The sequence below is a fragment of the Erpetoichthys calabaricus genome, chromosome 10, assembly GCF_900747795.2.
Source record: "Erpetoichthys calabaricus chromosome 10, fErpCal1.3, whole genome shotgun sequence".
Taxonomy (NCBI): Eukaryota; Metazoa; Chordata; class Cladistia; order Polypteriformes; family Polypteridae; genus Erpetoichthys; species Erpetoichthys calabaricus.
This window is the reverse complement of record NC_041403.2, coordinates 113,306,918-113,445,617: the sequence shown is the minus strand read 5'-3', so window position 1 is coordinate 113,445,617 and position 138,700 is coordinate 113,306,918. Positions and strand designations below refer to the sequence as shown.

The following is a 138,700-nucleotide window of genomic DNA, read 5'->3' as shown; positions in this document are numbered from 1 at the left end:
TTGAGTAAATACCCAGTCCAAGCCATTAATTTGTATTTTTTATTCCCTCTAGTACTCCACCCCAAAATTATTTTTTAATCTGTTACTTAATCCATGTTTGTTTGCAGTTATGACAGAAAAAAATTGTTATTCATGGTTTTATGAAGAACATTTCTAACACTGACCTGCAAACCATTCCTGTATGTGCCAGATATATTAGGTGTGGCCAAGAAAACAAAATTGTTTGAAAACAACAGAGATACAGCCCTTGGGTTAAAAAACTGGAGGACAGTCAAAGCCTTGGCTGCACCTTCATTTTCTGTCCATGAAAACTCAATAGGTAAGAAAACGGATTATTCCTGTGCAAAATCCAAAGCCCACACTAAACAACTCGTTATGCAAACACAACTTGTCACTATAATAACCTGGAGAGGCTGAGGGCTTTGATTCTATTGATAATTTAAACACACCCTCAAGCCTACCTTTCTAAAAACCTGGAGCATCTCTCCAGTCTGGTAATCTCACAGCACTGTCCTTGCCTTTCTTGCACAAATTGAAAAGTCGTGTAGGCCAAAAAACTTGCACAGTATCCTGTTATTTCTAGTCACATGTTTCAGTTCCTGTAAAGTTGCTCCTACAGACTTTTTAATCATTCCTTTGCCACAAACGAGGGTCCTGCCACAATGTATGTATATAGTACGAGATACAGATGTGAACAAATTTGTTGGTACTCTTAAAGCTCTTTGAAAAAGTGCTGTATACCTCCTGAAATGTGAATTCACAAAAGCAAATGTCCCAAGTATACTTTCATGCCTTGAACATGTCATAGAATAAGCAAAGCAAGTGTGAAATATGATAAAGTATTGATTATTCTACAAAGATGTATGGTATCATCACATGGACAAGAGAAAGCAGAGAACGTTGTCTAAGGAAATCATACAGAAAATTATAGACAAGCAGGTTAAAGTCAAAGGCTAGAAGACCATCACTAAGCAGCTTGATGTTCCTTTGACAACTGTTTCAAATATTTTTTTTTATTATTATTTTATTGTAATCATTCCGTACAAATAGATCAATTTTTTACAAAAAATAGGATTGAAAACAAATCAAACCCCATCCCTGAGAATACTTAAAGCTTGTAAACATACCTAAATTTTTGAGTTTAATAGGGCAATAAAGATAAATGGAGAAGAAAAAGAAATGCAGAGATAATTATTATTCTAAAATATTATTGATTTGATCCTGCCAGGTTTTGAAAAAGTTCTGTACAGATCCTCTAACTGAGAATTTGATTATTTCCAATTTTAAGTAATATAAAACATTGGTTTCCCACTGACTTATAAGAGGAGAGTTAGGGTTCTTCCAATTTAACAAAATAAGTCAATTTAATCCCAAATCTTTTCCAGATATTAAAAACTAGATATGTTTGCGAGGGTTGAAAGAGGTGGTTCTCTTGCAGAGGTGCCACAGAAAAGATTCTCCATCTTAAAATGCTTTCTAATTTGGTTCCATGTTCTGAGTGACTGAAGCACAATTGGGTTATTAGTATTTTTGCAATAACTTGTGTTTATTTGGGTGCAGAGCAGGGAATATAAAAAAGTACTGCAGGATTTTACTTCTATTGCGGACCAAGCCGGTGTATGTTCATCTATTTGTGTCCAGGTTTTTATAGCTTGTATGTTTGCTGCCCAGTAATAAAACTGAAAATTAGGTAGAGCCATGCCACCTTCTGCCTGAGGTCTTTGCAGGGTCGCTCTTCAAATACGTGAATGTTTTGAGTTCCAAATAAATGAGGTTATGGTTGAATCTTATTGTTTAAAAAAAGATTTATTGATGTATATTGGGATGTTTTGAAATAAAAAAAGAAGCTTAGGAAAGATATTCATCTTAACAACGTTAATTCTTCCAGCTAGAGTGAGATGAAGGGTTGACCATTTATGCAAGTCTTGCTTAATTTTTTCCATACAGACAGCGAAATTTTGTTGAGAAAGAGCTTTATGTTTACTTGTGATGTTTAAACTGATCTGCTATGGTAAAAGGTAGGATGTCCAATCTAATATTATATGCTTGAGAATTCACTGGAAAGAGTATACTTTTATTCAAATTAATTCTGAGACCAGAGATCTTTTGAAATTCTGTAAGCGCTGTTAAAACTGCAGGCACAGTGTTTTCTGGGTCTGATATATATAAAACCATCTCATCTGCATATAGAGAAATTTTCTGTTCGAGTCCTTCTCTTATAATCCTCTTTATCTGATTAGAATTTCGACGGTGGACCGCCAGTGGTTCAATGGCGATTGCAAACAGCAGTGGTGACAAGGAGCATCCTTGTCTGGTGCCACGTTCTAGTTTAAAGTAGTCTGAACAAATGTTGTTAATACAAACTGAAGCTTCTGGAGTGGTATTTAGTAGTTTGATCCATGGACAAATATTTGGGCCAAACCCAAATTTCTCTAATGTAGTGAAAAAGGTAGTTCCATTCAATCATGTCAAATGCTTTTTCTGCATCCAATGATAATAATATCTCTGGGGTGTTTGATTTTGCTGGTGAATATATTACATTAAACAGGTGTCGAAGATTGGAAGATAGGTGTCGGCCTTTAATAAATCCAGTTTGATCCTGTAATATTACCAAAGGCAGCACTTTCTCCATTCTTCTAGCTATGATTTTGAGAGTATCTTAACATCATTATTCAGAAGTGAAATTGGTCTGTATGATGCACATTGTAACAAGTCCTTATTTTGTTTAGGAAAGATAGTGATTACAATACAATACAATACAGTTTATTTTTGTATAGCCCAAAATCACACAGGAAGTGCCGCAATGGGCTTTAACAGGCCCTGCCTCTTGACAGCCCCCAGCCTTGACTCTCTAAGAAGACAAGGAAAAACTCCCAAAAAAAAACCTAGTAGGGAAAAATGGAAGAAACCTTGGGAAAGGCAGTTCAAAGAGAGACCCCTTTCCAGGTAGGTTGGGCGTGCAGTGGGTGTCAAAAGAAGGGGGTCAATACAATACAATGCAGTACACAGAACAGAACAATTTCTCAATATAGTAAGAAATAAAAAAATATAAATTTTAGAAGTACAGAGCAGAATTTAACAGTATTAATGATTAATGCTTGACGAAAGTTCTGAGGTAGAATTTGATTGTCTCTAGCTTCTTTAAATGTTGTCAATAAGAGGGGAGCTAGCTGAGTGGAGAATTTCTTATAAAATTCTACAGGGTAGCCATCAGGGCCTGCTGATTTCCTGGGTGTGTATGTCTCTAGGAAGAAACTGATTTGTTTGGATATAAATTCTGTATAGTTCTCATCTGCTAATAGAAGTGGGTTAAGACGCCATCTGCGAGGCGAGTGTGAGGGGCATAATGATTTTAGCTCCAAGACCAGAGGTGCATGGTCGGAGATAACAATTGTGTCATATTTGCAGGATTTAATCATTGGCAATAAATTATTATCTATAAAGAAATAATCAATTCTTGAGTAGCTATGATGCACTGGTGAGTAGAACGAATATGTTCTTGAGTTTGGGTTTAGAAACTGTGTAATTGTCTTTGCAGTGTTAGGACTCCTGTCACAGGGGGGATGACATCTATCTAAGAGTGGATTTAAAACACAAAGTCCCCAGCCATTATAATTTTATGAGTGTTCACATTGGGAATGGATGCAAATAGATTTTGCATGAATTCCTTATCATTGACATTGGGTGCATAAACATTTATCAAAATCATTTTACAGTTAAATAAGTTGCCCATGACCATCACATATCTCCCTTCAGGATCCGATACTACATCTGATGCTACAAAAGAGACTGTTTTATGTATGAGAATTCCCACACCTCTAGTTTTCTTTGTAAAGCTAGAATGGAACATTTGGCCAGTCCAGTCTTTTTGCAGCCGGAAACTGATCCTTACTTTGTAAGTGGGTCTCCTGTAAAAATACTATTTTAGCATTTAAGCCTGTTAGGTGAGAGCATACTTTCTTTCTCTTTAATTCGTGATTCAGGCCTTTAACATTCCAGCTCAGAAAGTTAACTGTCCCATCATGGAGACATTGATTCTGAATTTTTGATGTCATTTTATAGTCTTAACTGGTAGTGAGGCAGTTTTAATCTTAATTTCCAATTTCCCCACGAGTTATTGCCATACAGCCTATTGTTGCGTTGATAGTTATAATTATAAGGATTAAAAGGATAGATTAGATATAGCCTGCTGTCTTTCTCGCCCCCCCCCCCCCCCCCCAACATCCAAAACAAAACAAGCCCCCCAACAGCGGTGTTTGAGAATTGAAAAGTAGAGATATCTATTGCAGCTAAAGTCTAAATACTATCTGCCAAAAATATAATCATTAACAGACTTTAAGTTTAAAATATAATCTTCAGCAATCTTAAGATGTTAAGATAATGAACCCTGGGAATGGTGTTAAAAAGTGGTCTAGGATAAGTATAGTAAATCCTAATGCCCTAATAGCAATAACTATAAACCAAGGGTATGATGTTAAACCGTCTCTTTTATGGTAGTAAAAGAAAAAGAAAAAAAAAACTAATTACTTCCACACACACGTCTATAACTGTAATTAAAACATAAACATAAAGCATCCAAGTAGAGAAAAAGATGTATAATTATAATACCCGTGTCTTTACAAGTGGATCAGACAGCAGGTGATATATCCTTGCCATGACAGGATACGGCTCACTATTGTCACTGTTGTCTTTCAAAAGAGTGTCGGGATCAGCTTCCTTAATTCCTTTTCAGCTTCCTCCTTGCTGGAAAATAGGGAATATTGGCCTTGAAAATCCACTTTCAGTTTGGCGGGATACAAGAGGCTGTATTAGAGATTGGCTTTCTGTAACAGCTGTTTAATGTTGTAGAAGGCTGCACGTTTAGCAGCAGTAGAAGGTGAGAAGTCAGGGAAAATACGAATGATTTATTTTCAAATATAATCTTTTGCTTGTGTCTGAGAAGTGCAGTCACATCAAGCTTTTATCGTAATCGCTCAAAGCGAACAATAAAAGACCTAGGTTTAAAGGTATTTGATCTGCGTATGCGATATGATGCTGCTATCTCGGTATCTGATTTAAAGTCATCTCCAATTCTTTTAGAGAGTAATTCTACTGCAAATTTCACTAGGTTTGTACTTTCACATTTCTCAGGTAGACCTTCGATTCTAATATTATTCCTTCTGTACCCATCTTCCAGGGCCGCAAGTCTGTCTCAATTTTTTGCATTCAGAATTCGCAGCTGTAGCTCTTTCATCGGCGTTAGATGCCAATTGTTCCGCTGTTTCAATTCGAGCCGTGAATGCCTGCTTAACGTCATCCAGCTGATCGGTAAGTGTTTTCAGTTTAGACCTATTTTCTTCAATGTGTTCCTCTAATTTCGCCACTATGCCTTTAAAGGTCGCATCAAAACGATTAAATAGACGCATTTCCAGGTCTTTATTATCCTGACGCAGCTCCTGTCGCAGTTTCTCGTTTGTCTTAAGCGAGTCACTTTGTTCTTTCTTCATATTTCTCTGAATGTCTTTCTTAAGCTCACATACGGCCGTAGCCAATGTTGTGATCATTTCCTTCAGTTTGGACACATCGTTTCGGCTGTTACAGCCGATGCTTCAGGCTCGCGAGGAGTAGATGAGAGCACACACTGCAAGGCCTTTTCTAGTTTCAAGTGATCTTCTGAAATCGGTGATCCATCGTGACTTGCATCACTTACACCCTCGCTCCCATTTTCGCTCTTAACTGGAGATGATGCAGTGGAGCAGGGTCCTGGGAAGTCTGCACATTCGTCTGCCTGTTCCAGGTCAGTCTCCGAGAGGGCGTACCGCGCACTTGGGCTTGATGTCTGTCTAGACTTTGATGTAGATTTAAGTTTCCTTTCCGGTTCTATCTGACCTCCCTTCTTGTTACTCATGTTTATATACTGTAGGGGAAGCTCCTCGGGGCAGGTAAATACAGGATACCTCAACATAATAAATACGTGAGAAAATAAAGCCGCTGCTAACGGAGCTCCGCTTCAGACATCCATCTCCTGTAACGGACGAGACCAACTCCTGTTGCAAATATTATTAAGAAGTTTAAGGTCCGTAGGACTGTAGCCATCCTCCCTGGACATGGCCGCAAGAGGAAAATCAACTCTACAATGGGCAGGTGGCTAGTGCGAATGTTAGAAAAAAAGTCAAGGACAACTTCCAAAAGTGAGACAAGCTGAACTCCAAAGTCAAAGTCCATTAATGTCTGATCACACCATGTTTTAGAGTGACTGGATTCGATTGAAGAAGACCCAGGAGGACTCCACTCTTGACAGAAAAACATAAAAATGCATGTTGACTAGACACAATTCTTCGGGGAGAATGTCCTTTGGACAGACGGGACAAAGCTGTTGATTTTTTGGCAAGCCACATCAGCTCTAGGACCACAGAACAAAATGAAGCTTACTGTGAAACACGGAGGAAGCTTGCTTATTTTTTGGAGCTGCTTTGGTGAGCTTGGCATGGGGTGCCTTGAGTCTGCACAGGGAACAATGAAATCTCATAGCTATCAAGACATTCTGGAGTGAAACATGCTGCTCAGTGTCAGAAAGCTCTGTCTCAGTTGCAGATCATGGGTCCTCCAATAGGGTAATGAGCCATAACACATAGCTAAAAGCACCCAAGAATGGTTAACAACAAAACATTGGACTACAGTATTCTGAAGTAGCCTTCTAGGAGTGCTAATTTGAATCCTATAGAACATCTATGGAAAGAACTGAAACGTGCTGTCTGGAGAAGGCCCCCTTCAAACCTGACACAACTGGAGCAGGTGCAGAAGTCTCATGGAGAGCTACAGGAATCGCTGGTTAGCAGTGATTGCATCTAAAGGTAGTGCGACAAAATATTGGGTTAAGGGTCCCATCATTTTTGTCCATGCAGTTTTCATTTGTGATGTTATTTGAAATATTCTATTAAATCAAAACTCTAAAGCAAAGTCTGATTTTTGTTAAATACGAAATAAACAATGATGGACGTCAATTAATTTTGTCACTTTCAAGTTATTTTGGAGACAATTTTGGGTTCTTCTTTTTTTCATGTAGGGGGTACCAACAGCTTTGCTTGTGGTGTAAAGCTTTACACTAACCTGCAAAAACCAGCTCCCTTAAGCTTAGTTCACAATAACGTTGAAAAATCTGGAAAGAAAAATGTTTTCCATCCACAATACCATTTTCTGATTTTTTTTTTTGTTTATAGTTTACTCTGAAAAGGCAAAAAAATACATCTTTCTTATTGTGCGTGCACGATTTCCAGCCAAGGGTCCTATTTGTTTATGGAGAAAACCTGAAACAAACTGAAGTGCTAAAAGAATAAAACCAAAACAACTTTCTGTGGACAGATTACAAAAGTAAAACTTCTTTTTAAAGTTTACAAATGAGTATATGACTGTCAAAGCCTTGAAAGATAGCGCCTGGAAGCCTTGCCAAAAAACCCTAAAATTTTCAGTGTGCTTTAAGGCGCAGTACCTGCCCACTGATGCAGAGAAATTAAGAAAGGACACTACCCACAGTAAAGATGAGATCACAGGGGACAAACCGAAAGTCAGTGCCTGATCCCATGACATACATCAGGGTTTTCGAGAAGTTTAGATTTCCCCATTCACACTGTATCTCGAGACTAGGCATTTTCAGATTTATACTCTTTGCATAGCACTTTAAAGATGTTTCATTTTCAGTGGTTAAAAACACTGTTTCATTGTGAATGGAGGTCGAAAATAATCATAAAAAAAAAAACTATATTTTCAGATTTGACTGTTAGAGTAGATTCTAGTTCTTATTGACAATGAAGAGCACCTATTTGGGCACAAAATTAAAAAAAAAAAACATGAAATCTATCTATTGCAACAGGCAGAAAATTTCTGGCCTATTTGTAGTCTTAAGTGGTTTTTGGTACTTCCCAGATGACCCTGTGCATTTGGTCAACATGCTTATTTTATGAAAAGGCCCTGGTAACAGGTATTGTCCTGTATATGGTGCCAGGGCCTATAAGTTAGCAGAAAAGCCTGACAGCTTACCTGTTTTCCTTTTGCTGCTTTTACTTAACTCTTTAGAAGCTGGTCGTTAATTAGCTTTTGTGTGTTGGACGAGATGAGGCACAGGTGCTCAGGCTCAACAGTCGGTGTGTAGAAAATGACCACAGCAGTCAGCAAAGGCCTGGAAGCAAAACACAAACTAATGGGCTGTAAAAAAGAGGATTTTCAGTGCAAAGCTGTGGGTAAGTCTATAGTGTCTTACCTTCCAACCCACACCAGGTACCTGGATTGTTATACTTAGATGTGTCGGTTGTTTCCCAGGTCACTGGACTTTATTTGTAAAAGTGCTTGCTAAAAATAACTAAAAGGTAGTAGACTAAAACGAAAGTTTTAGTGGCTGGTACCCATTTGCGGTTGTACAAGTCAAGCCTTACTAGAGAAAGGCACTGTGAATAAAATGTGTTATTATTTTATTATTAGCTTAAGTCTTACCTACTAGTAGTGCCTCAGCTACACCCTGCAAATGGCCATGAAACAAAGGTAACAAAGAAAACCAGTTTAGTTCTAAAGCCCTCTTTATTATAACCAGCCAACAGTTACTTAGATTTTCTTTTCCTTTTAATATGTTGCATTCTAATTCATACAGTGGTATCAAGCTTTGGCTAAGCAGGACAGATCTGCAAAGGTTATCAAAAAATTAATAATAATGACATTGAACGTGTTTCTCACTGTTCGTCCTTGTCAGAGTTTGTTTAAACTGGAGGCTGCTAATGCTGAGAAGAGCAAGGACAGCTCTAGTAATAAAGAACTTTATTTTAATGTAGTTGTAACAGGAAAAAAATGGAGGTTGTTACAGTACCCATGTTGGATTTGTTTTGCAGGTGCCTGGCCCTAAAGATTTTAGTAACCCAAATGAAACTAACGCTGAAGGACATCAAAGATGCATTTGCAGCAAACTGTAGCAAAAGGAGAAGTCATCTAACATAAGTGAGTAGTATGTCTTTTTTTAAACATTTACTGATGTCTAAGAAATATCAATTTCTGTGTTAATGGAGTCCAATAACTTTAGGAGCCAAGCCTGTCCGCCACAAATAATATTAAAAGAACAAAATCCAGTATATTAAGCAGCACCACATATGCCATATCACAGAAAAATCTTCCAAGCACTCATACACCACCCCAACCAAAATCCTTTACTGCAAGAGATCCAAAAACAAAGTGATCGTTCCTGCTTTCACCTAAACAATATCACAAGTGGACATCCTCGTGTTAGCCCTCATTACCTCATTGTTAAAAATAATTTTAAAAGATACTCTAACTCTAGAAATGACAATCCCTTCAACGACCAGAAGGGGGCATTGCACTTTCATGTTTGATGTTTTAGTGAATTTAAATGGGAATGTCTGAATAGGAAAATGAAATTATGCCCTAAGTTTGTTTTATGTTTGACTAGATTAACTTTTTTTGTACTCAATTATTTCCTTACAGTGTAGTCACAAAGAACATCAGCATCAAAAATTGATTTAAAATAGCCATAATATAATAAGAATAATACAAATGTCTTCTTTATTTGAAAAGTTCACATGGATTGAAAGACCTACTGCTGGATCGATATGTGTATACCTCATTGTAGTGTCCACCCTTTTAAGTCTGCCCAATCCTGTTTCATTAAACCATTAACACTTGAAATCATGAATATTTCATTTGTGAAACAGATAGGACATGCTGTTGATTAGACAATTTTGACAAGAACAGGCCTTTCAGCCCAACAAAGCCCTTGAATCCCATCTGCTTAATTTCTCCAAAGTTGAGTTGAGTTTTTGCTGTCCAACGCACTACTTGGTAACTTATTACATGTGTCTATGAACATCAGTGTGAAAAGAAAGAACTTTCTAATGATTGTGCAAAATGTTCCTTTGGCTTTGGAGTTCAGCTTGTATCTCTTTTGGAAGTTTCTAGCTATACTTCAGACACACATTTCGGTTAGTTAAGCAAAGAGAGAGAGGCTGGAAATTTGGCCATCCAATTTGTTTCAGGATGATGTACATATTTTGGCATCATTATTGCAAAATAATAGAAAATGGGTGATGCAATCAGTGTGTCAACACTGGCAAATTACACTGATTGCATCACTCATTTTCTAGTATTTTGAGTCTCTGGTGCTGGCCACTTCACTATATGGTGTTTCTTCAGCCATCAAATAAGCTATCTCAGTGCAAGTACTGAAAAGAACAGGATTCCAGCTAGAGGGTGGGCAATATAGCCTCTAGATTATATTACGGTATTTCAAGGAAATTTGCAATAATGATATTTATAATGATTGCTTTGCTCGCCAAAAGCCAAGTGCTATGTACTGTTGTGAAGAGGGGGGCTGAACGCACCCCAAGAAAATGCAGCCACTCCTCCGAAACCCCTCTTAAACGGTGATACAACGGGAAACAAATTCTTTTTTAAAATTTTATTTAAACCTCTTCTTTGCTGGATCAGCTGCTGGCTTGCTGGTGCTGCCGTGCCGTGTGATCTGCACTTCGCTCGCATTGATTCTCTAATAAAAATCCTGCTCAGTTGTCCATACGACGTTAGAAGATGCACGCACATAAATTTAAAGAGCAAGTCGTCTAGGCATGGCCTTACGAGATGCAAAAACAAAACAAAACAGAGGAATTTAATAATATCAGAAACTGATCTCCTTGCAAATAATACACATACAAAGACCTGCTCTTTCTATATTTATAGCTTACCATTTGTCATAACAAAATCTCTGAGAAAGTCCATGTGTAAGCTCATCCTCGATCACTTGCTTTCTGCTAAACTTACAAGTCAGGTCGGTCCAGTCCAAGGTCCTTTATCTTCTTTTTTATGAAGGTTTGTTTCATTAAAGAAATAAACGAATTTTCTTTGATTTCTGAAGTTCTGCTTAACGTTGCCATCTTCTTAAAGTCACACTCGCTCATCTGTAGTTTCGTAACATTAAAGATAGCTATAAACTGTTTACAACTGATGTCAATTATGATGCGATCCCCAAGTTATGAACCCCTGACTTACATGTTGCTTTGAATTTTGGAGACTCAAACAGCAAAACAGAGCAGGTCAATGTATAACTTATGATAATAAAAATCAGGTACATTTTTGTATCAACTGTTGGTAGATTTGTTTGAAGGCTTGCTGACCAATGAATGCTCATAGTTTTGTTGACTTACTTAAACCATTGACAATTTTCTCCATTTTAATCCATTGGAGCTGGGGGTTTGTCTGTAGCAGATATAGGCTGAGAATTGCACTTTTGTTTTTTTTGTATTAAAAAACATCACAAAAAACTGCCTGAGTAATGTTACACCCATATTAAGGAACATACTTTATTTCCATATGGGATAGTAAACAGTAGTCTACCTAGCATAAACAAGGCCTATTACTTACAGTTGTGCTTGAAAGTTTGTGAACCCTTTAGAATTTTCTATATTTCTGCATAAATATGACCTAAAACATCATCAGATTTTCACTCAAGTCCTAAAAGTAAATAAAGAGAAACCAGTTAAACAAATGAGACAAAAATATTATACTTGGTCATTTATTTATTGAGGAAAATGATTGAATATTACATATTTGTGAGTGGCAAAAGTACGGTATGTGAACTTTTGCTTCTTAGGCTCTCACTAGAAATCTTCTGATTCTCACTCCCTGTATACTTCTGGAACTCCTCTTTCAATAATCAAATTGTACCTGAATGTTCTGTGTCACAGATCAATGAATCATCTTGGCTTCAATGTAAAGAAGTTACAAGCTTCTGTGCCCTTGATTCAGAGCTGGGTAGCGGTGGTCTGTGCCATGCCACTAATCTTAATCATTAATTTCCTCCTTCTTCCTTTTTCTCCAGTGAGGCTTGCTGTGTCTGTCGGGCCTCTCTCCATTTTCATCGCAGGCTTCAGTAACTTCAACCCATTATGCATCCTTTTTCTACAGGGAAATTTGGAGGGGTTTGGGTTTGTTGCCTTTTATAGCATTACATTTCTGGTTTCCAGTGGTAGATTAACGGGAGCCATTCCATTTGAAGAATAGGGCTACAGTTGGAAACTTGTTAAGGGCAGATTTTGTACACATGTCATGAAGAATAAAATGTCAAGTAGTGTGGTGAATAGTAAAACTTTACGGACCTTCAAATTTTGACTTGAAGTTATTTTGGACAATCAAGATTGAATTGGATGGACAAGCTCATTGGGATTAATAACCTGTTCTAGTCGCAACTTTTTATGTTGTTCTAATGTTTTGTAAATTACTGTTTGAGTTTATAACCCTAATGTGTAGGAAAAAAAGTTCCAAAAATAATAATACAAAGTAACAAAATAATTGATAGAAAACAAATCCCTGCTGCCTCACTGGGTCTGATAAGAAAGGGTTAAGTCCCCCTCTGTCATGTGCAGTATCTTGGCCATATGTTCCCTAAAAAATGCTAGAAGCACTGGTCTCCTCATAAATCAGGGATCCCCAAATCTGGTCCTGGAGGGTCACAGTGGCTGCAGGTTTTCATTCTAACCCTTTTCTTTATTAGTGACCTTGTTTTGCTGCTAATTAACTCCTTTTGAATTCATTTTAATTGACTTGCTCTTGAAGACTCAGACCCCTTAATTGTTTCTTTTTCCTAAATTGAAAAACTAAGTGGTGTGCTTAATGTATGATCTTTTTGTGGACTTTTTTAAGGATGCACTCCCACTAGGCATGTTTGTTACGTACCATGCATGAGCGTGATTGTCGCCTCTCCGTACTTCCTCGCTGGCCTGCACTTCACTGTGCTCTAACGTTCTGGACCCAGACATGCTTTTGTCATCACCATGTGACTTTGTGTAAAACCAAAAACAATATTTCAACAGAGAGTGACAGCATACTGTGCATATCAAAATGATTTTCTTTATTTTGTGTTTTTTGGAGTTGTGTAGGGCAGGATAACGCTCTACCCTCTTACAGATTTATTGACTGTGCAGCGCAGTGTTTTGCTGTTAATCATGCTGCACATACGAGAAGACTTTTACAGAGACAAATGATGCAAATTACTCCCTTAACTTTTCTTGCCAACAACAGTTCATGTTTACAGTAAGTTGAGAATAAAACCCTGTTTTTAACTTGAATGGTATTGAATGAAATGACAATACATCATTGACGTTATGTCTATGTTCCGTTCTTGGGATTGAACTGTTCCTGAATCCTACTGAACCGTCCAAGGGCCCACCTCTTCCAAGTGGGCCAGAGCATGGTACAGTTCGCCCGACACAGAGCGATCACACTAGTCAAACAAACTAGACTTTGGGTGGTTTACATGCAGACAAACTTGCTTAAGCATGGAACAAATTGGTTGTGTAAGTAGACCCTAAGAGAATGGTGAACCAATGTAAAAATCCAATTACTTTAATATGAATAGAGCATTCTCTCACAGCTTGAAATAGAAAAGTTAAATATAGAAAGAAAAATCAATATGCAGGTGGACTGAAATGAACTTCTGTACAGACTATCAATTGTTTCTTTTTCCTAAATTAGTAGCCAAACAATAATGAAATACAAAATGAGCCAAAACATAACCAGCAAACTGTGTCCATCATACAATATCTGAAAATAAAGAAAGATGAATGTCTCAGGAATGTTGATCTGCTCAGGTAACCAAGACATTTGAACAGTGCTCTTAGAAAAGGGAAAATCAACAATTTTGGAAATGTCTGCTATTGCACAATGAGAACAACAACAAGCCATGGAATTAAACAACAGGTCTAATTAATAATAAAGATGGGTGCCTCATTAAGCAACTGGGTGGGGTGAAATTGGTTGGAGTTGGAGGCCCTGAATTAGTTGGTCTTCTGTTGGCTCACTCACTTCACATTTCATTTCTGTTTGGTGCCATTTAAGGAAAGAAATGAAGCAATTCAGAGAAACAATAAAGAAATGCAGGGGAACAAATCTTAAAAAACAAATCAATTAAAATGAAAGGAAAAGGAGTTCATTTGTTGCAGAAACAGGTCACTAATTAAGAAAAAGGTTAGAATGAAAGGCTTCAGCCACTGGTTCCCTCCAGGACTGTGGTTGGGGACCCCATCCTAAACTTTATCACTTTTTCTATTCAAGATTTGGCCATACTACCTAACTGCTAGCATGCATCCTTGGCCAAGTAATCTCTCAGCTCTAAGATCAAATGGCCTATATCACACAGGTTAGCTTTTATACCAAATATAACTCTTTCACGAAAATTCCTTAAAATGATTCTAGAGTCGGGACCACTGTTATGAAGTCTTGATGCCTTAGAGTTACATAGAAGAGTTACTTATAGAAGACCAAGATTTTCAAGCATCCTTGAGACTCAGTGCATAGTTAAAGGGCCAGGCACACTTTGCCCACCAAAACATGCAACAGGAGCCCGCCTATATTATTTAGGGACCCTCTGCTATCACTCACTGGTTTCTGGGGACACTTCCAGTCTTTTATCCATCCTCAATGATCTTCCTGCTAGTCTAATATATACAGCATAATTATTTTTATACAGCCAGAGCTGTCTCTCTCTGCCTCATGAACACCCTTACCACATGTCTCAGAGTTGCCAGCCCTCCTAATAATGCATGGACCATGCATGGTGTGTCTTCAATTCCTTCTAACCTTGGTGCCACCTTGCTAGGCTGGCCAGAACTGTTAACATGTTATACTAGAAATTAGTCTGTATTCAGAAGGGCACTGCACAATTATAAAGCAAATTGAACTGAAAAACTTAGTGGTGTGCTTAATGTATGGTCTTTTTATTGACTTTTTTAAGGATGTACTTGTACTAGGCATGTTTGTTACATACCATGCATGAGCGTGATTGTCGCCTCTTCCTACTTCCTCATTGGCCTGCACTTACACTATGCTTTAACTTTCTGGACCCAGACATGCTTTCATTGTCACCATGTAACTTTTTGTAAAGCCAAAAGACAAGATCTGAACACAGAGTGACCGCATACTGTGCATATCAAAATGATTTTCTTTGTGTTTTTTGTAGTTGTGTAGGGCAGGATAAAACTCCGCCCTATTATAGATTTATTGAATGTGCAGCGCAGTGTTTCGCTGTTAATCATGCTGCATGGATGAGAAGAGTTTTATAGAGACAAACGATACAAATTACTCCCTTAACAACTTTTCTTGCCAACTACAATTCATGTTCATCTATAAGGTGAGAATAAAATCCTGTTTTCAACTCAAATGGTATTGAATGAAATGACGATACATCATTGACGTTATGTCTATGCTCCTTTCTTGGGATCACACTGTTCCCAAATCCTACTGAACCGTGCAAGGGCCCACCTCTTCCAAGTGGGCTAGAGCATGGTATAGTTGGCCCGACACAGAGCGATCACACTAGTCAAACAAACTAGACTTTGGGTGGTTTACATGCAGACAAACTTGCTTAAGCATGGAACAAATTGGTTGTGTAAGTAGACCCTAAGAGAATGGTGAACCAATGTAAAGATCCAATTACTTTAATATGAATAGAGCATTCCCTCAGAGCTTGAAATAGAAAAGTTAAATATAGAAAGAAAAATCAATATGCAGATGGACTGAAATGAACTTCTCCTACCGACTATCAAGCAAACTCTTTCCCACTGCAACAGTACCAGTTAGGGGCAATGATGGTTCTCGACCTAACACTCGGAATAAACAATAAATAACAGGATGAATGATAACTGCTTCCTGCATTGTAAGACTCACACTTGCATGATAATATGAGAGCAAGGAATGATGAGTGAAATAATCAGCCCTATGTTTGCCCACTGACCTTTCTCAGTATGGTCATAATAATCTTTTTATTTATACCAGGATCAGTAGAGCCCGTGACCGTCCCAGCAGCTCTGGCTTCAAAGCAGGAACCAACTCTTGCTAGTGGGATTAAAGTGCAGTCTCACACAGGTTGGGTCAAGTCAGGCAGACGTGCAGTCCAGTCCCACCCTCTGGAAATGACCATCCATCTGCCGCAGCCAGGTGTTACTTGGGTGTTTCCTTGGCCTCATCCAGTATCTGAGGTCCCCAACAATGAGGATCCTGCGAGCCGGTTCATTCTCGAAAAATCGCACCACATGACCATAGTGCTGTAACTGATGCTCCCTCACAATGTAGGTAATGTGCTTCAATCAGGACTCCATGAACAACTGCTCATTCGACACAAAGTCAAATCAACGGTACCCAAGGATTCTCCAAACAGACACAGTAATGAAGAAGTCCAGTCTTTGTCTTGGGTCACTGGATAGCATCCATGTTTTACAACCGTATAGGAAAACAGGAAGCACCAGGACTCTAAAGACTTTGACCTGCATCCTTTTGCAAAGATATCAGGAGCACAAGATACCCCTTTTCAGTGACCTCATGACCGAAACAAACAACCTCCCAATCTGCTTACTGACTTCATAGGAAGAGTCACCAGAGACATGAATGTTGCTGTCATGGTAAGTAAACCTCTCAACACGGTCGACACTGTCTCCACGGACAGAGATACTGCTGATGGCTGTGCCCAAGAGGTCATTAAAGGCCTGGATCTTGGTTTTTATCCAGGACACTAGCAAGTCCAGATTCTCAGACTCCTTGCTCTGTCTCTCGAGATCCCAGATCAGAGCCTCCATTGACTCGGCGAATCATTCTTCACCAACAGATGCCTCACAGCCGCTGAACCACAAGACCCTGCCCAACATCCAGCCCATGCAAGCATTGAACACTGTAGGAGAAAGAACATATCCCTGACAAACCCAGAATTAACTGGGAAATACACAGAGGTTCTTACACAGTAATACATCAATCAGGTTTCTGATTAGAGTATCATGGCCCCTTCACATAAAACATAAGGAGGTCCGTGCCTCACCATGTGTCATACCCTAATTACAACAGGCTCACTGTATTTTAGTTCAATATTTATTATATAAGTAGCTAGTGTTTCTTTTTTTTTTTTTTACCTCATCGTTACACATTGACCTGTTTTCATTTGGTAAGGCTAACTAAATCTGCCGTCTGGTCAAAGCCTGACTGCAAATGCACAACATTTTTGTTTTGTTGACTTTGCAGCCATTTCAGTCCAGCCTTGCTTCGGGCTACACAAGCACTATTATTAAATCCTTTCAATGCTGCTTTATTTTGTGTTGCTAAGAACTTTATTCCCTGCAGTTTGCAGGGCTGCACCATGGTGTTCCAGGCAACAAGTGACACCTGATCCAGCAGGGTTGAACATTAATTGTGCAAACACAGTTCTTGGCGTAGACATTATTTACAGTGAGTTGTGCCTGAGGGGAGGAGGCTGCAGGTTCTGTGGATCATGTTACAGGACCCAGCCCCCCTGTTCATGGGACTCAAGTGCCAAGCTGCTGCCAGTGCTCTCAGGGAGACCTTACTGTCGAAGTCTTGAAGGGTCTTTATTCAGCAAGCACATCAGACCATTGTCGTGGAAGTGACAGGATATTGCAAGTTCAGCTCCACCTCAGTTTGCAGAATGTCTTGTTAGAAGTGACTATTCTTTTATCAAGGCTGACTGTCATCCCACATGATGGAGAGCATTGTCAACAGTGTTAAGAAGAAGGCCACTGAGCGGCACCACAAAGCTGAAGTGATGATTGCTGGAGAGCAGCTCAGGTAAGACCTCTTTTCTGCACATCAGTAGCTGTCAGTCTGCAAGGTATGAGAAAAACAGCTTGTGCCAGGGAAGGTGGCACCGCAGGGAAGGTGTGCCCAAGATGTGAAATGGATGACATGTATGTGGCTCCTGCCCTGCAGGTGATCCAGAGCTTACATTCTCTCATGTGTGACTTGACTTTGATTTTTAACATTAGGTGTGTTTTGTGTCAACAGGCTTTCCTTAATGTTTTTAAACAGATTATCTGTAGGGAACCTTCTCTTGTGACACTGGTGTTTTTTTAACCTTCCAGCATGTGTGGTACTAAGAAACCTGTTTGTTATCTGTTTAATTCAATGTGCTCCCATGCATTTATTCCAATGTTTTGGCTGTACTGACTGCACCTGCCTGGGAATGGTGGTGTTGTGTCTGTGCCTGACTTAAGATCCCTGCCTGTTGAGCGCATGCCTGTTTATTTACCCCGCATATTCAGAGGCTCCAGTCTGTTTGAGTAAGGGTCTCCTTGATTTCTTAAATTTCACTGTCTCTGGAGGCACCAGCCTGTTTGCCTCTGTGACACCTTTATACTTTGGGACCTTGTTTGAGACTTCTTTGTGATGTGTGGGATACACCACTGTACTGTATCTTTATCTCCGATCTCGTGTGTTCCTACTGGGGCTCATGTCTATTTATTCTGAAACATCTTTAATATAACCAACTTTTCTCTAGTTGCCCCATGGTATCCCTTGCTGCAGTGATTAGCAATATTGCCTAATAGATCCAGAATCCTGTGCCGGGTCACTCTCTTTGTGGAGTTTGCATGTTCTCCCTATGTCTGTTTGCATTTCTCTCAGTCTACTCAAATCCCAAAGATGTGTATGTTCAGTTACTTTTCTAGTCTACATTTACTTTTTTGTAATACTGCTTGTTCATAAGTCATCCCTGCAGTGAACCAGCCCTATCTTAGTTTGGGTTCTAATTTGTGAACGATGTTGCCAGGATACCTTTTAGTCTACTTTACCTTCAATGGGATTAAACAGTTTTGACAATGTTGTATTTTGTTTTCTTTGTTTTAATTCAGTTCAGTTCAGCTCATCTTTGAAAATTGTTCTTCATTGAGTGCTGGGTCAGAGTGTTGTAACAAATTCATAGGTAAATGCAATTACAAACTTTACAAATTACTAATGACATAATGAATATATGGAAACTCTGAACCATGCAATTAAAAAAACTTATAGGCTAGCCCTTATTTCATACGTATGAGACTGAAAATATCTTGTATGTACGGGATACTTTCACGAAAGTACAACATGTTTTCACATTCACACGAGATACAGTTAGATTAAAGAAATTACAAACGTGCCTTTCGGGTATCCCGTATGTACGTGAAATTATCTCATACGAACGGGATACTTTTATGTATGTACAAGATATTTTCATGTATGTATGAGATATTTTCACATACGTACAGGATAGGGGTTATCCCATAATATTTTTTCATTGTGTGGTTTAGTGCTTCCATATGAATACACATAAAGATTTGTTTAAACACACAAGAAAACAAAGCCAGTCAAAAATAATTAGTATTAATGGAACCTAACAATATCTGTCCATTAATTCATTCTTGAACTATGGCTAGTTGAAAACAGCCATACTTGTACTTGGGGTTTTTGCTTATATTTGCAGCTTTATTAAAGTCTTCTGTCTGTTTGCCACATTTACTATTCACCTGTATGAATACCCCAGTATTTCAGATTTACTGGGACTCCTTTAGTATTTGTCCGAATATGTCTGTTTTATGGGAGTCTCCTGTATTTAGGAGATTTCTTTCATTTGCAATGCTTTAGAGTATCTGATATATCATGAGAACTCCTCTATTTACATCAAGGATTCTGACATCGTCAATATCCACGTCTATATACTTTTCAGTCAGCACCTTTTACTGCAGACCCTCTGCCTTCACACCTAAACTAAGCAAACTTAATATTTTCATGATTCTATTTATATCAGTATATGGTTGCAGAGGGTGTAGCCTGTCCCTGCAGCATTGGATGCAAGGTTGGAAATATTCCATTGCAAAGCCAGTTTAGTGTCACCAGTCAACCTAACCATCATAACTTTAAGCTGCGTGAATAAACCAGAGCATGTGAAGCAAAACTACACAGAGAACTGCACACATGCTGTAAACAGGACAGGATTTCAATGGAGGAATCTGGAACTATGAGGTAATGGTGCTAATCAGTGCAGGGCAGTGCCATGTCAGTCTATATTAATTCAATTTTTTTTTTCTTTAAATAGGGCAGTTCCCAATTATAGGGCAGCACGATGATGCAGTTATTAAAGCTGCTGTTTCATGCATCTAGCTTTCTGGATTGAAACCCCACCTCTGGTTTTCATGTTTTTGGGTTTTTCTGTGGATACTTAATTATTCCTCACACATCTTCTTAGATATTCAAGTTAGGTTAATTGTTGATTCTAAACTGACCTCAGTGTGTGTATACACTTGTGTATGTCCTATAATGGCTTCCCACCTTGTGCTAATTGATTCCATGATAGACTCACAGTTGTGAATTGGAATATATGAATGTACAGTACATATGCATTTACTTATCTTTTATGAGCTCAGAGCACTGTACATATTTACAAATACAGTATTGTTAAACTTAGGCACAAAACACAATTTCAAACATGAACAGTCCATTCTATCTATCAATATTTTTTTTTCAGAATAAACTCTATTTGTTGCTATTCTTCTGTTTCCCATTTACGTATTTCTGACTTCAATCTCTTGCTTTTAATTTATGATTTTTCTTCTTCTCAATTTATTTCATTTTGCCCCTTATCCAGCATGAGTAAATTCTCTCAAATTCTTTAATGTCTCCCTCATTTTAGGCTGCGCCTGCATGATGCCAAGCTCATAAAGGATCGACGTTATCATCTTCGCACCTATCCAAACTGCTTTGTGGCCAGGGAGCTCACCGATTGGCTGATTGACCACAAAGAGGCTCCGGATCGTGAGACAGCAATGAAGCTTATGCAGAAACTAATGTCTCACAATATCATCCATCATGGTATGATTCTTAGATTAACCAGCAATGACCTAACATGTTTTTATCCTAATAGTCTCTTACTGTTAAACGTGCTTCACTGGAATGAAAGTCGTGGGTGGATGACTTCTACAGGTTATAACGAGCTTTGAGTGAAGTCAGACTAACTGGATATCATCAGCCCACACTGGATTAAAGTGCCCAGAAGTGGTGAGGTCTCAATTGACTCAATCACCTGGGCACTCCTAATCACACAGGAATATGTGCTACCATTTTTTAATGTTCAGTATAAATCTGAATTTTTTTTCCTATTTCCAGAACTGCCTTCTTTGCTCCCTGCAAATATGTTCTGGGCAATCCCTTTTCTTCCCCATCCCCTCTTGACCTCTCTGAGAATTGTAACTAACTGCAGAAGGAAAGATGCATTTCCATAGTTAGTTACTTGAGAATTCCTTCTGAGTTAATGTATAACTTGAGTCTTGGTTGAGTTTGAATGGGATGCAGTTATGCAGCACATTCTTCTAATGAGTAAAAAAAAAAAAAGTGAAGGACAAGTGTACAGTGAGGGAAAACAATAACGTTTTTTCTGGAATACAGAACACCACCTGCCCCTAAATATGCATTCAGGTTGTCTATTCTTGATCTTGCACCTGGCTGCGCAGGTCCTCTCTTTGTACCAGATACATACTTGTTTGGCTGGGTGTCCTATCAGCTTTACAACTGGTGTGTTGTGCAAGCTCAGTGTTGGCACAGCAGAAATAGGGTGATGTGCTTGGAAACTACAGTATATCACTCTTCTTTCTGATTTCCATGATGATTTTAGCACTGTGTTTCACCAACATCTCTGGTCATTGTTACCTGTGGCAGTGGTTTTGGAAATGTTGCCAATGACATGCTTATTCACAGCAGCTGTTGTGCACCCAACCAGCTGTATGAGGAATTGTCAAAACATTTTAAATCTAGCATATTGAGAGGAACACCAGTAAAACCTGCTTTTTTTAAAATACTCCAAGTGAATACTGATATACTTGTTAAATGTTTGCAAACATATTGTATAGCACTCAAAATATTTTGTCTTGTTTTTGCAACTCCACTCTTTGCTGGCTGACTTTATGTCTTCATCTTTTGCAAGCCATATTTTATTTAGGTAGTGCTTCAGATAGGGGATGATCAATAGGGCCAAGTCTGGAGAGGCTGAGTGTGCTGGTCTTTTTGAATCTGTAGTTTCCCAGAGCTGTCTTGGGAACTAATGCAGTATGAGTGGGTTGTATTAATATGAAGTAGAAAAAGAATGGTTGACTAACCCCAAAGAAAATCAGCCTAAATATTGACCAGTTTTGTTGGTCTTTAGAGGAATATACAGGTTGTTGTCAACTTACGACTGTTACATACAACTGTTACAGTATCTCACAGGCCGATAACAGATTCACCACACCAGCTCCGTATGACTTGACTCATTCATCTCAATCTCAATTTATTGCCTGCAGCAGTTTCGACAATGTTCAGTTGCATCTGTCTTACAATTACAAACGAAATTGATCTCAGCATAAAAACTGAAGGTGATCAACCAGTATGAGGGAGGAAAAAAAGCGAATGCGATCATATGTGACTTTAAGTTATCCTGCTGTAACTGGTGTTCACCACACCGCATGCGCTGTAATGCTGTGCTCTGGCTTTGAATACAGTTAACGTTCGAAGCTTCTGCATTTTGAATCATGATGTGCTGCTTCGTACGAACCGACACAAAGGGGTAATGAAGGGACTCTGAGCTCCTTTAGCTGTTAATGTTTATTATTAACAGGTTTAAATGTTAAAACAGAAAACATTTGAGTGCTCAAACTCTGCCGGTACAATTCATCCTCTCACAGTTAACATAATGAACACTGGGAGAGGCTCACACTAATGACGTAACATAACACAGACAAATTAAGTATTTGTGAAGCTGTTAAAAATCCGGCACCCATATGAGCAACAGTAATAATGAAACAAAATAATAAAATAAAAAAATAATTTTACACAAAAAAAAAAATAGAAAATCTACACAATGTGCTAAGAATGATGATGAAAAGGATTTGGAACAAACAACATAACTTAAGGGATGTATTGTATAGTACTATATATATGGTCAGGTTTGAATACATACACTGGTCTGTCTTAAGACCAGATCAACTGATGACCAGTCCGTCAGAATCAAACATGGTCATAAGTCGACAACTACCTGTACTGTAGTTGATATGGTCTATACCTTCAATTTCCCACAAATCTTGCACAGATTCAAAAAAATGCACATGATCTTACCAGCACTGGCATAGATCTTGAATTTATTTTGCACTAGAGAATGTTTCTATTGTTTTGACATTTATAGACACTGGGCCTTAGTAATCTATCTATGTTTCATCCTCAATTGTGAAATGCATGTTAAATTTCTCCAAGTCCAAATTCGTTAGCCTAGGAATTTCTTTGGGAACATTTACATGCAATGATGCTTCATTTCAGGAGTCAATGTTCTGGGCACCCAATCTGCACATGCCTAGGTCATGTTTAATTATCCATAAGGAATGGATTCAGCTGACCATAACTAATCCCTGTTGTGCCCTCGAACTCACAAATCATCACTCTTCATGGCCACGTGTTTTCAGTCTTCGGTGCTGAAGACCAATCCACCCTTTTGTAATCTTTGAGAGACATCCTGTCATGATAGAATTCTGTAGTCTATTTCCTGGACATGTGAAGGGGACTGGTGCTTGGCACATATTGAGCAGGTACGATCAAATCCCTGTTTTCTAGTGTTGGAAATGCGGTAATAGCATGTGATATGGAAAAAATCTTGATGCCAGATACCTCTTGATTCCTGGTTCACTTTGTCACAGTTATATACAGTACATAGGCTCTCAGGACTCCAGCAAGTATATTGCATAAGAAATTTATTTAACAAAGACATCTTAGGAGCATACCATGCAAGATGCTATTCTTGCATTCTAATCACAGATATGCTAACAATTCTTTGTTCAGGTGAAGCTTTTATAGATATTAATATACAACTTTAGCTCATACTATAGCTGTTGGCATGCAAATTGAAAGGGTGAGATGGTCTAAACATGAATAATGGAATATTTTCTTGTTATTGAGACTCAAGGTCAAAGATTTCTTCCTAGAGAAGCATCTGCTTATTTTAACCAGATACACAAATGTCAGTTGCGATGGATGGCACACATGTACGGGTGTCCTGGCCAGGATGGAGCATGGTTCCTTAATTGGATGGGAGGCCAGCCCAAAGATGCCACAAGAAACAGGCCAAAGATCGTCCTGTTTCACCCAAAAGACAGGCAGAAGATGCCAGTTTCGTAGTGGGTACACTTGCATCCTAGCCAGGTTGGACCCAGGAACAATACCCGGCTGGGAGAACAGTATAATGGAAGGACAAGAGGGAGACAACCCAAGAGCACAGTGAATTCCCCTGACCCAAAAGGAGGCAGCATTCCTGGGTGGTTGTGCCTGCACAGATACAAGGCACACCGGATGTTGAAGAGTGGATATATGTGGAGTAGTGGTTAATGCTTTGAACATGAGGTTGTGGATTCATATCCCACTACTGACACCATGTGACCATGAGCAAGTCACTTGTAACAGATTATATCATAACTGTTGTACATCACCTAGGATTAAGGTTTTAGCCAAATAAGTAAATGTAAATGTAGCCCTCAAGAACAGCCTTGTTGGGTTCAGTGGGGGTCAACAGGGGGTTCTACAGTGATTCTTCATTCCTACTTTATGGGACATCTATTTGACACGGAAGTACTTCCATCAGGTCAAACCAGGTATGGGATTGAAGAAGCCGCCCGACCTCATCTAGGCGACCCAGAGTCTGGTGGAAGTGGACACAGCTCACCTGGGTGGTGTAGATTAGGATTAAAGAAAGAGAAAATGTGAAGAGAATTGTGTTTATTGCAGTACTGGAGCCTTTATGGAAGGTAGTTGTAAAGATAAACCAGTTTTATTTAATTGGGACTTTGTCTGTGCGGTTGTGTCTGAGATAGGCTGCTTTCTGGCTTCCTCTGGTGTTCATAAAGTATAAAGTGCCTTTGTTGTATTGGTAATCTTATGGCACTCTTTCAAGAATAAGTTGAACACAGCTGCATCTCTTAGAACAATGTTTCTTAATTTAACCCCAACACCCAATACTTGATTTTGCCGTGTGTAGCATCTGTGCTGATGTGGTTGTGTAAGAGGAAATATGCTCTATACCACTGTTAGAAACTTGCAATTTACATATTTTAGTACACGGGAGATGATATTTCAGTGCTTAAGTAAGCACTGTAGGATACTGTTTGTTCGCTCATCATGCTTCTGCTGTGTTAGGATGTCTGGTGGATGGTGAATAGGTGTACTCTTTGCTTTCAGCCTTCGTTTTTACAAGGTGCAACTAGGAATGCTTTTAATCTAGGCCACCTTCTCCTGACTAGCAGCTTTGACAAACTAATTCTTAGAAAACTGTTCACTGATCATTCATGCATCTACAAGAGGAAAAAGCCTAACTGTTCACTTACTGCAAGGTGAGCGCTCTAGTGCCAGTCCATACCAGCTAGGCTCCCACTGACGTGCTTTAATTTAAATAATTTTCTCTAACTGCCTAAGCCAAAATGATTGATTGGATAAAGAGCAATGGAAAAATGTACAAGGAGTCAAGAGCACCTGTTATCACTTTACACACATAGCAGCAGGCCCATTAGTTACTCAGCTACTTGTCAGCCACATATCAGCTAAAGTAGTTTCAAAAAGCTGGAAGAAAAAAAAAAAAACCTTCAACTTTCATCCAAGGTGCTTGCCCGTTACAGACACTGATTGCCAGGCTTAATATGCTCCTCGGTGCTTTTGAAAAGTAGCTCATGTTTAGCGAGTGAGGGTTCAGCTTTTTGTGTCCCTTCAAGAAAGAAAATTATTAACCATTATTAACCATCTCTCCCTTTTGCACTCTTGCTTTATCCATCACAGGATCACAGAAAGCCAAATTGTTTTCTGTTCATAATGAAGATAAGGCAGAATTACCTAGCAACCAGCCCATCCCAGAACACACTTAAGGCTATGAAATGCAGGAAAGAAAACAGAGTACTCTGAGACAAGTCACATACAAAACATCACCATGCAGTTTATTTTTGTGTAGTGCCCTTCACTGAGTGCAGGTGCAGGGTTCTGTGACAGATTCTCAGTGTAAAATGCACGTATAGATTATACTAATTACTAAATACGTACAGTATATAGATACAGATTTATTAAATCACACAGAAAACGAAATAGAAACTAATTAACATAAATGGAAACCTACAATATCTGTCCATTAATTTTTAAGCTATCACCAGTTGACAACAGATGGAAATTGTAAAAGAGAAGACAAAGACAGCCTCAGACTCATTTACATTCCTGGAAGATCACAGGGTAAAGACAAGAGTCCCCAGTTTTACTTATTTGACCGACATCTTTATCCATGATGACTTACAACATTTATGATACAATTGGTTACATTTCTTTTGGCTTTCCAATTGGAGCACAGGCAGGTCAAGTGACTTGCTCAGGGTCACACAGCATCAGTAGCGGGATCTGAACCCACAACCTCAGGGTTTGAAGTCCAACCACTACACCACAACATTTTAAGTTTTAAAATATGTCTTAAGGCTAAGTTAGATTATGCAACTTTTCCATTGATTTTTCAGTCTTTGACTTCATTTACACAGTGTGTCACGTAATGTGACGTACTCCGAGTGCATAAGAGCTGACAAGCAATGAATGCTCATATAATATAGCAACAAGGAATAAGGAAGAAAAGCATGTGTTTTGAGCCTTACAAACAGAAGAGAAAGTCGTCTGTCTGATGTCTCAGGTTTTATGTGCCATTACAGAACAGAAAAAGAAGAGAAGGACAGAGATTGTGACTGAATTCACTGTACCCATTAACCTTTCATACAGCACCGAATAAAGTAAGGCAGCATGTTATTAGCAGTCACCAAATGGGGCGAGCACAACTTCAGTAGAAGGATAGCACTCAGTCAGAAAATATGCCAGTCTGCCATTTTAAATTGACCACAAATCTGACATACATAATGGCTAGAAGCTGCGTAATGTGACATTAGCTTTAGGGACGAGACTGGAAAATCAGAGTATCCAGAGAACTCCCACTAGGGACAAGGTTACACATACTTAGCCGGCCTAGAAATTGAAAGCAGTCTCTCTTGGATATGAGGCAATAGCGCAAACTAGTGTGTACTCCAACCTTCTGCTAGTCTCTGTCTGTTTTCATGCCAGTGAGCCTTTTATTTTTAATTCTTTGCAACTGAACTATTAATTTTAGCCTACTGTTACCAGTGCAAGACCTTTAAACTTTATGTACTGCAGAGAGAAAGTTGTTCTGTAAATGTTGCTTACCTATTGGAACATTATGCATTTTAACTAGTAGTTTCTTTAGCCAGTCCATCACCTGCTGTCCTTGAATCTTGAATATTTTAAAGTGTCAATAACTTCTCAAAGAGTGCCATTCTTTGCCAACTATAGAAGAGGTTCAACCATGTTCCCTCATCTCCTCCATGCTTTTCTGAATGCTCATTCACAAAACTCGGCATTCACAGTTCTCAATGCATGACATCACATATGATGCTGCCTGATCTGTACAGCAAAATAGTAGCTTACAGTAGCTACCCTATGTTTGAGAACATTCATGGGCACACACAGCATGGTTCACTTTAATCACTCTTCCTTTTTATGCTGGCTTTAAATTCTCATGAAATATAAGCTAACTAGATTAAAAAGAGTCATCCAAGGCTAACTCTTATCTAATGGCATGTTAACTCCTCCACGAGACCAAAGAACACCTCCAATTGTGTTTAGCAGGGATGCCACCAATTTTGTGGGTGTCGGCGATTATCAATATTCATCCACTCTTCCAGCACCAAAGCCTGCCATTCAGCCAGATTAGTTGGATGGCTCTGCCAGAGTTTTACTCCCAGGGATTTTCTATCCCATATAAATCTTTGGATTTTGTGGGCCAGTTGAAATGTGAGAATGCATCAGAATGTTCTTTTTGTCAAACACACTGAGTTTCAATCCTTTTGTTTATTCTGATGATGAAGCACAAAAGGTAACACATGGTTGTCCAGAAGCTTAATTTAGCCCTTCTTGTTCACTTCAACCACTTCTCACGTCAAACAAAGGAACCCATTTCCTCATAATTAGAAAAACCCCAGAACATCGGAGAGCCGCCTTCTGCTTGAACAGCACTTTGTGCACAGTCCACACGAAAGTCTTGATGTTGTCAATGATGTATTCATCACTTCACCTTCTTTGAGTACAAGCAGAAACACAACTCAACAGATGAGATAACACATTTCCAGGTGTCAACAGTCCAGTTTTTGTGGCTTTGTGCCAACTGTAACTGTGAAGCTCTGTGAATAGCTGTTTGCAAGGGCCTCTTTCTTTGAGAGTTTGTTCAGAAATGGTTTCCTGTGAGCCTGTATTGAATGTCTGCAGCAGTTCTTGCTTGAGGGCAAAGTGGTTTGCTGTCAAAATGTGTGAAACATGGCAATGGTCTCCATCTGTGAGCACTGTTTTTTGACCGCAGTTATGCCAACGATTAGCAGTTGCCGGCGATGTACGCCAGTGCTGAAAGACCCATTGGATGGTACGCTTTGACACTTTAGTACACCATAGTGAAAACACAATAACTCCTTTTTGCCAATCATTCATGTCAGTCATGCAACCCATTTTTCAAGAAGAGAACCAAAAATACATGGCATGCCACTACTCCTCGTCACTATATTACCTAGTACTTCATGATGCAGCTATTTGTAGTATGGAATTCCTACTGGGGTGCCCTCTGTTGGTGTCCAAAGTGTGTATCAAATCTTATAGGGACAGTGACAAATGTTTTTGTCTGGTAATCATATTTTTTCAATGTGTTGTCTTGTGTATGATGTTAAACTGCATCCAGCCCTGCAAGTGGTACTCTAGCTTGCAGGGAAATCATAGGGGTTGGTGGCAGAACGGGCACTCCAGCCACCATAAAAAAAAAAAAACTTCACGCAACTCTGATATAACAGACAGGAATCTTTTTGGCTCTCAGTGGGAGTAGCTCTGCTTCAGCTAACCACAGGAAGGCTGCTCGCATTATGAAGGGGATGGGGGAAAGTCCTCAGGAGCCCCATCCTCAGAAGAGTCAAAACCTTCGGAGAGCCAATGGGGTCAGGCCTGTTGGGTTATCGGAACTGGTCTGGTGCTGAGGCATTGCCCGCTGCACGGTAGCACTTGGGTCCCAGTTTGAGGTGGCCCATCCGGGTAGATGTGGGGAACGTCTTGTCTCTCGGACATGATGATCATCATCTTCTTCTGCTGTCAGAGGAGCTGTGTAAACTCTGCATTTCAGTGGAGGCACTCACTGAGGTTCACAGACCTGGGACTGGCCAGATCTCTGTAGGTGGGTACACCTTTTATTGGTCTGGTTGCTCTGATGGTTGTCATACTCAGGGAATAGCTGTTGCTGTAGTGGATCGTCTCCTTCCGATGGTGTCCGATGTCATTCCTTTCGACAAGTGTATTATGAGACTTAGATTAAGACACTCTCTGGGTGTCTCTGTTGTCTCGGTGTATGCACTGACTGTGCTAATTGATATCTCGGTGTGGGAGACATTTTATTCACAACTTCGCTTGGTGGTTGATAGGTGCCCACGAGGTGACACTCCTCTGGTCATGGGTGACTTCAATGCGACCACTTGCACTGATAGGGCAGGCTATGAGGATTGTGTTGGTCCCCAGGATCTGTGATCACTTGCTCACCTACCAGTGACTGGAGCAGTCTGGTTTCACTCCTAAGTAGTCTACCATTGAACGCATTATAGCACTGAGGGCTTTCATGGAGTGCAAACGTGAATGTGTGCAAAGTTTCTTTGCAGCCTTTGTTGATTTTCATAAAGCTTTCAACTCAGTTGATTGAGCTGCCCTGTGGGACATCCTGAGACTTTGCGGGATCCCCTCAAGGTTGCTGGATATCATGGTACACTGGTACTGTGAGTGCTGTGTAGAGTGGAGGCAAAACCTCTGCTTTTATCTCAGTTGATTCTGGGGTTCGTCAGGGGTGTGTTCTTGATCCTACTCTGTTCAATGCTTGCATGGATTTGGGTGTTAGGTAAGGTCGTAGGGTCCAACGGCTGTGGGGCACCTGTTGGTGAAGAAAGATTCACGGATCCTGACTTGGTCGCCGAAGTTGTGATCTTCGCGGAGTGAATGGAGGCTCTGACAGGGGCTCCCGAGAGACTGAGTGAGGAGTCAGAGTGTCTGAGCTTGAGAGTGTCCTGGATGAAAAACAAGATCCAGGCCTTTATTGACCTCTTGGAAACAGCCATCAGCAGTCTGTCTGTCTATGGAGAGTGTAGACCTTGTCGAGAGGTTTGCTTACCTCGGCAGTGACATTCATGTCTCTGGTGACTATTCCTATGAAATCAGTAGATGGATTGGGAGAGCATAGGGGGGTCATAAAGTTGCTGGAAAGGGGTGTGTGGCGATCCCGATATCTATGCAAAAGGGCAAAGTTCCAAGTCTTTAGAGTCTTGGTGCTTCCTGTCTTTCTATATGGTTGCAAGACATGGACGCTATCCAGTGACCTGAGGCGAAGACTGGGCTTCTTCAGTACTGTGTCTCTTCAGAGAATCCTTGGGTACCACTGGTTTGACTTTGTTTCAAATGAGCGGTTGCCCACGGAGACCCGAGGCAGGCACATTACCTGCATTGTGAGGGAGCATCAGCTAAAGCACTACAGCCATGTGGCCTGATTCCCTGAGGGTGATCCAGCTCGCAGAATCCTCATTGTTAAGGACCTGAGTGGCTGGACCAGGCCAAGGGGTCGCCCACGTAACACTTGGCTGCGGCAGATAGATGGTCATTTCCGGAGTGTGGGACTGGACCACGTGTCTGCCTGCAGACTAGGATCCCAAGCTGCTGTGTCGTGTGGTGAGTGCGGCTACGCGCCATACTAGTGCAAGTTCCCAACCTGACCTAGCCTGTTGTAAAGCTCACAGTTTCCCTGAGCTCTTTTACCTGAGTCCAGTCCTTAAATGAGCAGACAAGGTAGTGGGCTTCCATGAACCAGCTGTATAAAAGTTATTATGTAACCCTTTGTGGTGAAATGTATATGTATATTCTGTTAGTACATGCATCCAATGTCTGTTAATGATAGTTTATAGCTTTAGTATTGCAATCATGAATGTCACCATGATGGGCAAAGCAGGTGTCATCCTGCTTCTTTAGAACTCCACAAAATAGATTTACACTTGACAAGAAATGACTCCAGTGATTTTTTTCTTATTACATTTTTTTTTTGGACTTCAAAATTTTATTTAAACACAAAATACCCGGCAAGTGATAGGCAGATGCATATTAATAGGGCATGAAAACACATAAATCTATATACTTTTAACATGCAAAAATGCGTAAAATGTACATGTATTGACATCTGTCTCTGCAAATGCATAGGTTTTAATTTTTCCTTAGCATAGACCACATTCTACAATTCATGGAAATTATTTGCTTTTGCTTCACCTTATTTTTTCACGCATGTTCTTTTCAATTACTATAATGTGTAGCCTGCTTGATAAACAATTACACTGTGGCACAGAGTTTGAAGCTACAGCCTTCTGGTTGCAAGGAGCTGGGTTTAGTTCCCTACCCGGGCAAAGTTTGTGTGCAGTTTGTGTGCAGTTTGCACATTCTTCTCATATTCTGGTGCACTCAGGTTTCCTCTCACACACCACAAATATGGAGAATAGTTTAACCCATGACTGTATAAGTTTATATGTAGTAAAGTAGTGTACCATTTTTGTTTTTTGACTGGTGCTAGCAAATTTGCCCAAATTGCTACACCCACGTAATGTATAAAATGGATACATGGATATTCGAGAAGCCAGATTGTGATCCCTTTTTGGTATTGTTTTCTTTTAGTGTGTGATGAGTATTCTGATTTCAAAGATGCAAAACTCCTGTACAGATTCCGAAAAGATGATGGTACATTTCCACTCAGCAAAGAAGTCAAAGTGTTTATGAGAGGGCAAAGCCTCTATGAGAAGTAAGTAGTTTAGTAGTAAGTAGCCTTAAGTTTTGCCTCATTTCTATTGTTACTGTTGTGACACAGTACTGAACTACCATATAAGTGCCAAGTGGAAGGGGACATAGACAGGAGGCCAAACAGGATATGGGCCTGGGCAAACCTGTCCTGGCAAATAATACTCACTGGCACAGGCAAGCTTCTGTAATATACAAAGTAGGTAAACAGGTGATAGTGGTTGTTCACAGATGATGATAATGATTGTTGTTGTTGTTATTATTATTACTATAATAAGGTTATTATGTATGTAACCTCGAGAGGACACCTTCAGTCCAAGTACTTTGGAAGGAGGAATCCAGAGTGTTGCTAAGCAGGTACTAGCCATTTGTGTGCTTCAAGAGTTTATGAAGTATCCCAAAATTAATTACTTTTCATATACAATCTAAAGGGAAGGCCTTACAATTAGTCAGAAGGTCTGGGTAGTTTCTGTATTCTGCTTGGAAGATGAGGGTAAGAGCATGGAAAAGATTTGACTATGTTGCTTCTTTGAAACTACTAGTACCATCGGATTTGCCTTAGCCTTTAGCAGTGAACTGGAACTCACAAGTTCATGGGGGCATGATTTTTTGGAGATGTCCCTGACCCTAAAACTGGTTATTGGAAGGTTTATAAGGGCACCTATCTGCACCAACCAACCCTTGGTGACTGCTGTCCAGATTTAGACAAATGTTTATGGAGGTAGTGTGGCCACAGTATTTTGTGCTGGTGTCAGAAAATTTATGAACCTTGTAGACAAGGTTCAAACCTCCAAAACTAGGACCAATAAGGCAATTTGGTTTGCGTTCTATTTATTTTGCTGGTACTTTGTGTTCTTCCTATTGTCACTTTCTTGCATCTTTTTTGAATTAGTAAAGCCTTGTTTTTTTAAAGGAGTGCAGGTTTCACAGTTTTGGTTCAGATTAGTTTGGCATATACATACAGGTGCTTCAATCACATTGTATACACCTTAGATTCTATGAGAACATGCAATAATTATGACTATGCTAATATAATCCTTTTTCTGAATTATTTCAGTTAAATTTTATTTATTCTTATAAAGCAATTTATTTTTATTTTATCTCTTTTATGTTTTTAAGATTTTTTTTAATAATATATGATAATTATATATTAATAATTTTATATCATCGGATCTTGATTTGAAGTTATTTACAAAATGTTATATGAATAAGGGTTGATAGGCTGTTCTGGTCATTTCTCATCAAAACTTTTGTCTAAGGCTAGTGTACTGTGCATTGTTTGCAAATAAAGTTTTGTTAGTTAATTGGAAAAATAAGATTCAACTACTCACCAAAATACCTTGCTATATGTACAGAAAGGTGGAGCTCAGCTCTATCCTGGCACCCATCCTTAAACGTATTAACCATTCATACCTTGTAGATAATTCAACAACTTTTCTATATGGTCCCAATTTTTATGATTTGTGCAGATCCAAAATTAATTAGAAATAATTCAAGAGCTTCACATCTTAGAGTGACAAGTTAGACCCTGTTCCTCCGTATTATCTGCTACCTGCTATACCAGTTTATTCTATTATGAACGAGCTTCAAAGCAAAACAGTTCTGATTGTCTTGTAGGACTTTGCCTCAAACTACAGATCTCCAACTGGTAAGGTAACCTGATGGACTGTAACTGTAGTGCCACACCTGAATACACCAAAACTTCTACTCTGAAATATTTTGGTATGTTGAATCGGACCATCTCCATATTTTATCAAAATCATTAACTATTGCAAAATGTAGATTTCATGCAACCAGGTGGCCGAGTGTAAATCCATTTTGCTTGTTTTTCAGTTATTCTCTTGACTGGCTGTCCCACAGGTCTGTTTTCCATTTCAGTTGTGGAGAGTGGAATTATGTTTTTTTTTCTTCTTCTCTATTTTCACATGAATATATTCATAATTTGCCAGTTTTTGGTATTTATAAGCTTTTGGAAGTTAATGCAAAAATAGGATGTATGACCATATATGTATATTAGTACAGTACTGCATGGTGTTTTAGTGTTCAGTGTCATCCTTTGTTGTACAGTTACATCTTAATATTTTTATTTATATATTGTAAATACAAGTCTGTAATATACAGTAAGAGTAAAATGAATTAAATTAGCCAGCCTATTCAGTGGGCCTTCATGACTTTCCATTTAGCCAAGGTATTCCAGAAGAAAGATATTTTTGTATCTTTGTTTTTGTTCATGAAAATGATTTCTTTAATACTAATTAAACTTTTTCAGAGGTGTCATGGTGGCACTGCCACTGTCTCACTGCTCCTAAGAACTACAGTAGGTTCACAGCCTGGTCTCTGCATGTCTGGAGTTTGTATGGTCTATGTGGGTTTTTCCTGCTTCTCCTCCCACATCCCATGTTAGCATGACTGTTGTCCCTAAACTAACCCCATGTGAAAAAGAGTTCCCAAGATGCACTGTCACTCAGTCTGGGGTTTGTTCCTGTCTTGTGTCCAATGATGCAGGGATAGACTTTTTTTTTTTTTTTTTGTTCTTTATTTCGTCTTATACGGTTTCTCATATTAGAAATTTGTTAGTTTTCGCATACCCCTTGGGGTCAGAGCGCAGGGTCAGCCATTGTACAGCGCCCCTGGAGCAATTACAGGTTAAGGGTCTTGCTCAAGGGCCCAGCAGAGTAGGGTCTCTTTTGGCAGTGACGGGGATTCGAACCGGCAACCTTTAGGATACCAGCGCAGATCCTTAGCCTCAGAGCCACCGACTTCAGCTCCCTATGACCCTTATGTATTAGTATTTAATTGTTTTTCATTAAGTGTTTTTCTGTGCATCTTTTTGTAATTTTTTTTTTCCTTTTAATCATGTCATTTTAGTATGTTATCTGTTCTGTGTTTTGTATATTGAGCCAGAGGGGGGCCACCCTTGAGATTATAGGCCAAGCTAGTATTCTCAGGCTTGCTTTTTTAAACATTAAAAAAATAAAAAAATAAAAGCAGTTTTAAACTTCATGGCCTAGTTATCACTACAACGGGTTTGAAATTGGATAAATAGATGTCTATATTTGTCATATTATCAGATTCATCAAAATTAGAATCATATATAATATAAACTCAAATAATGTTGTCCATCTAGTTGGTTTCTACCTATTATGGTTATTTTTGAAAATTTAGCACCTTACAACCGCATTCATTAAAACATTTATATTCATTTTTTTTTTATTTATGTGTCTGACATGGGAACTGAGCTGGAAACCTTGTGGTTTAAACTCCACTGCCTTAGCGGCTAAAGTATAATGCCTTGTGCCTGATGCTGCCAAAATAGGTACTGTGCTCTTGTGACCCTTTGAACTGGACAAATGTGGTGCAAAAAATGGATGGATGAATATAATCTAGTGGTCAAATACTTAATAATAAACCTTACTAAGCTCCTTGTTGTGTCTTTCCTGCTGTATAGCCTCATTGGGTCCGAACAATCCATCATGAAGGTGAGAGAAGAGAATGGCATGAAATATCAGCGCACATTCCCCGGGTGCGAAATGATTGACTGGCTAATTCAAAATGGAGAGGCTGACTCCAGAAAAGAAGCTGTGGAGCTATGCAGGGCCCTTCTGGAACATGGAATCATTCAGCACGGTAGGGCATGGCAACTTACCTCTGGCTGTGGTAAAAGCAGTTGATTCCAAGTAGCATTGTGCTGCTGATCCTGTGGAGCCCAAGGCATTGGTTCCTGTAGGTTATAACAAATTCTTTTCTGTATCATGGTAATCGCACTACAAAACAGACTTATAGCCATAGTGTTCCCCTGTAACAGAACTGCAATTGTGGGCTAAATTCAGGTATGGGTTCTTCTACAACCTGGAGCACTGTTTGTATGTCTTTCATTTGATATGCTTTATTAATCCCCGAGGGGAAATTGTCGTTTCCTATAACCTTTGGGGGCTAAAGCTCAGGGTCAGCCATTGTACAGCACCCCTGGAGCAATTGCTAAGGGCCTTGCTTAAGGGCCCAACAGAGTAAGATCTCTTCTGGAAGTAATGGGATTTGATCCAGCAACCTTCCAGGTACCAGCGCAGATTCTTAACCTCAGAGCCACCACTGTATTCTAAATGATATACAGTGTACATCGTTTACTGTACGTCGGAGTTGAAGATGTTGGCTATGTCATTATCGTTACCTTTCAGATATAAAAAGCGATGGAAGCTTAATGAGTAACATTTATAGCAGCATTTCTAATTTGCCCACAGACAAAGAAATGTTTCTTGAAAAACTGTTTTTGAATCATAATTGTTCAAATGATGTAAACAAAGGTCAATGTAGAAGTCTGGATACTAAGTGGCTTCCATAAATTAAACATTTAGTATATTTACATCTACCTTAATAACCTAGCCATTCAAAGAAATCTGGTTTCTAAAATGTCATGTAAATCCATATCATGATTAGAAAAACATGGTTATTTGTATTTCTCTACGAATAACCCAGGCATGTGGCAGTGTAAACCATTTACCGGGTAACAATTAAGGATTTACTACTTTGCATGTGTCTGTTTATACTCAGTTTGCGCACGCTTTAAGCAACCATAGATAAAAATGTCCACAAGATAATAATCAGTCTCAATATTTCAGAAATCGTTAACTTTGTGTTGATGAGCTGAAAAGTACAGTGCTAAATTCAAAAGCCCAATCTCAGAAGCACAAGCATAACATGTTAAACAAAATGTGCATTATGTTGTCTGATTACTTTCTAAAGTAATGAGTAAACTACTGCAATTCTTATTTTATTGAAGTAAAATGCCATGCATTATTATCCTGGGGGCACTGGGTATAAGGCAAGAAGCACATGTACCGGATCCTTTGCAGTGTGTTGTATACATTCCAGTAACAGAAACATATTGATATATTCTCAGTTTAGTTTTCATCCAGCTGTTTGCTGTAGATATGTTGACAGTTTGATCAGGTTACACAGCGACCAGTGTTCCCACGTTGAATCCTCAGGGGCTCAGGTCAGAGATGTAAAAAGGGAATGGATGCTGTTTAATTCACAGCACACAAATGCCTAACTGTATTTATAAAACATAAGCCAATTATCACAGGCCTCATGCTTGTTTTCAGATTCACGACAACCGATAATGACGTTTAACTCTTTTTTTTTATTTGTGTAGTTTTAATAATGATGGAGCATTTTACCAAAGGAGAACTCCAGAAGATTACTGGCACATGTAAACATTGATTTTTATTAAACTATGATTCTGCCTTAACCAGGTTACTCACCTTATCCCAGTTATGTACAGTATGTGCATTTAAGCACAATGATTGTGTAAGTTAAGCATGGGTGACCATCAAACATTGGAGAGAAGAATTTCAGCCTCGGAGTTCTCTTTCATTAGTACTCTATTTTGGGATTGTGAATTACTGGTTAATTGGCAATAATTAGTAATGGCTGGAGCAAAGCTTAGAGACAGTAGTCTGAGCATGATTTACTTTCCATGTCTAACTAAGCAGATGAAGTTTCATTTCCTTCTACATTCATCCATAGTCTCCAAGAACAACCCAGTAATATAACTGAAAGATGGTTACTGCCATTTAAGTTGATTGTTAAAGATGTGGGGACTCATACTGGTTGTGGGATGGATCTGTTCTGGAGGCTTTATGTTGTGCAGCCCTGCCCTATTGTCATTTTTATTCTGTCTTGACAACTTTTTGCCTTTTTAGTTTATTTGTTAAAAAGCTCTCATATAAGGTTTTATGTTAAACATAAGGCTTGTTCTTATATTCTTTCTATAGGAATTTAAGGTTTTACTGGATCTCTGTTGCATTTTGTGTTTAAGTGCCAGCACATTATTCCTTGCCCATGTTTGTTACTTTACAATTTGTGACTCACTTAAATATTTGAACATTGCCACTATTTAGTCTGTTAGCAACTCTTAACTGTAGGGAGATGGAGTGCCTGGTACATGTTTACAGAGAAGCTGCAAATATTCTTAAGCATATTTTTTCATCCCCCTAACCAAGAGACGGGGTGGGTTAAGATCGCAGAACTTTTTCATTTCATCTCCCAAATTTTAAAACTGAATTTGATAAGACCATAGTTACTATGGTCAGGCCTTACTATGGTTAAGGCAGGTAGAAAGAAATATAGAGAGGAATATAGCAGATAAGGTTAAGATTCTGGCTGCTGCATTCTTGACTAATTGCAACCGATTGATGTCCTTCTTAGGTAGTCCTATTATGAATTCATTACAGTAATCTAGTCGACTGCAGACAAGAACATGAACTATTTTATCAGAGGTCTAACTTTTGTTTTATTAAGTATAAAAACACAGTCATAGTAATCTGGTTAATATGTGATTTAAAGTTTAGATCAGAGTCAATGATTACCTCTGAATTTTTTACCTCCACCTTTACTTTTAAATCTGAAGGATCTAGTTTATTTCTAATACTCTATTTCTATATTTGTCAATCACTGTTTTCTCCTTAGTTAACTTGACAAAGTTACTACTCATTCATTCAGAAATACTGCTAAGACATTGGATCAGAGAGCCAAGAGCATCAAAATCATCAAGCGCTATTGATAAATAAAGCTGCATGCTATCTTCATAGTTGCGGTAGCTCACCTTGTGTTTTGAGAAAATCTGAGTTAATGGAAGCATGTAGATTGAAAAAAGCAGCAAACCCAGAATAGATCCTTGTGGTACACCATATACAATATCATGGGTCTTCAAAGTACAATTACCTCAACTAACAAAGAACTTTGTGCCTGTAAATAAGACTGAAAAAAATTTAAGATGCTACCAGAGAAGCCCATCCATTGTCTAAAGACATTTCTAAGAATACTGTGGTCTATGATGTCATGGCTTCTGTCTGCATTAAATCACAAGGCATTTACTGCATTAACCAGTGCAGATTCAGTACTATGATTTCTTCTAAAACCTTGATGAAATTTGTTAAGAATAAAATGTTTAATCAAAGAATCATTTAGATGTTTGAAAACTGCCTTTTCTAGAATTTTACTTAAGAAAGGCAGGTTCGAAATTGGTCTAAAGTTTTGTCAAATATAGAGGAGTCAAGATTATTTTTCTCGAGCAGGTGTTTAACAACTGCACTCTTTAGACAGTCAGGGAAGACCCCCATACCTAATAATAAGTTCACTATATCAAGTACACTATCAATTAGCACATCGGATACTTGGGTACTGGGTCAAGGATGCAGATGGAGGGTTTCAGATGAGAAATGATTCTACATAGTTTGAGTAGATCTATTTCAGTGGAAAAATTAACTCAAAAGGGGATTAACTTTAGGCTGATGTAATATATTATTTCTAATATCATTTATTGTGAGGTTTTTGCTATATTTTTGTAAACTCAAAAGTTTCACTAGTAGTTTTTAGGAGGCATTCCATTGAGTGAGTTGGGTTTAGAAGATGATCAATAGTTGAGAATAAAACTCTGCCATTACCAGCATTATCATTTATAATTTTAGAGAAGTACGACTGCCTCTCAAGGCGAACTGCAATGTTATATTCAGTTATTTGTGCCTTTAGTATTTCATAATGGTCTATCAGTTCAGTTTTTTTCAATTTACACTCAGGTCTCTGGCATGTTCTCATTGAATCAGACACTCTTTGTGTCTTCCAAGGTATAATAGTCCTGGAGGATTTCTTAACAGTCTTTTTGGGGGCCACTATGTCAACTGCAGCTCTCACCTTAGCATTACAATTTTCCACCTTACTGGTTACACCGTTAGCATTATTAAGGTAAGCACTACAATCAGACTGATTGTTTAGAATATTAGCAAATATTGAAGAAGAAGATGTATCAGAATAATATTTTTTAACAATACTCTTCTCATTAGTTGTAGTTTTTAGTATTTATACATAAAATAATATGCAAAAATGGTCTGATATACCAATATCCACGATCTGCCTCACATCAACTTTTCATCCTTTTGAAATCACCAAATCCATGCCCCTTATGTGTGAGCTGGCTGGTGTACTGAATAAGACTAAAAGAGTGCATGGATCAAACTACTGTATACCAATCCAGAAGCTTCAGTTTGTATTAACAACATTTGCTCAGACTACTTTAAGCTAGAACGTGGTACCAGACAAGGATGTCCCTTGTCACCACTGCTGTTTGCAATCGCCATTGAACCACTGGCGGTTCACTGTCGAAATTCTTATCAGATAAAGGGGATTATCAGAGAAGGACTGGAACAGAAAATTTCTCTATATGCAGATGATATGGTTTTACATATATCAGACCCAGAAAACACTGTGCCTGCAGTTCTAACAGCACTCACAGAATTTCAAAAGATATCCGGTCTTAGAATTAATCTGAATAAAAGTATACTCTTTCCAGTGAATTCACAAGCATATAATATTAGATTGGACACCCTACCTTTTACCATAGCAGATCAGTTTATAAATAATTTTTTAAGCAATTAGACTCAACAATAACCTCATTCATTTGGAACTCAAAACACCCACGTATCCGAAGAGCGACCCTTCAAAGACCTCAGGCAGAAGGTGGCATGGCTTTACCTAATTTTCAGTTTTATTACTGGGCAGCAAACATACAAGCCATAAAAACCTGGACACAAAAAAATGAACATACACAGGCTTGGTCCACAATAGAAGTAAAATCCTGTAGTACTTCTTTATACTCCCTGATCTGCGCTCCAATAAATGCAAGTTATCACAAATATACTAATAACCCAATTGTGCTTTACTCACTCAGAATATGGAACCAACTTAGAAAGCATTTTAAGATGGAAAATCTTTTATCCGCGGCACCTCTGCAAGAGAACCACCTCTTTCAACCCTCGCAAACATATCCAGTTTTTAATACCTGGAAAAGTTTTGGGATTAAAATGCTCAGAGATGTATATATAGACAACATATTTGCATCTTTTGAACAATTACATTCCAAATTCAACCTCCCAGCTACACATTTCTTTCACTATCTTCAAATTAGAAATTTTGTTAAACAGAAACTGCCCGATTTTCCTCACCTCGTACTCTCCACCATGCTGGAAAAAATACTGCTCAATTTCGAGGAATTAAACACCATTTCTGCATTATATAAAATCTTATTAGAGTCCCTACCTTTCAAAGACCCAAGAGGACATTGGGAAGAAGATCTCTTAATCAATATATCAGAAAAGGAATGGAAGGTAGCAAAGCAAAGAATTCACTCGAGCTCCATATGCGCAAAGCATAGAATTATTCAAGTAAAAATTATATATCGCGCACATCTGTCTCACTTAAAACTGTCCAAAATGTTTCCAGGGCAAGATCCAACCTGCGAACGCTAAAACCAAGCTCCTGCCTCACTGGGTCACATGTTTAGGGCCTGCACCAAACTAACATCATTTTGGACCAAAATTTTTAAGTGCCTTTCAGACAGCCTTGGGGTCACAATCCCTCCTAACCCATTAACAGCTGTGTTTGGTGTTCATCCAGACGGACTTGAAGTGGAGAAGGACAAGCAAACGGTGATTGCATTCACTACACTTTTGGCATGCAGACTTATTTTGTTAAATTAGAAGAATCCGAACTCACTCTCCTCTGATAAGTCAGTGGGAAACCGATGTTTTATATTATTTGAAATTGGAAAAAATCTAATTCTCAGTTAGAGGATCTGTACAGAACTTTTTCAAAACCTGGCAGGATCTAATCAATATTATTTTAGAATAAGAGAAATAACTATTACCGCAGTTATTTTCCTTCTCCATTTTTTATATACCTATATATATTTCTACCTTCTTTTTGTTTATTGTTGCCTTATTAAAAAGCCCTAAGCAATTCTCCTTTGGCTAAGCTCTCCTTCTCAGGGGTGGGGTTTGATTTGTTTTCAATTTTTCTTTTTTTTTTGTTATAAATTGATCTATTTGCATGGAATGATTACAATAAAATTAATAAAAATTAAAAAAAAAAAAAAAAAGAGTGCAGCAAGTCCATGAATTTTCTTGCGTTTTGGTCACATTGGTTATCCACATGAAAACTGAAATCGCCTGCAGTTAGGAACCTGTCATGGTTAGTTATTATAGCTATTAAGTCTGAGAATTCCTCAATAAAAGACATATTACATTTTGAAGGTTTATAAATAGTCAATATGAGAGACTGCAACAATCTTTGAATAACCTCAGCAAGATATTCGACAGATATGAAAGTACCAAAACCGGCATCTTTGCAATTTAATCGGCTCAAGTAAATACTCTCTCAATTGCTGCCTTTTTTGCCTTGATGAACTGAACTGAACAAAATTGTAATTCCTAAGTGCTGCTTCAATTAACACTGCTGCACCGTCATAGCTGAGCCACGTTTCACTCAATGTAAGAAACTCGATTTTCCTATCATTGATAACATTAATATAAAAAGTCTTGCTGGTTAATGCCCTAATGTTTAGTAAAGTCTCATTTAACATCTCAGAAGAGCAGAACTGAATTTGAGTGTTACAGCCGCTTGAAATGGTAATTTAGTTATTCACATTTATACCACTTTATGTAGACTTTTTATTGAAACTTTGATCTGTTATTATAGTTCTAATACAGTGCACATCTATAGGCAAAATCATAATTAAGTTACGTGTATTTATACCACTTTGTCCTGGTTTTTTAGTTGGACTATAGTTTGTTGTTATAATGATAATAGAGTGCACATCTATAGGTGGACTCCCTAAAGAATTATCACATCCTTAACATTTATAGTAAACATTAGGACTAAAATTACATAGTCAAGATAGAGATTACTGTACCTTTGAGATATTGTCGGAGAGGACCCGGGCTCTGAATCTATTTGGATGCAGGCCATTACATCTATACAAAAGCAGTCCAGTTGAGAGGTTCCAGTTGTCAGTGAAGCCAATGTTTCACCTCTCGCAGAAGGTTCTCATCCATGTGTTTAAGGCCAGGAGTCGACTGTAGGTTTCATCTGATCTATGGAGCTTTGGAAGAAGACCTGATATAAAGATTCTCATAGCTGGGGTCCTCTCCTTCATGGCCTAAATATGAGGATGTGAAGTCCGTCTTCAGGAGTTTTGACTGTCAATGTCTAATGTTGTTTACACTAGCATGGATTACAATTGTCCTAGTAGTCCTGCCCTTGAGCTCTGAAAGGACCTTTTGGGATTCTTCTTTCTACATCTTTAACTCATGCACCTGGGAAACGCAACACAAATGTTTTATGGTTGGGTAATCCTAAGTTCAGGTGGCACACAATTGAGTCTTCTTTAATGACCAAATCATCACTGTCTGCAGGAATAGTGGGGGTGTGTAGAGGGTCAAAGTGGTTGTGTGTGGCAATGTTAGATTGAGGAATTGGAGATGACCTGGGCTTGTGTCAGTAGTGTGGTAGACGGTAGACTTTAGAGACTTTCAAATTAGACTTGGCGTCATTTTAGAAGAATTAAGTGGATAGGTTGGGTGAGCTTTGTTGGGCTGAATGGCCTGTTCTCATCTGGATTGTTCCAATTTTCTTCTATAGTCAAGTTAACCCATCTTTGTGTAAATCTTCAAAAAAGCAAATGTTTTGTTAAGTTGATCCTTTAAATTAGAATTATTTTTATTGATGAGGCTCATGAACATATTGTGTAGGTTGTCATATTGTATGGTGCTCACTTTCAATATAATTATTCCTCAGAAAATAAAGGATGGACTAAATAAACAAATAAATATAAGGCCATAAAAACATTCAACATTTTTCGCCTATCAAAGTTTGATGCAGTATACTGTATACATTGTAAGCTTAATTAAAGAGATTAAAAAATTAAGTGTTCTTGCAGATTACTAGTATTAAGTTATTTTTTTTATTTTATAAAAGAGCATGAGGACACAGGTGAAACCTCATTAAGGGCAAATTTTAACAAACTTTAGAAAGTTTTTCTTCACATAGAAACACATGAAATAAATTAAAAAGTTGTGTTGTAAATAGGACTTTAATGTCCTTCAGAACTTGGCTCAATATTATTTTGTTGGTTAGGTAGATAGGATACTTGGGCTGAATGGGCAAGGCTTGTTAAAATTGTCCTGATTTTTATGGCTTCTCCCTTTTTTTTTTTTTACTGCAGAGCTTTCCATCCATTCTTCTATCCTGAAATGTTCTCATCATAAATAAAGCACCTGCCCTGTTTTCATTTAAAAACTGCCATTAGAGTATGAACCTTTCTGGCATTATGTTTATTTTACAGAGGATAAAAATGTGAGGTAAACTGCATCAGGAAATGGTGTATGGACCACTCTGCATTGTTGCTTTATACATAAAGTGCTTGTGTCATACATGTTTCATACGACTGCTTGTCTCTGTTCAGTTGATAGTAGCCATTTTTTCCAAATTATTCTATGTTAAGACATTGCACAAAGACACAATTTATAGATAACTCAGGGTAAATGTAAGAAAGATATTCAAAAGTAGGCATACAGTGGTGTAGTACTTACAACTGCTGACTCACAGATCCAGTTCCTTGCGCTTGAATCCCATACCTGGTTTACTGTCTTTGTGGAGAATGCTCTTGGGATTTTCTCTGGGTATTCTAACTGGGGTTTCAGAATTAGCCCAGTGTAAGTGTCACAGCTGATTTCAGCCTTGTGCTAGGCATTAAAATTACAGGTTCTATCTCCATACAACCCTAAACTTATTTGAGAGTATTATGTTATATTATATGAGAAAGCATTTCTTTGTACAGGAGACTAAGGATACATGGGGTAATTTGTTACCAAACAGTACAGTATGGCTGGAAATAGCCTGTTAACTCTCAACTTGATTTACTTTAATATTTAGCTACAATTTGAAACAATTGTAAAGTAAAAAACTGGATTGTTTAAATATAAATGTGTCATTTTTTTACCTGCAGAAATAATTAGGAGATGGGGAATCATCATCATTATTTTATTGACTGAAAGCAAGGCCTGATAATTAGGGTAGTGTGTTGTGTAAATACAAAGTGAACCATAAAAGCATCATTGCCTATACATCACAGCTTTCTTGTATATCATCAAACTTTCCTACATATTGATATAATTTAAATAATTTTAATCTAATTTATTATTGCTGCCCACCAACAACCTGATTTACTATGATGGCAATATAGCCACTGTTTAATTTGTACATTCTTCTTATGCTTATGTGCTCTTACACTTACCAAATACATTAATTTTGTATTTAATATTAGGTTTATTATCTTAAATAGGATGTGTTAAGTCCAGCCGCTTGCTGTTGGAATTGTCTCCAGTCACCTGTGAACCTGTTTCGGATTAACTGGGTTTGGACCATTCATGACTGTATTGTAATGCTTGTATTTAAGTGAACCTCACTTCTTATATTTGAGCCAGCCAAGCCATTTACTGAAGAGTGCTAATGCATTTCAGAACCCATGTAAAACAACAAATACACTGCCTTAGTCATTAATATTGAAAAAATCTGTGTGTCCCATTTATTGTGCTAACAGGTCTGTTTGGTTGGCTCCACTACAAGTTTGTTGTATCTTCATACAGCTGTTTGAAGTGGAAATTCACCAAATGACTTGTATTTTATGTCCTGCAGTGCTGCTCAGACACCATTTCTTCGACAGTAATCTACTCTACCAGTTTCGTATCAACTTCCGACGGCGCAGGAGACTAACAGAACTGCTTAGTGAGAATCTACAACCCATACAAGAATGTACTGATAGCCCCTTCTGTCTTCGCAAGCTGAATCCTGAGCCGAGCAATAGCAGTTTCCTTTCAGGTACAGTGCCAGTGTTGTGTTTCCACAACTTTATCAGTTTGTCAGTAACTGTCTCTACATCTCTCTGTCACCTTTACTCTCTCTCTGTTGCTAGTTGTGTTACTGTTTGTCTGCCTTTGCACAAGATTAACTGTAAACTTCATACTGTAATTTGCTCCCAGGTTAATACTATATGTTCTTTTGTATATACAGTATATTACACCTAATTGGATATCTTTATCCTTTACTTTTTGAGTGGCTTCTACTTATTTAATACCCTGCACAACAAACTGAATAACTCCCCTTGTGTCCATCACAATAACCTGTTACAATATATAACTGAGTCAATTAATTTTGTCCAGTGTACTTGCTGTAATTCAAGCTGTAATTACATGCTGTAATTCAAATATTTAACACATTCAGACCATACCAGAAAGATGTCAGTATATTTCTGGGTTAAAGGCATGTATGAACAAACTTGGAGTAAAGTAGACCAGGGAATACAAAGCGACATCCTCCCTGTTAAAAGATGATATAATTCTGGGGGATTTGCTTTGGTCTGTTATGTCTGAAATGTGTAATAAAATGTCTGAGCCAGCCTTACAAAATGTTGAGAATTCCATAGGTGACGTACTTTGAACCTGTTTTAGGGGAATTGAGCAACAACATTTTAAAGTAATTGTCTAAATTGATGGTTTCATGGAAGTAAGTTTGTTTTGTTCTGTAAAGTCAGCTATACTACGGAATTTGGAAAGAATCTCAAATAAGAGAGCTCTACTGTCCATCCAAACAAAGTTACTGTGCCATATTTCCAAAAGATGCAAACCAACTAGTGAAATTAAGCGGTGTGCTCAGGCAATCAAGAAGGCAATTGTGAAATGGATGGCGTAAAGTGGTTGGAGAGTCAGCTTTTTGAGGACAATCTAAATTTTTTATTGTATACTGCAAAAAGGATGAGGCAGTAAATGTAAAAAGGCTTGGGGATGGCCACCCCACATACTGAAAAACTGCAGAGCAAAAAAGAAACACATCTTTACAGAACAGAGTTCAAAACAAAACTAAACTAACAGGGTGAGTCTGGTCTATATATGTGGATGAAACAGGAATGGCTGGGATTAGAGAGGCTGGGATAGGAAATGATGTCTTCAGTAGGTGGGTTCTGGATACCGGAGGTGACGTCATCAGAAGGTGCCAGAAGTGACATCATCAGTGGGTGGGCCGGATGTGACGTCATTGGGAGGCACGGTCTTCACTGGGTCTACAAAGGGACAAAAGGAGAAAGGATCACATGACAGCACCAACACAAGGTCCAACTTAGAAATACCACTTTTTAAGCCTACAGTCATGTCCGAAATTATCGGCACCCCTGGAATTTTCTTGAAAATGCACCATTTCTCCCAGAAAATTGTTGCAATTACAAATATTTTGGTATACACATGTTTATTTCCTTTATGTGCATTGGAACAACACAAAAAAACAGAGAAAAAAAGCCATCATTTCACACAAAACTCAAAAACCGGGCTGGACAAAATTATTGGCACCCTCTACTTAATATTTGGTTGCACGCCCTTTGGAAAAAATAACTGAAATCAAGCGCTTCCTATAACTATCAACAAGCTTGTTACACCTCTCAACTGGAATTTCCGACCACTCTTCTTTTGCAAACTGCTCAAGGTCTCTCAGATTTGAAGGGTGCCTTCTCCCAACAGCAATTTTGAGATCTCTCCATAAGTGTTCAATCGGATTTAGATCCGGACTCATTGCTGGCCACTTCAGAACTCTCCAGCGCTTTGTCTTCAACCATTTCTGAGTGCTTTTAGAGGTATGTTTGGGGTCATTGTCCTGCTGGAAGACCCATGACCTCTGACGCAGACCCAGCTTTCTGACACTGGGCCCTACATTGTGCCCCAATATCTTTTGGTAGTCTTCAGATTTCATGATGCATTGCACACTTTCAAGGCATCCAGTGCCAGAGGCAGCAAAACATCTTAGAACCTCCACCATGTTTGACTGTAGGTACTGTGTTCTTTTGTTCGTAGGCCTCATTCCGTTTTCTGTAAACAGTAGAATGATGAGCTTTACCAAAAAGCTCTATCTTGGTCTCATCTGTCCAGAAGACGTTCACCCAGAAGGATTTTGGCTTCCTCAAGTACATTTTGGAAAACTCCAGTCTGGCTTTTTTATGTTTGTGTCAGCAGTAGGGTCCTCCTGGCTCTCCTGCCATAGCGTTTCATTTCGTTCAGATGTTGACAGATAGTTCGAGCTGACACTGTTGCACCCTGAGTCTGCAGAACAGCTTGAATATGTTTTGAAGTTGATTGGGGCTGTTTATCCATCATTCGGACTGTCCTTCGTTGCAATCAATTTTTCTCTTCTGTCCACGTCCAGGGAGATTAGCTACAGTGCCATGTGTTGTGAACTTCTTGATTATGTTGCACACAGTGGACAAAGGAACATGAAGATCTCTGGAGATGGACTTGTAGCCTTGAGATTGTTGATATTTTTCGACAATTTTTGTTCTCAAGTCCTCAGACAATTCTCTGCTCTTCTTTCCGTTCTCCATGCTTAGTGTGGCACACTCAGACACACAACAGAAAGGCTGAGTCAACTTTTCTCCATTTTAACTGGCTTCAGGTGTGATTGCTATATTGCCAGCACCTGTTTCTTGCCACAGGTGAGTTCAAATGAGCATCATATGCGTGAAATAAAATGATTTACCCACAATTTTTGCCAATAATTTTGTCCGGCCCATTTTTGGAGTTCTGTGTGACATGATGTCGGATTTGGCTTTTTTTCTCTGTTTTTTTGTGTTGTTCCAATGCACATAAAGGAAATAAACATGTATGTACAAAAACATTTATAATTACAATAATTTTCTGGGAGAAATGGTGCATTTTCTGGGAAAATTCCAGGGGTGCCGATAATTTCGGCCATGACTGTATAAAATGTCACCCATGCACAGGCGTGGACAACACATTTTGATTTTTGCTACTGTGGATTTAGCTCTGCTATTTTTAGTTTCCAGTACACAATGTTGCTTAATTCTTAAATATGCCAATGTGGCTTAAAAACATTGTGCGAAAAGTAGAAAAAAAGCATAATTTGACCTATGCTGCTCATTAACTTAATAAAATAAAATAAACAAATAACATCGGAGGCTGTGATTGTTTTGCATGCTGTTCAAATGTACGAAACCTAACCTGAGACTGTCATGTATGAGCAGTAAGAATATGGGGAATTATAATTTTGCCAGAAGCAAACCCAAGTAAGTTTCTGAGATTGTAATTCTATAAGTGGGTCCATGCCTGAAAGAGGATACTCTGTGGTGCCGAAATAGCCATTCTCTCTTTTCCAAACAGTAAATGTTATTCCTATTTTACATTAACTTTAAACACCAGGGACATGGAACTACTACAAACTGATATTGTGTGTCTTTTTAATTCTGAACAATCACTTCTTCTAATCCTAACAAATGAAATGCTCTCAATTCACAGTGCATCCCAACAAGGAGATTAAAGTGGTGTCAGCTTCTCGCCGGAGCAGCGTCACATCACTGGCTGGAGGGCCTGGGAGTTACTTCAGCAACCCACCCAATCTTGGCTCACAGCCTGTGGTGGAGTGCAACCCCAAATCAGGTTGGCATTCGCTTAAACTTTCCAGCTTTGTTTTTTTATTATTATTATTATTAATGGGTTACACAAGGTGAAGAAGCTGAAAATGGAGTTGGAAGCCTCACTATGAACTGCAAAGCTACATATCTGGAGTCACTACCGTGTCTTACTTGCAGAAGCAGGAGCTTAGGAGTGCAGCATGAGGCCCGTCTGCTATATAAAGTACTAGAGGCATGGAGAGATCACTCAGTTCTCCTTTACCTAATTCTGTAGTGCATTCTGTAGCCTTTTTCATTTTTGTGAGTTTTGGCAGAATTCATTCTTTCAGTGTAGTTAATAAATGACAAGATTTGCCAACAAGTAGAGCAATAAGACCCAGTGCTTGTATTACTGAAAAAAACAAGCTGCCAAGATTAATACTTGGATAATGAGTAACATAAAAAAGTATCGTATGATCAATATGGTTTAGGTGACAGAGACTAGAGCCTTTTTATAATCAGAGTACACTGTATACAGGAAATGGCATTATTTATTTTGATATGGTGCCTTGGAATCTATTGAACACTGTGGACAAAAGGGAGCAGCGTCTGACATGTACTTGAGACAACATGGTAGATAAAGTTAAAAACAAAGAGAATAAAACAGTAGAATTCAATGTTGTAATTTTTTTGTCATACTATAGTATGTACTTAGATCTGTCTGGAGGTTTAGCTCTCACCCTAGGAGGTCCTTCTAATGCCATTTCACTGTCTATATTTGTGTGGTTTGATATTCTGTGCATCCCCATCAATGTGATATGCTGTGCCACTACATTAGAGCACATACACTAGCAAGGCCAAGTGTTGAGACAGGATGATTCAAGAGGTTTATTGTTATGGCCCATGCTGAATTAATGCTTCTTGGTGATCATGGTGCCACATTCTGGCAATATGTTGAATGTTGGACTGACCTACAAGTAAGAATTTTACTGTACTTGAAAGTAAACATGACTGGTTTTAAACGCCCTACCCCAATACCATCCAGGTCCTATGTACATACATCTCCACCTAAAGATATGCCTTGTTAGCCTTTGGCTGGTATTGCACATACTCCTTATTGGGCAGCGTGTGAAGTATCAGAATCATTTTTCAGCAGTGATCCCACCATTCTTATTTATAAAAAAAACTTGCTCCTTGATTCTGATAAAATGAAATGAAGCACCATGATTTTGAGTAGACACATTGATATTTTAAACAAAGTGCATTTTTCATGGAAATGTAAGCAATATCAACACTGAAAAAGGGAAACAGGCATCATTGTTCAAGTATAAAATTTGAATGAAATGACAATTTCAAAAGCTGAGATGCATTAAAACAAACGAGGCACAACAGAAAGCAGCACTTCAACTTCAAGTTTACAGTACGCTGAAACAGCTTATAATGCAGACAATAGCAAGAAATACCTCTTACAAAATTTCTTTCTGTTTACACCATTATGCAGTGCCAGTTTAGTGACAAATGTTTTAAGACCTTTGGACAGTGCCAGTGACATGGTCTGGTCCATTGCTCTTCATTCTCTCCTTAGTGACCAAGCAAACATTTGGAGCTTAGGGTGACAATGTGGTGTAGTGGCTATAGTTTTCAACCTCCAACCCTGAGGGTGTCAGTTCAAATCCTGTTTAGTTTATAAATAACTATGCAATACTGTGATTTGTGAGCATGCTTTTTTTGTTTGTATAGGATTCATAAATGTTTATATCTCTACAGTATATTGTATATGACTTTCTAAAAGTTTTTCCAGGCAATGTGAAGAATGTGAAACTGAATGCCTTTTAGCAATTAGAACAAGTGCACTGCTTGCAGGTAGTGAAAGAATGTGCCTTATTTTTAGGGATGGGAGTTTTATCCATATGTAGCATTTATCAGAAGAAACTACAAAAAGCTCACTGAATATGCTAAAGTGGTAAAACAGACCCTAATCCATGGATAGAATTGGTCAGTGTAAAGTGTGGTAATATAAGACTTATCAACAAGGATGAAAGCCAGAAGCTCCAGTGGCACAGATGTGACATCGACACTGCACCAAGAGCAATGCTTCACGCTTTGCTGATATGTATCACACAACATACATTCATACAGGTTCAAAGTATGAACTGCTTCTATAAAGAATGCAATCCCAAGGAGCATGTGCCCTCTGTTGGATATAGCTACTGACAATGTGAGACCACGAGCAAGTTGCTTCACCTGCCTGTGCTCCTGTTGGGGGGAAAAAAAAATAAAGGAAATGTAGCCAATTGTATTTTAGATGTTAGGTCAATTTGGATAAAGATTTCAGGTTCTTTTGCCCCCTAGGCCAAGCTTATTAGTGTGCCAACCAATTGTTCGGTAGTTAACCTGTGGAGCTGTGCCCTCCTCCACCTTATGATCTGCACCCTAGGTGAATGCCTAATATGTCTTAATGTTGGCACCGGCCCTGCTTATGATGAAGGCTGAACAGTGTCTTCACCATTCCTTTCTTACAACCCTAACTTGGGCCTGGTAATGGTAGCAAAAATAAATATTTTTTTAATAATATGCGTATATGCTTGTGTACACAGGACACTTATACTAATGATCCCATCTTACATGGACTTCTTAGTCAGTAGGAGTCGGTCCTGTTGGACATTTATATAGCTACCAGCAGTATGCAGGAAGACGTCTAAAGAATAGTGTCATGTTTTATTGATAACTACATGTAGTTGTCCCATGCCACAAGTGACATTTATTACTTTTTTATTACATTTATTTATTCGTTTATTTATTTATTGTAATAACCACAGTGCTGCTGCCTCACAAATCCAGGGTCCTGGGTATGTATCCCATGCCCTGCTGCTGCCCATGTATACTTTGCGCATTCTACCTCTATATGCTTGGGTTTGCCTATAGCTACTTTGGCTTTCCTTCCTCATCCCCAAAAACATGAATGTTAAATTAATCTCTATTATGTTTTCTTATGTTTTCTCAATTTTTCAGTGTTGAAGAGAAAAGTAACAAACGAGGAACTTCTCTCCCCTGGTGCCCCATACATTAAGAAAACAATCACAGTGAGTAATTTATCATGTACTGTGACTTTTTTTCCCCCCTAGGAATCTCAAGAACAGAGATTTGTTTCTACATGCTTTTCAGTATTTATTATTTCAGTATTTTATTATCTTTAACATTTATGCATATTAACAGTACAACTAAATCAGTAAAGCTGTGTTTCTCGGTGTGCCACATGTTTATTAAGTGGCAGTTAAGCACCCATTTTCCTCTCTTGTCTGAATGAATGTACTTCCACTACCTCCCCTGTGCTGCTGTATGTCATTCAATCTTGCCAGTTATGCTGTGTTGTGCCCATAATTTTCTGCTACTATAAATTTGTTCAGTGAAGCAAGGTGCCAGCTGAGGATACTTGTATATTCTCATTGAAGTCCATTATTATGGCTGTCTTGTTAATATCAATTTATTTTGATGACTAATATATCTTTGACAACCCTTTATTTTTGCTCCCAGTTGGTGTCATATAGAGTGCTATGGTGACACAGTGGGCTATGCCGCTGCCTCATGGATCACATGTCCTATATAGTTATGAATCCCATGTCCAGGGGACTCATGTATAAATGGTGCGTACACACAAAAATTTTGCATACTCTCATTGCCACGCTCAAATCGCGATGTATAAAACCTAAACTTGGCGTAAAGCCATGCACATTTTCACGCTAGCTCAAACCCTGGCGTACGCAAGTTCTCCACTCAGTTTTGCAAACTGGCGGCACCCAGCGTCAAAGCAGTGCTTTTGTTCCAGTGTGGTTTCCCTTTCTTTTTTAGATCCACACACCTGACGTGGCTTTATCATATACACTGAAATTAACTGCATATTATTTATTAGTTTAAGGCATCTGATTGTAATTAACCTGTAACAATATAATGGTCCACGGAATAGCCAAAGTATTCCAAATACCATAGCTGCTTTAGTGTTGTTCCTCTCAATGCACCTGCTTCTTCTTCTTTCAGCTGCTCCCTTTAGGGGCTGCCACATCGGATCATCTTTTTCCATATTACTCTCACTGCACCACTCAGAGTATTTATATCACTGCATCTGAGTGTGGAATCACAGCTCTACAGCAGCTGATCGTAAAGAGAATTATCGGTATACAGCATCTAGCACACGTAGCCTCAGCCATGCTGCCTGTTTGAACTGCTGTCATGCGGCAAATGCTTCAGAGCCTTTCCTGTACTGACCTCACGGTTCAGAAATAGTTTCATCCCAAGAACTATAAACGCAATCAATCAGTCCATCAAGTGCTCCTTGTAGAACTGTTTGTACTTATAAGTACAATCACCTCACTGTAAACTTGCACTACAGTTATATTGCACAACCTGAGCCACTTTATAAAGCGCGTATTTACATATGATGACGATATCATTATTAAGATGAAATGCAGCAAAATATGTTTATTATATTATACAGATAAAACTTTAACTTCATTTAAATAATCTATATTGTTAATAATTTAACATGTGAGGACACAGTGTTGCAGCGCTAGCAAGGAGCTGGCGCTCCGTTCATGGATTGTTCCTGCCTTGAGCTGTATTTTTGCTGGGGCTGGCGTGACACTGGAAGGATAGATGGATAGAATAATTAAACATGTACTACGAACATATTTCAATGTTCCTTAAAAGTTTTGAAGAGTCGACGTTCGCAGCTTACAGATGGCTTAACGTCTATTACAGAGATGATTGTGTGGCGATCGGGTATTTAGAGAAAGAAAAGGAAGGACAGGAATTGGAGGTTAGTATGTTTAAAAGAGACAGTACTGCCACAATAGCTTATTTCATTGAAGGTCGCATATGGCGCAGAAAGCATCTTGCGTGAGGCATGAACAATCACTGTGCCATCGTGTTCCCATGTTAAATAACATGCTTTAACTCCTGTCATCATGAAAATGATATCAAGTATACATCTCAGTATTTAAATTATTCAGAGAGCTGTAATATCATGAATGTAATGGATTCTGTGTCCTGTCGGAGGAAGAGAAAGCCTGGAAGCACGTAGTGATTCACACACATAGAGCACATAGAAGAACACATACAAAACAAAGCATTTAATGTGCTATTTTAGTTACAATGGTATTTGAGAAACTAGTAAATTAAACGATTTTAAGATGTTTATGATGTTCTACTTTAATGACAAAATAAATTACGTGATTAAAGTGGAAATTTCGAGATTAAAGTTGACTTTTTGAGGTTTTTTCTCAATGTGTCCCTATTTTTTTTTCTTTTCTCTGTACCCTAATAAGCTTTCATATGACACTCAGACGGTGGGCTACGACTCGCCTTTTCACGGCGACTTTGATATCTGACAACTTCTTTTTTTTATTTCGGTCACTGTGCAACTTTGTGTACTTGAGCTTTCGAGTTTCTCAGACACTCTGTCACTCGATCAACTTCCTTTTGTTGTTTATACCACTGTTTAAACCAACAAATAGTACGTTTTTCCTTGCCTCCACTTGGTATTCGCTGAAATTCTTCTATTTCCATTTCCATATTTGCCATTGTCTTTTCACAGAATGCTGAACTTAAGGGCTATTTATATTGATTTGCACATTCAAAGAGGCATTATTCTGGGAGGAGACGGGGCAGGACAGAAGGCGCGTGCATGTGTATTACTTTTCACGCTGACCGGGATTTATAGAGTGGAAAAACGTGGTTGGCGAATGCACAGATTTATGCATCTGGATTTTTTTGTGCGTATGCACATTTCTGCTTTTTTCCTTATGCCATGTTTTAATGTGCATTATGCATGAGGCCCGAGGTGTTGTCTTTTTGGAGTTTGTGCATTCCAAACATGTCCGATTGAGTTTTTCTCTGGTACTCTGGTTTTCCTCCCACATATGCAAATATTTGCAGGTTAGTTTCTTTGGCAGTTTCAAATTTTCCCTCACTTGAATGTGAATGTGAATGTGGATGTGTGTGTCAATAGGTCCTGAGATGGACTTTTCACCCTGCCCTGGCCTGTCTACCAACCTAAATTCAATGCAGCCAGGTTAAGCTCTGACTCCCCACAGCCCTACATTGGATTAGGCTGGTGTGAGAATTGTATGTTTTGTTAGGGTAATATCCTGTGATTGCAATGGATGGCATGTTTTCAAGAGACTAAATCATGCTTGTCAACTCAGTCTATTTATTATTTTTGTAATTTTTTTAGCTTGGATTATGTCATTCTATCTTCACAGTTAGTTGGTTATTTTTCACTTGGTGATCTTTAAGCAGGTTCAGCCTTTGTCCACAAGCTCATATTGAAGAACTCCTTTTCTAAATAATAGCTGAGATACTCTGTATTAATTCCCTTCATAATTTTAAACACTTTGACATTCTAACCTCTAATCTGCCTCAATCTTTCCTCATAGCTCATACCTTATACTCCTGGAATAAGTCTAGCTGCACTTCTCTGGAAGCCGAAACTGTAGACTACTTAGGGTGAGGCCTCACTCATGCAGTACATAGCTTAAATATGACCTCCTTTGACATGTGCTCCACAAAGCAAAGTATACAACTTAACATCCTTATAAGTTGTTTAATTACTTCTTTATACCGTAGATAGTGAAGAGTCCACTGTGAATCCCAGCTCCTTCTCATAAGGTGTGACCTCAAGTTTAAAAACTGCTAATGTGTAGTGAACAGTAGGGGGTGGCACCAAACTCCCAACCCCTAGACACACATGACCCAACACAACTCCGGGTGCAAATGTGAGGATTTTTAATCCAGACAGCTCAAAATAATTACAATTACAGCCAATATAAAGGCTTTTAAGTTCTCTCTCCTTCTCACCTACCAGAGTGTAGCCCATTGCCTCCCGACTCTGACTCTTCCAAGTGTTGCAGTGGGCTCCTGTTATGTTGGACCTGGGAGCACTTCCGATGATGTGACATGGCCAGTTTAGACATACTTCCGGGTCTTAAGAAAGCCAGGGAGGTCCTCGCCTGGCAGTGCCCTCTATTGTCCACCAGGGACCCCTACAGGGCTGCACCTCCAGACTTCAACTCCCATCTAGCCCCACAGGTGTCCAAACTGGGACATTACATGAGAGACTCTGTTGTTATAGTGGGGGATTAACTTTTCCCTGCCGTCCTCTTTTACTGATTCCTGTAGCCTTTGGGCATCTCACTCGGGACAGGAATCATAAGGCATCCCTGTTGGGTACTGCCTGCACTTTGTCCAAACTTCTGTTATGGCATTCTGACCGGGTAAGGGATCCATTTCTGTCCTGGGCAGAATGCCCATTCATCTTCTGGGGCATCTACAATGTATTAAAATCTAACATTTTTACTTCATACATATAATGATTTACATTTAATTACGTGTATATTACATTTTATCAGCCTAAATGCTGTCCTGGTCCCTTTGTAATAAGTTGGCTGATTCTAGATTAAATGCCATTCCACCTACGTTGATATCATCAACATAGTTAATCAGATTGTTAGTCACTTTCTTATCAAGATCATTATATAGATTATATCAGTATGTTGTCACATTTTGGGCTCTGAGTTGCACAAATAAAACCTAAAAAGTGTTTTTTTTTTAAAAACAGACTTCATCCTTGGAGTTTCAGGGACAAGCTTTGAAGTCTTTCAGTAGAAAGTAAATGGGAAAAGCACAACAAACAAATCCAAGAGAATCTGACTCTTTTCATGTCTTCTTGAAAAGGTGCCTTCCTCTGAGCTGCTCTGCTGGAGAGGGACAGGACCGGTAGCTTTGAGATGGATCTGAAAAACAGAAGTACACCTGCTGAGGAAAGTCTAATTATATTAGCAAGATTTTAAGACTTTACTGTGTGATATAAGAGTTGCACATTAAGGCAGCTGACTCACTGTTGATCCCGCAGCTTTCTGAATAATGTTTGCATGAAAGTGTGTTTTCTTTGAAACTAAAAACTGTTTAGAAAGTGTAAGCACAGCGTTTTACTGCCCGTTCTTCACAATATACATTAGAAACAGCACTGGTACCAAAACGCACATCATACACTGAATGCTGTAGCTAATGTGCCATAACGTGCTTATATTTGATGTACTATGGCTGTCATTTCTCCTCATATGAGGAATTTGAAAACACAGAGAGACTGTTATCTTTTCTGACCTTTTAAGAAACCTTTCTGTCATTTTCCGACTTTGATCACTCTGCTCCTGCTGTCGGGTGACTTCTTTTGTTACTCTCTTATGCACTGATATTTTTGTGGTTTTGAGCAGAAGTATTTTTGCTTTGCAATGCTTTTTGTAGTGCTGTGATATATATGTGTACAACCTGCTCAGGTATATGCTTGTGCATGGTCTCCTTGGGCCAGAAGAAGTCTTGAAGATTTAACTGTGAGGCTTGTACTTCTAGGTCTTATTTCAGGTAAACACTGAGCCAGTTAAAGAATTCGATCACAATACACTCTCTTGAGTTTCCATCCTGGTCACAAGTTAGACTTTGGCTATCTTTTGGCACATTCTGTGCCTCCTCTTTATTGTTTTTTGTCCCTGCTTTGGTAGCAACATTTAAATTTCAATTTAGGTATTATTATACCTACTGTATCTGTTATTGAATCTGTCTATTGTAGTTCCAGCTTTTGGGGGCAGACATGGAGCACAAAGCAGATACCAGCTCTAAATGCAGCACTAATGTATTCAAGGACTCACACACACTCACTCAGATTGGGCAAGTAAGACAAAACAATGAATATCCAACTCACATATTTGGGATGTAGGATTAAACCATGCATACAAGTGGTATTAATATTCAAATTTCACATAGACCGATCCCAAACTGGGACTCAAACCAAGGCTTTTGGAGATGGGTGGTTGTTTGGGTTAGGATGCTATAATTATATAATTTAAGCATATGTTTGATTTTCATGATAATAAAGACCTGGAATGAACGCATATGAGAATAATATGAGAATTACACGTGATGGCAGCTTGCAAACCTATGATAAGCATGTAGCTTTTGTCTTAAAAATAAGAAGTGCTATTTTTATCTCAGCCCATATAATTCATTTTTGCTGGGGTGTGGAGAGATTTCACCTCATTGCACTACGCCTGCAGATATTTTGGAGTGGGCTGGTGGGCAAGGGATAAGCAGAAAGGAAAACAATGAATATGGTTATCTGCAAAATCTCAATTTCAGGGTCACCCATTTTTAAAGGTCACTTTATTTTTATTTTATTTTTTTCTTTTCAAATTCAAAACAGTACTGATAGGTATGTGACACCCAAACCAGCTGGACTAGAAGAGTGAGTCAGACTCTCTGAACATCATGCTGTGTTGCTGAAATCTGTTTATGCAACAAGCCATTCTTATGCTTTTAGGTAGCTTGCATTTGCAGCATCTCAAGAGAGTCTGGCACCATTCCCAGTGTTTATTAGGTAACACACACTGGGAGGCTCTCAGCCTGCGGAACAATATTTGTAGGACAAAATTAACTGAGCAAGCAGAAGAAAAGGGGTTTGTTCTTAATTTCTGCTTCATTTCAGCTTTGCAGTTGCACACATCCGTTTAAATATGTTAGCCATTGCCACGCAATGGAGTGTGTATACCTCTCTTGTGTTTTTTATCAAATAATGTACTAGTCGGTTAGTTTTGGCCATTCTGTTCTCATTCAGGGTGAAGAAAGTCACTACAACAGCACCATCTCCTGTTACAGCAGTAATATTGAAACTTACATTAAATTGAGTAAACTGATTCAGGAAATGGATTGATGGATTGTTCAATCCATAAACTGTAGATTCTTTTGTAATCTATTAAATCTGTGTTATTACACAGTGTGAGAAATGTAGTATATTGTTTCATGTTCACTTCTTCTTTGAAACATTGTTTTGTAACAAGAATTATTAACTAAGCAATCAAAAGAAAGATGCTTCATTGCCTTTAGTGCAACATTGCTTACTCACTAAGTTAACACGGCTGTTATAGTGTTGAAAGCATATGGCTAGCATGTTAAATAATTCAACCTGAGACAAGGCAGCTTTTTGTGGTCCCCTTCCCACACCTTCCTCATCTGCAACCCTTATATCCTTACTAGGCATGAGATGATACATTTAATCCACATACAATGCTGTGTATGTTTTGTGATACAAGCTTCATAATATAATGCTACCACAATACAGAACATCTTTAGGGAAATAAACAAAATAATAAAAATCATTTTTGAAAAAATGTAAAAATAAAAAGAGAGGTTATCTTAAAAACAATAAAATACATTCTTTGATGTTTATGTTTCACAAAATACCTGTGTGTATATATATATATATATATATATATATATATATATATATATATATATATATATATATATATATATATCATTCATTCATTCATTCTATATATATATATATATATATATATTTATATATACATATTTATATATATATTTATATTTATATATACATATTTATATATATATTTATATATACATATTTATATATATATTTATATATATATTGCGATATATAAATTTAGTGCGTGGCAAACCTCTTTCAAGCTTCTCTAAATACCTTGGCAGTTTCAGACATAGTTTCCAGCCAGCTAAAAAGTGCCTGCCTGCCCTTTAAACTAAAAATGTGTAGTGCAAACTTAACAGACCTTTAATAGACATTGTATCTCTGTCTGACACCTTAAAAACATTCTTATAATTTGCAAACCATTACAAAATGATAGTCAATATATATTGTGAAGCCCGGGATGCTCCAGCCACCCCAACTCTGACACAGACAGGTGGAGACACAAATGTTGCACAGCGCACATTTATTTTTTCCACATGGGGAAGCACTTTCTTCACTCCCCACAAAAGCACAACATCCACAACACCAAGCACAGTCCTTTTCGCCTCCAGTCCTCCTCCTCCGACTCTGGCCGTTGAGTAGTGGTAACTGGCCCCCTTTTGTAGGACACCCAGAAGGACTCCAGGTGTCCACCGACCTTCTTCCGAACTGGACCCAGTAAACGTCCAGGTGCCCCCTGGCAGTGGCCACGGACCACAACAGGGTTGAGCTGCCATGCTCCAAACCTGTGGCCCAGCTGTAAGCCAAGGGGGCTACCCTCTATCAGTCCTGGGGAGACAGTATCCAGAATAAGCCCTCTCCCCTGGTTCTTCTGTGCTGAAGGCATCTCGGCCAAATAAGGGCCCCGGCGGTCAACCACACAATCTATACTGAGCTTTGTGGAGCGAAGCATCCTGTCCCACGAGGGCCGTTATTCTGCTGGATGGGGAGTCAATTTCATCTGGACCACGGCTCTGTCCTGTAAGGTAAAGACTAAAGGGGTTGGAGAGGCGTTGTGCCTCCACCTGTGGCTGACTCGGTGGCACTCATAACATTGCCACTCCCCACATCGTGTCTGTGCCCTCAGGACGTGGAAATATTGCGGAGCTCTGCCTTAGACCCAGCTGAGGTCAGGCCATACACAGTACAGTATGTGAAAATCTGGAAAACAAATGCCAAAATCAATTACTGACATGTAATTTTGAATATGCACATGTGCCATTTTGATTCTTGGGAGCTTGCAGTACAGTGCAGCAATGTGAATTACAGTTCTGAGAAATATGACACATTTAAAAGTAAAATATTTCTTACATTCATATAAGGCAGTGTATAATTTGGGCACTTGATATGTATCATAATAGTGAGACAAAGAGGGATTAGAAATCTTTGGGGCATCACAAGGACCAACCCCATATATTCAAATAAAATGCATCAAAATGACACAAGTCTCCATCAGACTGATTCAAGATGGCGTTGCTTCCAGAGATAAAGGTGCTGGGTAGGAAGAGGTGGGTCCAGGCAGGCGGAAACCAGAAGTGATGTCAGAGGTGTCATGGTGTCAATGATCTGGTCTGCAGAGAGAGGAAAAGAAAAGGCATTAGTCAACAGCACCCTCTGTTTTTCCGGAGGAAGTGTACAATTATCCCAACCTTTAAACTGTCCCCTATTCACACACGTATGACAGTATATAATTTTAGTGGCTCTTATACTTAACTCTCATTGTTTGTATTATTATTATTTTTTAATATTAAAGAAAATACTTTTGTATGAAAATTCCACTCATACCAAAGTGCCAGCTGAGACAATCATCCAATAGCCTCACTCCACCTGGTAGAGATTATGCCAGGGGTGGCCAGCTCTGATCCTGGAGAACCACATTGGCTACAGGTTTTCATTCCAGCCATAAACTTAATTAGTGACTAGTTTTTGTTATTAAGTAACTTCATTTAATTGATTTGCTATTTAAGACTCAGGCCCTTTAAATCAGGGCTGAGCAACGTTGGTCCTGGAGGGCCACAGTGGCTGCAGGTTTTTGTTCCAACCCAGTTGCTTCATGAGAAGTCATTCATTGATGATGAAGCACTTATTCCTCACGTGACATTTTTCTGCTTTATTTTGGTTTCCTCGCTTGTTAAACATTTGAGCCCTTAATTGCTTATTTTTGTCTTTAAAAGCAGTATTCATTGTTTTAACTGTTCCTTATTAGCAATAAGATGCAAATGACAAAGGAACCAGCAGTGTTACATCCAGCTTATCTTCATTCCCACCTGTGTGTATCCATCATTCACTATTTGGTTTAATTAAGTACTCAGAAGGAAACTGAAGAGAAGGTGAAGAACTGAAAATTACTTACTCGTTTTAGGCTTCAAATCACTTAGATGATACATGTATCATTAGAAAGGAAGAAACAATCTGTGATTTAAGAATGAACTGACATGGTAAGAGCCATGAAATTAAATAAGGTCTGTTATTTGTGAGGATTGGCTTCTAATTAAGCAACTGGGAATGGAACAAAAACCTGCAGTCACTGCAGGTCTCCAGGATCAGAGCTGGGCACCTCTGGATTATGCATTGTAATTGTGTTATTCAAAACATTGGTAAAAATAATAATGATAATAAAACAAAAAGGGTAAGTAGAATAAGCTCTTCCATCAATTGATCAGAGAGAGCCAAAGCCAATTCTGTCTTCTATCAGACATGCTTTTAATATGAAACACTGGGCTTATTTAAGAGTATTTCAAATTAAGGAATATACTGTTTGACTCCTTGCAAATGAAAAGACTGACAGTGGTAGCTGAAACAGACTAACAGAGTGTTTAAAGGGAAAACAACAGCAAAACACTGAAGCATCAGTAAAGAAGTGCAAAGTGATCTGAGCCTCTTAGATTTATATCTACATCAGTAGTCAACCGGAGAGGCCAGGCCACAGTTCCAGCTCGTAGAGCCTGGTGTTTCTGTACATCTGACCCTCTGCTCGGCATTAAAGATCTCCTGTAGAATTTTCACCCAGGTCACACTTTTCCTCTTCTTAGTTATGCCACTGGCTGTAGTCTTTTCACCAAACCATTGAATGGCCCAGGAGTGTCCAACTGTTTGCATTGAGACTCACACTGTGCTCTTGTAAGTGCACATACTTTCATGTGCACATACTTACTTACCTTGTATGTATGACCTTCTGTTCTAGCCTTCACCTGTTGTGCTCAAAAGTGTTCCAGTTAGAACATTTGATGAGTTTCATCTCTCATCTGTGCTAGTGCCATTACCAAACTGACATAATTAATCTATGTATTCCATTGTGTTACATTGTGCCAAGTGTTGCTATTTTGTTAGAGTGTGGAAAAAGTAAATTCACTCCTCTGTTTAGCACTAGCATAAATGAGAATCAGGGGCAAATGATTAGAACTTTGTTAGAGAGGATCACATCTTAATCTGTCTTATTTAAACTTCAGACATTCAGTTTGGTTTGTTCTTTGTTGTTGAAGTGTGAGTTATTAGTATCCCCAGATCAATAATACTCCATGAAAGGAGGTTATAGATACATATGAGTTTAGGAAGGTTTTTAAAAGGATTTTCAAACAATTGGAAATAAACCATTCCACTGCCTAGAAGTTCATCTATAAGTTTCAAGCAATTTTCAACTTTTCCAGGCCAGGAACCCCAGCAAGTTTATCCCAAAGGCAGAACTAAATATACAGAAAGACGTCTCTAAGAATCTCAGAATTTCATCACAACATTTACAGTTAGATCTCGTCACTGTTGATGTCAGAGTACAGTACATCTGTCTACAGTTTGAAAGACACTGAACAAATTAGATCTACTAGGGGAACATACCCCAAGGAAACATTTGCTGTCCAAAAAGAACAGAAGGATATGAGTGAAGTTTACCAGTAAACACCTAGGCCACAATCAGGAGTTCTAGAACAACATGATCTGTACAGATGAGACAAAGATTTATTTGACCACAGATGCTGGGGTGGGTGGGGAGTGAGTCAGGGTTTGTGTTGAATTTGAAATGGGCTGTGCTCACAAGACACCCCTCGAACATTATGCAGCTAGAAGAATTCTGCATGTAGGAGTAGGAAAACTTTCTCCCAGTCAATGTCAGAGACAGATAGGCAGTTGTAGGATATGCCTATTTGAGGGAGCAATACCATCTTTTAGAGCCAAGAGTGGACTTACTTTTTCAGCAGACTAAAGTGGCATATCTGTACATTTTTTGTATTGCATAAATTACTGCAAAGTCCATATTTTTAAATTACATCACCTTTATGTAGGATACTGTTTAAAGGAAGATCAAATCTTGATATGTCCACATAAAGTATGTTTAAAAAGAAAAATAAACATTTAATTGAGTGTACTTACTTTTTCTTATAAATTAGATACCTTGCAAATTTGCCTTTTCTGGACAATAATTTTATACGTTCTAGATGAAACATCAACGACTAAGGGAATAAGAAAGGGCAGCAACAGTGTCAGAGAGAAAAGAATTCAAAAAAGAACAATAATAATCTTAGTGCAAATTTGGAAAGTTATAATCAGCCTGGACCATGAGGAATTGAAAACCTTGCAGGTCCAAGTGGAGGCAGAGGAAAATAAGGAAAGTTATAATCAGCCCGGGCCAAGTGGAATTGAACACCTAACAGGTCTAAGTGGGGGTGGAAATAAAAGACAAAGAGTAGAAGACAAAGTAGAGCGTCGTAAAGAGGTTCAAAAACGTTGGCGGGATATCACATGCAGAGCAGGTTAGAGATTATGAAATTACTAAAATTCAAAAGTTTCAACAAACTGATAGCAAAGATCACATTAGCGCTAATAAGCAGAAATTATTACTCTGAGAAATAACAGAACAGCGAAAAGAGATTGAATATATGAACATAGGTGATATAACAGAAGTATGTAGATATTGTTCAGCTTTAAAGTTTAAGTTGGAGACTTGTAGATAACCTAATTCATGTTGCCATCTGGGAAAAGTAGTATTTCTTCCCAATGAAGAGGCATATCCACGAAAAATTAAAGATTTCTTATTTGGTGAAAGTGAAATCCACAAACACTACAGGCAAAATATCTGAATCTACAATAATCTGTTCGCGTTCGCATCATTCAATGCTCAAAATGTAGATTTACATGAATCAGGACCATACATTATGAGAATCTGTGTTCCTGCAACAATTAAAGCTACTACAAATTTAATTTCAAAGAAACCACAATTTGGTCAGGTTTGTATTTATGATCACAGAGAAGTGATGCAACATAGTATCGAAAGAGTTAAACGATCAGACGTATTGGAGAATCTACAGTCAATAATGGATGCAAATCCATATGTCCAAAAGTATCGTGCTTTACATGAAATTTATCTGAAAAACACGGTTTCTATATGAATCCGAAAGATCACACGCGCATATATAAACCAACATGTGACGATAATAGTTTCAAAAGACGGAGATATCAAAGACAGAGTTGATATTTGTGTTTATCCAAAAGCACAGAACGATTCATCGAATGCAGCAGATCTGGGAAATGACTAGCATGTAGGTTGGCAAACGAAGCGAGTAGAGGTCAGAGCCCCCTAAAAAAAAAAAAAAAAAAAGTTCAGCAGGGGATATTAATGTCATGGGGAGTTTTAATTATCCAAAATATTAACTGGAAGATCCCTAAAAATATTTCAGCATAAAAACTGGACTTCATAGAAGTAATCACTAACTGTTTTTTCGCACAGTATGTTAAAACACAATGAGTGGAGAGGCTGGTCTAGGTTTACAATTCTGTAATGATCTGGATGGAATTCAGGAGAGCCATTAAGATATGGAGACTATAATATAATACATTTCACAGTATACTTTCAGAACACCTATTCAAAATTAAAATTAATTTTAGTTTTTAATTTGAGCATATATGTAAAAGTCTGAAAAGATTAACTGGGTGAAACATTTAAGCGTGGTTGTAGTCAAGGAGCAGTGCAGCAGGTTTACATAAAGACAAACATCGCAAAATTTAGGAGCTGGAAGAAGCTAAAGAGAACACCATCATGAATAAATAAATGAGTAAAAAAGAATCTACAAAAAATAATAAATCTATAATGCATACAGGAACAATACTGAACCAACACTACCTGTAAGTATTTATGATTGCAATGGTTAAAATAGGATATTAAGAAAGCTAAAAGGTATTTAGAGAGAAATATTGCAGAAAATACAAAAGATAACCTAAAGAGATACTTTCAGTATTTTATTAATAAAAGAACAGTCAAGGAGAAGGCTAAAGTTTTTATTAGAGATTATAAGGGTGATCTAATATATTGTAATGGGAGTCTAGGATGAATGGACATCCTGTCCAGGGTGGATGGGGTTCCATTTCCTGGACAAGAGGCTGATATTGTGGAAGGACAGTGGTAGATTGTCCTTCAGGCCCATGTGTTCCTCCAGGCAGGCAGAGCTCCTGACCGGACACCTCATTGGACTTGTCTGGTGTTTGGACACCCCCTGCAGGGCAAAATATACAGACAGTGAGTATTATGAATTCTGTAAATTTATATCTTTCTGAAGTTTTCACATTTTATGAAGTCGATAACCTCCTAGCAGTTACGTGCACTATTAAGAAGATACTTCATGATTTTGAAATTGTGGAGGCAGAAGTATTGCTTAGATTAAAAACCCTGAAATCAAACAAATCCCAAGACTAGTTTACCTTTTTCCTAGAGGTTAAAGAGTAAATACAGTATACTGTATAAGCACACTTACTGTATAGGGGAAAATCCTACAGACCCGAAGCAAGCAAATGTTTTTCCATTACATAGAAAAAATAATTAGTCTAGTGCAATTATCTATATGCCAGTAAGGGGTAAATTAATGGAAGCAATTATTATGAAAAAGACTGAGCGTCATATAGAAGAATAGGTGTATAAGTGGACAGTTAGCATTTGTTTAGACAGGGAGACTATCTTTTACTAATACAGTATACTTTAATTCTATGAGAAACCAATAAGAGCACGCAATTTAATTTAAAGGCAGGAGGGTTATGTTAGGGAAATTACATAATGTTATAAGTGAGGCCAATAGTCTTTTTAGTTGTTATAAATGATTTGGATAAAAGTATACCTAACAACCTTGTTAAATTTGTAGTTGATACTAATCTCGGTGGAATGCAGAAAATGTAGAATTATTACAGATGGACATGGACAGAATGCTGACTTGAGCAGGTTTATGGATGATGCATTTTAATATGGCAATGTAAAGTGTTGCATTTAGGAAGTAAACCTGTGAGAATTAAATACACATTGAAAGATGTAATGTGAACATTGAAGGTATACATTATAAGAGTATAGGTGTCATAGACGGACTTATATCTATCTACATATAGACACTGTACAGAAACCATTAAGCAAACTAATAGGGTGTTGGGTTATAGAACCCAATGTGTGGAGGACAAGTGATACAACCCACTAGTGAGGCATCATATGGAGTACTGTGTGCACCTTTGGTCTCCATACTACAAAAAAGGCATAACAGCAATAAAGAAAGTCCAGAGTGTAACAACAAGGCTCGTTTCAGCTATCAGGAAAGACTGAAGAAGGTAAACTATTTCAGTTTAAGCAAGTACAGACTATAAGTAAAATTATTGAAGTATATAAAATTGCAAAGGGAATTTTTATGATTATTTGCAAGCTGTTATTTTAAAATGTTCTCAACAAAAACACAGGGTCACAGATAGAAATTGGTCAAAGGTAAATTTCTCACACATGTTAAGTTTTTCCTTTGTCCAGCAAACCATAGAATTATGGAATAACTGATTGTAATAGACAATAATTTTTGGATGTTCAAAACTCGACTTGATGTTATTTTATTAATTTGTAGTGTTTTTTGTCAATTTGTAGAACTAAGTGGACAGTTCCAATAAGAAGTATTGTAATCTCCTAATTTTCTAAACTGATCTTTAAACATTCACAAACACCCTACTCACTGAATGATGAAATGACTTCCTTGTTGAGTACTGATTGCTGAAGAACTTTTGCTTGTTACATACCACTCTTGATGTTATAACCAGCTGATCGGATCATTTTAAGAAGAGTCAAATGAACAAAATTAGTAACAAGATAAAGCAGTTGAATTGCCAAAACAAAAACAAGAATGGGAGTCAAAAATGAATGCTAAAGTTGTGCTCCTTAATATGTCTTAAATCTGAAGTGAATTCACAATAGTGTTTCTCTTAAATAAATCAAAGTATGGACATACCCACTCAGTGTGCAGACATCTAAAATAGGGGAGTCTTTATAAGGTACCTGCCACAATAACTCTGAATTACCACAAGCAACACATCAGTTTCCATGGAAAACAAAAATAAATTCAAAGTGTATAAAAACACCATTGATCACTTACATTTCTGACACCTGGAGTATTTAGTGATTCCTAACACAATGACAGATATTCCCTCGTGCCACTGCTTATTTAAATTCAACACTTTTACAGACCTGCATTGGTTCTTTCTCCTTCCCTCTGGAATAAACACAGTCACTCCTGTTATTATTATCACATTAATTAGGACCTTAGAGTCTTTCCTCTACTCTTACAATGAATGCATCTTCTCTCCTGCATACTTTATTACATGTTTTTTGAACTTCATTTAGAAAATATAGGAAACTGAAAGTCAGCTGTCGATACCTGTATCTTGTAAAATGACATTCTTTCAGAATATGCTTAGGTGCTTTAAGCCTTCAGTAATGCAGTTTCCAATTCCAGAAAATACTTCCAGTATTTCAAATGGTTCAGTTGTTGGTGTATCCACACACCCAAACCCTACAGAAAGAAAGTAGAAAATGATCAAGTAGAAATCAATGCTAACTTCTACCTGCATTTTGAAATAGAACATTGCTCTAACCCTTCTCATCTGACTCCCTTTTACTTCTTGCAACTGCTTTGCCTCACAGATTGTGGGTGATGCTGTGGGTTGGGGATTTGTCGTCCGTGGAGGAAGACCTTGTCACATCCAGGCTGTTGACCCCGGTGGCCCTGCAGCAGCAGCTGGAATCAAGGTATGATAATGAGCCTTTACTATGCAGTGGTGAGTGAAAGATGATTCAGAAGCAGAGTCTTCAGATGATCTATTTTTGTTTTATTTTTTGAGTTTATTTTCTTATCTTCTAAGGGAGTCAAGGCTATGGGGCTGTTAAAAAGAAGGGCTTGTTAAAGTGCATTGAGGCATTCCTTCTGTGATTTTGGGCTATACAAGGAATAAATTGTTGTTCTGAAAATGTAATTGTTTGGTCAATGTCATTGATGGTCAGCTCTCATGCACACGAGCCTGCCTTTATGACTAAAAATCAAATCTGTTTGATCTCATCAGAGCAAATTGCAGACTCGCTAGAGTGAGTTGTTGAGTATCTCACATTAGGCAGCTAGAATCAGGGGGAATATACCACCAAGTGCCTCTAATTCACTAAGTTTATGTAAATAAAGGCTAGGACTAAAAATCACTGGAAAAGTAATTTAATGTGACATAGCATTTAATAGTGTGAGGGTCAAACCTTTTGGCAAGTTTAGGGGTACAGAATTATACACCTTGTTCCCCAAAATGTATGTAATTTGATAATCAGCAGACTTGTGTACTGAACCATACATTGTTAAACTATCTTTATTTATTTATTATTATTATTTTTTTAATGTTTAGATACTATATACTGTAGGCCTATGGTAATGCAGCAAAGCTGACTGCTATCCCACATACACAGGTTATCTGGCTATTGAATCAGCTTTTGCTTTTCCATCTATACAAGGCAGAGTCTTAATGGATGTGATGGCTATCCCATGTAACTCATTTTGTAAAAAAGTTTGTGGTTAAATGAAAAATGCTATATCAAAGAAACGGTAATGGATCAGCTGAACCGATTACTATATCCTGTCCATTTTATTGCCCTTCCTTTCAACATTATAATTGTCTGGTAATATTTTTACAGGAATTGAGTGCCAACTTACACAGACATGTGCTTTTGAAACCTGTATCTGTGTCTGGTAAATCAATGGATCAGCACTTTGGTCTTTTTCTAAATCCATTATCTTTGCAAGAATAATAAGAGAATGATAGTCTTCTGTGTGTCAGTTTATATATGTGGAATGGATATAAAGAACATATACTGTACATACATTCTCACACCTGTTTAACTCACTTAAAGTTCACCTAACCTAGAACCTGTCCCAGCAATGCAGAGTGTAAAGGAGGAAACAGCCCTGGAGAGTGTGACCAGGTCAGCAAGGGGTACGCTCACACAGTGCCAAGCTGGAATCACCAATCCATAAAGCACATCTCTGAGTAGGTCTGGGGGGGAAAACTGGAGTACCAAGAGGACCTACACAGACAAAGAGGAATGTCCAAATTCAGCACTGCGTTGACAACGGCCCGGCACAGGATTCCAACTAGGGGTGCTGGGATTTACTGCTGCTGTCTCAGAAAGGAGCCAGTTGAAGCAGATTGGGCATGTCCCGCTGGGCAGAGGCTATGTGGTAGATCCCGTAAATACTGTGAGGAATTGTATCTCTTGTCTGGCTTGAGAACATCTAGGAATTTCCCAAGAGAAGTTTGAATCTGTAGCCGAGCTTTGCCTGCTGCCACTGTGGCCATCATCAGGAAAAGTGGTTTGAGAAGATGAGATGCAATATCTTAAGTCATTATTTCCAACTCATTTTTTAATTTACAGGCAAATGTAATAAGAAGCAGCCCAGTGATACATTTTTAGTTTCTATATATACAGGTATAAGAATTATTTTAAAACTGTAAGACTAAATGTCTTACTGGCAGTTTTGCAGTGCATTAACTCTTAAAATACCTGTAGATATCCTGAGTAGCCTTTACACGTTCTGTCATAATGCCTTGGCCATTTTTCTTTTTTTTTTCTGGTCAGGGCAAAACTTTGTATTTGTTTATGTTCTATTTTAGTCAGGTTTAAAGTATTTATTTATTTGTTGGTTTGTTTGTTTATTTATTTTTCTGGTCCCTGTCTGGAGCTTTTCATTTGATGTTGCCAGTAGTATGGTGGTTAATAACATTGTGCTTTTTTCTTCTTAATCTTCTTCCTTCTTACTTCTACTGATTAATTCCTTTACTTTCTTACTTAGAAGATATCCTCACCTCTACTTACTTAGGTTGGTATTACAAATCTTTTTATCTTTGATTGCTGTTTCCAAAATATTTAATTAGGTCATATAGTTTTGCCATGCGAGTTCTTCATCTGTTTCTCCACATTTCAAATGCCTCATTTGCCACCCTAGTGCTCCTATATACCAAAATTTGGCCAAGTCATGGTATAGTCTCTTGATTCCCTCCTTTTAACTCACATCCACATTTAATAATCTCTGTCTTGCCTCTTTTATCATTCATCTGAACAATGTTACCTCTCAATGTCCAAGCTCTTAACCAATAACTTTCTTCTGTTGTATTTAAGTAAGTAAGTACGTAGAATTTATTTATAAAGCACCTTTCACAGACATGACATCACAAAGCGCTGTACAACAAAAATACCTAAGTGCTATCCAAATATAACAAAAACAAGAAAAATAAAATGAAAAGAAAAAATAAAACAGAATAACAAGAACATAACTATAAAATAAACTAAAAGTCGAAGCAGAGACTACTCGGCTATGTTGAAAAACCTGCTTACACAAAAATGCTTTAAGTTGCTTACTAAAAGAATTGTTGTTCATTGTCATCCATGCATCCCTCCATTATTAAACCTTTTAAATTGTGTCCAAGGCTGGAGGGTGCTGGAGTCTAAGCCAATATTTTAGTTATTCTGAGTTTTGGATTCGTCTTGTCTTGCCTACTTTTTATTGTTTGCCTTTGTTTGCCTGCACTAAACAGCACTAATAAATTATTATTTTTTACTTGCCTTATTGTTACTTTCTCTTTATACTGTGACTTATAACTCATTTCCCCTCCCACCTCCTGCATATGAAGGTAGTAAAATGTCTTATACCACACAAGTCAGAATAGATTCTGAATTAAGATGAGGGTAAAGGCCAGAGTGAAATTTCTTTCAAAGTTTAATTTTGAAAATCTGGTTATAAATGTAACATTGCAGTTTTATCTGAAAGTTTAGAAAGAGATTGTACATTTCAGTTTCATTTGTAATTGCTAAGAATATGTAAATCTAAGTCTTATTTCTTTAATGAAATTGTAACAATAGACAAATGAAAGGAATAAGGTACATGGCCATCCAAAAAGTAATGCAGTGTTAGTTTTATTCATATTCAGGATGGACCATGTATCAACTAACAAGGGACAAACTGATTGAAACTGAGTGACAGGTAGTGAATTTAATGTTAGAATTCAGTTGTCCATCCATCCATTATCCAACCCGCTATATCCTAACTACAGGATCACGGGGGTCAGCTGGAGCCAATCCCAGCCAACACAGGGCGCAAGGCGGGAAACAAACCCAGGGCCGGGCGCCAGCCCACCGCAGGGCGCACACACACACACACACTAGGGACAATTTAGTATCACCAATGCACCTAACCTGCATGTCTTTGGACTGTGAGAGGAAACCCATGCAGACACGGTGAGAACATGCAAACTCCACGCAGGGAGGACCCGGTTCTGTCTTTACAGTAATTTGAAGTTACTGAAGCAGTAAGTGACAAGTTGTGTTTCATTGCATTTGAGTAAGCAATTCTTAGTGGTGTGCCGGACGCCCAGGGTCCTTGCCCAGCCAGGATGCCTATATACTGGAAAGACCGGGGGAGAGAACCTGCTTAGGGCATTACCTCCCCCGGAGCACTAGATGTCAGCCCCCCAGTTCCAACAGTACCGCAGATTCCCACAGGGCATCATGGGAGTTTGAGTTCGGCACATTGGACTTCCGCCCCACCCAGAAGTGCTTTCAGACCATGCTAATGAACCACCAGAAGTGCTCCCGGGTGCAGAATTAAAGGAGCCAGCTGCCACTGCTCCAGGAGCCAGAGTCCGGATGTCAAGGACGAAACTTGCTGGAGGATGAGTGGAGCTGGAGAGAAAGAAAGGGAGAGAAGACACAGAGAGGAAGACAGAGTGCTTTATGCTTCATTAGTGCTCTTGTGCTCTGTACTGTGCTGTAAGAAACACTTGCTGAGAAAGCATTTCACACTGAATAGAGCCTGTGTGTTGTGCTGGACTTGTGTCTGTGTCTGTCTGTGTCAGGTAGGAGGAGCTAGAGCACCCCCTGCAAACCACAGGGGTCACCTTTAGACTAGGATCAAAGACATATCTTTAATAAACATTATAGGTCTAAGAATTTAGTTTGATTTTTTTTTTTAAGTATTTAGTTATTTTTAGTAAGATCCACATTGGGATTTTCAGATGTTTAGGTAGTCATGTTGAACAAGTCTAGGTGTGCAGGTTATCTGTTGTATTCTAGTTTAGCTTAGTTAGATATTTGTCAATATGGAAACATAGGATTTCAGAGGATGCAATTTCAATCTTTTGGCCATTAGTTCATGGATTTTTGTTTAACCCCTTGGATGTTTCAACTTTTTCATGGTCTTGTCCTCATTCATGTTTTATTGTGGAATTAACAGAGACAGGTATAATTCTGTTAATGTGATGTTTGAATTTTTGTCCACCTAGGTACGTCAGTTTGTGTACTCTGTGAATGGAATTGGAGTGCTTCATCTCGACTACCAGACCATCAGTAGCCTTGTTATGACTGGTCCACGAACACTAGTGATGGAAGTCATAGAAGCCATAGAGTGATAATCGGTCAAGTGGATCGGCACCAGATGTTTGGTGTTAAGAAATACTATTGGACTAAGACAGAGAAGAAAAGTTTCCTAAACCTCTTTGTGTGGAAAATCAGTTAAATGTGTTTAAAGGAATGACATGAGGTAAAAGAGGATATCAATACGCTCTCTGTGACCTGTATCTACTCACCTGTCATCAAGTCTCAAATTCTTTATATTTAATATTACTTGAAGATGATCTTCTATTTCAAAGCAGGTGTTGAATAAGTATGAGAAAAGTGGAAAGACAAACCCTTTTGTCATTTTGCTCAGGATGCAGTTTTGAATTGTAAACTCAAAGGATAAAACAGAAGTTTCCTAGATATGAGTGTCGAGATTATTGCTTACAAAGTAAGATGGAATGGGCCTGCAGACTAAATGTAACAGTGTGATCAATAATGAAGCTACAAATTGTAATCTTCAGAGACAGAGGTATGATTTTAGACAATCACTGGACTGGAAAACAATTTGTAGATCCTACTGCATACTTTTTTGGTAAACCATAAAGCAAGTATTTCATGTTTAATAAACATAAACCTGGTTTACTAATAATTATGTCAATGTGCAGTGATGTCAGATTAAATCTCCCTGAAAAATCTGGCATGAAAAGAGTAACATCTCAAGAATGACTAACTAAAGAAGATGTCTGTCATTTGCCAGTGCACCTTAATTTAGGCTTCTGTTTATTCATCTATTTACTGGCATTCACAAAAGGAAATTTTGAGTAACAAATTAAACTAAACATAGTTTTGAACAGTAAGACCCTGGAGGAAATCCACGCAGATATAAAGTAATCATGCAGATGAAGCCCCAGCCCTGAGTCAAATTGAGGACCTGTTGTGTAGTGGTTTTAAAATGATCTTACTGAAAATGAGTTCTATATTAGCTGAATGAATAAACTAATGGATGAATGAAAACCCTCTTTGGGATCATGGAGAGGTCATATGTTCTAAATCATTTTTACGCAGTACTCTTCCTTCAGTAGTGTCATTGTAAAGAGGCTATTGGACTTCATTTTTACCAATTCTTTGTTTGAGGCCAGTTTAAGAAGTGTTCAAGAAATTATGGTAAATTGGTGTTAGACACACTGCAAAGCCATTTAAAATCTAAAAAGGGATGGATGTGATGTCTACCAATCTGTTCTTAACAAGAGTTGAAAAATATGAAGCTATCATTCATACTAACCTATTGTTGCGGGATCCTCAATGAAAGGATCATTCTGAGCATTTCCTGAAACTATTATCAAACCCTACTTTCAGGAGACTAAACTGGGAAACCGGGTGGGATGAGGTCAGTTTGTTTGGCTGAGGTAGATAAGATTGGATTGACGACAGTGTATTTTATTGAGATGTTTTCTGTGCTGAGAGTAACAATTTTGTTTAGTGTTACTTCTCACACACCTTCCCTGTTTTCATGTGAAACTGAAGTGGTGGTCACTGTTTTTAAAATATGGAGTCATGAAGACTTGCTCAGGTTTTAAGTGGTCATGTTAAAGGTTATTCCATTTAAGAATCAAGGTTCAGATCTTTGAAGTTTCTTTATATTGTGGAACTGTGGATCACCCCCCTCTTCCTTGTGAGAGTCTATCAATCCTCTTCACTTTTTTGTAGACAATACTGACTTTGATATACAGTATCTAAGGGAAAAAGTACTGTTGTTGTTTGTGTATATAATATGTTATTTCTTTTTTCTGATCCTCTACAATAAGGCATGATAGTTAATTAGGATGCACCTCTTGCTGAAAGGGTGCTGAGCATGACACTCAATGAGAACATCTCAGTGCAGACTTGGGACATGCTTTCTGGAATATGTCAAGACCTGAACTGAAAACCGATAGAGAAAAGCTGTAATCTTACTGGGGAGAGAGGCCTTCCTGTCCTGTTCAACTATAACCAAGGTAATTTGTTTAGAAATAGATGGAAGGGAATTCTTTGGTATGGGTTTCAACATGAAAAGCATTATGTAATATCCACGTATTGATCTCAGCCAAAAAGGAAACATAAGTTTACTTTTTATTTTGTTATTCAACCTTGGCCCAGTCATACAAAATGAAAACTTTTTGAATACTACTACTACTACTACTACTACTACTACTACTACTACTATTATTATTATTATTATTATTATTATTATTATTATTATTCTGAGGACTATGTGCCATGACTAACCTTGTACAACAAGTGAATTTACAGTCCTCAAAATCAATCTAGATAGGGAAAGGTAAAAGTTTGGAAAGGAATTTAATTCATGGTAGCATTTGGCCACAGATTTAATATTGTTCATAACAAGAAGTTGCAGGCAGTGAAGCCTTTCACAAACAAAGCTACGGAATGTTGATGTAAGGACATTCTTAATAGCATTTAATAACCACAAATATGCACTTCAATCCTTTTGTTTCAATATTTTTATTCTTTTGTTTCAACAAGAAATATTTTTTTCCTTGAATATAGAAGAATAATCCTTTAATGGACAGGGGTACTCTCTAATTGCCATTTTTCACCTACAGAAAGTTTCATTCAACAGTGTGGCATGATTAAACAACATTCCCAAGCCTGATAAATCTAATTCATGGTCATATCTCTTCAGCATTGGGCATAAGGCAGGAAACAGCTCTGGTCAGGCTGTGTGTCACAATTATTTTAAACAAAACTAAAAATGTATGTGATACTCCAGTGTTTTACTCCATGCAAATGTTATGCAGGTTAGGTTATTTTGCAGCTCTAAACTGTCCTGGTGTACATGTATATAGATAGATAGATAGATAGATAGATAGATAGATAGATAGATAGATAGATAGATAGATAGATAGATAGATAGATAGATAGATAGATAGATAGATAGATAGATAGATAGATAGATAGATAGATAGATAGATAGATACTTTATTAATCCCAATGGGAAATTCACAATTGCAATGAATTGGATTGCAATGAACCTGCAGCCTATCCAATGCTAAACCATATTGTTGGGATAAGCTCTGGTCTCCCACAAACCCATTGTGAGATAGTTTGTTTTGGAAAAGTAATGAATGTATATAATGTACAACATATATTTCAAAGGGAGGCATATTCTACTTTTGATTTAGTTCTATGTGGTGCTAATATCATACTAATTGTAAACTGTGCAAATGTAAACCAAAGAATGTGACACTTGAAAACAGAAGCCATAAAAATATAAAAAACAAAAAAGATCAACTGGGCATCTTACTATGCCTCTCTCTCTCTCTCTCTTCTAAATCAAACAGGTAATTTTGTCCAGAATCAGCCTTTACATGTTAGGCCTAAGGCCCTTCTGCGTATCCATGCTGACATGTAAGGATCATGACCTGTTTTACCTCTTTGTTATCTAAAGTGAATCACAGTGAAATATTTGCCACAGATAGCAAAGATCTTTGAAATACTGTAATACCTTAAGATCATCACTTGTCAGCAATGGATACAGAGTCAGTGTTATTTATTATATGCCAGTGATTTTTCCAGTGGATTAGGATCTCCTGCTGTTAATGGCTCCTGACAACCTGAAGAAAGCTTTTTGTTCATAACCATCATTATCATTCCCCACATTCTGGTGTTCAATTATAGCAGTATAAGATATCATGAAAAACAGGTGATGCCTTTTACTCAACAAATGTTGAGATTTTTACATGATAAGGGGAACTTAAGCAAATTAGGGAACATTTCAATTCATCCATCCATCCATCAATTTTCAGAACTCTCTAATTCCATTACAGGGTTGTAGGAGGCAATATTATTTAGTTTATTGGATGGGACATCAGTCCATCCATGGGCAGGCTTGTACACAATCCCCCAACCATTCCAATTTAGAGTCATCGCTCATGCTAACATACATGTCTTTGGGGGGAAAATGGGGTACAGGACACCTCCCATCACGACGCCACTGGGCTGCCCTAACTTTGTTCCCATCAGTTTGTTTTTATGTAGCTTGCTTTCCATTGCATTAAAATTGGTAGGTTCAGAAGATGAGTTAGTGTTTGCACCTCCTAAAGACAAGCTAAGAGCATTGCAAACACGTGTAAATATATTAAAAGTGAAACACAAACAATGATGCAACACACACTTAAATCTATAAATATGTAAACAATGCAAAGTTGACTGTCTCTTTCACTCATCAACAACCGCACTATTTCCTGTGTGCTTAAAAAACTGAAATATGGCAGAATGGTACATCTAAGTCACGAGGTATCTGTTAAGAATAGACCTTTGAATATATCAGTGAATAAGCAAAAACCTAAATACCCCCAAACCTCAAAAATGCCTTTGACAGGTTTGATGAAAAATTTGTGATAGTATTGAAAAAAAAAATTAGTCAATATTTTTGAGAATTATTTAATTCCAATTTTTAGTCATTGCTCATGCTAGCATACATATGCATATATAGTTTATCAGGGTTACATAAAATGTAGCTATGAGAAAGAAATGATAAAATAATTTGTTTTTAGCAGTTTTTTTAAAGTGCTCCACCATATTGCCTGGCAAATTTCTATTGATAAGCTATTCCATATTTTAGGTGCATAAGAGCAGAAGGCTGCCTCACCACTTCTTTTAAGTTTAGCTCTTGGAATTATGAGCAGCCACTCATTCGAAGATCTAAGATTATGATTTGGAGTGTAAGGTGAGATGCATTCTGAAATATATGATGGAGCGAGATTATTTAAGGCTTTGTAAACCATAAGCAGTATTTTAAAGTGAATTCTAAATGGCACGGGTAACCAATGTAGTGACATCAACACTGGAGAGATGTGTTTGGATTTTCTTTTCCTAGTTAAGATTCTAGCAGCTGCATTCTGCACTCATTGCAATCGATTTCTGGGGTTTTTTTTGAGTAGTCCAAAGAGGAGTCCATTACAGTAATCTAGTCGACTAAAAGCAAAAGCATGAACTAATTTTTCACCATCTTGGAAGGTTTTAAGGGATCTAACTTTTGCTATATTCCTTAAGTAAAAAAATACTGTCCTAGTAATCTGATTAATATATAATTTAAAATTTAGGTCAGAGTCAATAATTACACCGGAATTCTTTACATCCATCTTAACTTTTAAGCCTAATGGATCAAGTTTATTTCTGATACCCTCACTATATCCATTTTTTCCAATAACTAAGATTTCTGTTTTCTCCTTATTTAGTTTAAGAAAATTACTACTCATCCACTCAGAAACAAAAGTAAGATATTGTATCAGTGAATCAAGAGAGTCAGGGTCATCAGGCGCTATTGATAAGTACAGATTATGCTGTGGTATAAATATAGCTGTGGTAGCTTACGTTATGCCTTTTGATAATCTGACCTAACAGAAGCATGGAGATGGAAAAAATCAGTGGACCCAGGAGAGATCCTTGTGGAACACCATACTGTATAGTGTCCATCCATCCATCCATCCATTTTCCAACCCGCTGAATCCGAAACAGGGTCACGGGGGTCTGCTGGAGCCAATCCCAGCCAACACAGGGCACAAGGCAGGAAACAATCCCAGGCAGGGTGCCAACCTGTATAGTGTCTTTGAAGTATAATTATCACAACTAATAAATACATTTCTACCAGTAAGACTCAAATCAATTTAAGACACTGCCAGAGAAGCCCACCCACTGACTAAGGAGATTTATAAGAATATTGTGATCAATGGTATCAAATGCTGCACTCGGATCTAAGTGAATGAGAACAGATAAATGGCCTCTGTCCGCATTAACATGCAAGTTATTTACAACTTCAACCAGTGCAGTTTCTGTACTGTGATTTTTTCTAAAACCTGACTGAAACTTGTCAAGAATGGCATGTTTATTCAGCTGATCATTTCACTGCGTAATGACTGCCTTTTCTAGAATTTTATTAAAGAAAGGCAGGTTAGAAATACATCTAAAACTGTCAAAAACAGAGGAGTCAAGATTATTTTTCTTGAGCAGGAGTTTAACAGCAGCAGTCTTAAGACACTCTGGGTTAGCACACTATAAATTGGCATATCAGATACTTCATTGAAAAACCTTATTGGTATTGGGTCTTGGACACAGGTGAATGGTTTAGTCAATAAACTACTAATAAATAGATATTTTTAAAAATATTAATCACTATTACATTTTTTATTCAATTACTAGCTGATTACCCAGTGGCTTCACTCACTGAGAGGAAGGGAAAAAAATAAAATGTAGTCTTTAAGTTATTAAACAGTAAAACATTAACATTTAAGAAGTAAAGATACATTGAGCACTACGGGAGTGCCTTCAGGTAAACTACATTTTAAAGGCGGTATAATACAACAGGTAAGTAGTACTAACAGGAGCTAAAATGTATTTGGATCATCTGTCGGTAGTAGATCCCTTGTGAAAGGCGCTACACAACCGCTGTGGTATAGAAATTACATTTTCTATGTGATTGTCGAACTTTCTGCCTGACAACCTTGCACTATGTGCCTGTGATTTAAGAGAAAAATAATTCTGATAAATGTGGATGCTGCCCTTCCGTGCTTAACGAGCAGAAGGTCCAAACAATTCCCAAGTCCAACACTTTACATGAAGAGGTCTGTACATCTTCTTAGATGTAAACTCACCATCTTCTTAAAATAATTGATCACAAAAGCAACTTTGAATGTTGCAGGGTTTTAGTGACCCAAATACACCTTAAGGGACAGAAAGTAGTCGTGCAGGGCAATTTACAAGCAGAGTTCTGCTTCGATTGCGCCGATTACACTCATTTGCAAAGATTTCCACTCTCCCGAGAGCCGATGGGGCACTTGAAGTGTCACAAACAGTACGAGAAGAGAGGACGCTACCCGAAACTGCAAAGCTCTCGCCTCGGCGGAGCAGCCAGACATTCCACGCCTCCCAGCGTCCACTTTGTTCTCACGACCCCTCGCCACTGAAGGCGGTCTCATCTTCACATTGTTTACAGCTCGGCGCAGTTAAAAAGTAGAAAGACACAAAGCTGTTTTCCTCATCTCTTCTACTATCAAGTACTGCCAACTAAAAAAAAGTTACAATGTGGCAGTTTCCGCGACAGTCAAATGGACAAATAAATAAAACTTCTCTGTCAGAACGCATGGACGGCTCAGCGCTGTAGTCCAGAGAGGAGGGCTGGGAGCGGGTGACGCACGGCACACTTCTATGGGATAGATCGGCGTGTTTGTGTTTACTTCTTTTCAATATCAGTGAAATAACTCTCACACAAATAATAATTCGTAAAGACAATATAAAAATGGTGTCCACAAACGAAGTGATATTCCTGTATTATAATATGGTTCTGTGGTCATACGTAATTTCCATATCGCGTGGTCATATGTAATTTCCGTTTCATATGTAATTTCCATATTGCGTGGTCATACGTAATTTCCGTTTCAAACGTGAAAAGAATTTTATATATATTGTATAGATGGTGACTATTGGACATGAACACAATATGGATCAGTGGCACTTGTTCATTGACTCCGTAATGGAAATAAATTCCCTTCAATACCTATACCACATGCTAATAACATGTAAGAGTCATATGGGCAAATGAAGTTGCTTTTTAGAAAACATTCAGTATCAGAAACATAAGTGTGAAGTCTGTGAAGATCTAAAGGTGATTGCACTTTTTGCTTGGCTATCAGTTTGGTAACACCTAATACTGTATTTTTTGTGCAAGTGGAACACAGGGCACAAGAAACACCATTATGATTGGGAAAGTGGCCAAAACATGCCTCACTTGTTCTGTGCAAGAAAAATGTGGTTAAAAGTTCATTTGTTGATCCTGAAAAGCTAAACATATCAGGTTTACCTTCATTCTCTGCATATCATACTTGGACCTATGAAAACCTTTGTTTTAGCAGTGATTTAAACAAATGGAATTCACATACTTGAGAAATTAATTTCCCTGAAATAATGATGCCAAGTCCTAAGGAAGTCATTTTTGTAGGTCCTCAGATTAGAGAAATGTTAAAAGATGAGAGATATAAGTTGAATGAAGTTGAGAAAGCTGCTTGGTAGAGCTTTAAAAGTATTTGCAAAAACATCTTTGGGAAGTTGTAAGGCTGAAAACTATTCTGAAATAGAAGTGATTTTTATTAAGTCATACCAAACAATGGGGTGCAATGTTATTGAAAGTTAATTTCTTAGACTATCATTTGGACTACTTTGTTGAAAACCTTAGTTTGGTTAGTGATGAACACAGTCAGTGATTTCATCAGGACTTTTCCAACACAGAAAAACATTACCAAGGCAAGTGGAGTCCCAGTATTCTGTTTAACTACCGTCGGACTCTTAAGAGAGAACAGCACACATAAAAAAGATGACTAAGTTTTAGATTACACATTTGTCATTTTAATAAGCATGTCAGTATACAATGTTTTTAAATTTAGGCTGTCATTCAATAACCTTAATTGATAGACAAATTCTTGAAACATTTTTGCAGTCCGCACAAAAAATACTATAAGATTAAGGAATTTTCATCCGTTGTTTCCAGTGTACTTAGTTTTTGGGGCAGAGACATTATGAACAGATAAGTCAAAAGTCTATCTAACCTTGACCAACTCTCTGTCTGGTTCCCCCAGTGGCCTGTTGTGCAGATTAATGTTCACAATTTCAGTGAAGTGCAAAAAATGTCAAGATAACACACAGGTAATGATATCGTCTCTCATTCATCCACGGGTTGTCTTGCATGGTCAGGAAAGATAGCTTGGCATTGACTCAAAGACGAAAAGGAGAACAGGAAAGACATCTTAACAGCTGAGTGCTTTGACCGTCATGATCATTATGAAGTAAATGTGAACTTTTATTATAAATACTAGGGGACTTAACCCCTGCTCGCTTCTCACGCCAACCCCCCAGCCTGCGCTACGTGCCAGTCACCTCACATCTCTGCTGCTTGTGTGGTGAAGAGGGGGGCTGAACGCACCCCAAGGAGACACGGTCGCACCTCCAAAACCCCCTCTTAAACGGTGATACAATGGGAAACAAATACAGTTTTTTTTTACCTCCTCTTTGCTCGATCAGCTGCTGGCTTGCTGCTGCTGCAATGCCGCGTGATCTGCATCTCACGTGGAGCTTTGAACATTTAAAAGCCTGTACAGCAACTGTCTTTGTCATCTACTCTTTGTCTTTTACAGTATTTACAGCCCCGAGCATGGTTAAATCACTTGGCACAAACTCGTCTCGCGGGACGTGAGTTCTTGATATTTTAGTTTATAATTTAAAAACAGAATAAGAATATGAAAATCTTAAAACATCACATTAAAGTTCAATAAATTCTGAAAAGAATGATACCAAACATATACAGGTGCTGGTCATAAAATTAGAATATCATGACAAAGTTGATTTATTTCAGTAATTCCATTCAAAAAGTGAAACTTGTATATTAGATTCATTCATTACACACAGAATGATGTATTTCAAATGTTTATTTCTTTTAATGTTGATGATTATAACTGACAACTAATGAAAGTCCCAAATTCAGTATCTCGGAAAATTAGAATATTGTGAAAAGGTTCAATATTGAAGGCACCTGGTGCCACACTCTAATCAGCTAATTAACTCAAAACACCTGCAAAAGCCTTTAAATGGTCTCTCAGTCTAATTCTGTAGGCTACACAATCATGGGGAAGACTGCTGACTTGACAGTTGTCCAAAAGACAACCATTGACACCTTGCACAAGGAGGGCAAGACACAAAAGGTCATTGCTAAAGAGGCTGGCTGTTCACAGAGCTCTGTGCCCGAGCACATTAATAGAGAGGCGAAGGGAAGGACAAGATGTGGTAGAAAAAAGTGTACAAGCAAAAGTGTGAAACAAAACCCATTCAAAAATGTGGGGGAGATTCACAAAGAGTGGACTGCAGCTAGAGTCAGTGCTTCAAGAACCACCACGCACAGACGTATGCAAGACATGGGTTTCAGCTGTCGCATTCCTTGTGTCAAGCCACTCTTGAACAAGAGACAGCGTCAGAAGTGTGTCGCCTGGGCTAAAGACAAAAAGGACTGGACTGCTGCTTTCTGATGAAAGTAAATTTTGCATTTCTTTTGGAAACCAAGGTCCCAGAGTCTGGAGGAAGAGTGGAGAGGCACAGAATCCACGTTGTGTGAGGTCCAGTGTAAAGTTTCCACAGTCAGTGATGGTTTGGGGTGCCATGTCATCTGCTGGTGTTGGTCCATTGTGTTTTCTGAGGTCCAAGGTCAATGCAGCTGTCTACCAGGAAGTTTTAGAGCACTTCATGCTTCCTGCTGCTGACGAACTTTATGGAGATGCAGATTTCATTTTCCAACAGGACCTGGCACCTGCACACAGTGCCAGAGCTACCAGTACCTGGTTTAAGGACCATGGTATCCCTGTTGTTGATTGGCCAGCAAACTCACCTGACCTTAGCCCTATAGAAAATCTATGGGGTATTGTGAAGAGGAAGATGCAATACGCCAGACCCAACAATTCAGAAGAGCTGAAGGCCACTATCAGAGCAACATGGGCTCTCATGACACCTGAGCAGTGCCACAGACTGATAGACTCCATGCCACGCCGCATTGCTGCAGTAATCCAGGCCAAAGGAGCCCCAACTAAATATTAAGTGTTCCACATCCTCATACTTCTCATGTTCATACCTTTCAGTTGGCCAACATTTCTAAAAAATCCTTTTTTTGCATTGGTCTTAATTGATATTCTAATTTTCCGAGATACTGAAATTGGGACTTTCATTAGTTGTCAGTTATAATCATCAACATTAAAAGAAATAAACATTTGAAATACATCAGTCTGTGTGTAATGAATGAATCTAATATACAAGTTTCACTTTTTGAATGGAATTACTGAAATAAATCAACTTTGTCATGATATTCTAATTTTATGACCAGCACCTGTATATGTAGGTTTTAAAATAAGCCCGATTTAAAGCGTGACGAAAAACATGACATGAAAAGTCACATAAAATCATTGCACAAAATCGTTGCACTTTTAGGCTTAGGATTTTATATATAGAGAATAGACATACATTTTAACATGTACATTATAGCACATTATATTGAGGTCCCTAGTTTGTGCTTTGAAATGTACCCACATAGAATTCCCTTAATGTGAATCATTTTATACTGGGTAGGGTCAAAAAAATAAATAAAGTTTTGCCAAAGTATCATTTTATTCCATTATTTCAAATCAATTTGTTTATATAATATCACACTCTTTATTTGGAATAATAAAAATCTCGTACTTGTTCAGTATTAGAAGTGACATTTAAGAAAAGCAAATTGAGCATTTTTATTGTGGGGTAATAGAGTGGTGTAGCCATTAGCTCCACAGCCTTACCCGTCCAAATTCAGGAATTTAGGTTATCTTTAGGTCTTTCTTCCAGATTAGAAAATGTGAGTGTTAAATGAATGACCATCTTAAAACAGACTCAGTAGGCGCCAATGCTATTGTGGATGTGCATGTGCTCCATTTTGGACTGTCCTACCAGGACTGACACCAGCAATGTCTCACTCTGAATTGAAATATTTGGATTTGGTAAGAGGATGAATGAATTTTCAGTGTATAATGTACGGTTACTTTAAATTATTATAGTGTGAAAATCTGCATTGTTGTCCGCATATTGATCTGGCAAAATTTTACACCGGATGTCCTTTCTGATGTAACCCTCCTTATTTGTCTGGGGTTGAGACAGCACAAAGAAACACACTGGTTTGTTCATATAAAACCCCCCCACCCACCCCTACCCCTCCATGCTGAGTACGGAGCATGTTGAGGAGACCCTGGAGAGGTGGAGATATGCCCTAGAGAGGAGGGGAATGAAAGTAAGTAGGAGACACCATGACAGAATACATGTGCGTAAATGAGAGGGAGGTCAGTGAAATGGTGAGGATGCTAGGAATAGAGTTGGTAAAGGTGGGTGAGATTAAATACTTGGGATCAATGGCACAGAGTAACAGGGATAGTGAAAAAGAGAGTGCAGGCAGGGTGGAATGTGTGGAGAAGAGTGTCAGGAGTAATTTGTGACAGCAAGAGTGAAAGGGAAAGGTCTACAAGACAGTAGTGACACCAGCTATGTTATATATGGGTTGGGGACGGTGACACTAATGAAAAGACAGGAGACAGAGCAGGAGATGGCAAAGTTAAAGATGCTAAGATTTGCATTGGGTGTGACGAGGATGGACAGGATTAGAAATGAGTACATTAGAGGGTCAGCTCAAGTTGGACAGTTGGGAGACAAAGATAGGGAGGTAAGATTGTGTTGGTTTGAACATTTGCAAAGGGGAGATGCAGAGTATATTGGGAGAAGAGGAGAGATGCTGGGTATATTGGGAGAAAGATGCCATTCACAGAGCTGCCAGGCAATAGGAAAAGTGGAAGGCTTGAGAGGAGGTTTATGGTTGTGGTGAGAGAGGACATGCAGGTGATGGGTGTGACAGAGCAAGATGTAGAGGACAGGAAGATATGGAAAAAGATGATCCGCTGTGCCAAACCTTAATGGGAGCAGCTGAAAGATGAATAAGAAGAAATTAATTGATTATAGTAGGGATTCAATAATTGTTTAAAGCTTGGAAAACATGAACAAATAAGATTTGTGTCATGAAAGCCTGAGACAATCAAATGTCTAGGGGAAACACTGGTCTCTGTTTTTATTCCTCAGATTGACAAAAGAAGAGTAATGGCTCACTGATCATACTACTCTTGGCTGACGCTACCTTTGACAGGCAGCTGATCCTTTGGGTCCTTCTTTTTGCTTTCATTCTCTCCTTCCTGCCCTCAGTGGGAAAAGAATAGACGAGGCGTTCAGACTTCTAATCTTTGACCCGTTCCACTAAAATCATTCTCCATAACAAAACCATGATTAAAATCTTTATAATAATAGTAAGAGGCTTTGCTAGAGTTACAGATGATAACATTCAGTTTCTTTGTAATTAAGTAAACCTTATTAAAGTATTTATGACCTGGCATCTGGCTAATTAGACAAGTCTCTATTTGCTCAGCCACACGCCACCCTGCCAGGCATCTACATTTCCTCTTCTGACTTTCACAATAAGTTTAATTTTGAAAATTTTGTGCTCTCTGAGACTGAAAAACTGGGAACACCCATTTGGCAGAGCGCTGTGCTCGAGCATGAGATTGGGCCTGGCAGAGGGTCTAAAATGTGGCTAATGCCATTTAGAAACAGCTCTATGCCTGCAAAATTATAGGCTCTGTAGATGAAATCCTTAAGTCACAGGTCACATTTTGCATTGTGGTTTAAGTTTTTTATGACCTTTTTTGACTTTGTGATAGTGTATAGTCCCCCAAATACAGTTAGAAAGGGATCAATGACAGTAACAGGATGTGTTATTCCCTACTTTCTCCCATATTCATCACAAATGGTGTTCTGCTGTAAGGTAAGCTTATTGTGTTTCCATTTTCAGATCACATCTCTTTGATATCAATTCATGAGTAAAATTTCTTTTATATTACTAAAAAAATCGCAGGGCATACTGCTAATTCTGCAGGTAACATTACCACCTCACACTGATTGAACATTACTCTAAATCCAGCCTGTGGAGGCTTTCCCTGTTTGCCTGCTTAAATGGGTTTCCTATTGAGAGCCCAAATTCCTCACACACTTCAAAGACACGGTTTAAGGATGATTGGCAACTCTAGATTGGCCCATTTTATGAGAGTCTGGCCTTAAAGAGATAGGAATTCTATCAAGTGTTGGTTTTACATTATACTTATTATTTCTAAAGTACTTTTGGTTTTCATTCTGCACTGAAAGAGAAAAAAGGGGCACAGTTTCCTTAGTTCCCATTTTGTTCTCTTATTGCATTGTTTCTGTTTCCTGGTACTTTTTCACTGACCTTTTTAATCTAAGAAATCACCTGAGTGAGTGGTTTTGTCCTTCAATAGCATATATCATGATTCATTTGATGTCCACATTTCAACCAGCTGCCTCTTTTTGACTTCTTTATCATTTCTTTCCATCTATTTGTATAACTGCCTAATTCAAGTACCAGGTCTTGGAAGGCCAGGACATAATCTTAATACATAATTCGCCAGTCTACTCACTCACTCACTCACTGAAGTACGTCCGTCCGAAGCCGAATGCGCAGTCGCCTTCTGCGCAGCTGCCTGAAAAACCTTACGAGACCGACATCGCAGCAGACGGCGGATTTACCGCCGCGAAAATTCAAAGAGAAAGGCAACTTCAACTGACATCCAACCCCAACATCGCGGCAGGCGGCGGATTTACGGCCGCAAAAATTCAAAGAGAAAGGCGACTTCGATTAAAGCTCTAGAGGCCTGAAAGGCCATTTCGACTACAGCTCGAGGCCTAATTACGCATTCATTCAATAAACCTATATCAGGTTTATGGTGCTTATACTTATTACTATTCCACTCGTGCCCGTTTCAGATTACGTTGTCGAAACGGGCGCTTTATCTAGTCTGTTAATAATGGCTACACTTCTTTGGAGGATGTACAACTATCCTCATTCACAGATGAAAATATAGAGTGGTTTATAAAAAAATCGGATTTCAGTTTTGACCTTGATTGAAATATATAGTTGTTTTTAAAAGCTTAAAAGCTTTTAATTCTGATGCTGTAATCAATTTTAATGCAGACTGTTCCACAAAAGGATAACAAGAAAAACAAAAGAATATTTAATTTAAGGTCATAATTTAGTTTTTAAATATTGGATTGTTTTTTCATAGTCTGATCCTATTTTTTATCAAATTGAAAACCGTTTATGGTCTTACCTTTATTTGTAAATGAAGTCCATCCACCTATCCTTCTCCACGAAAATCTCCGTCACTTTCTTGTAAAAGTCCTCTTTATTTTCCTTTAATTTTAAAACTCTTAATCTTCCATTTTGGCAGTCAGTCGGAACAAAAAATAAAAATAAATTGACTGCTGCAGTGCACTTGACTTTCTGATATCGCTAACTTATTGGCACCCAGAGCCTCTGCGTAGAAGAACAGCAGCAACAAGCACCTCCTGGGCTCACATCCTTCTCCTTCTGTGTGGCACGGTACTGTCTGCCTCACCATGTACCTTTTCACTGTGGTTTTATGTCCAACGAGCAAGACTAAATATGTCACACACGTTCATTAAAGATATCAGCCAGACTGTGGACAGTCATGGAAGTCATGCGTCAACCCCATGTGTAAGGGACAGCGCAGTCCAAGGTGAGGTGAGGCTCGTCGCTGCCGCACCTCACGTTTCTCCCCTGTATTTGAACGATTCAGAGATTTTGACTATAAAAATGATCAAAATCATTGGAATCATGCAGAAAACAAATTTATAGCACAGACCAGTGGACAAATTTATTTTGTGTTATCATTATTGATTTCTTTACTTTTCATGATGACAGGTGAGTCTCTGCCTCACCTACCTCCCCTGTCCGCATGTCCCTGGTCCTGAGGTGTCTTATCTGTGCCTGACTTAGTTTGATGTAATTTAAAAGGATCAGTCCCACAGCCATGGTTAAAAAATCGCTTTGTCTCAAAATCTGTAACCATCTGGAAGCCTCAGCTCAGCTAGATCACTTTCATACACAATTCTCAGATTCACATTCACGTAACACATTCTGCACCACCACACACCCATACCCACACCCCTGCTCTTGCAACCATTGTCTTCAGCAACGGCCATCATGTGCATCATTATTGCTCCAATTAATCTATCAGTTTATTAGCCACATCAACAAGTTCAATATAATAACATTCTTGTCTCCCGTGGTTAGTTTTGTCTTATTTCTGAAGATTATCTATTTCTTTTTTTGAAACATTTTCTTGTTCTGTATGTTTTTCAATGGCCATTTCCATTTTGTGGCCATGACACACATGGTATTGCTGTGTGGCTTGTGGTGCTAGCATGATTTCAGATTAAAAAGAAGACAGCATGCATGGCAAACGAGAGGACCTTTCATTTTATAATGACTCTTGAAGAAAATGGTTTTAAACAAAACCTCCTATGATGGAAAACAATTTTGGACGGCGTTTTCCCTTGCCCAGACGCGGGTCACCGGGGCCCCACTCTGGAGCCAGGCCTGGAGGTGGGGCTCGATGGCGAGCGCCTGGTGGCCGGGCTTGCACCCATGGGGCTCGGCCGGGCACAGCCCGAAGAGGCAACATGGGTCCCCCTTCCCATGGGCTCACCACCTATGGGAGGGGCCAAGGAGGTCGGGTGCAGTGTGAGTTGGGTGGTGGCCGAAGGCGAGGACCTTGGCGGTCCGATCCTCGGCTACAGAAGCTGGCTCTTGGGACGTGGAATGTCACCTCTCTGAAGGGGAAGGAGCCTGAGCTAGTGTGCGAAGTTGAGAGGTTCCGACTAGATATAGTCGGACTCACCTCGACGCACAGCTTGGACTCTGGAACCAATCTCCTTGAGAGGGGCTGGACTCTCTACCACTCTGGAGTTGCCCCCGGTGAGAGGCGCCGAGCGGGTGTGGGTATACTTATTGCCCCCCGACTTGGAGCCTGTACATTGGGGTTTACCCCGGTGGCCGAGAGGGTAGCCTCCCTTCGCCTTCGGGTGGGGGGGACGGGTCCTAACTGTTGTTTGTGCGTATGCACCGAACAGCAGTTCAGAGTACCCACCCTTTTTGGAGTCCCTGGATGGGGTGCTAGAGGGCATACCTTCTGGGGACTCCCTCGTTCTGCTGGGAGACTTCAATGCTCACGTGGGCAATGACAGTGAGACCTGGAAGGGCGTGATTGGGAGGAATGGCCCCCCCGATCTGAACCCGAGCGGTGTTTAGTTATTGGACTTCTGTGCTCGTCACGGATTGTCCATAACGAACACCATGTTCAAGCATAGGGGTGTTCATATGTGCACTTGGCACCAGGACACCCTAGGCCTCAGTTCGATGATCGACTTTGTGGTCGTGTCGTCGGACTTGCGGCCACATGTCTTGGACACTCGGGTGAAGAGAGGGGCGGAGCTGTCAACTGATCACCACCTGGTGGTGAGTTGGCTTCGATGGTGGGGGAGGATGCCGGTCAGGCGTGGTAGGCCCAAACGTGTTGTGAGGGTCTGCTGGGAACGTCTGGCAGAGCCCCCTGTCAGAAGTAGCTTCAACTCCCACCTCCGGCAGAACTTCGACCACATCCCGAGGGAGGTGGGGGACATTGAGTCCGAATGGGCCATGTTCCGTGCCTCTATTGTTGAGGCAGCTGACCGGAGCTGTGGCCGTAAGGTGGTCGGTGCCTGTCGTGGCGGCAATCCCCGAACCCGTTGGTGGACACCGGCGGTGAAGGATGCTGTCAAGCTGAAGAAGGAGTCCTACAGGACCCTTTTGTCCTGTGGGACCCTGGAGGCAGCTGATAGGTACTGGCAGGCCAAGCAGAATGCAGCTTTGGTGGTTGCTGAGGCAAAAATTCGGGCGTGGGAGGAGTTCGGGGAGGCCATGGAGAACGACTTTCGGACGGCTTCGAAGAGATTCTGGTCCACCATCCGGTGTCTCAGGAAGGGGAAGCAGTGCAGTGTCAACACTGTATATGGTGGGGATGGTGCGCTGCTGACCTCGACTTGGGACGTTGTGGGTCGGTGGGGGGAGTACTTCGAAGACCTCCTCAATCCCATTAACATGCCTTCCAATGAGGAAGCAGAGCCTGGGGACTCAGAGGTGGGCTCCCCCATCTCTGGGACTGAGGTCACCGAGGTGGTCAAAAAACTCCTTGGTGGCAGGGCCCCGGGGGTGGATGAGATACTCCCGGAGTTCCTCAAGGCTCTGGATGTTGTAGGACTGTCTTGGTTGACACGCCTCTGCAACATCGCATGGACATCAGGGACAGTGCCTCTGGATTGGCAGACCGGGGTGGTAGTCCCCCTCTTTAAGAAGGGGGATCGGAGGGTGTGTTCCAACTACAGAGGGATCACACTCCTCAGCCTCCCTGGAAAAGTCTATTCAGGGGTTCTGGAGAGGAGGGTCCACCGGATAGTCGAGCCTCGGATTCAGGAGGAACAGTGTGGTTTTCGTCCTGGTCGCGGAACAGTGGACCAGCTCTATACCCTTAGCAGGGTCCTGGAGGGTGCATGGGAGTTTGCCCAACCAGTCTACATGTGTTTTGTGGACTTGGAAAAGGCATTTGACTGTGTCCCTCGGGGAATCCTGTGGGGGGTACTCCGAGAGTATGGGGTACCGGCCCCCTTGATAAGGGCTGTTCGGTCCCTGTACGATCGGTGCCAGAGCTTGGTCCGCATTGCCAGCAGTAAGTCGAACCCGTTTCCAGTGAGAATTGGACTCCGCCAGGGCTGCCCTTTGTCACCAATTCTGTTCATAACTTTTATGGACAGAATTTCTAGGCGCAGCCAGGGCGTTGAGGGGGTCCGGTTTGGTGGACTCAGGATTGGGTCACTGCTTTTTGCAGATGATGTTGTCCTGTTTGCTTCATCAGGCCGTGATCTTCAGCTCTCTCTGGATCGGTTTGCAGCCGAGTGTGAAGCGGCTGGGATGAGAATCAGCACCTCCAAATCCGAGATCATGGTCCTCAGCTGGAAAAGGGTGGAGTGCCCTCTCAGGGTTGGTAGCGAGATCCTGCCCCAAGTGGAGGAGTTCAAGTATCTCGGGGTCTTGTTCACGAGTGAGGGAAGAATGGAGTGTGAGATCGACAGGCGGATCGGTGCGGCATCCGCAGTAATGCGGGCGCTGCATCAGTCTGTCGTGGTGAAAAAGGAGCTGAGCCGCAAGGCGAAGCTCTCAATTTACCAGTCGATCTATGTTCCTACCCTCACCTATGGTCATGAGCTATGGGTAGTGACCGAAAGAACGAGATCGCGAATACAAGCGGCTGAAATGAGTTTCCTCCGCAGGGTGTCTGGGCTTTCCCTTAAAGATAGGGTGAGAAGCTCAGTCATCCGGGAGGGGCTCAGAGTAGAGCCGCTGCTCCTCCTCATCGAGAGGATTCAGATGAGGTGGCTCGGGCATCTGATCAGGATGCCTCCTGGACGCCTCCCTGGTGAGGTGTTCCGGGCACGTCTAACCGGGAGGAGGCCCCGGGGAAGACCCAGGACACGTTGGAGGGACTATGTCTCTCGACTGGCCTGGGAACGCCTTGGGATTCTCCCGGAAGAGCTAGAAGAAGTGGCCAGGGAGAGGGAAGTCTGGGCATCTCTGCTCAAGCTGCTGCCCCCGCGTCCCGACCTCGGATAAGCGGGAGACAATGGATGGATGGATGGAAGAAAATGGAAATACTATTTTGGAAACTTTTCGGGCTGTGATTCTCTTTTATTTTTTATTTTTTTTTTACTACAGATTCTGACAAAAGCTCATTTGACATCTTGTGAAATAGAGTCCTGTTTATTTACTACTTTTCATGGACTCCACTACAAAAAAGAGAGTTATTTGCTTATCTCTACTGCACTAAACGTACATTTAGTGGGAGGAAACCCAGTTGTAAAACCTGAGTCTAGGCTGCGTTCCACTTCTACCATTCATTCTCATGACACTCCTTCAGCGAGTGTCCTCTCCTGTCTCAATCAGCCAACCTTATTTTCCTATTTTGTGTCCATCACCCAGTGACGATTTGTGCTTGTGGGGCTCCTTCTCACTCCCCATTAGCCCATGCTGGGTGGAAACTGCCTGGCAACAACATAACAAGGTCAATGGATTTTTTGCGAAAGTGTACATCGTAACAGGTGAGTGTCGCTTTACTCACTCCGACACGTCTCCATCTCACTCTTTCTCCGGGTAACAAGTCTGGTCTACCAGTATTACAATATTTTTAGTTTTGGGCGGAGTGGTGGCTCTGAGGCTAAGGATCTGCGCTGGTATCCGAAGGTTGCCGGTTCGAATCCCCGTCACTGCCAAAAAGGCCACTGCTCTGCTGGGCCCTTGAGCAAGGCCCTTAACCTGTAATTGCTCCAGGGGCGCTGTACAATGGCTGACCCTGCGCTCTGACCCCAAGGGGTATGCGAAAACTACCAAATTCCTAATACAAGAAATTGTATAAGGCGAAATAAAGAACAAAAACAAAACAAAAAAAAAATCTGTCTGATGTATCATCATTTTCAGGACAACTTCATAAACTGGCAGAGTATTGCAGAAGAATATACAATGAAGAAGAAAAATTAATATTAATAAGGAAATGCATGTATCTAACATTTCATTTTAGCATTATTAATCAACAGAAAAAAAGCTTTAGTTTCAAACAGAGTTGTCATTATTTGGCAACCTCTGTCCCTTATTTAAAAACAAATACAGGAACAGACTGAATATAGAAACAAAACTGTGCAACAATTTGTGAGTTTCAGTCATATGAAAAAGTTTGGGAACCTCTCTCAGCCTGCATAATAATTTACTTTCAACAAAAAAGATAACAGTGGTATGTCTTTCATTTCCTAGGAACATCTGAGTACTGGGGTGTTTTCCAAACGAAGATTTTTAGTGAAGCAGTATTTAGTTGTAAATCAAATGTGAAAAACTGGCTGTGCAAAAATGTGGGTCCCCTTGTAATTTTGCTGATCTGAATGCATGTAACTGCTCAATACTGATTACTTGCAACACCAAATCTGTTGGATTAGCTCATTAAGCCTTGAACTTCATAGACAGGAGTGTCCAATCATGAGAAAAGATATTTAAGGTGGTCAATTGCAAGTTGTGCTTCCCTTTGACTCTCCTCTGAAGAGTGACAGCATGGGATCCTCAAAGCAACTCTCAAAAGATCTGAAAACAAAGATTGTTCTCATGGTTTAGGGGAAGGCTACAAAAAGTTATCTCAGAGGTTTAAACTGTCAGTTTCAACTGTAAGGAATGGAATCAGGAAATGGAAGGCCACAGGCACAGTTGCTGTTAAACTCTGGTCTAGCAGGCCAAGAAAAATACAGGAGCGGCATATGCGCAGGATTGTGAGAATGGTTACAGACAACCCACAGATCACCTCCAAAGACCTGCAAGAAAATCTTGCTGCAGATGGTGTATCTTTACATCGTTCTACAATTCAGCGCAATTTGCACAAAGAACATCTGTATGGCAGGGTGATGAGAAAGAAGCCCTTTCTGCACTCACGCCACAAACAGAGTCACTTGTTGCATGCAAATGCTCATTTAGACAATCCAGATTCATTTTGGAACAAAGTGCTTTGGACTGATGAGACAAAAATTAAGTTATTTGGTCATAACGAAAAGCACTTTGCATGGCAGAAGAAGAACACATTCCAAGATAAACTCCTGCTACCTACTGTCAAATTTGGTGGAGGTTCCATCATGCTGTGGGGCTGTGTGGCTAGTTCAGGGACTGGGGCCCTTGTTAAAGTCGAGGGTCGGATGAATTCAACCCAATATCAACAAATTCTTCAGGATAATGTTCAAGCATCAGTCACAAAGTTGAAGTTACGCAGAGGTTAGATATTCCAACAAGACAAAGACCCAAAACACAGTTCAAAATCTACAAAGGCATTCATGCAGAGGGAGAAGTACAATGTTCTGGAATGGCCGTCACAGTCCCCTGACTTGAATATCATCGAAAATCTATGGGATGATTTGAAGCAGGGTGTCCATGCTCGGCAGCCATCAAATTTAACTGAACTGGAGAGATTTTATGTGGAAGAATGGTCAAAAATACCTCCATCCAGAATCCAGACACTCATCAAAGGCTATAGGAGGACAGTGTTTAGAGGCTGTTATATTTGGAAAAGGAGGCTCAACTAAGTATTGATGTAATATCTCTGTTGGGGTGCCCAAATGTATGCACCTGTCTAATTTTGTTATGATGCATATTGCATATTTTCTGTTAATCCAATAAACTTAATGTCACTGCTGAAATACTACTGTTTCCATAAGGCAGGTCATATATTAAAAGGAAGTTGCTACTTTGAAAGCTCAGCCAATGATAAACAAAAATCCAAAGAATTAAGAGGGCTTCCCAAACTTTTTCATATGACTATACTTGGTGGTATAACATTTTTGGGGACTTTAGCTTAATGGTTAAGGATGCCTGGTCTAGGCCATTAAAGAAAAAAAATTGTTGTGAGGTTTAATAGATTAGTGATAACCTGGATAAGTAGGATTTAGAAATATTTTGCTAACAGTGTCCAATCCCAAGACATAGAATGCCATTAATGATAGAAAGTGAGAGTCCAACAAGTAGTATTTACTGTAGCAGCTGTGTGAAATTGTGAGTTGCCTACTTCTTTTTAATTCTTCTTCTCTACTTAAAACATTAGAACTGTTTGATGAGAACAGGCCATTCAGTTTAATAAAGCTCGCCAATTTTAGTCTGTTTTCTTAAACTTAATGGGTTAAACTCCTTAAATTTTCCAACACAACTCATAACTTGAAATCCTGGAAAAAGTCTTAGTTAATATTTTCTTACATAACAGTAGGTGACTAATAGATTTATAATAGGTAGTATCTAATTTAAAGTGTTACTCCAAAATTTTTACCTCCTTCTCTTCAGAAAGCCGCAAGGGTAGAATGAATATGGACCAGAAGATAAAATGTGAGTTGAAAAACAAGTGTAGTCAAAACTAGAAAGTCAATCCTGACACACATTAAAAACTGAAAACTTAACCAAATCTGGACTCTGAAACTCAAAAACATGTCAAGTCGCAATTAAGAATTTGTCAAACTTGGACAATCAATGTACTGTGTTGCCAGCTTAAAAACCTTTGCCTCCATTATATCAACTTGATGCGATTTCCAGGGGCGGTTGCCTAGCAATGCATGCACAAAACAGCAGCACTGTAGTAAAAACAAAATGGTGCTGCGGTAAATTCAAAACAAGCAATAATTTGTTTTTTATTGTGACAAAACACAACATAATAAAAACAATTAAATATTTCAAATCTTCTACAATGTGGAAATAGTATGGAGGTTTATTCCTGCTACTCAAAAAACAAAACAAAACAAATAATTGCGTTATATTGAGTATGATTACTGCCAAAAGTCCGGGTCTGAGCACTACTCAATTTATAAACACAAGTTACATTTTGAGTGCATTTTGTAAGCGTTAAGTTACATTTCAAGTGTGAGTGATGCACTTGGCAAGTGTTTTGTGGTCATGTGATTTTTGGCAGTGCTCTTGCATTGCATCACTGCCAAAATTATTTAAGAGCGAAAGCAATGGGGCAAAAGCAGGACTTCATTCTTCTAGCCAATGGGAGTGGTCAATGCTAACCAGCCAATCACAAGGCATACCTCCAAAAGGGAATGTGCATAGTTAACTCCATGACTCAGAACTTACAAAAAGTATTGATTTTCTATTCCTGTTGGAAAGGGCTTCAGAGTAATTGTTCAATTTCCCCTAAATGTATCTGGGTCCCATGGTAAGATTTTTAATGTAAAATTGATTTTTTTTACTCTTCTTGTTTCTGTGCCAGATCTTTCAGAAGAATGCACATTAATGACTTAAGATTAGTGAATTCTTTTTCCCTCGCCACCTCTCAGGTTACTTCTGTGTTATTGTTCCTGCCTCATTCAGAGAATGATACTTTCTTTCTTTTTCTTTTTAATCCTGCAGTTTACCTCCTTTATTTACAATTTCTTTATTTCAATACCTTTCTTACGGCCTTGACCTCTGATTGAACTTGCCAAGTGTTATATCTCAGTCATTTCTACCTTATCTCCACATTAATTCCACTCCCTGCTCTCCTTTCTATCCAATATTCATTCTGTATTCTTCAGTGGTCTCTTTCTAATGTTTTAAGTTTAAAATTGTCTATATTTAGCATTTTCCTACTTTTCTTCAACATCAGAAAATGTTGTATCATCCCTGGTTATGTTCTGTTCCGATCACAGAAACATTTTTAGGTAATTATGCAATTATTACAATTTTATATTTATAAATATTTACATTTTTGCCTTTGTTGTACCATGATGTACAGTAGGTGTAGTCCATCATCATATTGCCAGCATTTATCTACTGTAGATGTATGTATCTTCCCTTGTTGAGGCAGCGTGATTGTTTTCACCAACTGATTTTCTCCTATAGAATTGAACAGGATTTGTTATTTTCGTTGGTATCTCCTAATCCATTATAACTGCTACAGGTCTCAGACTTTCTCTACCTTCTAACATCTTATAACTTCCATAGAAACAAACTTATCATGAATGTTGATACTTAATACATTTTTACTTTCTTGTATAGGGAAAGTATTGCAATCGTCCAAAAATTCGACCTCGAGATTTTGATGACTCTCGACATTTTAGACCTCTCTGAGTACGAAAATACCATTTTTGGAATTATGTGTGTGTGTATAAACACAATAACCTGAGTACACTTTCAGTTAGGTCAACCAAATTTTGCATACAAGTATTAGGTACAAAACATAGATTTCTATCAATTTGTGAGCTATTTCCGCTAACCAGAAGAGGTACTTTTTTAATCGTGCAGCTGCAGAGTCCGATTTATTCAACTTTACTTTTATAATAATTGTTCAATATATTATTAATTTGATTTGATATGTTGTTAAGGGTTCTTTAATGTACATAATATAAAAATATAATCATTGTCTTGTGGTTTAATCCTCAAATATCCATCCCCACATCTGAGTATACGTGAAAGTCTAAGGGAGACCACTCACGTTTTTTTTCTTGAGCTTAATACATATTTGGGACCAGTTAATTTTTATTTACTTTGTTTTTCTTTTTATTAGTTTTGTTTTGGTTTTAAGCTTATTATTATTTCATGCTCTAAAATTACCACAACACCATGTTGTACTGTCATTTTGTGTATTCATGGCCATACTGGCTTATTGGCACGGGGCATGGCCCTGAAAGTCGTGTACCTTGAGTAAAGAAGTGACATAGTAATTTTAGACTAATTTTGTGATCTTGGTTTCCATTTAATGGATAAAAACTAATCTACTGTAGAAGACTTTTTTGTAGATTAGTAACAGTTCCAGTCTTCTGCCACTTGATTTTGACTTTTGCCGACCCTTGCCTTGAAAGAATTACATTGAAGTTGAAGATTAACTTCTCCCATATGGGCACAGCCATTAGCCATTTCTTGCACACTCTTAGAGCTTGTCGAGATTTCCCAGTATCTGCTCAAGTTTTACTCCTTACATAATAAGATCCAACTTTCCACTAAGAGGTAATTAATTGATTTACTTGCCCCATTAAAAGATGTGTTTAGCACACAGTACCAGGTCAATCCATGACAAGAACAGGTGTCCAAGTAGAGTTTGTACCTGACATTGATAATTTTATTATTAAATAGTGTGGCATTATGCTTAATTTATGTGAGCCTCATTTGTACTTTAAAGACTGAACTAAGTGAAGAGTTTTAATATTCTCCATTGGGACTGTACAGAGACTGTCTTTCATTTGCTTGTATTATTTCTTACCTTAGTCAAGGCAGGGTTTAAATTCAATAGGAAACTATGTTTTAGCTTTATATCATGGAAATTAGCCAACCATCACATGTTTATCAGCAACTCAAACCCTAAAACTGTAATAAATTAACATTGTTGAGATGATGATGCTGCCTGTATGGTGTGTTTAGACTGAAGGCCGGTTCATCTTGCAGCATGCTCAGCAGTACACCATCCCCTAGATGAGGCCACCTACATCCATTTGATGTGAAGTAACAACTGCATTGTCTTCAAAGCCATATTAATAGCATCATAGGTCCCCTATGTGGGAACAATGTGGGCCCCCAGCCAGTGCCCATTGTGTCCATATGTTAAGACAGACCTGATTGCCTTTTTTAGTTGTGTAATATGGATGCCGTATAGCGCCCGACCCGGCACAGACTGACGCAGATGCACGTACAAAATTAAGACAGGCTTTATTAATCTTCAACTGTGCCACACAGCCCAACACAGTCCCAAAGCACAATTACAACACCACCAAAACACTCTTCTCCTTTACCACAACTCCTCCTCTAGCTTAGTCCTCCTCCTCCCAACTCTGGCTCTCGAGTGGTGGTGGCTGGCCCTTTTTATAGCCCACCCAGAAGCATTCCAGGTGCTTGACCACCTGGTCCTAATTGCACTTCCAGGTGGGGCTGAAGATTCGTCCAGCCGGGCTGTTGACTGCATGCAGCTCCCCCTAGCGGCCCTCCACGCTCCCAACCAGGCTGTGGAAGACTCCATCTCCCATGGAGCCATGCGAAAGGTTGGGGGATCACTGTCCACCAGAGAGGCTGCCACCAAGCGTCCCGGGGGAGGTATTGAGCTGCCCATGGTTGCTCCCCCGGAACAAATGCAGCAGGGGCGTCCCTGCCGGGCATGGGACCCGGCTGTCCATCACAGTTGTAAGATGGACTGTCTTTCAGCCAGAATCAGTAGCTTTCCAGCCTATTAGTATACATTTTTTAAAATCCTGCAAAGCTGAGTCGGGACTGTTTTTAACATGGTAACAGGGTTTCCTGTGTGCTAACAATTCCAAATGTACATGCAGATTCCTTTTTTTGTTATGTTTCACGATTGTTGCGTGTTTACAGAAGTGTATTCAGGTTAGCTACTCCTGCTGACTCAGGCAGTATGACATATCAGAAATCACTACCCAATGAAAATGTTGTGTTATAAATACGTATATCAATTTGAAAACAACATTAAATCACCCTAACAGCATTAAGGTTGGGGAGCATGCACATGTACAGCATGTTGCCACATCTACCACACGACGAAAAACACCTCGGGATCCCAATTGGCAACCCGTGGTCCATTCCCACCCTCCATAAATGACCATCTATCTGCCTCAGCCAGGTGCTACGCTGGTGTCCCCTTGGCCTGGTCCAGCCGCTCGGTGCCACCAATGCAGCAATGCTAGGATCTAAGGTATCCATAGTTGCACTCTTGGCAACCAGATCATCTTTCAGGCCTAAAATAAGTACATGTGAAAGGTGCTATAAAAATAAAATATATTACTATTATTATTATTACTTTGCACTCATCAGCACAGATGTTGTTGATGAACCTTGGATAGTGTGTGGTTTGCTGTTCCATAATTCCTAGCTAGAATAACTCTAAAGAAAAAATAAACTATGCCCTATTTATTTTCTTAACCGCTTTTTTTTTTAACCAGCAGTCAATTAAAACTAACAAACTAATGAATTCTGAATACCGATGCTAAATAATTTGATAAAATTAGAAAGACCTACTGAAAACTCGTGCTGAGAAGACTGTAATTTTATCTACCTGTATTCTTTTGTCAAATTAAAATTAATAACTACCAACCAACTAGATGCTTCAGTGACACCAGATCCATAATTTCCTTCTTCTGTATAAATGCTGAGCATCATGGTAGTGTACAGTGACATGGGGAGGGGTGGGGCTTTCAGTCCCAGATGCACACACAGCCCCCTGATGAATGTAATAGCATTACTAGAACATGCTGGAAACCTCCTCCCCTCCACTCTTTGAATTTATATACAAGTATGACTCATGCGAAACCCCAAGGGTGATCCACCACACCACCCATCCTACTCCTATATTATAAAAATGTGTAACACAGCATGCAACAATCAAAGAGGGACCTGAGACCTTTATCCCTACAATCTTAGAAATACCTCTGGTAGTGTGCAACAGTTATCTCTTCTGCTTCATGCATCCAAGGTTCATATCACACATCTGGTCATAATCATTCTCCCTGTATCGATGGGGATTCTGTTCCCACATTTCCAAAGATGTTTGATTTAATGCTGAGTGGGAGTTGTTGTCTACCTTGAGCTCAGTACTGAAGGGACAGGCTTTGACTCCACATGACCCTGAATTGGACTAAGTAGGTCTGAGAGTGTTAAGTTTATAAGTGGTAAACTGATCTTTGTAGCATCTTCAAACTATCAAGAACATCTGATTTATTATGGAAAATCTGCTTTAATATGACATTACTTTCTTATTTAGAATACAAAATCACATTTTCTTTCATCACAAGCTATGACAGTCTTTATATTCATGGAAAGTTCTTCAACTTTGGAAGTCAATTTGTTTATTACTTTCCTGATTTTCTCAACAATTGATGATAATAATAATTAATACTAATAATACATTTTACATATGCTCAAAGTGCTTTACATCAATTAAAAATGAACAATGGGGCATACAACATTGGATAGAAATAATACCCACATAAAACACTACATAAAGATAAATACAGGAAACATGACAAAAAAAAAAAAAACACAAAATGCTCCAAGAAAGCCCTGAACAAACAACATAATTTGTAATATAAATACAAACCATCTTGAGTATCTGCACAAAGAGGGTAAAACTGAAAGAACCTTAAGTTAAATGCCTTCCAAAAGCAACGAGTTTTAAATTGTTTTTTTAAAAGAATGAATTTACTCAGCTGCTCTTATTCATTTAGAGAGTCGTTTAAAGGTCTGAGCGCTGTAGAGCTAGAGCCTCCGTCACCCACAGAACACATAGTAGTTTGGCAGAATAGGTGGACCTTAGTGGGCAGATGGGAATGAACAGTGATGGAGGATGTTTCTGAAGTCACCCGGTGCAGGACTCTTGCAGCAGAGTGATGAACCAACTGGAGCTGTTATACAAGATTAGAATGGGGGATCTGCCAGTAGGGAGTAACGGTAGCCAATGAGGGATGTTGTAAAAGCAGGGACAAGTTTCTCAGGATTAGGAAACAAGAGGAATGAGTGAAAATGGGATATGTCATGGAGCTAGATGTAAGGAAATTTCTTAATATGGCTTATGTGGGTAGAATAAGAAAGGGGGAAAAGGGGAGGAATCAAAAATGACAACCAGATTCCAAGCAGAAGAAAAAGGTCTAATGACATCTTCACCAAAGGAGCTCATTTTTTCAAGATGAGCTTTAGTGCCAAAGAGGCACTATATCATGACACTGTTTTTCTTGCAGTATAATTTATATTACAATCATTTTTTTTTATTTTACGGAGGCAAGTTGTGAGCTGAGAAATGGCTGAACTTTCACTTTTAACACCGAAATGTATCTGAGTATTATCCACATAAAAATGATAACCCATTTTCCAAAGCTATGAATAGTATGGCCAGTGGGAAGCATATTGATATATAACAGCAGAAGCCTCGGACAGAGCCTTAAGGAACTCCTTGTGTGACTGGCACTGTGCTGGACTCTGCTATTGCCAAGACCAACAATCTCTTGCCTATTAGTCAGATAGGATTTGAACCACTCGAGGGCTCTGCCAGAGATACCCAGAATGTTATCCATTCTGGCCGGTAGACTATCATATGCTGTACTTAGAATTAACAGAATTAATATACTGATTTACAGAGTGATTTGTTTTTCTTTAACAATTAGCAACTAATTTAAATCCAGTAGACTCACCTTTTAAAAAAGGCATTTGCATTTTCATTTATAAAGAGAAACACCGACAATACTTGTATAACTGCTTCAGTGCGTAATCTATGGTTCTTAACGTAATTACTGGGATACTTTTAAACAAAAGTAAATAAACACCTCGTTCTCAAACGATGTCAACACAGTTACAAAAGTAATAATAATACGGGTGTTCGGATGATAACGATAAATCGATATCGACAACATTATGGACTGTTCATAAAGAGCAAAGCGGGGCTTTCGTTTTTTCCCAGAATGCCATGAAAGTGAATTTACATAATTGAGCGGCACGGCTCAGCAGCTCACCTTCGTTTACGCTCATTCGATTAGCTGTTACACCTTAATACTGTGGTGCTGCAGACTGGTGGTTGCCTCTACATCAAGAAGACCAAATGAAGGAAATCGTCATTTGAAGTCGCGCAGCATTCCCGGGAGCATTCAGAATCAGTGCAGTACTAAGATTGTGTCAGAGGCGGACTGGGTTTTGAAGTAGTTGAAGAGAACAAAGTGTGAGCTAGTAAAGGGGGCTGGAGTGGATCGACGAAGACTCAAAAGACTATAGACGGAGACAGCAAAGGAAAGGATGGGCGATTGGATGAGAGGCGCATAGTGAGAGCCACTGCTTTGGGTGCCAGAGAAGGAGCGATCGAGGGGGCGAAGGTGCTTACCGCAGCTTCGGCCAGGGCGCATCGCTTGGCTTCCTTTTCCGTTGTCATCAGGTATGTCTGATCTGATTTAATATGGTGGAAGATAACTTTATTATAATTTTATAACACGATCCAGTATAAATAGTTGTGAAATAAAAAATGTGTATAATTAATATAGTCAATATTGTTAGAATAGGTACAACTAGCAGTTTAAGTAACTTTAATACGCTCTTACTTTAACTAAATGAAAACCCTGTTATGAAAGTTACAGCAGCGATATTATGCAGTGACACAGTTAGAGATGACAGAATATATAGAAACCTGTAAGAGATTACAGCCTGATTATGTGTGGTAGTGTATGCATTCATTCACTTACGTGGAGTAGTAATAATAATAATAATAATTCGTTACATTTATATACAAAGAAACTGAGGCAGTGCTGGATCTACTTAAAGCATTTGTTATCCAGCACTCTGAGTTCTTATTTTAATAAATACAAATCTATAATGTCGGCGAGCCTTACTCAGCAAAAGAAGTTATGAGAAAACACCTAGCTTCTTGTAGGTGCGTCACACTTTAGGCTGTACAGGACGACATAGCAGTTTTCGGAATTCATAAAGTAGCCGCTGCGCCAGCGGTGCACTGGAGCTCCGCCCTGGGTTGGTTTGCTCCTTGCTTTCAGCTGCTGACAGGATCGGCTGCGGTTCACCGCGACAATTTAGTTAAAGCAGGTTCACTGGATAGGTGGACAGACACGCTATGAAGTCTGCTGTCTCCTCCTGGTCAGAGTATGTAAATAGCCGAGATACCAGTTGCAAATAACAATCCCCACTGAAAGTTTAATTTTGCTACCTGCGGCACTGAGATCATGGAACGATGGGAGTGCAGACTTGAATGGAATCAACATCATCATTACTGATGTTGGGGAAAACCTTACCGAAGAAATCTGTTTAGCCCTGGCAACAGTATGCCCTGCAGACTGAAGATGATAAAGGGAGTCGAAATACACAACAAAAATGCGTCGCCATCTGGCAAGTGGTGCCTCGCTGACCACTTGTTTTATTTGCACGTTGGCATGTGCCAGGAATGGACTTGCGCCCTGTTGTGGTTGGTTTCTTCTTCTCTCCAAGACCCACAGAATGCGCCATCACAACACGCTTTGCAAAGTGAGGAATACTACACTTGAAAATAACAGCGTAAAATACAAAAGTACTCAAAAAACTTTAATCCGTTTCAGTAGGAATACATTGAAATGTTTTCCTTTGCATCCCGTCATGATTTTGAATGAAAATGATCTTTCTGTAAAGCATATCAGCGAAAACCATATCAACATCTTAAATTATCATTTAATATTTTAGGGAGGTTATTCCTTATCCTTTGGACTTGAATTTCCCTTCTTAATGTGAGCAACATTTTTTATTATATGCCCTAAAATGTGCCATCATATCCATCGATCTATTTTTAAAAATACATAATCCAAATCGGGGTTGCAAAACAGTTGAATATATTTATGTGTGTGTTGGCTCCTACGTAAGTATGGCTTAATATTTTCTGTAGAAGGATTTAAACTTGTTTGTTTGTTTATTTGTTTCTTTTTTTTAGTATTTCTCTTAATTACAAATGTTTCAGATTTAATAGCTGTAACACTGTTAAAAAAAGGCATTTTTACAGAAAAAACAGTCAAAGTTTACAATATTTTCATGTTATTGAAAATAACTGATATCTTCTTGTATAAAACAGTACTTAAATGCAGTTTAACATTTTCTTTGTTATTTAACAGATTTTTGTCTGTCACCGTACGATACAAAGATATTGCACTTTTTAAAAAATATATATTAGTTTTCCATGTGTAAATTTAGTTTAATTTGTCAATTCAACTAGTATTACAGAAAAAAGCTAACTCAAAAATATAGTAAAAATTCAGCAGCAGTGGGTGCCAACCAAAAACCTTAAAATGACAATTATTTGCTGTATTAAAAAATATATAAAATACCCCCAAAATGACGGTAACTTCTGTTGCAAACGATTGTTATTTCACTGATACTACTTGTATTCTCAAGGTTAAATGTCTGTTAAAAAACATGTTTTTCAAATATTAAAATGTTTTAGTTACTTCAAATCAGTACTGAAACCTAAAAGAATAAAAGAATGCAGATACCTCATAAAAAATATCACTTAAGTGATCTCATCATCACCCATGTGAATAATTTTGCCAGACCACAGAGTATAAAAGGCTCTTCTTTACAAGTGAGTTTGTGTTTACAGAATTTTTGGGTTTCAACTTTGTCTTCACCTCAGTTAATTCCTGGCCAATTCCACATGATTCCAAATTGATGATTAGAATACATAAGGTGAGACTGAACAATGTTGTCACGATAACAGTTTAATAAAAAAGAAAAGTTTTAAATGAGCATGCATCAATTTCAATGACATGTATATTTTTTAAGTTCAGAATGTTTAGAATTTGTCTTGGCAAAGTAATAAAAAATAGTATATACATTAAAACATTTGTCTGCTTTAACTTGAAAGATAAGTACTTCATTAAAGTTGGTGCAGTAGTAGTGCTGCTACTAGAAAGCATATGACAGGGTGCCTCGAGAGGAGTTGTGGTATTGTATGAGGAAGTCAGGAGTGGCAGAGAAGTACGTAAGAGTTGTACAGGATATGTACGAGGGAACTGTGACAGTGGTGAGGTCAGCGGTAGGAGTGACGGATACATTCAACATGGAGGTGGGATTACATCATGGATCGGCTCTGAGCCCTTTCTTATTTGCCATGGTGACGGACAGGTTGACAGACGAGATTAGACAGGAGTCCCTGTGAACTATGATGTTAGCAGATGACACTGTGATCTGTAGCGACAGGTTGAGGAGACCCTGGAGAGGTGGAGATATGATCTAGAGAGAAGAGGAATGAAGGTCAGTAGGAACAAGACAGAATACATCTGTGTAAATGAGAGGGAGGTCAGTGGAATGGCGAGGATGCAGGGAGTAGAGTTGGCGAAGGTGGATGAGTTTAAATACTTGGGATCAACAGTACAGAGTAATGGGGATTGTGGAAGAGAGGTGAAAAAGAGAGTGCAGGCAGGGTGGAATGGGTGGAGAAGAGTGTCTGGAGTGATTTGTGACAGACGGGTATCAGCAAGAGTGAAAGGGAAGGTCTACAGGACGGTAGTGAGACCAGCTATGATATATGGGTTGGAGATGGTGGCACTGACCAGAAAGCAGGAGACAAAGCTGGAGGTGGCAGAGTTAAAGATGTGACAGGGATGAACAGAGTACATTAGAGGGTCGGCTCAGGTTGGATGGTTGGGAGACAAAGTCAGAGAGGCAAGATTACGTTGGTTTGGACATGTGCAGAGTAGAGATTCTGGGTATACTGGGGAAAAGATGTTAAAGATAGAACTGCCAGGCAAGAGGAACAGAGGAAGGCTTAAGAGATGATTTATGGATGTGGTGAGAAAGGACATGTAGGTGATGGGTGTAACAGAGCAAGAGTTAGAGGACAGGAAGGTATGGAAAAAGACGATCCGCTGTGGCAGCCCCTAACGGGAGCAGCCGAAAGAAGAAGAAGTAGAAGTAGTTGTGCTGCTGCCTTGCAGTATGGAGACTAGAGTTCGTGTCTCAGGTGTTTCCTGCAGAGTTTGTATGTCCGCGTGGATTTCCTCCAGGTGCTATTCCTTGAAGCCAATGCTTGCTGGGATAGGCTCCAAGTTTCCAGCTTAGGGTAAATGGGTTTGGAAAATGGATGGTTAAAAAAAATAAAGAGCATTCTAAGGAATTTTTACAATTTTTTTAGTAATGTTACATGTTTAAAACTTCTTTTTATCTAAATAAATATGTTGAGCTATGAATGGGCTCTGCAAATATAAATGTGTTTTTAATATTTTACATAGAAGTATTATAAATTTCTATTAACCGACTGATATTTTACTGAAGATCTGCATTCTTTTAGGATTTCAATACTGATCGAAATAGGTAAAACTTTTAATTATGTGGACAACACATTTTTTTGTAACAGACATTTATCGTGCTAATACAAAGAGTGTCTGTGAATTAACAGTCCTTTTCCACTTAATGATGTAATAGAAATGTCTCTGACTTTAGCCGTATTTTGTGTGTTTTTTAAATCCAGGAAATGATTGATGTTTAAAGATTTTTGATTGGCACTCATTGTTGCAATATCGTTTAACCTTTTTTTAAATATATATAGCACTCTTAAATGATTGCTGAAGTAGGTAAAGCTACTAGCCCACCTTTTTCTATATTTAAATACTGTTTACATCATAGTATTTTTGACCTGTCCTTGTGGCTTGAGATCACCACAATTTTTTTGCAGTAGCAGAACAGTGTATTGAAGTTTTTCTTTTTTTCCATCATTTGTCTCTTGCGTAGAATAATTTTGTCTTATCACACCAACCTCACTTTTATTTATAACATTGTTTTTTATGCTTGGGAGTGAAGCTACATGAGTGATAATCCTCGAGAGTAGGAAAATTGACCATCACTAACAGGACAGGGGTGTCTAGGTGCCTTAGAATAAAAGTCATAGATGAAATGTCCACTCAGATGCTGACAGACACACCAGGTTGCCCAGGCCGTCTTACTGAAACGGCTTTCCTATTTCATTCCTTGCTTGTGTCCTTTACTTCACAAATGACTTCCCTTCTGCCTCTGGGGATGAGACTAGAACATTTGTCTGCTAATGAGAAAATCAGAAGGCATAAAAAAGTTGTGAAATTCACCTTAGCGGCTATTGAGAATTCTCTCCAGAAGACCAAGTCTCTTTTTCATGTCACAAAGCAGTTGCTTAATAACACGTTTGATGTTCTGTAACTCAGACTGGTGCTTTTGTACTGATTACAGAGCTTTGTGGCTTAACTCACATTTATGACTGCCTTCAAACAGTTGTACTCCATCCATCCATCCATTTTAATAACAGTGAAGGTGACGGATAAAAGTGATGCTTGTATTTGTGGAATTTTAAGATGGGGAAAATAATATGCTTGTGTTTAGAAAGCCCACCGTGGCAACTGTGGCAAAATTCCCAAAAATGTTAGGAATAGTAATGCAGTTAAAGTGTGACTATGACAGGCCAAGGAAACATGTCTCAGAAAGTTTGGCAAATATAAAAATGAGCATTTAAAATGTTTTGTTATCCTAAATTAATTACAGGATATAATGAGAAGTCAAGCAAAATGACAGCTTTTATTGGCTAACTGAACACAATATGCAAGCTTTCGAGGCGGTTTTGAAGAAGTTTGAAAATCTGAAAGCTTAAAAATGTAATCCATTCAGTCAGCCAATAAAAGGTGTCATTTTGTTTGACTTCTCATTGCATCCATAATGGCTAACATGATACAACACCCTACTATGACAGACCTACAGGGTATAATAAAATAGGCCCAGGTCTTTTACATTACACAGTCTATTTATTATATTATAACATCACATGCATTTAAGGGTATGCCTGATAATTTGCAAATAGTTTTTTGTTGCATCTTATCTTTTCATTTTGTGAACCTGCTTGTTCCATTACAGATTCATTGGGAGTTGGAATGAATACAACAGCATTGGGCACCAGGCAGGAGCCAACATTAGATGGGGTGCCATACCATTCACAAGGCAGAATGCAACTCTTTCTGTTTTCAGTAGGCATTCTAGATGTACAGTTTTTGAGGAATTCTAAAGTATTGAATTCATTTCATATATCTTGAAAAATACGAACATTTTTATTTTAAAATATTGCCACCTACAAAGGAGCTCTTTTTAAGATATGATGGTGTGAACATGAGGTATTAAAAAGCAATAGAGGCATGGGTTCATCATAAATGTAAATCATTTTATATTTGTAATACGTGTTGCATTTCAATAGCTTCTACCTGTTGTAGTTTACATGTCATTTTCCAATTCCCTTTATTTTTGATTTGCTCATGTAATCTGTTCTTGGGACATACATGTCACATTAAACAGGCTCAAGCTGATGTTGAAAGTTAATTTAAAACACCAGGAGATTTGTATGTGTGTATATAAAATTAATGTATTGTGACAAGTAAGGGGAGCACATTAGACACACCAAACCTATAATATCTTCAAGGAAATCCAAGTAAATGAAGAATGATACTTTTTTAACAGGGCTGGAATATATACAGTATCCTTTCCATAAATATGTATACTGTATGCATATTTTACACACCAATACGGTATATAAACACAAACACTTTATATGTTGGAGAAAATAAACACTTGGGGCCCACTGCCTTGGTGTCTACCAACTAGGCACCTTTAACCATTCTGCATAATGACACAGCACAAAATACTGTCTGTGATCGTGGTAGAATGACACAGAGTCTGTTATCAATAATACTTTTGTTCTTAGTTATGTTAATGCCATCTTTCAAGGCATGGAGGGTGCTAGTCACCACCTCTGAGAATATTGTATGTATAGTAGCACCAGTTCCTATCGCTAGAACATCCATCCATCCATCCATCCATCCATTTTCCAACCCGCTGAATCCGAACACAGGGTCACGGGGGTCTGCTGGAGCCAATCCCAGCCAACACAGGGCACAAGGCAGGGAACCAATCCAGGGCAGGGTGCCAACCCACCGCAGGACACACACAAACACACCCACACACCAAGCACACACTAGGGCCGATTTAGAATCGCCAATCCACCTAACCTGCATGTCTTTGGACTGTGGGAGGAAACCGGAGCGCCCGGAGGAAACCCACGCAGACACGGGGAGAACATGCAAACTCCACGCAGGGAGGACCCGGGAAGCGAACCCGGGTCCCCAGGTCTCCCAACTGCGAGGCAGCAGCACTACCCACTGCGCCACCGTGCCGCCATCGCTAGAACATGCTATGCAAAAATAACATGACTTGATTTAAATGCAGATAAACGTGGGCCAGTGTGGATGTTTTGGCATAGCAGGTCATTTCAAAACTTGGACTCTGTGGCTAAAGGCCATGCCATTTTCAGTAATTTCCTTTATACTTAAAATCTTAAAAAATTGTAGTATGCGCTGTAGTTATTCTGAGCTGTCTGTGACAAAGGAGGTAAAGCCATTTACATCTTTAAAAGTACAAAGATGAGTTTTAAGGTTGGCTAAGCTTAACCAAGTTTAACAGGAAACTAATTTGGTAATTTTAGACTTGGCAGCACCTTTTTATTCCTGCAATAATCTTTACTGCAGAGGCCTGGATTAACTGTATATGACTCATAATTACTATATTAAATCATATGCCCTCAAGACCACAATGTGTAGTCTGGGTCTTGGAATAACACAATGAGTGTACCCTAAAGCCATGCTCATAAAGTGACTTGCCCAAACACTTTTTGTTTGAATGAGTAATTCAGTCTTCCTTTGTGTAAAGCTCTGAGACCACATCATTCACTGCCTTTATAAAACTTAGCAGTGGCTCTTAATTTGGGAACGCCTAATGTTTGCGGTTCAGTAGTTCTGGATAAAGGCTCACCTGGAATTTTACAGAGTTCACTGCACCAGCACACTTGTGATATGCTTTGAAGGTATTGTTTAGAACTCGTTAATTATTCTTTTATTTATTTATAATAAACTGGAAATACTGTTGAAACCCCCCAAGTTACCTCTCAATATTTATACATTACCAAAATTACTTTTGAAAATTATGAGAGTATATTAATGTCTATGGCAAATAGTGATTTGATGGATAGTTGCACATTTGTTTTATTTATTTATTTATTTTGGGTAATGCTGTAGCTCCATTTAGATTTTGTCACTTGTTCTGTGCTGTGAATTTGTAATTGAGAAGTCTGAGAAATGTACCATTACCTGATGACAGCAGTCATTATCAAATATATATGGATATACTGTATAATTTAATACACAACAAATCATTTTCTGTTATAATTTTGCCCTTGCAGTTTAAAAGTAACTAAAGAGTGATCAGGTTTTTTTTTTAATTATAATTATTATTATGGATGTATTTTGGTATAAGTTTAATATGTGGGTTCCTATGGTCATTAAGTGTAAAAGGACTGAAGATAATGTACAGTAAGAATCTTTATATTTCAAGTTTCTCATGTAAGTGACATGCCCAGATGCCACTTTTATGGGTACTTTGGTTTCCTTCAACATCCTAAATATATGTGTGCATTTGAATAATTCCCTCCATCTTGTAACCAGCTTTCTAAATCCAGAATGCTGGAAAAGAGGAGCTTGGTCTAGGAAAGAATCAACAATTGACAGGGTGCCAGTCCTTTGCCCAGCTTTGTAGTAGGTGTGCATGAGGGTACTTTGCAGTGACCTGGCATCTCAATCAGGATTCACCCTTTTGCTCTATGATGGAAGCAGCAGGTTCGAAAAACTGACATATGCACTGGCAGACAGCCAGCCTTCTCATTTCTCCACCCAGGTGGGTTAAGCAGCTTGCCCAAGAACTTTGACTAAAGCCACTACAAGACTCTGTCAAGAGTGAATGCTACCTCATTTGTTTTTAGATTGTTTGTATTATTTATTATTTTGAAGTGAATTAGAGTAATGTTTATTTTATAAATGTGTTTTTTATTTAACAATTTACAAACCAGTTTTCTCAGTCATATGCACCTTTGTATTTACAATTACATAGTACATCACCTTTTCAGTCACTTTAACATTGTCATTGACCACTTTGGTTGTATAGTTAGAACACTCCTGCATTGACAACAGCTTTTAAAATGCTGAGTACATCAGAAGAGGGGGGCTATGCAGACAGGAGTTTTGTTTTATTTATTTATTTTTGGCAGAGGGAAATTTACTACAACTTAATTTAATTACCTCAATAGTTTGTCTAATAACTAAAGAAAACTGACAAATAGCATGTCCTGAAAATATAAATAAAAATGAATATATCTGCATTGATGCCGTCATGTACAACTTTTATATTTTTGCCTTGCAATGATTATTTACAGAAAGACTAAAAATGCAGACAGCTATCGACGTCTTAGAAGTTTTAGCGCAAGTAAAATATAATTAGTGATTTCCTGATGATTACATATTTGAAATTCTTTATTGAAGTATTACACTGATGAAAGACACTTGTGTTTCTCGCATCCTTCAAAAATGGTTTTAAGTTCTTCCAGCTTTTCATTAAAGCTTTAATTCCTGAAGCCAAAATGCTGTTTGGCTGGTTTGACTTGCACAGTAGTCCTGATGTTGTTGCTTTTGTATCCTTAATACTAGAAACACTTAACGTTTATACTTTGAAAGATGTGAGACTACATGCACGAGTAGCCTTAAGTTAGACATATGCTCTACATTCCCAGGGTGTTATTCAGACTGTTACAGTGCGATAATGAATTTGGTGAGACCCACGGTGAAATTTTAGAAATTCTATGTAGTTAGAACATTCTAAAAAACAAAATGAGAACAGGCCATTCATCCCAACAAAGTTTCACCAGTCCTATCCACTTAATAATTCCAAAATAACATCAAATCTAGTTCTGAAAGTCCCTAAAGTCCTGCTGTCTACCACACTCATTGGTGTGTAAAGAATACCTCCATAATGTTTGCGTGAAATTTACTTTTACCTGTGTTCTTGATGAACTCATTTTAAAGTAACAGTTTTGCCCACTGTAATAATTCCCTTCAACACTTCAATCGTGTCTCCTTATAACTGTCTTTTGCTGAAATTAATCTGCTTTTGCTTAAAAGTGTACATTTCAAATGAACCTCATCCACAGGATTGATTTGTAAGATGACAGGGTCATTTCAGCTTATTAAATATTTCTTGGCATTTTACTGGCACAGTAACACACTTATAATGTTTTTGTATTATTTATGGGCTTGGAAAATGAAAGCACACTAAGTTTAATTTCTTTAACTAGTCTTTAAAGCTTAGGAACGTTTTTCTAATGCCTTACTAATGGATGTTTACTTGTGGTATCCTTCATGGTCCTAGTGTACATGGCCATGATAATCATAATAATCTCTCTGGCTGCCTCAACTTTCAAGGCCGTACACTCCTCACATTCTTTACTATGTTGGCATTGCAAGTTAAAATATAAATATGTAGTGTTATCTTGTGTAAATTACTATCATTCAGTGGTGAAATTTGAAGGTTTTCTTTTGCTGCACGGTTTCTTGGAATTTAAAACAAAATATTCCAAATTATAGTTGCCACATCTTTTAATCCTTTTTGTTCACATTGTGCTTTTGTAACTTTCATAATCTTGTTTGTACCACTTTTTTGCTGTTCATTCAATTCAAATACAGTAGCAGGCTAGAGCTAAGTAAGGCCTCAGGTTACACTATATAAAAAGAGTTGGCTACTGGCAGATTCAAGTTTCTAAAGTTTGCTGTTGTCCGCTTTAGTCTCACCTGCATTAATAACGTTACGCCCCATATTACTAGCATTGATTCTGGTCCAACAAGACTCCTGCACAGGTTTAATCCTATATATATCAATCAACTGTGTAAATGAAATACAGCGTTTCCCAGAGACCATGTCATATTTTCGGATAGCCTGACAAATAAAATACGCACTTTTTAAAAAGCCACTTACCACTTTTATGTTTGCTGTGAATGACAGTTAGGTTCTCACTTTGACAGTGGTGCATCATAAATTATAACTTGCACCTAAGGGGCATGATTTATGACTTTGTGCTAGAGCTTTGAAACAAGGCATGCAAACTGCAGCTGGTTTCCTTTCTTAATGACAATGGAAAAAATTTCCATATATCTGATTTTCCTTTTGTTGTTTTATTGTTTTTAACCTCACAAGTCTTTTCAAGGTGGCAACAATCTTTTCGCTTAGGTTTATTTTAGGTTTGGAATCTGTTGTGTCAGGACTGTCTTGCATTAATTGCAAATTTTGTGGCACATGCTGCTTCAATAGCAAGCCATTGTTCAGAAGTAGTAACTAAAAAATTTTAAAGATTAAGTATTTTAGTCTTACATTTTATTCAACATCTCCAACCCATGTAACACAGCTGGTCTCACTACCTCCTTGTAGACCATCCCTTTCACTCTCAGGGAATCGCTATAAGAGTATAGCAGCTAGAGCAACAAGGCTAAAAGACAGTTTTTTCCCTTATGTCATCAGACTTGTAAAGAAAAGCCATCCACTGCCCCTCTCCTCAGCACTGCAGGATAGCTCATGTCTGGAGGATGGAAGGCCATCTTGAGACGACATACCTGCAGAGCTTACACGGAATCATTTATTTATTTTCACGTGCACTCTTACTTCTGTTTGTTTTTGCATTTCTTTTGCACCTGAGCGGTTTTGTTTATTGCCGGAGGGCTCACAGAATAAGATTTTCATTGTGCTGAGTACATACAGTATAACAATAAAGTTGAAAGTTTAAGGGTTAAAGAAAGTTGAACATACCATATCATTTTCTAAACCTGTCTTGGTCCTGAGCAGAGTCATAAGGGAGCTGCAGCCTAACCCAGCAAGCATTGGAGACAAGGCAGGAACAGTCCCTGATCAGGGCAGCTGCCCATCGCAGGGAAACACACTCACACACACACTCACACGCACTCAAAAAGGTCAATGTAGCATCGCGTTCCAACTAAACTCTATGTCTTTATACTATGGGATGGAACCGGAGCATCCAAAGGAAACCCACCCAGTCACACGGAGAACATGCAAACTCCACACAGGTAGGACCCAGGATGTGAACGCTGATCTTCTTATTGTGAGGCAGCAGTATTATCACTGTGCCACCATGCCAGCTGCTGTTGAGCATGCCACACACCATTGTACCTATAATTACATCCCGCGATGAGGAGTTAAATTGGGTTCTGCAGGATTAATGTAGGAATGCAGGTCTCTAATCAGAATTATGATGAATTACAGTATCTGCGTTTATTTTACAACAAATGAAGTTACATTGAAGCAAAAATTTTAAAAATTTAATTTGCAAAAAGTGTTATAAATGAAATATTAATATAAATGAAGATTTTGATAATTGCTCTACTTAAGGTTTTGAAAGGTTTTTTGTTTGCTAGCTGAAATATCTATTGGCCACTTGTGCACTCATAGAGTACAGATGTGTTCTTGTAGTGTAGGAAATAAAGATGTTGCAAAGCTATCTTGAATTTGCGATCAGGTGCTTTTACAGTGTTCGCTTCCCAGGTCCTCCCTGCGTGGAGTTTGCATGTTCTCCCCGTGTCTGCGTGGGTTTCCTTCGGGCGCTCCGGTTTCCTCCCACAGTCCAAAGACATGCAGGTTAGGTGGATTGGCGATTCTAAATTGGCCCTACTGTGTGCTTGGTGTGTGGGTGTGTGTGTGTGTGTGTGTGTCCTGCGGTGGGTTGGTACCCTGCCCAAGATTGTTTCCTGCCTTGTGCCCTGTGTTGGCTGGGATTGGCTCCAGCAGACCCCGTGACCCTGTGTTCGGATTTAGCGGGTTGGAAAATGGATGGATGGATGGATGCTTTTACAGTAACCATAAATAAAAAAGTGTTCAAGTGATTATTGGTAGAAATTGTGTCTTTCCTATTATTTACTGTTATTTCATGTAGGCTTTTTTAATTTTTTTATAACAGCTTTGTAATGTAAGCTTTTTATGAAACACAGTTTAATTTTACTTGTCTGTACGTGGTTTTAATTATTTGTTGTACACCTTTGCAATTATCTGCTTCATTCTTTCTGAGATGCCATATAATGGCAGTAAAATCAATTTCTCCTTTCCAACTGTGTATTGCCTCAGGTACACACATTTTAAGAGTTATTTTCCTAACCATTTTCATATCTTAAAGGATTGTCTTGCCCTAAAAGGATTTTTTGACGGTATGTGGCAATAGTTTAAAAGGACTCCATCAGTAAGAATTTAATTTCACATTATTTTTATCAAATTCTGACAAAGTCACGCTGCTGTATCCAGCAACAGTATTCATCCCAAAATTGCAACCGTAGGACCCTCTTGACAAGTAGTTTAGATGATTTGTATGTTCAGTTTTGTAATTTATATACCTTCTTGTTATTCTACCCAGCTTCGCCAGAAGAGTAATAAAATGTGGTTTACTTGAGTAAAATAGGTAAAAATTAGGTCATCACGACAGGAAAACATGTATTTTTTAGTGTTAGCATCTAGTGTTTCTGATCTTAAGCCCTTGCAAAATTTTACTGTGAAATTAAATGTAAGATTTAGAGAAATAAATGTAACTTTTCAGCAAATAACAATTAGCTTGAAGATTAATAACAATTAATAATCATTAGTTCAATAATAATATTGAAATGTTGTAAAGCAAGCAGAATGCACAACATACAGCTCAATCCGTGGGAGAAAAATGAGGGTCGAGCGGCACACATACCCCATTGCCACTGGGTGTGGGGCACCGTTTAGGAAAAAAGTTGTATGTTTTAGTGGGGCTGTATTGAAATGCTAGCACAAGTACTGGTTTCAGTGTAACTCTATTGCTTTGCCTGTACCTATATACGTTTTACATCAGCACAACTCTATTGAATATTTTCCAGAGCTGCACACCAGGAGGATTCCAATGAAGTGTCCATGCCCTCACGTTCCCACTGTCTTTATAAAAAAAAAAAATTGAAGACCAGCTCAAACACAGATCTTGTGACAAAAGAGTTATTTCTCTCTATTATAATAAAAAAATCTTGGGTCGAGACACTTTGTCGTCCTGCGAGACAAAACAGTGAGACAAAAGGACAGCTGCTGTACAGGCTTTTAAATGATCGATGCGCAACGCGACAAGCAGAACATGCAGCTCGGCAGCAGGAGCAGCAAACCAGCAGCTGATCCGTCCACATCTCCTTAGCGTGCATTCAGCCCCCCCCCTTCACCATGCCAGTGGCAGAGACACGAAGTGGCTAGTGCGTAGCGTGGCCTGGTCAAGGGGTGGGCAAGCGAAGTGAGCAAGGGGCAAAGCCCCCTAGTAATCAATTATTATTTGCCCTAGACAAAAATTGAATATGACCTTCATTAAATGAGCATTCAGAAAAGAGGGAACCAATTTTTGATATCATCAACCATTAATTATTGTGCAGAAAATGTAAAAAATCTTTCTTTTTCAATCAACTTAAATATTTAAAATTTATCAGTAACTATTGAGGTCATCATAGATACCTGAATGATGTTGTTTGTTATGCAAGTGTTTCTAATTCTTGTGATGTAAAAATCACATTGGTATTGTGTTGTGTTCTGGAGATATTGACATTAAAAGGCACAAAGTGAAAATGGTAACTTTTGGTGAGCTTGTTTCAATTTTGTTTGTTTTTTTTTCCTAAATGTTTATGTGTAGAAAATCTAATATTTTATTAACCAGTATTCTGACATAGACTATAGCAGAAATAACTGCACAGCTTTGTAGAAATAAGTGTGGCGTTTTTCACCTGATGCTCTAAAGACAGATAGAAAGTCAGTTTTATTCATATAGATTTAAAGAAACGGTACAAAATTGTTGTGTGCATTCTTTATGAGCATAAATTAAGTGCTCATTTGTGTACATCATTTTATTTTTTTTAGAAGTTTCACACATGAAATTGTAATGAAATGGTTAGCTCTGTTACCTCATGAATTTGGAGTCCTGGATCCAAATTTGACTTCTGCCCAGTCATTTTCTTGCCATACTCACATGGGTGTTTTTTTGAACACTCCAGTTTTTCTTTTACATCTCCAAAGATGTGCTGTTAGGTTAGCAGATAATTAATTGGCCTGGGGTGTTTAGTGAGTGTTTCTGTGATGAACTGGTACCCTGTCTATAATTGGTTCCTGCCAGTGATTAGCTCTAGGTCTCCACAATTTAGATTAAACAGTTTTAAGGATCGGTTTTATATAGCTGTCCTTAAATGCAAAGGAATTAGGGAGGGAATTTACCAAATTAAAAATGGAAATCCTAGTTCAGGGGTGTCGAGCTCTAGTCCTAGATGGCCTCAGTGGCTGCAGGTTTTCATTGTAATCATCTTCTTAATTAGTGACCAGTTTTTGCTGCTATTTAACTTCTTTTGCTTTAGTTTTAATTAACTTGACTCAGGCCCCTTAGTTGAGACACAAAACAAGCTGCCACATGACCAGATCACCTGTGCCATTCATACAATATCTTCTTATATAATACGCTACTGTGGCTGTTCGTTTGTCTATCAAGGATTTTAAATCAGCTCGCAAACCGTTTGACCTATTGACCTATTGACCTAATTTGGTACACATATACTACATGACATCTACTGTCTGCTTTCGTGGTGATGATTGACCTCCAAGGTTATTCCTCTTTTTATTTTATTTTATTGTAGAATCAACTCTCAACAGTGGACAGCAGGGCAGCCATGTGGCACATATGTACAGGCACCGTCACTTCTCCTACCTTTTAAATCATTCTTGAGGCAGATTGAAGACTTACGTGTCAGCTTAAGTGAAAAATTAAGGAAAATGTACTAAGTAATTTCAACATGAAAAGATGCCGATGAAAGAAGAGAAGAAGCGGGCCACTAGGGTGGAGAAAACAAGTGCTGCTCAGGAAGCAGCAAGCGCATCAACCTCTGAGCAAACAATTGCTAAACATACAGAGAAAGAGAATGAAAACTAGGAATGCTCAAGTCAAGTGTATTCACTGCACGTTATTGTATATTGTGGCGTTACTGGTCTAAAAATAAAGAAAGGTGAAAGTCTCAGTAAGGTTGATCTGCTCAGGTCACAAGAACATTTTGACAGTTTTCTTAGAAAAAACAGAAAATCAACAGTTTTGGAAATGTGTGCTGTGGTAGAAGGAGAGCATCAACAAGCCATGGAATTAAGTAATGAGTTTAATTACCAACAAGAACTGGCTTCTCATTAAGAAACAGGTTGGAGTGAAATTGGTGGGAGTTTGAAGCCTCATGTCTCATTTCTGTTTGGCTGTCATTTAATGAAAAAAAAATTCAATTCAGAGGACGAAATCCTTAAAAACAAGGCTATTACAATGAAGGGAAAATAAGTTAATTAGCAGTGAAAACTGGTCACTGATTAGGAAAAGGGTAAGGATGAAAACCTGCAGACACTGCGGCCCACCAGGACTGGAGCTCGACACCCCTGTCTTAGTTCCTACATCCTTAATTAAAGCTCTTCTGCATTTGATGTGAAAAGGATTATGTGACCTGCAAATTGGAGATGATTAAGATATTACCTGTTAATATTTTTGCCAACTTCCTTCCAGTTCAAAGCCTTAAAGAATTTTTTCAGAGCTGCAGAGAAAAGGTTATGGGATATTAAATCACAATAGCAAACACCATTATCACTTCAGATTTCTCTGTTTTATAATAAGTTTATGTATAGAATTTCAGTATCTTGATATTCAAAATCTTTATAAGTTGATATTAAAGACTGAATCAAACACCTTTTTAAAGTCTATAAACCATAGACATAACAGAAGCTCATATTCGTAACTTCTTTCCAAAACCTCATTTAGTACTTTCATATGGCGCATAGTACTAAAGATTTTTATTTGTCTCTGATAAAACATTATATAATACCTATAACAACCTTAATAGGCCTATCATTTCAAAAATGTCCTTTATCCACTCTCTTAAGAAGCAGTATTATTACTATATTGTTCCAGCTGGAGAGTAGTACAGTATTTGTAGACATTCTGTGAATAATTTCACTACTTCTGTTAGGACCTCTTCTCCACCTACTTTAATCATCTGTACTGTAATTCCATCTTCTCCTGGGTATTTGTTCTTCTTCCTTTTTTTATTACTTCAGCTACTTCCTTGACATTACGGCAGAAATATCGCTATGTTCTGCTTTCACTGTCGATAAAAAAAGAATGTCAGAGCTTTCACATTTTGTGTCTTGTTTTTCGTTACTGTTCCTTCAAGTCTCATAATTGAAACAATCTGACTTCTTCGCACTATAAGCTGTTGTTTAGCTTTCTTTATACTTTTGTTTTGTTCTATTGTTGTCATATCCATATTCTCATTATTTTTTGTTCATCTGGCAGTACTTCTTTCCTAGTGGTTTTATTTTACTCAGTAAAATCTGTTTTGTTTCTACTATCCCCATCTTGTTTTTTTATGTAATAGAGGTTTGGTACCCTCTGAAATCGCACTTGCCTTGATATCTCTAGTACCTGCTATTTCAGTTACAATCTCTCCTAAAATGTCAGTAAAAGACTTATGTTTGCATTCAGAGTCATCATGGTTTCCCATTCTCTCTATGACCTCAAATTTATTATTTAATCCTGGCTATAATTTCCCTTTAACTAGTTTTGTTCATTCTGATTTTATGTTTAATCGTACTGTAAATATGTATATCTTGAATTATTCATCCATCCATCCATTTTCCAACCCGCTGAATCCGAACACAGGGTCATGGGGGTCTGCTGGAGCTTGTTTGACAAAATAAAATCTATGCAAGTTTTAATTCCATTTGGACCTTTTCAGGTTCACTTCCTTTGAGGCTTCATCTTGAAAAAAGATTTCAAAATAAACATATCATTGTTTTGAGCAGAGTCTTCAAGCCTGGCATCCTGTTGGTTCTTTTCCCAAAACTGCATTTCTCCCTGCCCTTTCATTAATGATTTTTATCCCTTTTTAGCATTAAAGTTCACCATAATGATCTTATAACAAGATGTACTGTCATCTGTTCATTTTTGTACCTCTCAATGAATTTCATAATCTGAACGTGAAGGTATTGGAGGGTAAATCTAAATGATCTCAGCCCTGTATCTTTTGTTAATGTTTAGGTCTTCTCTTGCTACTGTCTGAAACTCCATCAATTTCAGTGATTGGTGACTTTAGGATTTTATTAATAGTAAAACCTACAATTGATGTCAGTCCCCAGCTTGTTCCTTTAAAATAAAACACATGGTCTGAATTCAGTTCTAACTGCCCTTCACTTCTCCTATGCATGTACTTCTGACAATCCAACTATATCCTATTTCATAATCCTAAATTAATTTTCAAATACTACTAATCTGTCTTTACTATATAGTGTTTTACAGTTCTACAATTCATAGTTGGACAATATAAATTTTTCCAGTTTTATTTACCTGGCAGTCTACCATCACAAAAGTGGGCATTGTATCCTCTGACTTGCTGCAACACTGACCATCGACACTTTCAGTTTCATTCCATCCTGTGGCCAATAAGGATTTCTGAGGCTTCAAAAAAGAATCACATGATTGTCTTCAACAAGGCAGGTTTCAGACATTTGACACACTGCCTTATTTTTGAGCCAGGGTCACTGCCCTGACTTATGTTTAATTGGTTTATGTCCTTTTTGTTCATTTTTTGTCTTTTGGTCTTTACCATTTAAGTTAATGTGGTAATTTATGTTTATTATGTAGGTAATTATGTCAAAACTTTTATCAGTTCTGTTGGTTGTTTGGTTTCTATGTCTGTCATGCCATGGTTGTTGTGGGTAGTTCCCCAAGAGGTATATTCCATGTGCTTAGTGTTTGGGAAGTTTTTTCCTTTATGCTATTGCCATTTCTTTGTATTTATTGGCCTTTCGACTTTTTTCCTTCTGTTTTTGGGATTCTGATTTCTGGGTAATATTTTGGGACTTGTTTGCACAGAATTGCCTTGTTGGTAAATACTTTTTGACGGCTTGTTTTTTTTTTTTGCTTTTTCAGTTGCTATTAAATAAATTCTCTGTTTTTGTAAAGATCCCTTGTGGATATTTTTCTTCAATACTTTTCTGCCTTTTGGAAAGTTTACTTACTTTTTTGTTGGGATATATTTCTTGAACTGTGATGCTAAATGCATTTTGCCACGGTTTAGGCCAAAGCCAGATACTACAGTTGGAGATTAGGTTGCCTTCATGTGTCCCCTCTCTGGGCAGGCACATGGAAATTCTGGACTGCTTCCCTGGCTATTCTTGGAGGCCTCACACTACTTTGGCCATTTTCTGTGAGTGGATAACTACAGTCTGTGATTATGGAGTGGTAAGCAGCCTACCCATTTTCATTTATCACACGATACTCATCAAAGGATGAAAGGCCACAGGCCACATTAGGAGAATGTGTGAAATGGACATTAAGTGTCCACCACATACGATTCCCTTAAGCCTTACGAGTCATTAATCCTCAGGATTAATTAAGGACTCTTCTCCTGGTTAATGCTTTGTGTCCCCTTACTAGCACTATGAAAGGTAATGTATAAAATAAGTGCCTTCAATAGAATATATTGTAGCGTCTCAGGGGTGCAAGGAATGGAGGACTAAAATAGCTTCTTTATGATGGTTGTTGGTGAATGGCACTGAAAAGGACATTTTGCCACTTTCAGCACTTCTTCTACCATGCCACTCGGGTCTTTGGTGGTGACACACACTCCCAGTTGCTTTGTCCCTTTGTCTGCTTACACATGCTTTCTAGGTCTGCCTTACTTCACTCACATGGGGCAAAAGGCAACCAATATGCTGCAATATCCTCCAGCTCCAAGAGCTGGCCTAGCACCAGGGTCCATGCATCTGAGCTGATGGACTTAGCAGCAAGGAGACATATCTGAAGTGCTCTCTAACTGTTGTGTGATGGCCACCCATACTAGATGCTATACTTTATAGCTGGCCTCTCTAGGTATCCCAAAACCTCCCACTGGGCATTTTACGGCCACCTAAGAAGCATGTCCCTCTCAGGTCTAAACCCAGGGGTCTTTACAATATTTTTAAAGGTAGTAGGCAAGCAGATTGAGAAAAGTGTTATTGGTCTTTGTATTGCAAGGGTTACAAAGCAGCAGAACCACAGAGTGCTTTGTAGTACATGAATAGTAATTTTGCTGCTCGTCATTGTTTTATGCATGGATTACTTTTACAAACTTCTGCACAAACAATTAAGAAATTTTAATTAGTCTTTGTAAAATACATTTAATGAGAAATAATGTTAAAAATTTTGTGTAAACATAGGATTCATTCAATTATTGCTTTATGTGGTAAATTTATTCCTGATCATTTTTGCACGGCTGTTTAATAGTCCAAAGCATGACAGTGTTCATGCTTCTGAACCAAATTAGATCTATTATTTACAAATAATGATAATTAGCAAAGAATGATGCACAATCCAAACAGTAAGTTGAATGACAGTAAGTTGCAAATATTTTGCTGGCCCTACACCTTTTATTTTTGTTTAGGTGCAATTTGTGACTTTCTCAGCAAAAAAATGGAGACAGCAACTTTGGCTGCTTCACTCCAGTTTATTTACTTGTAAGTGACAGTTAGTGTGCAATCATCCTTTTTGTTCATCTTTTCAAACAGCCTAGTCATCATTCCAGAGGTTTATGATGGGCAGAAGAGCTCCAGTGCAGTGACACGATCATATTTAAAATTTCTCTTACCTCCTTTCCTTTTATTCCACTAACACAAAGCAGTTTCAGATCTTTAAGTTTAACAAAGAAGTACATTAAGTTGAATTTTTACATGCTGTTGTATATGTGTAAGAGTTTTAATTGAATGATGAGCATAGATGCTTGTTTGCAATGGTCCATGTAAGATTATGTGGAAAACAATCTATGGGGTGCTATGGAAATGCAGAATATTCAGTAGGAACTATTAATTTACAATGTGTGAAGGGTACAGGAAGCAAATCTCATAAACTTGACAAGGAAGTGTAGTAAGTTTTTGCAGAATAACTCTTTATAATTGTTGGTTTAGAAAGCAGTACCTTGAAACAAATTATCAGGTTTAATTCAAATAAAGGGAGAATGAACAGGTTGCACATTGAGTCCATTTGGTTCATATACAGGTTTATAAAACACAGTCCTAGTAGAAAGACTAGATTATACTATTCGATATCTCAAAATAATATTTGTATATAGGATATATTAAAAGCATATACAAAAATCCAAGTTAAGTGTCATATTTACAGTTTTAAACCACAGTAGTTAAAAAAAAATACAAAGGTACTCCTCTTCGATTTAAATGTTGCTATCAAAAGAATGGACTGACCAAGTGACGGAGAATTCCCATTAATGGGAGATGTAAAGATGCACAAAGTTGTAAAGCAAGAAATCTTTGTGGCTTGCCAATTTTTATTAAGTACACAGTACTGAAGGAAACCTTGAGCTGTTTGGATTATGAATTTTTAGGCAAGAAGTCCATTTTGGACAGAAGCCAGTGTCTTCAAGCCAGCTGAGTGCTATGAAGACCATTGTGTTTGGCCAAGGGTCAGAAGTCATACTTAATTCAGAAAAGAACTCCTCAATTATGGCAGTCCTATAGAAGTTATGCCAAGGAAATAGATTTTTGCTATGCTTCATTAGTAACAGAATGAGATTTTGACTGTAGTCACGGTGCTGAAAGAACAGGGTTGTTGCTGGTTTTCACAACAGTCATTTCCCTTTTTATGTTTTTAAATGTTGATGTGGAATTACTGTGCAGTATAAAATTTAGTAAAACCTGCATTATTTTTGTCTTTGACTTGATAACAAATATTTGGGTAATTTAACTCGGCCTACTGTCAGTGTAGTGAATAATGCATTGAACTGTAACCCATAAGGTTGTGATTGACTACCCACCTCCAGCTTGCTGTGTGAGACTAAGTAAGTCTTTTGGCCCACCTGGGCTCATTATTGTTGCCAGTTTAACTGCCATTTTCTTCTTTATCGTATTAGTTGGTCCTGCCCCATATCATTTTCACTTTCTCTCCACGGTTCTGGCCATCTTTTTTAGAGTGAACTGAGTTTTTCATATGACACTATCTCCAACTACATCATCTTTGTTCTCCTTCTTGGCCTTATGGCCTACACCTTCATCTAGGTGTGCCTCTTTACTGATAGTCCACTGTCTTTTGTTCGATGTGCCCAAACCACTTTAGTCTTTTTCTTCTCAGCACAGCAGCGATCATCACCACGCCAAGTCTTTTTTCTTAACGCACCATCTGTCTTCCTCTCACTCTGTGACGGTCAACATTTCCATCTGATTATGTGTTCCTTCCAGTATTAGGTTCTGTTTTCATTGTCCGTGTCTTATTCTATACAGCATATTTCTCACACAGCTTTCATAAACATTTTTTCAGTGCTAGAGACGGTCCTTTAGAAGTCCGATTTGGGAATGGTTTCCAGAATTTTTTACATCCACTTCTCACTCTGGCTATCACTGCTGTGTGCACTCCTCCATCTTCACCAATCATGTCACCAAAGAGCCGGGAACTCTTCTATTGTCTTCAAAACAGCTCCATTGCCAATATATACATTTGCACTTACAATATCAGCATTATTCACCCCCTCACCTACTTTGTACATGCAAAGGTCTCACTAGCTACCTGCAGATTATCCTTTACACATCTACGTATTTTACGCACCAACTTCTGACAACTTGTGCATTTGATTGAGTTTTTTTCCCATCAACTTTACCACATACACCACATGGTTATGCACTCATCTATTTTGTGCCCCCTTTTATTTCCCTTTTGACCTTCACCTTATTCTTTCTTGTGTTTGCCTTGATTCTTTTCATTTCACTAGCGTTCAAATTTAGTATATACTGCTTCAGTTTTGCCATCAAAACATCATCATCAGCTTACAAGAGCTCCTATTACAATATTTCATACACTTCTGTAGTCATCACTTCCATCACTATAAAGAAAAGCAATTGAATTGGAATGAATCCTTAGTAAATCCTCACTTGCACCACAAACCTTTTACTACGTCTGTATCCTCTGCTCTTCTGACCACCAGTTGTGCTTCCCGGTACACTGTTGTCACAACAGACACTAACCATTCATCCATACATGACTTTCTCAAAGCCCATCTCACCATCTTTTGTGGTACCTGTTCACATCCATATCTACAAATTCATAATGTGAATTCCTTCTCTTATTCAGTTGTTTTTCCTAATAAAAAGATTGCATGCATTTTGCTAACTTTCACCTGCTCCCTGATTCTTTTCTTTAGCTCTGTCTCAACCTCTATTATTGTTTTCTCCAAAAACGTGCTTGCTCAGAGTGACTCTCACTCCAGTAGATCACCAATTCCTTTGATGACACTTCTTTTCCAATCTTTATGAATACTCCCTTTATATACAATCATATTATGATTAATAAAAATATGTTCACAAGTATGCTGTATGTAAGAGCCAGTTGTTTAGGTCATGCTAAGTTGATAGAAGTATTTTCTTGGTTATTTTAAATGTTTGCCTTTCAATTAGTGCATAGCATATGGGAAGTTCTTATAACTCCCACAAGCTGAATTGAATTGGTATATTCTAAGTACTGTATTTCTTGTCCCTCTGACCATAGACTAGTCTCAATTAGTGACCTGCCTTGCCGTGTGTAAGGAATGGAGGGCACATAGACAGATAGATAGATAGATAGATAGATAGATAGATAGATAGATAGATAGATAGATAGATAGATAGATCTTTATTGTCATTGTCACTTTTACAAAGGAACAACGAAATTGAAGGTGCAGTCGACTCAGTGTGAGGAATAAGAGTTAAAAAGACAAGAGAGAAAATAATAACAAACTGAATAGTAATAAAAGTACCTTATAAAATATACAAATTGCACTTGTTGACTTAAGGTATTTATTGCACATTGGTAGAATGATATGGAGCAGTTTTATTCTGAGTTCAGCGCCATGATTGCTTTCAGATAAAAGCTGTTTTTAAGGCGGTTTGTCCTGGTTTTCATTGCTCTGTATCTCTTGCCCGATGGCAAAAGCTGGAAGAGGCAATGACCGGGATGTGATGAATCCTGTGAAATGTCTATTGCTTTTTTGCGGCATCAGGAGGTGTAGATTTGTTCCAGAGTGGGGAGGGTACAACCAATTGTTCTCTCCGCTGTCCTGACGACCCTGTGGAGCGCATTCTTTTCTGAGGAAGTGCAGCTGCCGTACCACACACACAGTCCGTACGTGAGCACACTCTCGATGGAACAGTGATAAAAAGCAAGGAGCGGATTTTTTGGGAGATGGTTCTTTCTGAGAATTCTCAGAAAATACAGTCTCTGCTGCGCCTTCTTCATCAGCTCCTTGGTGTTGGCGCTCCAGGTCAGGTCATCCTCCAGCTCAATACCCAGAAACCTATACACCGGGACCCTCTCCACACAGGCCCCGCCAATGATGAGTGGCTGGATGTCAGTTTTGTTTTTCCTAAAGTCAATAACAAGCTCCTTTGTTTTTTTGTTGTTGAGGAGCAGGTTATTGACTGTGCACCACTCTGACAGTCGCTCCACCTCATCCCTGTATGCCAGCTCACCCTCCTTGCCCGAGATGAGTCTGACCACCGTCGTGTCATCCGCGAACTTTATAATCTTGTTGCTATGGTGAGTGGGGACACAGTCATATGTGTAGAGGGTGTAGAGGAGCGGGCTGAGCACACAATCCCGCGGCGTCCCGGTGTTGAGGCTGAGAGCAGTGGATGTGTGGAGACCCAGCCTGACCCTCTGGGAGCGACCCGACAGGAAGTCCAGTATCCAACTGCAGGTGAGTGATGGAAGTCCCAGATCTGCCAGTTTGGACACCAGTCATTGTGGGAAGATGGTGTTAAACGCCGAGCTGAAGTCTACAAAGAGCAGTCTGGCGTAACTCCCCTGCTGCTCCAGGTGGGTCAGGGCAGCATGAAGGGCTGTGGCCACAGCATCCTCCGTGGATCTCTTTGCTTTGTAAGCAAATTGAAATGGGTCCTGGTCTGCTGGCAGGCAGGCGATGATATGACTCCGCACCAGTTTCTCAAAGCACTTCATGATGACAGATGTGAGTGCCACTGGGCGGAAATCATTCAGACTGTTCGTGATGGATTTTTTCGGCAGCGGAACAATGACTGAGGACTTGAGGCAGGATGGGACAGTGGCCTGGGACAGGGACTGGTTGAAAATCCTAGTGAAGATTCCGGCCAGTTGATCTGCACAGTCTTTTAGCACCCGTCCAGCCACACCGTCGGGTCCTGCAGCCTTCCTCGGGTTCACCTTCCTCATCACCCACCTCACCTCACACTCTTTCACTGTGAGTATATTGCTGTTGTGAACAGGCTGCTGTGATAGAGCTGTTGTTGGTGTCGCCTCAAAACGGGCAAAGAAGATGTTCAGCTCCTCTGCCAGAGAAGCGTCTCCCTCAGCGGCCAAGGAGTTGCTGGATTTGTAGCCGGTGATGTGCTGGACACCCTGCCACACCTGCCTGGTGTTGTTGCTCCTCAGATGGTCTTCTATCCTCCTTCTGTATGCTGCCTTGGCCTCACGGATGCCTTTCTTCAGGTTCGCTCTGGCTACACTGTAAAGAGCCCCATCCCCAGACCTGAAAGCAGTATTCCTAGCTTTCAGCAGACTCTGGACATCCCTCGTCATCCAGGGCTTCCTGTTAGGATAAATCCTTATGCATCTGTCCCTGGTGATGTTGTCCGTGCAGAACCTGATGTAATCCAGGACTGACGTAGTGTGGTTCTCCAAGTCTTGGTGATAGAAAACCTCCCAATCAGTTCTCTGGAAGCAGTACTGCAACTGTTGGGAGGCCTCCACGGGCCATATGGTAACAGTCCTGGTCATAGTCATGGTCATGGTCTCAAACCGGGCCTTAACGTGCCCAGTTGTATGTGCAGAGCTGTATGTTTAGAACACACTGAATGTGAAGTAAAAGCACAGAGAAATAACTCATCCTTAAGTATAGAAACAACTGAAGTTTAACAAAAAAAAGAATTTTCCTTTATTTGCCTTTTATTTTACGTGTGTAACAGCTTTTCTCTATTATTGTGTGAACTGTTTGCTTAGAAATATTCACTAAACGTTTTTAAAACAAACCTTTTTTGAACTGAGATTTCTTTTGGTACGCATTTGACCCATGCTTGATCCATGCCTCTTACCAGCAGCTACACCATAGCCTCATCTTGTGAGTAGACTTGGATATAAGTGTTTGCCAAATGTATAACAATAACAGTTGTGACCACTAGTGGGTGTCACAAGCTCCCAAAACCCCACATACAATTACATGACAACTTACCCGCATTCAAATGGTTGTTTGTTACTGCATGGCTTGTACAGGTTTCTTTCTCCATCCATAAACACAAGTCTCTATTTTCTCTAGTTGTTCCTAACTCCCCCCAGGACAAGCTGTTATGAAGGACCTGATAACACTTCTGATTCCAAGATATTGTATGGAAGAAGTATTTTCGGGTTAGGTGGGAGCCTCTCCAAGCAAGAACAGCCCAACCCTGTAGCTCCCCCTGGCATTACCCATTAGTCCCACTGGACTACAGTTCCCAGTATGGTCTGTGGGTGTGTATATGGCTATACGAGCCCAGGAATGTTGTAACCTAATGTGTCTGGGAGAATTCTGTCTTAGAAAGCTGCCTCACTCAGCCCATCCATTATATTGGCTTCCCAGCCAGGCAAGAGTCTTCTGTACACCCTCACTGAGATGCCAGTACATCCATTTCTCCTATCATGTTTCCATATGGCGGCACGGTGGCGCAGTGGGTTGCGCTGCTGCCTTGCAGTTGGGAGATCTGGGGACCTGGGTTCGCTTCCCGGGTCCTCCCTGCGTGGAGTTTGCATGTTCTCCCCGTGTCTGTGTGGGTTTCCTCCGGGCGCTCCGGTTTCCTCCCACAGTCCAAAGACATGCAGGTTAGGTGGACTGGCGATTCTAAATTGGCCCTAGTGTGTGCTTGGTGTGTTTGTGTGTGTCCTGCGGTGGGTTGGCACCCTGCCCGGGATTGGTTCCTGCCTTGTGCCCTGTGTTGGCTGGGATTGGCTCCAGCAGACCCCCGTGACCCTGTGTTCGGATTCAGCGGGTTGGAAAATGGATGGATGGATGGATGTTTCCATATCATGCCAGCCTTCTAGCTGAGATAGGGAACACTCTGCCTCCCAATCACACAAACCATTACGTCAGCCTCCTGGACAAATAAAGGAATAGGGTTCAACTCATGGCAGTTGAATATAACCATTTTCATTTTTTCTGTAGATTATTCAACTAAGCATTTTGATCTCCTGTGTTCCACAAGCTGGTACCCTTTAATTTTCTTCCCCTTTAATCCAGGTGCTTTTGTTTAATGTTGATGCACCTGATGTGCAGTTTGCCTTGGCAGCCCAGTCATTCAGGTGGAAATGATTCTTATATTAGGTATTTCACATCAGATACTCAGTGTGTAGTAGAAACAGCCAAAAATCCAAAAAATGGGGATAATAAAACCAACAATTATTTCAACATTTCATCCAATATTCCATATACCCAATACATTTAACCTCATTAGAGCCTTCCTGCTGAAATAAAATGTGTTAATTGATATTGCTGGCAGTTTTACAGGGATAGCTTGCAAAATACTGAAAAGCACCCACCAGCTTCCAAAAGCAAGACAGTACTGAAGTCACGGTTATATATCAAAGTAGTAGTCTGTGAGTTTGTGGCAGTGAAACTGATTCACATTGGAAAACAGTAATTAAATGTAATCTTTACCTTGTTTTCAAGAGCCCTGAAATGAGTCAGTTATTTCAGAGAATGTATGGCTCACCTCAAAGTTAAAACTGCAAGTTTTATGTACAGTACTTTTTGCAATACTGTATACAAACCAAAGCCTAATAATTGAGTTGCTTCATTTTGTACCGATTTACCTCTGCATCTATAGCAGAGAACTCATCCATGTTTTAGTGCTACGTTGAGTGTAATGTGAGTTTGTAATATGTGAGTCACTGTTTCAAAGTCGTGTGCTATGAAGTGAAAATCTTTAGTAGTAGTGCTAATGTGTACAGAGTACAATCAAAGTCTTACTTGCATTTCTGATCAACAAGCAACAAATCACCACACTCCAGCCACCTTGATTTATTAGCAGGAAACACTGAAAATATTTATAGTTTCTACAAAATTCCCTTATTACATTAGACAAAATACACCGAAATCGCAAAAACAGAGGTCAATGACTTAACTCTGTTCATCCTGTTCAAATTTTAAAATCTGACTTGTGAACTAATACTTAATTCATCCACAAAGACTTTGCAATGTGAGAACTGGTTTCTGATTAAGTGACTGAAAACCTGAGACTGAGTACCCCTGGTCTAGATTGTAATTAGCCAGTGTTACTTCTGTTTTGAGAAATGCTAAATATTCAAAATAAATGACAAGCCACAGCATGTGCCAAAGACAAGGAATTGTTCTTACTGTCCTTTTAGTGCCACATATGAAAAGTTTGTTTACCTCGAAATTCTCAAAAGGTGGGAATTTAAAGGCGGTGGATTAATGCTTTAAAGATCTGCACATTTGCATTCATGTCAGTTCATGGTTTTCTAACTTCTGATAAGGTACACGAATGCAGCTTCCAGCTTTCAGTTTGTCTTTTCATTTCAGTCCAGCTTATTTACAGCAACAGACATTCACAGTAGGAATTCCTCATGAACAAGTAATAAACAATGCCAAAATGGATTTGTTCTCCTTTATACGGTCATAAAAAAATATGCATAACATAGAATGCAGAAAAGCAGTGAAAAAGAATGATAAATTGGAAGAATAAAGCAAACTTAACATCTCTTAAGGTCATCTTTCTTTTGGGATGCTGTTCATACATTTTCTAGATAAATTATAGTCTGTATTTGAATGTTCTTGTGCATGAATACATGTATCTTCCATTTATCTCTGAAGTTTATCTTTACTTGACAGTGATTTCTCTGAAGAAAGGATAATAACACTACAGGCACTCCTGATCCATGGGAAGGAACACATTAATTTTAGAATTCAAAGGAGTAAGGAAGCATGATCTTTGTTAGTGGACAATAGTTTCCAAGGAAGCAACATTTCTACAAAAAACAGTTAACAAAATGTGAGCCTTCAGGCACTAATTTTGAGCTGCAAATGTGAAATCTTTTATAGTGACTGGAACAATGGTTAGTGCTGTTTCCTCACAGCATTTTGGCCTGGTTTTGAGTACCAGACCTGTCACTGTTTGTCTATAGTTTGCATATTTTACTCATTCCCATGTAGAATTTTATGGATAATTAAGTTTTCTCTCAAATCCAAAAGACTTGTGTGTTTGGTTGATTGCTGTCTTATAATTACCGTATTTCCCCGAAAATAAGCCCTAGCATGATTTTCAGGCTGCTCTATAATATAAGCCCTACCCCAAAAATAAGCCCTAGTCAAGATCGTCAGCTGAAAAGTAAGGTGCCTAAAGCCGGGTTTATACTTCACACAACGCTGTGGATGCTACTGCTACTGCTTATCGCTGCTGTCAGGTCAGGAGGAAGCCCCAGAAGCACATAGTGATTAACAACTGGGTCGGTTTTAAGATGACGTTTATGATGGTCTAATTTAATGATAAAGTAAACTACGAGGATAAGTGGACATTTAGAGATTAAAGCTGAAATTTCCACCACTTTAATCACCTTAATGTCCTTAATTTGTTTCTCTGTGGCTCAAATACGCTGCCATACATTCTGATGCTGTTGTGAAGGTGCAAAAAAAAAAAATAGACGGCAAAGAAGATGATATGTGAGATCTTTAAAACGTAACTTGTCATTACGTTGGGGAATATACGGCACTTGGATATAAAAGCACCACGAACGCATTTGTATGTTGACATTTTACTTCACCACATTGAACAATTCATCATACTTCGAAGCACACACATCGATCTCGGAGGATTCTAAAAGCAGCTGAAGTCGCAAGAAATTCAGGCTGGAATTCAGGGTTTGAATGTGGAGAGTTATGAAGATATTCCAGAAGAAGACGACATGACTGTATTTGAATAAATGTAGATTGTTGTACATGGATAAATATGACATCCCCTGCAAATAAGCCCTAGTGGATCTTTTGAAGTAAAAATTAATATAATACGGTAGTCTGGTGTGTGAGCAAGTCAATGTATTTGTAACCAGTTCAGAGTTAGATTCTTAGTTTCACAAGCTGCCACCTGTATTGGTTAAAGTAATCTGAAATTGTAAAATTGGATTAGGTGGATTTGCAAAATGGATGACCATATTTTTTAATTTACTGAAATTTCGCCTTTAATTTTTATAATCATTACAGTTTTATAGGACCATTATTATTATATGTAGAGAGTGCAGTGAAATTCTTACTTGCAAGTACTAATCAACATGTAGTGATAAAATGTCTCTGTTTTTCTCTTTATGTGTATATGATTGATTTTGACAGATCATGATACACTTTCCACTCATGAAAGAATTGTGTAAAAAAAATCAAAAACTAAAAAAAACTAGATACTACTATATATTATCCTCAGGCTAATGGTTTGACTGAAGATATCATAAAACGGTAATAAACATTATTAGGCGTGTTGTTCAAGAGGATCCAACAACCTGGGACACTGTGTTACAGTTTCTTACATGGCACTGCAAGCATCTGTGGGTTTAAATCCATTTAAATTGGATTTTGGGTGGGAAATGTTGAATCTTTTAAGGGAAGATTGGAAAGCAATCTCATAACTAACCAGAATTTTTGATTGTTTGTTCAAGTTATTAGTTTATAAGAAAAACTTTTGTTTTTCTTGATAGCAAAACAATTTCTTTACCATGAGCAAGAAAAACAAAAATGAGTATAAAGTAAACAGAATTCCTTAAAGGAGATCATGTCCAGACCATTCATCACAAGTATTTGGCTGTTGCATTGAAGAGGAATGAGTAAATACTGTAAATTATAAAGTTAACATACCTGGATGAAGTAAAACCCTTCAAATACTATGTATGAATGTTAAAAGGAATGGCGTGACCTGAACCAAATGTTTATTACTTCAGCTGATATTTCTGGTGAACCTGACATTTCTGTAGGGGATGATTTATCTGACACATAAAAAGACAGATACTGTCACTTATCCAAAGTAAACATAACATACAGTATATTTTCATCTCTAACTGTGCTGCTGAACATAAAATAACAACAGAGTTTGGTGTTAAGATCTGAATGCATCTGGAGCGCAGGGTACATTCAGTTGTTAGGTGGCTAAGCATCTGCTTGAATTAGGAATAATCCATGAAAGCTGAAAACAGTGGAGTAGTCCAATTGTAATGCTTCCTAAAACAGATGGAACCTTACATTTTTGTATGCATTTTAGGCAGCTGAATAAAATTTCTTAATGTGTTGCATTCCTGACACCCTGCATAGATGAGTTATTTGGAAATATTAGTTTAAGAATCTTACATCTCTACCTTAGATGTGATTTACAGATAACGGCTGGTGCCTGTCAAGGAATCCAAAAAAATGTATTCTCCATCCCAGATGTTTTATACAAGTGTGTTAGCTTTCCATCTGGACCTCATTGTACTCCGATATGATGGATTATGAACTAATTTTGAATTCTCTAGTGCTTATCTTCATGATCATGTAATTTTTTAGCAATGATTGGGATTCCCATTTAACATGCCTTCAGGCAGTGCAATACCATTTTTGTGAAATGTTATTTAACTGAAACCCCCCTAAAATTTTAAATTGGATATGCCAAAACTTAATTACATTGTTTACCCCTTGGGTAAATGTTTAATTAAACAACAAATGTTGAACACCGGTGAAGTACTCATGTGTCCTCGATGGGCACATAACTAGGATTTTCCAGTTATTACACATGATTTATTCTGAATTTTACTGCGTGTGTTCTCCCTTTAACTGACTTAACAAAGGGTTGAAAGATTCACAGTATTGTGTGGACTGATGCTTGTGAAAAAGCTTTTACAGATCTAAAAAAAAACTTCTTCTTACCGTGAACTCTGAAACCCAGAAATCTCAAAGGTTTTTATTTTGCACAGAGATGCCAGTTTTTTCAAATTGGTTGCTGTTTAATTTCAGGTTGTTGGTCAACAAGAACACCTAAGCACATTTTTAAGCCATAAATTGTTGCTGAGGGAACGTATGTTGTAATTATTCTGTTATTGAAAAGGAGTGTCTGGTAGTAAAATGGGCAGTTGAAATGCTCCATTATTACTCCTGGGAAAGAAGGTTTCTATTGGTTATCAATCACTGTCATGACTCTATACTTATAAAGACATAAATTCAAGGCTCACTAGATGGTTTCTTCCTTTGCAGCATTTTACATTTTCAGTCCAACACCATCCCAGTAGACAGTATATTAACACAAGCTGGCACAACCTGTCACATAGAGTTAAACTATTTAAACAAGTGAATAAAACTGCAGAGAGGATGTGAAGCATGTAGTAGAGAAAGCTGCACTTTCACTTTCTAGGTATGATACAATTACAAATAAAACCTACTATCTCACAAACATAAGCCAGAAAGATGCAGGATCAGCTGAACGTCTTAATATGCAAGTTTCATATCTCACTATAGTATAAGTGCTTGTTTCTTCTATCCCAGGCTGGGATGCCTCTGTCTTTAAGATCTGTGTGGAAAGCACTGTCCCTACCTAAAACATCAAGCCCTGAATGAATGAAATCAGCTCTGTGGAAAATAAAATGGAACAATTTGTTGACAAAGATGAACTGTTTTGTTTTTGTGCTTTTAAGTCTGGTTTTTTAACTCTTGGATAAATTATGCTTTATGCCAATTTTGAAATACACTACTGGTCGAAAGTTTTAGAACACCTCAGTTTTTCAAGTTTTTCTTCAAGTTTAATCAGCTGAAATGAAATTAATTACTCTAAAATGGTGAAACGGTAAGCAGTAAACTGGCAAAGATTTAAAATTTAGGTTAGTGAAAACTGAAAAAGGGAAATATCTGAATGCTACAAATGGGCCTTCTTCAGGGAACAACTAATAGGTTACAACCTACAAATGGTCTGCAGCAATAAAAGTAAATTAACCCTTGCACTTTGAAGCAAACAATTTGCACAAGTGTCCCAACTTCTGTTGATTACTTAACAACCCTCTGTCTGTCATAAAGCAGAGTTGGAACACACTATCTTACTACACCCACTGAAGTGCTACTTGGACAATATTCCAGTGATAATGTTAAGAAAACGTCATTAACTAATGAAATGAGACAAAGCATTATTACCTTTAAAAGTGTAGGCCTTTAAGAGAAATTGCAAAAAAAATTAAAATGTCAGTGAGTATGGTGTTCTACACAATCCAAAGGTATTTGGAAACTAGAAGAAACTCTGATAGGAAGAGATCCTATCAAGATAATTTTCTGAAGGTCATCAGCTTGTGTGCTAGGTGCCTCACAGCCAATGACGTGCGGTGAGGTTCATGACTGGTGAGGCATGGACTCATTCAGATTCAAATTTACAAATATATGAACCCAAAAGAGTAGCTTATTCACTAATCAATTGGCAGCAGGCACATTGACTACTGGTTGTGTTTCATATCACATCAGCATTCTTTACACACAGATAGGTAAGGTACATATTGGCTAAGAAAGAAAGTTACATTTATCGCGGTGAGAGAGAGCGCATTTGCTCTGCACCCTCCATGTGTCTAAATTTGCCGTTGCAATTCCACAATTCATACTCATTTAATACAAATGAAAGTATTGAGTGGTGTACAAAAAAACAGATTTCAGTTTTGACCTTAATTGTAATATTTAGTTGTTTTTAAAAGCTTTTAATTCTGATGCTTGAGTCAATTTTAATACAGACTGTCCAACAAAAGGACAACATAAAAAATAAAAGAATATTTTATTTAAGGTCAAAATTTAGTTTTTAAATATTGAATTGTTTTTTTTTTAGTCTGATCCCATTTTTTTATAAAGTTTTAAACCGTTTATGGTCTTACCTTTATTTGTAAATGAAGTCCATGCGCCTATCCTTCTCCTCGAAAATCTCTGTCACTTTCTTTTAAAAGTCCTCCTTATTTTCCTTTAGTTTTAAAAGTCTTAATCTTCCATTTTGGCAGTCAGTTAGAACAAAAAAATAAAAAGAAATGGACTGCTGCAGTGCACTTGACTTTCTGATATTGCTAACTTATTGGCTCCCCTGCGTAGAAGAACAGCAGCAACAACCCAGTATGTGAGGGAGAGCACAGTCCGAGGTGAGGCTCCGCTCATTGCAGCCGCACCTCACATTTCTCCCCCTGTATTTGAATAGGAAATGCACCGATTCAGCGATTTTGACTATAAAAATGATCAAAATTATTGGAATCATACAGAAAACAAATTTATAACACAGACAAGTGGACATATTTATTTTATGTTATCATTATTAGTTTTTTTTACTTTTCATGAGAGCCTCACCTGCCTCCCCTGACCGCACGTTCCTGCTCACAGCACAACAGCTTCAAGCCTAGCTTAGCAGTGATTGAAAAAAGCAACTTTCAGTTTCTACTGTGAAGAGGAAACTTTGTCCAGTCTGCAGTAGTCCACAGCCAGAATTTCAAAGCCTTATTTTGTCCTTTAAGAAATGGCTTTCTTACTGCCACTCGCCCCATAAATCTTGCAGCTCTGGCAGTGTGGTGCCGCAGTTAAGGCTTTGGACTTCAAACCCTGAGGTTGTTGGTTCAAATCCTGCTACTGACATTGTGTGACCCTAAGCAAGTCACTTGACCTGTCTGTGCTCCAATTGGAAAACAAAAGTACAGTAAAGAATTGTATCATAAATGTTGAAGTCGCCTTGGATAAAGGAGTCAGCCAAATAAGTACATGTAAAGTATGATCAAGATTCATTAGTTTGTCTTAAAATACTTAGGTGAAGCATGAGTTTCAGAATTTTCACCCATAAATGAATATTATTGCCTAATGTCTTTTGCTATTCCTGTGACAGTAAAGATAAATTTGTTATCAACATCCACAAGCAACCAGGTGATTTTGTTGAGACTTTATTTCTCCTTTTTTTTACAGCTGATTTTGTGAAACTGCCTTCTGAAATGCCTCCTCTGTGTAAACTGCTGGTGTCCTGTCTACCTTTGTTCGCTTGCCACGTTTTTGAAGTTGTTTGTGAAGGTAATGCCATTTTATTTTTGATTGTATCTCAGAAAAAAATGTCTCCATTCTGTTACATTATACATGGTATTTCTGCACTGTCTGGTATTTGATGGATGACATTTTTCAGCTGTTCCACGTGTTTTCTTTAAAGTGTTCTGAGAAAAGTATGTTTGACAGTCTTATCTTAGCTTCTTTTAAATATGGCAGCATGACACCTCACAGTAACATTGCCACTGAGTATTTTTGTTAAGAGAAGAATCATGTCAAGTATTATAAGGGCAGACAGTAGATGTACCTTTCTATTCTGATCTTCCTCATTCTTAATAAACAAACTTTATTTTTCTGACACTGTCCTATAGTTAATACTGTTACAAGGCATTTTACTTTTTCATGCTGATATTTCAATTTCTACTTTTACTTTGTAATGATGTAATGGAAGGTGTACAAGTTATTTGATCTGAGTCATATGCAGTCATTCAGTGGCAGGTATTGAACCAGCACTTGATGTGGTTTAAAATCTTTTACATTATCCTTTAGGTCATGCAAAATGCTTACTTTTGTACTACTAAAATATTTGCCACAAGGTCAAGCTTCACTGGTTAATAGTTACAAGTTGATTCTGTGGTTGCTTTCTTGTTATTTGCTATAGCCAGCCATTACCAGTTTTCTCAAAGGTGTTTTACTGCCATAAATTTGTTGTAGCACAAAGACACAAGCATAGTGAGAAGGGGAAGTGAGGCCTTCAAAGTGCCCCTCAAGACAGGCCAGGGCCTTCATTGTCAACCCAAATAAGGCTCACCCAAGTTATTTTGAACAAAAACAAACTGAATAAATTGAAATTGGAATAAGTCAGCTTCCAGCTGGAACCTGCAGCCTACAGGGGCCTATAAATGGGAAGCTGGTTTTAAAAGTTCAAATAAATGATAAATTTTCAACTTTCTTAACTGTGCCTTAGAACAACAACAAACAACAATAAAAAGAGAGAATCATATGGCCAACATATAAAACCAGAGGGAGGACCCTGCAGCAGTGACGTCAGGGTGGGTGCAGCTCTTGGGACTCCACCACAAAGTATGAGGAATACCAGGACATTTAAAGAGATAAAACACAAATAACAAATGGTCAGTGAGAGAAATAGCATAGAAATAATACAAATAATTAAAAAAAAAAACTCAAAAATATTGGAAAAAAATAATAAATAAATACAAGCCAGGAAAAAACA

General features: G+C 38.6%; 2 protein-coding genes and 1 long non-coding RNA gene across 6 annotated transcripts in view; all 3 read left to right on the top strand.

Annotated features, from left to right (window-relative positions):
- Positions 1–17,225: 17,225 nt before the first annotated feature.
- deptor (DEP domain containing MTOR-interacting protein) lies at positions 17,226–73,603 on the top strand. 3 transcript variants are annotated; one of them, XM_028811738.2, is made up of 9 exons: positions 17,232–17,592; positions 20,465–20,643; positions 31,594–31,717; positions 35,162–35,340; positions 45,241–45,423; positions 48,897–49,037; positions 52,004–52,074; positions 68,230–68,334; positions 72,897–73,603. In XM_028811738.2, the coding sequence occupies exons 1-9, from the start codon at positions 17,504–17,506 to the stop codon at positions 73,020–73,022; spliced, it is 1,197 nt and encodes a 398-aa protein (XP_028667571.1). In that variant the 5' UTR covers positions 17,232–17,503; the 3' UTR covers positions 73,023–73,603. The 3 variants fall into 3 exon arrangements, with proteins under 3 accessions (XP_028667572.1, XP_028667571.1, XP_051788809.1); XM_051932849.1 differs by lacking the exon at positions 17,232–17,592 and adding an exon at positions 17,701–17,865; XM_028811739.2 differs by lacking the exons at positions 68,230–68,334; positions 72,897–73,603 and adding an exon at positions 56,720–59,202 and having other exon boundaries at positions 17,226–17,592.
- On the top strand, positions 63,525–67,643 carry LOC127529411 (uncharacterized). Its single transcript, XR_007936096.1, has 3 exons — positions 63,525–66,750; positions 66,930–67,097; positions 67,160–67,643. It is a non-coding gene; the product is annotated as an uncharacterized LOC127529411 (long non-coding RNA).
- Positions 73,604–102,475: 28,872 nt separating the features above from the next.
- The window catches only part of LOC114659314 (collagen alpha-1(XIV) chain), a 306,226-nt gene continuing 270,001 nt past the window's right edge, over positions 102,476–138,700 (top strand). For both annotated transcript variants that reach the window (XM_051932843.1, XM_028811737.2), the window contains exons 1-2: positions 102,476–102,914; positions 137,395–137,496. In XM_051932843.1, coding sequence (XP_051788803.1) covers positions 137,421–137,496 — 76 coding nt within the window. In that variant the 5' untranslated portion in view covers positions 102,476–102,914; positions 137,395–137,420. The remainder of the gene's footprint in view (positions 102,915–137,394; positions 137,497–138,700) is intronic.

What these genes read in the sequence shown, in the direction of transcription:
- deptor (XM_028811738.2), top strand. Translation starts at nt 17,504, where the DNA reads ATGATGGAGAGCATTGTCAACAGTGTTAAGAAGAAGGCCACTGAGCGG. An exon ending in TCACAATATCATCCATCATG is followed by an intron (nt 20,644 to 31,593) that starts GTATGATTCTTA and finishes GTTTTCTTTTAG; the next exon opens with TGTGTGATGAGTATTCTGAT. An exon ending in ACATTAAGAAAACAATCACA is followed by an intron (nt 52,075 to 68,229) that starts GTGAGTAATTTA and finishes TTTGCCTCACAG; the next exon opens with ATTGTGGGTGATGCTGTGGG.